The following is a 144,179-nucleotide window of genomic DNA, read 5'->3' as shown; positions in this document are numbered from 1 at the left end:
GAAGTTCCCATCTGATTGTGCTCAGCATATTGAGGTGTAACCTTAGTAGGGGATTTCCCCTGACCCATAATGCATTCTATTCATAGGATACAGGTGCAGGCTGCAATTTTGGGTCAAATGAGCATAGTTAATGAGTTCAGTATGTTATAGTTCCTCTGAAAACATATCTCCCATATTAGCTTATAACTGTGTTTCTTAACCACTTCCCGACCAGCGCACGACGATGTACGTCGACAGAATGGCACGGGCAGGCATATTGGCGTACATGTACGTCCAATATTCGTTGCCGCCGTGCCATCGGGAGCGCGCCGCCGGCGGCGCGCTCCCGCGCTGGTCGGGACCCCCGTGAGTCCGGTCGCGGGACCCGCGGACTCGATCGCCGCGGGCATCCCCGCGATCGTCTCACGGAGTGGCCGAATGGAGGAAATGCTGTATAAACAACATTTTTCCATTCTGCCTAGCAATTAGTGACGCTGATCTCTGCTCCATGTGATTGGAGCAGAGATCAGTGTACACTAAATGAAAGCCCAACCCCCCCACAGTTAGTAACACACCCCTAGGAACACTTAACCCCTACACTGCCACCCACTGGTTAACCCTTTCACTGCCAGTGTCATTTACACAGGAATCACTGCATTTATATAGCAGTGATTACTGTATAAATGACAATGGTCCCAAAAATGTGTCAAAAATGTCCGATGGGTCCCCCACAATGTCGCAGTCACAATAAAAATCGCAGATCGCCGCCATTACTAGTAAAAAAAAAATAATAAAAAATTATTAATAAAAATGCTATAAAACTATCCCTATTTTGTAAACGCTATAACTTTTGCGCAAACCAATCAATAATCGCTTATTGCGATTTTTTTAACCAAAAATATGTAGAAGAATACGTATCGGCCTAAACTGAGGGAAAAACATGTTTTTTTATATATTTTTGGGGGATATTTATTATTACAAAAAGTAAAAAATAATGCGTTTTTTTCAAAATTATCGCTCTATTTTTGTTTATAGCGCAAAAAATAAAAACCGCAGGGGTGATCAAATACCACCAAAAGAAAGCTCTATTTGTGGGAAAAAAAGGACGTTAATTTTGTTTGGGAGCCACGTCGCACGACCGCGCAATTGTCAGTTAAAGCGACGCAGTGCCGAATCGCAAAAAGTGGTCTGGTCTTTGACCAGCAAATTGGTCCGGTCTGAAAGTGGTTAAAGAATAGCCTGTCAGTCCATTGGATCTTCTTGACCCTTTGAAGGGTAAACATAGCGACCCCTTTTATGTGTGTGATGAATCCCATTTTTCCTGGTTGCATGGGATGGGTTAGGTAGGGAAGAGGTAGAAGCTGTTCTTCTACGTGAAGTTGTAGCTGCAGATGTTCCATCAATCAATTTAAGGTCAAGTAAGGCTTGTTGAAGTTTGTTCGGTAATCTACAGATGTGTTTGGTGTTTTTGTAGCTGAAGCGTATGGAGAATGGAAAACCCCATTGTTATGTGATGTTATGACATTGTAATTCCATTAAATGTGGTTTCATGGCACGTCTTTTGGAAATGGTTACTTGAGAGAGATCAGCGAAAATCTGAAAATTGTGACCCTGGAAGTTTAGGTTGTCTTTCTCTCTGGCTGCAATTAAGAGTTGTTCCTTTGTGCGATAAAAATTGAACTTTGCTATTATGTCACGTGGGGGTCCATCTGCTTTTTTAGGCATGAGAGCTCTGTGAACCCTGTCCATTTCCAGCCTTTCAATCGGTATTCCTAGTTGCAATTCTTGGCATAATGCTGTTATTTTGGCAGATAAGTCAGTGATCGATTCAGGTATGCCTCTGAATCACAAATTGGACCTTCTTGCACGGTTCTCATAATCTTCCAGTTTATTTTGTAGTGTAATGTTTTCTCCTTTAAGAAGATCTATTTCATTCAAGTGTTGAGTCTTCTATTTCTTCAACTTTAATTTCCAGCGCAGCTGTGCGATTTCGCAATTCTCTGATTTCTTTAGTCAGATTACTGGTTATTTGTTATGAGGTATTCTTTAATGCTTTGTTCAGCATCTTCTCAAATTATTTTATAAGGCTTGGGGATGCAGTTAATTCATGTGAAGATTTCTGTGACAGAAATAATTCAGTATCATATTCTTCTAAGGAGACTTGCTGTGATCGCTGTGTCTTTATTCTGTGTGCTGAGGTGATTGTGCCTGTGGCTGAGGAAACTGGCGCCATTTTCGCTGCAGTCTTTGTCTGAGCGCCTCCTCTGGTATTTTTAAATGTATTCCAGGCTCCCCCCAATACCATTTTTAGTCCAAATGATTCTCTCACCTCACAGGAATGTTCAGACAGTTTTTGTAAGAAATAATTTGGCGGGCTGTCTTTGTTTAGCGGTTCTCCTTCTTCACAGAGCAGAGCTCTAGTGGGACATGTCCATTGAACTCCGCCTCCTGAGCCTTTTTATTTTCCTTGCATGCCCCCTCGGATCTACAGCGACTGCACTTCCAAGTGCACTTTCAGTGCAATTTCAAATGCACTTTGCACTTTTAGTGCAAAGTGGATTTGCCTTAAGTAAATAACCCCCGTGTTTCTATACTCCACTCCTCTAGGTGCACCACCAGGTCCTGTTTTCTAGATTTTCCTCAGTCTATAAACGACTATGCGAATTACTAACAGTGAAAATTACAACATCACCTGTGCCAAATTCAAGAAATCTCAAAAACATGATCTGGGTTTGTATCTTGAGGAGAGTTGGGAAACACTGCCCTAACTAATGTGAATTGTAATGTTTGTGTTTTTTAGAATCTAAAACCAAAAATGTTCAGGTGCTTCCAAATTGGGCCTTAACATTCTTATTTCCCCCATGATCCCATGGCAAAAATGTGTGTAGTTCCATACATCTGTTTTAACAAAACCCCAAAACACAGTGTGTCAACATGTGCTATCTCCCGTCACAGGGTATCAATAGACACGTTTTGGGGTGCAACAATTGATACCTTGTGATGGGAGACAGCACATGTTGACATACTGTTTGTTTTCGGGGTTTCGAAAAATAGATGTTTGTAACTACACACAGTTTAGGCATGGGGTCATAAGGGACATTTCATTGTTAAGCCTCTACGTGTATGTGGCTTCAAATTTTGGATTTTAGATCACCCCATCTGAGAAAGGCAATATCCAGTATCTTGGGATACTAATGTTTAATTTGGCCTTCACTTTACCAAACTCAAACTTTGTAAGTTACTGAGTTTGAGATGTGTATCTAATGTTTTAGAACATGCCTGTTTAGCCACAAAAAAGGAGAAATAATGCAAAACATACATGTTATACACCTAGATGTTGGTTTGTTTTAAAACCTTAAAATGCACATGTGAACTAAACAATGTGTGGCTTATTATTTCATTGTTAAATAACAGTGTATTTTGTATGTTGTAGTTACAGTGACAATGTGCTCCAAAATGTGGACAACTCCTGCAATTTTTAGGCCTCCAAAAAAAATAAAGCAGTTTGTAAAGGCATAATGTTTTTGAACTTCATGCATTAGATCCAACAAAAACATTGTATGTGTGTGTGTAGCAGACTCACAGAACACCATATTAGCTAGCTGAAGTAGATGCACTATTGTAACAAGTGGCTAAATAAATCCCATATGGAAACATATTAGACATATAAGAAACGCAGACAACAGTAGTTGAAATTAAATGGGAGTTTATGATCTCCAAAAAATATTACAAATAATCAGCTACAAATTGCTGGCAAGCCGCTGCCCCTCAAAATATTCTAGGTATTTCTGACAAAAATCTCTGTCAAATTGTGAGGGCATCCAGCACGGCATTTTCAATAGCCGTCAGCACGCCCACAGACGGACATGCTGCAGCCTCTTCAGCTGGGCCTGCCACTGCAGGGTCCACATCACTTGGCAGTGAGGCTAGGTAGCTGGTAGCATTCTTCCTTAAAAAAATATGTAGAATAAAGCAGCACAAGACCACATGGTTTATCTTGTAGAGTGCCAGGTTGATTGGAGTCGAAAACAGCTTGAAAAGACTCTCTAGGATGCCAAAGGCATTTTCGACCACCCTTCTGGGCATGAGAGAGCTTGTAATTGAAGATCCTCTGCTCTGGGGTGAAGTTCCTCATAGGAAACAGCTTCATCAGATGTTCCCCAGAGAAAAGGCCTCATCTGCCACAAAAACAAAATTGAGGCCCTCAACATTCTCTTGGTGGCAAGTTTAAGGTGGCATTCTGGAGCCACTTGTAGAACTCTGTCTGCTCCTCTGTCAGAGTTGCGGCCATTCTTCCCAACATCCAAATACAAGAACTCCTAGTTGGCAGACACTACAGCTAGCATGACAATGCTGCAAAAGCCCTTATAGTTAAAATGATATGAGCCAGAGTTGGCTGGTGGTACAATCCAGACATGCTTGCCATCAATGGCACACCACAGTTGGGAAAATCCCACTAATGATGGAAATGGGCTGCAACATCTTGCCATTGCTCTGAGTTGGAAGGAAACTGTGGATTAAAAAATGAAAAAAGAAATTACTACTTCTGCACATAGCAGTCAGACTTGACACAAACATTCTTAGCCAACATAAGGATACACTTAAATGAGTATTTAAAGACAAAGTGGAAAGTCAACTTATCTGATCCCCCCCCCCCCGGTGGCCCATTAGTCAACTTTTGGGGGGGGGGGTAATGGGTATATGTTTTGGACAGGTAACCCTCTCCACCTCTATGAGAGCTGTTTGCATAAATAATCAGTGATACTTTGGCCAGCGCCTCCTTACACTATTGGCAGCCCAGTGGACAGGTAAGAATTGTCGTAATCTAAAAAGCTGGATACACACTGTCCAAATTGCAGCACATTTTGACATTATTATTTAACCAATCAATATAAGAGACAAAAACTTTAGATGTTTGAATTTGTAGGTAATCAGGCAGGCCCTTGCACTACATGGTTTGGTAAATTTATACAGAAATTTGAACACAAAATACAGCAGTGTGCATGGGTTTTGCAAAGTCAGCAGATAGAGTATTTGGATCTGTTGACTTTGCATTCTTTTCTGGGGGGGGGGGGGGTTCCAAATGAGTTTGGGCCCACAAAAAAATGCCTCTTGCACTCTACATTTGTAGACATTTTAGGGGTTGTTTATTGTAAGCCCCAAAATGTAGCTGACAACAACATTGTTAAGTTACCAGGCTGGGTGTGTATGGGCCTAGGATAGCATGTTGGGGAGGTTAGTGAAGGAAAATATGCTTGTAGGCCAAAAAAGAATCAGGAAAAGCTTACAGCATGCATGATGACAAAGAGGGCATTCATAGCATATTACAATATTGATAATTATGTAATCAACAAATTAATAATATACATTAGCAAACACAAATACATAGAATATGATCTTAAAAAGTCCTTCTGCAGGATTTGAATGATGGCTGAGCAGGTCTCTGGAATAATGACTCCCAGAGCCTGGGGGAAGATCCCAGTTGTAAACTTGAGGTCCTGGAGACTTCTCCACGTCGCCAAGTACTGCAAGGTGGCTATGAGCCTTTGCTCTGGAGTGATGGAAAGCCCCATACATGTTTCCTGCTAGGGGGTCACCAATGCCAAGAGTTGGTGAAAGCGGGGGTCCATCATCCGGAGATAATTCCGAAAATTATCCGGTTTATTCTCCTGGACCTCCCGCAGCAATGGCATATGATATAATTGGTCACGATTAAGCAACCAATTTTTGGTCCAAGAACTCCTCTTGTTCCTGGACTGGACTTGGGCCAAAGCAATAACTCCTAGCCCAATAATCACACGTTCTCTCCTCCGATTACGCAACATGGCTGGTTGACGAACATCCATTCAGAAACAAACACTCAAACATCTACTAACATTAAATTAGCAGAAGGAGCCCAAAGGGTGGCGCTTGAGAAATTAACTTCCTCTTTATAGTCTCGTAGTACAGCACTATGTTTGTGTTTTTGACCGACAATTTGTGTACCATTAGTATGCAAGACAAGATTCTGGCACACACCCTTAAGACAAAAATCAGACGCTTGGTTGGCCAACAATCGTACTGTGTGTACGAGGCTGAAGAGTTATGGAAAATTTGATGCCTACCAACTTAAAGGGTTTGTAAAGGTAAATGTTTTTTCACCTTAATGCATTCTATGCATTAGGGTGAAAAAACATCTGACAATACTGGCCCCCCGTTATACTTACCTGACCCCTTGAAAGTCCCGCGCTCTTCGCCAATTAGCCTGGCCGCTAATTGGTTACAGTGGATGGATTGAAAGCAGCGCAGCCATTGGCTTGTGCTGCTGTCAATCACATCCAATGATGCGGCGCCCCGGTGGGCGGGGCTGAATGATACAGCCAGCGGCTATAGCCGCTGGCTGTATTACGGAAGCACGCCCGCAAGGACTCCACAACTTCATGCAAACTCCCTCGCATGATGTGGAGGGAGCCGAGACAGCCGCCGAGGGACCCCAGAAGACCAGATTTGGGGCCACTCTGTGCACAACTAGCTGCACAGTGGAGGTAAGTATAACATGTTTGTTATTTAAAAAAAAAAAAAATCCTTTACTACCCCTTTAACCACTTAAGGACCACTGTATTGCCAATGTACGTCATTGCAATGGCATGTACAGGCACAAGCACGTACATGTACGTGTTTGCCTTCCAGCGGGTGGGGGGTCTGATCGGACCCCCTCCCGCTGGATACGGCGGTCCGTTTCGCTTCAGGAGCAATCCGGGATGAGGGGATGGCCGTTGGTTTCTGGCCATCCCCTCTCAATCGCTCCTGGCGAATGTGAAGCTTCCTCCCACTGTGTATTGTATACACAGGCAGGGAGGAAGTGATGTCATTCTCCTCGGGCGGTCTTTTTGACCAGACTACGAGGAGAAGACAGAAAGTAAGTGTGCACCAACACTACACTGACATGTAGGCACACACAGGCACACAAACCCCCCCCCCCCCCCCCCCGATCCCCCCAGTCACAGTGTCACTGATTGCAGTGATCATTTATTTACTGATCACTGCATTCAGTGTCAGTTGTAAAAGTAAAAACTGTCAGGGCAGTTAGTGTTAGGTCCAGGGTAGCCCCCTACCACCCCCAATAAAGGTTTAACCCCCTGATTGCCCCTAGAGTTAACCCTTTCACCCCCTTTTGCCAGTGTCACTAAGCAATCATTTTTCTGATCGCTGCATTAGTGTCGCTAGGTAGCTAGTTATTTTTTTAGGTTCACCGCCAGGTTTTTATAGCGCTAGGTACCCCGATATACTACCCAATAATGGTTTTAACCCCCTGATTGCCCCTAGTTAACCCTTTCACCCCCTTTTGCCAGTGTCACTAAGCGATCATTGTTCTGATCGCTGCATTAGTGTCGCTAGGTAGCTAGTTATTTTTTTAGGTTCACCGCCAGGTTTTTATAGCGCTAGGTACCCCGATATACTACCCAATAATGGTTTTAACTCCCTGATTGCCCCTAGTTAACCCTTTCACCCCCTTTTGCCAGTGTCACTAAGCGATCGTTTTTCTGATCGCTGCATTAGTGTCACTAGTGCCGCTAGGTAGCTAGTTATTTTTTTAGGTTCACCACCAGGTTTTTATAGCGCTAGGTACCCCCATATACTACCCAATAATGGTTTTAACCCCCTGATTGCCCCTAGTTAACCCTTTCACCAGCGATCACAGTATAAGTGTCACTGGTGACACTGGTTAGCCAGTTAGTTATTTAGGTTCCCCGTCAGGTTTTTATATAGTGCCAGGGACCACCATATACTACCTAATAAAAATTTGAACCCCGATTGCCCCTAGTTAACCCTTTCACCAGTGATCACCGTATAAGTGTTACGGGTGACTCTGGTTAGTTTGCTTTTTATAGCATCAGGGCACCCACCATTTATTACCCAATAAAGGTTTAACCCCCCGATCACCCGGCGGGTGATATCAATTAGGTTTTATGGTCAGGGTCTGCGTCGCCCCAGGCAGCGCTAGGTTAGTGCCAGTACCGCTAACACCCACACGCCAAGCATAAACCTCCCGTAGTGGTATAGAATCTGAACAGATCAATATCTGATCTGATCAGATCTATACTAGCATCCCCAGCAGTTTAGGGTTCCAAAAAAACTAATTGTTAGCGGGATCAGCCCAGATACCTGCTGGCACCTGCGTTTTGCCCCTCTGCCCAGCCCACCCAAGTGCAAGATCGATCACTGTCACTTACAAAACACTAAACACATAACTGCAGCGATCGCAGAGTCAGGCCTGATCCCTGCGATCGCTAAAAGTTTTTTTGGTAGCATTTTATATTTAAATCCGGAAGGCAGTGCTTGGTTTTCGGGCTCCCGTACGTGGCTAGACTCCCAAAAAGTCCCACATATGTGGTATCCTCGTACTCAGGAGAAGCAGCAGAATTTGTGAGCAATATATCATTTAGTGACAACTTTTTGTAAACTTTTTTTTTTTTTGTGTCATTATTCAATCACTTGGGACAAAAAAATAAAATATTCAATGGGCTGGGGGGTTTGTACTGCCCTACCATTTTAGCACCTCAAGAAATGAGATAGGCAGTCGTAAATTAAAAGCTGTGTAAATTCCAGAAAATGTACTCTAGTTTGTAGACGCTATAACTTTTGCGCAAACCAATAAATATACGCTTATTGACATTTTTTTTACTAAAGACATGTGGTTGAATAAATTTTGCCCTAAATCTATGACTAAAATTGAGTTTATTCGATTTTTCTTATAACAAAAAGTAGAAAATATAATTTTTTCTCAAAATTTTCGGTCTTTTTCCATTTATATCGCAAAAAATAAAAATCGCAGAGGCAATCAAATACCATCAAAAGAAAGCTCTATTTGTGGGAAGAAAAGGACGCAAATTTAGTTTGGGTACAACATTGCATGACCGCGCAATTACCAGTTAAAGCAGTGCAGTGCGAAATTATAAAAAGACCTCTGGTCCTTAGGCTGTTAATTGGTCCGGGGCTGAAGTGGTTAATGTATTCTCTCCTCTTTTTTTTTTATATGCAAACACTGGAAAATATCTAAATAAATAACCAAATGTTTTGTCTTGGTTTAATACTGGTCATAAGCTTTACGTTCACCCATTATCTTAAAATGTCAGGAGTATGGATCCTACCCTTTGGTTATAAAACAAACTTTTATTCGAATTTTGTCTTCTTGGATAGATTGGGCATTTTGCCACAAACTGCTCTATCAATTTACCAGGAGCAACCTTACATGTAGAATGAATGTTTGAGAAAATCAATGTTGCCAGAGGTTTCTAGTTTTCCATGTAATATTGCATGATACTTCAATTTTAAATGCATTACTGTTATTTTTTAGGTAATGTCTTCTCAATCAAAGCCTGCCTAAAAAAACGTTGTGTGCAACAATTTTTAAACCTGCAACACACGTGATGGGTTACAGCCAGAAGAATGGCCCCTAACTTGTCAGTTTAATGTGTTTTAAAACACTGAAACATGCAGTGGTTTGAAAGCGCACCCTAAGACCCCATACACACTATTAGATTTTCTGCAGATTTTTTTTTCTGCATACAAATTTGAACTCTTAAGGTTTGACCTCATATTATATGTTTTTTGTAAATCTGATGACAAAAATCTGCATAAAATCTAATAGTGTGCATGGGGTCTAAGACGCATGTCATTGGATTGCATTTACCTTGTGCTGTTAAGTTGCTGTCTCACTAGTTAGACTAGCAGGATCTGACTCAAGAACATTTTGAGCCAGTGAGGGAGCAATTCTATTAAGATGAGTGAGGCTCTACTTTGTACTTCTGCTGCTGGTTAGACATGGGCTAAGATGTGTATAGTCACTAAGAAGAGTTGGGGCATTTTACAGGTGTACCTGGGGTGCAAATTCTGTTGCCATTTTCCAGGATACTAATGCCCGCATACTCCTTTAAATGTATATAAACCCAAACAAATTATATATTGTAGCTTTCCAATCCTAAATTTGTTTTTGTTGTGATTTAATTTTCCCCCTTTTATTTTCACCTTCTAATCCTGAAAAAACACACTTCCTGTGCCTGAGTGGCCTGATCCTCCCCTATATCAGTGAAGTGGAGCCTTGTTTGTCACCCTGGCTGAGCTACAAACGTGTCTTCTACCCTTCATCTCCTTTACATGGGCAATAGGGGATTAGTCTTTTAAAAAGGGAAGATAACATTGATTGTGCTTTCAGTTAATCCCACTACTTCAGCTCTGGGCCAATTCTGACACTTCTCACATATACATAAAAATCTAAAAAAAATTTGCTCAAATATTTTATATATTTATGTATATATTGTGTGTGTATGTGTATATGTAGAGAGAGATTTGAAAATTATTGCATTCTGTTTTTATGTCGATTTTACACAGCGTCCCAACTTTTTGGGGAATTGGAGTTGTACATACAATGCACAAGATTATAGAAAACAGCATGCATAAATATGTAGATAAAAATCAGTTGTTCAATACAAAGTGATTAAACACAAAGCAAAAAGAAATATGTACAGTATCTCACAATGCTTTTACTTTGCAGGGGAACAAAAAGGAAGTAAGACCCATCAGGGTTTACTTCCTCGTTAAACAATGCTCAATTGGTACCAAGGGGCCCAAAGTAAGCCAAGAAAATATCTCCCACACCATTACACCACCACCAGACTGAACCGTTGATACAAGGCAGGATGGATCCATGCTTTCATGTTGTTTATGCCAAATTCTGACCCTACATCTCATGAGACTCGTCAGACCGGGCAACATTTTTCCAATCTTCTATTGTCCAATTTTGAGCCTGAGCCTGTGCAAACTGTAGCCTCAGTTTCCTGTTCCTAGCTGATAGGAATGAGCAGAGATCAGCAGTTTTTGAATTACCCAGACCAGCCCATCTGGCACCAACAACCATGCCACGTTCAAAGTCATTTAAATGCCCTTTTTGCTATTCTGATGCTTGGTTTGAGCAAGTTGTCTACACCACGTTTAGATGCCTTAATGCATTGAGTTGCTGCCATGCGATTGGCTGATTAGCAATTTGTGTTACCAACCAATTGAGCAGGTATACCTAATAAAGTAGCCGGTGAGTGTATATAGAAACGGATAAGGGCAATGGCAAAAAAATATAGTTTTTTTGCCATTGCTGTCAATCGATTCAGGCCCCCCCCCCTTTTTTTTAAACTTGGGGTATTCTTTAGTTTGTTTTTGAATTAAAAAAAATAATAATTTGACATGGATTTTGCCATGCTGCATCAATAATTCAATATTCTAAGTGAGGTTTTTTTTTTTTTATAACCTGCATCTCAGTTGATAATTTAATGGATATTTCAATGACTGGTATTTTTATTAATGCATTACAATTTTAATGTATCCATTTCTGTAAACAATGCATACTTGATCTGGGTTACCAGACATTTGCATAACCACCCTTGACACTGAACTCCTTGCCAACGGCAGCTTGTTGCTATGCAACGTAATGGGACAAGATATTAATGACATTATCTTTTGAGCTGGCTGCACTCTAAGGAATACATTGTTTATCTGATGCAAAGAAATCCAGTTAATTGGCAAAGTAGTAACACCCAGTTACAATGTGCATCAATCAGTGGCAGAATGTACACAGAATTATTAGGAGACCCTGGTTCAGGTCCCATAGGACACACCGTTCTTGCAAAATAGAAAAATAATAGTCCTGGGTAATTCTACACTTTTGAAATCAGTTACAATGCTATATGTACAGATTAAATTTTTTTTCCCCAGATGATGGTTTTATTTTTAAATATTTTCTTGTCAAATTTGTTTATTGCATTTTAACAATTAGTATACATATAGTACATATGGTGGCAGCAAAAGAAAATATCCCATATATGGTAATGATAGTGAGCTGTAGTTCCAACATTTAAAAGTAGTTTAACTAAAACAATTTTAGCATGGATCTAACTACTCAAAAGATAGCGTCATACATTTTTTAAGAGAGGATAAAACCGACTTAGACCAGGTGAATATAAGATGATCTCAGATAAAAAAATAAAGGTCTTAATTATTATCAAGAGTATAGTTTTGAAATAAAAAATAAATAGTTTTATTATAGAATCTAAAATCTATACTACATATTGGAACTATGTACAATTGGATGATAACCAAGGAAATAAAGGTTCTGCTATCGGAACTATATAAAAAGTAAATTGAAAGAGAAAGGATATAATAATCTTAGGTAGGAGAAAAAATAGGGAAGAAAGAGATGAGAGGTAGTAGGGTCTCCGGGGTTGTACATGGTAATAAACACATACCAAGAATGCAGAGAATAGAAGTATAAATATAGATTACCAAGGTCTTGGTAGGGAAGCATCAAAATTGCAAGGCAAAAAGTGAGTCACATAGGGATGCCATATTTTCTCAAAGTTGGATATTTTATCTTGAGTTCTAGCCTCTGTTTTGGCATGGTTTATTGTTTGACTCTATTTTTAGTTTCAGCAATTTATTAAGGACGGAGATTTCCAAGCTTTGGCAATTGTTTGTTTCATGGCTGTATGGGTCACGTTTACCTATATTTTAAAAGCACATTAAAGGGGTTGTAAACTGTGATGAACCTCTGTCCTCAACAGGTCTATGTCTGCTGTAAATGCTTCCTCTGTCCAGAACCAGCACTATCCAAGACCCCTTAGCTCACCCAGTCACCAGCCGTAACTAAGTGTAGAGTGAACAACATCAAACTCCTTTATGCGAGCACATGTTACCACAGATATACAACTCAGAGACACCAACCCCCCCCACCCTTGGATTCAGGGTGGGGTAAACTGTCCAATAAAAATAGACACACAGGTCAGGTATATTCAAATTTCTCATCAATAAACAGTCTTATCAGCAGGGAGAGCTGTTGGAGGAATTCGTCCCCACCAATCTCAGTTAATCTACATACACAACCCATAATATCCAAGGCAGACAGACACAATAGAACATTGGACTACAACCCCACCCAAACGACCATAGCAGAGTCCATAACAGCATGTACAGTGTGTCTAAATAGCGAAGATCATAGTGAGGTTCTCAGTCACCTTGTGCCCCTAATGGATGCAGGGTGATTTACACATGTAGCACCCTCTACTTACAGGTAGGTGCTAGATTAGTAGATTAGTATTTTTCTAGCTAGCAGGGCCCAGGTGCAGGCAAATTTAGCCAGGCCTGTATTTTGTTTCAGGCCTGGTTTTGATCTGGGAATGGGAGTGTCAGTATAGTGGGGGGTGTGGCCACCTGTACTCTGGCTCAGAGATCTAACAGACTAATTGTTCTGGAAGGGAGGCTGGACCTGAGTGTTAGGCAGCTCATGTGAGGAGCCCTGACCGATTATCTCTTGGTGTTGCCAGGGGGCAGGCCTCCCATATAAGCTGGAGTCACATGCTTCCAGGGAGGAGTTGGAGCAGAGGAAAGACAGCATGGAGTGCTGAGGTGCTGTACCAGGCATCCCCACGTGGGGATGTGCTGTGCATGGAGGAGGAATGGAGGAGCCACTAGGAAGGAGTCCTAGGGAAAGATCTTTATCTCCATGGGAACGTTTGAAGTTTCTGTGACCGGGGAACACAAGACTTGCATGCTGGAGAAGATCAAGTAGAAGTAGCAGTGAAGTGGCGGAAGTAGATTGGCATTCTGTGACTGGGGAACACAGGACTTTGATTCAAAGGAGACGGTCAGTGTAATGTGAAGAAGCAGGAGCGAGTAGTGTACCATGCTGCGTGGCCGGGGAGCACAGCATGAACAGATGTGAAAAGGAACTTCCAGAGACTGTGAGGCTGTTTAGTTCATTGAGCCATTGAAGATAGGCGGTATAGGCCTTTGGCTCTCTCATAGGTAACAGGAAAACCACATCAGTCTAGAGGGTAATTATTCAGAGTGATTCTTATTGTTGTAACTGGAAGCAGTGAGTAGTAAATCTTCAGTCTGATATGCCAAGTAACAGAAGAAGCAATAGTCTGCAGTGAGGATTCTAAAGGGAAATGCATTTACTAGATCAAGGCCATGGATGATACCCTACAAAGTGAAATCTCTATGGACATCTCATATACCTCCTTTGTTTCATCCAAGTTGTATTCCGACAATAAAGAGAAAACTAAATCATTGACTGTTTAAAGTCTTTAACATGGTGAATGGGAGGTTGGCAGCAGGGTGATTGGCAGATTGCTATAACCAACTCGGCAGCCCTTACGAGGGTACCGCTACACACATAAGAGGGGCCAGGGAAGCTGGACACTGAGTCTCTGAGTCACTGTTTCGGCAGACTGGGTTTCAAGGAGCCCCAAACGAAAGTTAATGGCTTACGTTGTAGTATTCTGAGAAAGTATGCTGGAACAGGGATAGTTAAAACTTGAAAAAAGATAAAGAATTTTGGGCAGTATAGCCATCTTTATTACGTTAATTTTACCTATCCAAGATAATGGTAGAGAGGACCATTGTGTCAGAAGATTAGATATTTGGCACAAAATTGGAGGATAATTGGCAGTGAAAATGTCAGAAATATTGGGTGTGAGAATTATCCCAAGCTAAAGAAGGCGTGAAGTGGACCATGAGAAAGGGAGGGATGTTTGCGCTTGTTGTAAAATATGAGGAGGTAAAGATATATATTTATAGATTTTTGAGAATTAATAATTAGACCAGATATGTGGGCAAAGTTCTCAAATTTACTTATAAGATTAGGAACAGAACTATGAGGGGATGACATAAAAATTAGGATATCATCAGCAAATAAGCAAAGTTTATGTTGGTGACCAGCTAAATCTAGACCTTTAATAGAGGGGTCAGTATGGATTGATTGTTCAATAAGTAGGGCAAATAAGAGTGGGGAAAGTGGACATCCCTGAGGCGTATCCCTACAGATGTCAAATAGGTTTGATTTATTTCCAGCATATTTAACATAAGCTTTGGGATTTTTGTATGAGAAGACCCAGCTAAGAAAAGGTGAGGACCAAATCCCCAACGCTGCAGGACAAAATGTAGATAATGCCACAAAACTGTATCAAATGCTTTTTTGAAATCTAAAGATAAGAGACAGATGGGTATTTGTCATGATTTAGCTGCCTGAATTAGTAAAGTAGTCCTGTGTACATTATCTGCCGCTTGGCACTGTGGGATAAAGCCGACCTGGTCTTTATTTATTAAAGAACCTATTACACTATTTAAGCGGGTCGCTAAGACTTTCGCTAGTAACTTAATTACTCAAGATTGAGTAATGATATGGGTCTATAGTTAGAACAGGATGTATCCTCTGACTGAGGTTTGGGGATCATTGAAATTATAGCTGTTAATGTTTCGTGGCAAAAATATTGATCATTAAGGTGAGAATTAAATGCGTCTGTTAACATTGGAGCAAGGATATGAAAGAATTTCTTATAGTTTACGGCAGAGAAGCCATTTGGGCCTGGACGTTTATTTGGTTTAAGAGAGTTAATTGCTCATTTTAATTTCGATAGCTGTAATGGGGCTTTCAAGAAAATTGCAATAGGCTAAAGCAATAGTAGGAAGTTTGATTTGTGAAAAAAGATATTCTGCTAATGTTTTGATCAAAAGATCCTCCTTTTTATATAAGGAGGTAAGATATTTTTTAAGGGTGTGGAGGATCTTTATTGGATTACTAGTAACTATATCATGAGATAATTTCAGTCAAATCTGTTTAAAGAGGCGTTTTTAGTTTAAGTACTTAAGGGTGTAATTTAGTCATGGGTAGGATTGGATTGAAAGATTGTGGGCATGTATTAAATTCTGTTTTAGTTGTCATTTTTCTCTTTTAAGAAATGAGGCTTGGTGTTTTCAAACCCCACAGAGAACAGGTTTATGAACTTCCCATAGGGTTAGTGGGGATATATCAGGGGTCTCATTGGCCAGGTAATCTTTTATGGCTATTTCTAGATCAGAGGAGTGTGATGGTTAAGATAGGATTGAGTCATTCAGGGGTCATGCATATTTGAGTTCAAATGTAATCAATAGAGGAAAATGATTTATGGGAATGAAAATAAAAAGTAAATTATCGCCTAGCAGGATTGATTTCATGCCAAAAATCGAATAAAGAGTGTTGAAGTTGTTGGTACTTACGAGACTGAGAACTAGTTGCAATAGGAGTTGGGGATTTATCTAAAAAAAGATAAAGGACTTGATTCGAATCTCCACTGATCAAAAGTGTGTCCCTTTTATGAGTATCAATTACCTGTAATAAATGGGAGAGGAATGGAGTTTTGTTAGGAGCATAGTAGGATACAACTGTGATTAGAGAATCGAATGGATATCCCGTAGTATAAGATAGCGACCTTCTGGGCCTTTGATCTCTGTCAGAAGGGAAAAGGGTGTAGTATGATGAAACCATATTACCACCCCTCATTGTTTTGTTTTGGCAGAGGCTGTGAAAACTTGGGAATAAGCTGAACCAAAATATTTGGGGGCCACCTTATCTGCAAAGTGGGTTTCTTGGAAACATACAACAGGTGCTTTTGAGGAAGCTAAGGAGCGAAAAACTTTAGTTCCCTTTGTTGTGGGATATTTAGACCTTGTACGTTTAACCTAAGGACATTTTAAGGGGGCCTTTGGTAAATCTTAAAGGAAATATTGTAGTATACTGCATTCATAGATTGTGAGTCTACAATTACCCCGGGGGGGCAAGAACCAAGAGGGGGGTAAAGACATGATAAAGAGGAAGGAAGAGGGAGTAATGCCGCATACACATGATTGGAATTTCCAACCATATGTTCGATGTGAGCTAGTTGTTGAAAGTTCTGACCGTGTGAAGGCTCCATCGGACATTTCATGTCGGAATTTCTGACAACAAATGTTTGAGAGCTGGATCTCAAAATTTCCAACAACAAAATCCGTTGTCATAACTTCCAAGCGTGTGTACACAATTCCGACGCACAAAATTCCATGCATGCTCTGAATCAAGTACAAGATAGGTCTTGTAAAACTAGCGGTCGTAATGGACATCGCGCATTCATCACGCTGCAAATGTTTTAATATTTGAATGCAGCGCATTCTCTTCTTTATAATGCTAGAATAATTAAGTTGTTTTGCTGCTGATATTCAGACAGAGTTCTGACAAACTGATTTCTTTATTATTTCTCATGATCTCCTGAATAATCTTTATTTAGTTTTCCACCATATCTCCAGAATAATGTTTCTATTTTTTTCTTTATAGTGATCTCCTTTTTTTTTATCAAGATCTCCTGATTTATTTTTTTAAAGTTTTTTTTCTAGTGATCTCCATAATGTTTTGTCATTTTTGTGTGTCATGTTACCACAACGCCATTATTATCTTATATTTTTTAATCTCAGGGAGATTGGTTGGTGTCAGTGTCCCTCCTTAATTTGACATTGTATTTTTGAAATGTACTATTTATACCGTTACATGACCATATCCACTGTCACTACCGAATAAATCCAAATAGTGGCAGTGGGCCCCTCTGAAAGAAATAAGTCCTTATGTCACTCCTCAGAGTCTACAAGGCTGAAGCCGTAGCTAACATATAGTCAGAAAAAAAGAAAAAAGAGAGAGACTTTTCCCCTGCTGTTGTGTCCCGCTTTTAACTTGCGTACCAACACCAGGAAAAAAGAAAAAGTAGCTACCTTAGGCTTCGGTGAACACATAGGACATTTGATTAATATCAAAAATATTTTTATTTCTTTCTATACATAAAACAATAAACCTTGATTGAATTACATCAATCGATCCTAGGTGTTTACACAACATTAACCAAAGATGATCATCTTTGGTTAATGGTAGCTAAGGTAGCTACTTTTTCTTTTTTCCTGGTGTTGGTATGCAAATTAAAAGCGGGACACAACAGCAGGGGAAAAGTCTCTCTCTTTTTTTCTTTTTTTCTGATTTTTGAAATGTACCCGCCTACTCATAAACTGTCCTTTTTGAACTAAAACACATAGCCAAGTATTTGAAAATAAAATAGGCATTTATTAGAGGTCATAACAAAATAAAGAGGAAGGCAAAGCTGGATAAACTGTTAAAATTGCTGAAACCTTTGTACCCCAGGGCAGACATAAATGATTTGACAGGCAAAGCTGGTAGCCTGAGGAGTCCCATTTAATAGGGAGCACAATCCGGTCAAGGACTCTGAGAGATCGGGAGCAGCAGCAGATGACAAAAATGTCTCCAGGCTGTGGTCTTACCACAGCCTGCGTCATTTGCCAGATCAGACCAAACCCAGGCCATCACTCTCAAGACTTCCTTCCAGGCTGTGGCTGTGGTGTTGGAGTTTTGGCAGGAGGAGGAGTATGTTCCAACTCATACGTGACTTTTTTGTGAGTTCGCCCATCACCCTCTTAGTTAGGGCCTGATAGATGACTTCCTCACAAATGAGGCATTGGCCCACCTCCATTTCCTGCATTTTGCTGGCTGCCATGCAGGCATAGGCCTCTTGAACATTGGGGTTGGTTCTGAGGGCCACAGTAGCCTGCTGAATCAAAGAAAGCGCTGACTCCTCCACTTCCCTTCCTTTCACTTACTCCCCTTCCTGGGCCTTTTTGTTGGAAGGCGGAGGGGAGGAACTTGCAATTCGGTCAGGCTACTGGGCATGGCCACTTTCTGGCTGCCACGTTCCATGGCCTCCTCCTGGCTGCCACTTTTCATGGTCACCTCCTGGCTGCCACTTTCCATGGCCTCATGCTGGCTGAGACTTTCCACGCCCTCCTCCTGGCTGAGACTTTCCTGTGTATGAAAATGGGACATAGTTTTAGTTTTTGGTCATCAATCACACACATTTTAGAGCTCATGACTGTTGAAAATTGAATGTTAAAAAATACAAAAGACTATCATTCTGACCCCAGCATTTGTCATTCTTGTCTCAACCATTTTTGGCTACTACTGTCTATTGATATGTAAACCACTTTGTTAAATCTAAAATTAGTGATCAATAATAACATCTAGTTAACATCATTTATTTTTGGTCAAGAAATATGTTGAACAATGCTATACCTGACTCCAAGCTGGGCTCCTCCACTTCTTCCTAGGTGGAAGGTCCAGGTTGGACTTCTGAAGCCTCATCTGAGGTGGAAGGAAGAGTGGAAGGAAGGATTGAGAGTGATGGCCTGATTTCAGTGTGGTCTGACAAAAAAGCAGTCTGTCGTAGTACCAGAGCCTGGGGACATATACATCATCTGCTGCTGCGCCTGATCTCATGGAATCCTGGACCTTTTTGTGCTCTCTTATATGTGCTCCTCGGGCCACCAATTTTGCACTTAAAATAGAGGATGGTTGCTGTGGGAATCACCAGCTTCACCAATTCCAACAGTTGATCCAGCACTGCCTTCCTCTTTATTACTATAAAAAGGGTGTTTCGCCTGCCACAGACAGGGCAATTCTCTGTATTTATCAATGAAGCTAGGGAGGAAGTCATGATTATTAAATCTATCTATTTTATCTGCAAGACACAACACAAGACAAACCCTAATGTCAGGCTAAACTCTCCTAATCTTGTCCCAATGTGTAGGTCTCAATCTATAAGCATTATAGTCCATTGATGCCCCAAGTTAAAATTGTACCTTCCTTAGCACGATCGGTGCTTGTGCTACTCCATCCTTCACTCACAGATCGTACGTATGAGGCATGCATGTTACACTTTATATACACTGCGCATGCATGAAACTGTGCCTGCCCTGACCTTCTTTCTAGTATATTCCCCACCCCTTCTCTTTTGGGGCAGTGGGAGAGCACATGGCGTGGCAGAGACAGAGCAGGTGCATGCAGAGGAGAGAAGCAATGACGAGGAAAGCCCGGAGCCACAAACGTCCCGATCCAGGACATTTAAGGCCTCATATATGTCCTTTGTGAAGATGGTGGACATCTTGAAGAGGGCCGACTATGACAGGAAATATGGACTGTACAGAAACCCAAATGTGAGAAAGGCCAAAATCATGAGTAAAGTTGTGAAAAGTCTGCAAAAGAATTTTGGGGTACAGCGATCCAAGGATCAACCGAGGAAATGATGGTCAGACCTCAAATTGAGGGAGCACGATCAGTACAGAAGAATCAAGAGCGTGCTGAAAAAAAGTATTTTGTCATGTGTCCCTATTATTATTATTTTCCTGCTGCTCCATGTGCTTTTCTTTACTGTTGTACAGTTTAAAATGGCAAGTTTCAGGTTCCTGGGGACAGTAATCATTCGTAGTAAACATTGTTTGTTCGTTCACTAATAGGATGTTTTTGGCAGATGCAGGTTAACTACATTTGTTCAGGCCTATTTGTATTAAAAGAAGTTTGTTTTTCTAGATGGGTTTGTAACTAGAATGAAATGCAAATTTGATTCACTGTACGGAGAGGACACTCAGCAGCTGTTTACACATTTGGACGCAGGAGCACTAGTGTGGGACACCAGAACACCATTCTTAGGGTGTCCCACACAGGTGCGCCAGTGGATACGAGGGTTGTCTTCACGTGTGATACTTTACCAAAAAAGGTAAGTATTCCAGCTTTAACAAAGGGAAAAAAGCAAGCAATGTTTCATATTCATATTTCTTGTCTCAAATTTCTGTGTGCTAAGTATACCTTTTTGTATTCACATAGGGGAGAAAAGACTTGGGACATCTGAGGACACCAGGGCCCCCAACCTCCTAAAGAAGGGGAAGTCACCACACCACAACCTAAGGAGGTAGAGGGAGGAGAGGTTAATGACATAGTTTAAATAGTGACCACAACAGGTGAGTGTCTGAGACCACAGCTTCAGGTAATAGATGTATGCCTGCATATTTATAATACATGGTGTGTTTTATTCTTTTTAGGTGATGTGGATGTTGCGGAAGAAGAAACTCATTTCACCAGTGCAAGTGCACATGTCCTCTTCGGGCAGATCATAGTGTGCAATTGTGATTTAGAAAAGATAAAGGAAAACATCAATGATGTTCCACAAAAAATTAAGAACATCATTGATGTTTTAGGCAGAATCTAAAACACACAAAAATTGTACCGTTTTGTCTGACTTTTTTATTTTAAATCAAGTTTTAAAGTATTTTAAAAGCCAAAATTTGAAGATGCACATAGTGTGTCAACATGTGCTATCTGCCATCACGGGTTATTAAGGTATGCATTTTGGGGGGCAACCCCTTCCTCGCAACTCAGGTGAGAGGAAGGGGTTGCAGCCCCGAAATATGTCCATTGATCCCCCATAATGGGAGCTAGCACATGCTGAAATTAGACATTGGAACACAAATTAACTCCTAATTTCTGTGCAACTTCAAAATTTGGCTTTTACAGGGCTGACATCACCCCATCTGATGAAGACAAGATCAACACAGTTTAACATACTAATGTCTGCTATTGCCTTCACTTTTTCAAAGTTGAACTTTGTAAGTTCTTGAGTTTTGTATGTTATTATGGTTTTAGACATGCCTGTTTAACCAAAAAAAGGATATTTATAATGTCAAACATAAAAATGTTATACACCAAAGATGTTGGTTTTTTCAAAAAGAGTCAAATATTTGTATACTCAACAATGTGTGGCTTCTTCTTTCAATGCTCAATACCAGTTTTTGGAGTAAGTTTGTGTTTACGGTGACAATGGGTGGTTTTTACTAAAGGCAAATTCACTTTGCACTACAACTGCACTTGCAGTGCAGTTGTAGTGCAAAGTGGATTTGCCTTTAGTAAATAACCCACACAGTGCTCTAAAATTGGCCCCAATCAGGCCATTTTAAGGACTCCAAACAATTAAATCGTGGTGCTGAAAAGGATGATTATTTTTATCATTAATGCATTACATACATTAACAACAAAAACGTGTGTGTGGCAGACCCACAACACAATAGTTAGCTGAAGAAGAGATTGTCACCTCATATATAAAATAAATTACATTTGCACTATTTAAGAAACGCAAGCAGTAAATCAAATTAAATATTAGTTCATTTTAAAATAAAAATGTATTTAAAAAATGTTTTATACATTTGCTGGCATATCAATGGCCCCCCTACCCGCAAAGTACTCCAGATATTTTTATCTGACTTTGCAGGCGCTTTGGGGGGGAGGGGGGGCAAGCCAGGATGGCCAGCTTGCTCTGGAAATCCGGCCTCAGGCCCAACTGAGGCCACATAGTTCGTAGCATTTTTATGTAGGAAATTGTGCAAAATGCAGCAGGCAAGCACTCTATGGTTGAGTTTATATTCAGCCATGTGTATGGGTGTAGGGAATAGGCGGAACCGGTAGTTAAAACCCCTCTGCTCCGGGGTGAGGGTCCTCACCGGGAATGGCCTCATCAGATGGTCTCCCAGCCCAAACGCTTCATCAACACAAACGGAATACCAGCCACGTTGTCTTCCGCAGGTGGCAAGCCCAAGCCACCATTCTGGAGCCATCTGTAAAACTCCATCTGGGCGATGACTCCACCATACGACATCATAGCCATTCTTCCCCATGTCCACATACAGGTACTCATATGTCCCTGACACCACCACCAACATCACTATACTATTAAACCCTTGTAATTATAATAGTATGACCCTAACATTTGTACACATTATGGCCCGCTTAAAGGTGTAAGATTGTGCACCTTAATGCATTCTTTGCATTAAGGTAAAAAAAAACTTCTGTTTGCAACTCCCCCAGGCCTCCTACTTACCTGCCTCTCACCACCCTCTCTTTCCTCACTGGACATGTAGGCAGCTATCAGCCACAGTCTATGAGGAGAGAAAAGGCCGGGGAAAGCCATGCTGTGTGTCTGTGGACACACACAGCACAGCTGGGGATCAAGCCTGCCATGGGCGCACTTAGTGGGCAGAAGAGTCAGGAGCACCAGCAAGGGACCCAAGAAGAGGAGGATTGGAACTGCTCTGTGCAAAACCATTGCACAGAGCAGGTAAGTATGACATGTTTGTCATGGTAAAGTACCTGGTAACCACAGACTCACCTTTACCCCATAGCATGCCTGTAAAAGAAGCATTACTATACCTACTTTTCTGCTGGCCTGAGTACTAAAGAACCACTGCATCTCCGCTCCCCAGCTGCTGAAAGTATTTAACCATCAGATGAGTCATATACTTGGGGAAGATTTCCTAAAACTGGAGTGTGCAAAATCTGGTGCAGCTCTGCACAGAAACCAGCTTCCAGATTTTATTGTCAAAGCTTAATTAAACAAGCTGAAGTTAGAAGCTGATTGGCTATTGTGCACAGCTGCATCAGATTTTGAGTGCTTCAGTTTTGGTAAATCTCCCTCCTTGATTCTTCTCCATACTGGCTTGTATCCTGTAGTGATGTATGAATCGGAAGAAGGAAGCAAAGTAGCTGAAGGGGCAGCAGGTATTCTACATACCCGGCATTGTTGAATACTTGCAGTAGTTGAGGAGTGGAGAAGCAGAAACTTTTCAATACATGGACCACCGCATAGGTAAGTATATTTGTGCTTCTTTTCCAAGTGACCTATTGGGTAAAAGTGACCTTGTGGTAACATGGTCACTCCTACATACATTACGTTCCAAGCAAAGTGCAAGTGCATCATTATTATCTCTTCAGCACTCCTGGCCTCTCCCTCCTGCCGGGTGCCCCCACAGCAAGCAGCTTGCAATGGGGGCACCCGAGCAGGTGTGCTCCCAATCAGTGGTTACATGTGTCCATTCACACACGGAGCCGCAGCGTGGCCCTGCCCCCTCTGTCTCCTGATTGGCTCACTGGCTGTGGTTAACAGCAGTGGGAACCAATGGTCCCGGGAAAGGCAAGGCTGTCATGGACATCGCTGGATCGAGGGGGGGGGGGACTGGGGGAACTGCTGCACACCTTCATATAGAATGCATAAAGGTTAAAAACCTTGTTCCTCTCGTTGAGTTGATAGTGGTGCTCATCTACCCTTAATAATTTAGGTTAGACGGTGTAGGTATACAGGCTTATATACCACACTAAATCAATCAAAGCTCACATTATCTAAACCATGAGACGGTATGACACCAATGTTGCAAAGATGTATATATCTGTTTATGTGATATTAAATAACATATATGTCTATTGTATTATTTTTCTACCTCAATAAAATAAGATTGAAGCTGGCCTTACATCAGTAGAATTTTTTTTTTGTTTGATTAAATTTTTTTTTAAATATCAATTTTTATTGAATGTTTTTCAATGCAGAAAATAGAAACCCTGCACATAGCTTATTGCCAATAAGGCTCAATTGAAAATTACAAAAATTGTGTTTTTAGGAAATGAGCTTCCACAGAGAAATCAGAGTACAAGGACATTTAAAATGCGTTCAATACTGTCGCATTAGATCAGGTTATAAAGGAGTCTAATGTAACTAATGGAGCTGAATGAAGCTAATACATTTGTCAAGATGCCATAGAAGAAGTGTAGTGACAAGAAAATTCAAAGGAGCAGGCTGCAAATATTTTCAGAAACAGGCACAATTCTAACCATGAATGCGGTTTTCGTTCGGGAAAAATTATACTTACAATTATTGCACATATATACAATGAAACCTATTTCCATTTAAATAGCAGGTATGAAATTCAAACGCAATTAGTTGGCTCCCTGATGACAACAAAGAATGTTTTGACAAATCATTTTTTTGTGAACATTTGAAAGAAAATCTAATTTGAAATGGCTATCTTAAAGCCGGCCATAGATGGTTTGAATCTCGGCTGGTTCAGCAGGAACTGGCTGAGATTCGAACCATGTATGGGCAAGCTGATTAACTTGAGTACAACCAGCCTGTTGGATTCTAAAAGTGATTAATGCTAACAAAAATTACAGTGGCTCCATAGGAGGGATTCCCCTGTCAACACTGAGTGTGTTTCTCTGGGAGGGAAGGGTGAGGGAGGGGGGAGGATGACATGGAATTGAGGTATGGATTGAAATATTATAAGACTGTTATAGCTGTTAAAGAAGTTGTAGATGTAAAACGAAATGTAATGTGAAATCTATGGAAAGAAAAGATGAAAAAATAAAGAATTTATAAAAAAAAAAACACTGAGTGTGTTGATGGGGGGAATAGAGCGATTTTTCTTTCCTGCAACCCGTGGTTACAGGAAAGGAAAATCGCACTGTCTATGGCTGGCCTTAGTCCAAAGGATGTGTTAATAAATAATCTAAGTATGAAATACTTGTGCGCTACTATGCAAATATTAAATTAAAAATTACTTCCTAAATTAGTGTGAAATTAGAACAGCTGCACCATTAGATAATGATCTCTCTGGCAGTCATTGGAGTACTGATCAGTTCACGTCTCCAGATGAAACTGGTAGTAGTAAGGTGCACTGCGGGGTGTTGTGAACAAATTTCAGTTTGCATCTGTTTATTATTCTCTATGCATCTGAAGAATGAGGACATGATAGCCTTAGTTTAATTTTTTTATAATAATATATGTGATGGAAAATGGTGTAAATACATCATCATGGCAGGATGACCCGATAATTCACCTGTCACCATGGCAACTACTAAACAATGTAAGGTTCTTAAATCCCGGTGTTTCAATAGATTAGGCGACCCATCAGAATATGTAACAGAAGTGATGTTTCGTCGCCGCCATCTTGCTACACCACACACTCCTCCACAGTAAGGATACACTGAGACAGGGGCAAGCGGACATCTTGTTACACCCACCGGAGTTATGCATTTTACACTTATTTTTAACAGTAAACTGAGTTTATGTAGTGAAATACAGTACTTAGAACTCCGTCTGACTGTTTAGATGTTGCATTTTAAAAGCATCGGCAAGCCTGTGGATCTCACAGGTTTTCTGATCGGACAGAAGTTCGCTGCTTTTAAAACAAAACATCTAAACATTCACACGGAGTTCTAAGTACTGTATTTCACTATATAAACTCAGTTTACGGTTAAAATAAACGTGAAGTCCAAGACTCTGGTGGGTGTAACAAGATGTCCGCTTGTCCCCTTGTCAGTGTATCCTTACTGTAGAGGAGTGCGGGGTGTAGCAACATAGCGGCAACTAAATGTCACTTCCGTTACACATTCTCATGGGTCGCCTAATTTGACGAAACACTGGCGCTCGTCACTAGGCTCCATTCCCTTGAAGACCAGTGACACAACACGTTGGGCGGAGCCGGTGACGTAATTTCTGGTGTCTCGTGAACCCAGAAGAAGCAGTGAGAAGGCGAGCTCTCGGTGTAAAAATTATTTCAGGCGGTGTACAAGATGACAGATATTTGAGTAGTGTTCAATTTTTATGTATAATATATATCCAAGCAATATTGTGCAATGAATTTCTCTCTCATGCTCTGAGCAACTCCAAAGTAGCAGTTCCTGGTGTACTGGATGAGAACGGCAGATGACCCAGGATACGGTGGTGTTTCTTTTCATGATTATTAAAGACCAATATACCAGAGGCGTTATTTGACCCTGTTCGGTCCTCTACTAAGGTGAGCAGGCAATTCACCTAGAGGTAATGGTGGTGGATTTATAACACTGATCAGTAATTACTAACTTAAGGTTGTATTTCTCCAAGAAAGGGATCCCAGATCATCTTTTGGGACGTTCTCACTTTTTTTTTTATCATTAATTAGTTACACTTTATTATTGTGTGTCACACATTATAATACACGTTTACAATTTCTTTATGCTTCTAAGGTATCAGTAGTGGTAGGTTTGTATATTATATGTGTTTAAGCTGATCACATGTTGTTTGTATTTACGCATAGCTTGAAATAACGCACCATTTTGTGAGCATTTACAATTACAGTGCCTTGCGAAAGTATTCGGCCCCCTTGAACTTTTCAACCTTTTGCCACATTTCAGGCTTCAAACATAAAGATATAAAATTTTTATTTTTTGTGAAGAATCACCAACAAGTGGGACACAATTGTGAAGTGGAACGAAATCTATTGGATAATTTAAACTTTTTTAACTAATAAAAAAATGAAAAGTAGGGCGTGAAAATTTTTTCGTTCCCCTTGCGTTAATACTTTGTAGAGCCACCTTTTGCTGCGATTACAGCTGCAAGTCGCTTAGGGTATGTCTCTATCAGTTTTGCACATCGAGACACTGAAATTCTTGCCCATTCTTCGTTGCAAAACAGCTCGAGCTCAGTGAGGTTGGATGGAGAGCGTTTGTGAACAGCAGTTTTCAGCTCTTTCCACAGATTCTCGATTGGATTCAGGTCTGGACTTTGACTTTGCCATTCTAACACCTGGATACGTTTATTTGTGAACCATTCCTTTGTAGATTTTGCTGCATGTTTGGGATCATTGTCTTGTTGTCTTGTAAAAGACCCAGTTTCAGGTCTTTTACAGACTCCAACAGGTTTTCATCCAGGTCCTGTATTTGGCTGCATCCATCTTCCCCTCAATTTTAACCATCTTCCCTTTCCCTGCTGAAGAAAAGCAGGCCCAAACCATGATGCTGCCACCACCATGTTTGACAGTGGGGGTGGTGTGTTGAGGGTGATGAGCTGTGTTGCTTTTACACCAAACATATCGTTTTGCATTGTGGGCAAAAAGTTTGATTTTGGTTTCATCTGACCAGAGCACCTTCTTCTACATGTTTGGTGTGTCTCCCAGGTGGCTTGTGGCAAACTTTAGACGAGACTTTTTATGGATATCTTTGAGAAATGGCTTTCTTCTTGCCACTCTTCCATAAAGGCCAGATTTGTGCAGTGTACGACTGATTGTTGTCCTATGGGACAGACTCTCCCACCTCAGATGTAGTTCTCTGCAGTTCATCCAGAGTGATCATGGGCCTCTTGGCTGCATCTCTGATCAGTCTTCTCCTTGTCTGAGCTGAAAGTTTAGAGGGACGGCCAGGTCTTGGTAGATTTGCAGTGCTCTGATACTCCTTCCATTTCAAAATGATCCCTTGCACAGTGCTCCTTGGGATGTTTAAAGCTTGGGAAATCTTTTTGTATCCAAATCCGGTTTTAAACTTCTCCACAACAGTATTACGGACCTGCCTGGTGTGTTCCTTGGTCTTCATGATGCTCTCTGCGCTTTCAACAGAACCCTGAGACTATCACAGAGCAGGTGCATTTATACAGAGACTTGATTACACACAGGTGGATTCTATTTATCACCATCAGTCATTTAGGACAACATTGTATCATTCAGAGATCCTCGCTGAACTTCTGGAGTGAGTTTGCTGCACTGAAAGTAAAGGGGCAGAATAATTTTGCACACACCACTTTTCAGTTTTTTATTTGCTAAAAAAGTTTAAATTATCCAATAGATTTCGTTCCACTTCACAATTGTGTTCCACTTGTTGGTGATTCTTCACAAAAAATTAAAATTTTATATCTTTATGTTTGAAGCCTGAAATGTGGCAAAAGGTTGAAAAGTTCAAGGGGGCCGAATACTTTTGCAAGGCACTGTAATAAGTAATCTGACTTAAATTTTCCAGAGCACTTATACTTGAGAGGGCTGAAGCAACTGGACCTAGTGACACCCCCCCCCCCCCCCCCTCCAGGTCATAGTTCATGAAATGCCCTTGGACAGCTCCAGTTTGGTATCTTTTGGGTCTTGTCAGTGAGAAGCTTGTAACAGTTTAAGAAACATCCACTGTTCTTGTTCTAGTCTTCTCATGTATGGGACTCCCCATTCCATCATCCATGATGGCCTAAGTCTTAAATGGGTTAGAAAAAAACAAGACTTGTCAGTTTGCAGAAAAGCTCTCTAAATGGATCTGAATATAGATGTGTTCTTTGCTGTCAGTCCATCTGTTGATGTCAATCAGGATCTTTCATCTATCTATTTTACTCTTGGCAAGGGAAGCACATTATACTGTCAGTCACATAAGCCCTCACCAGTGTAGAAGTATAGAGACTGATATCCTGGTGACAAGATAACTGGTATTACTTTTCACTTCAGTAAACAGACATGGTTGAATAATGTATTCCAGTGATCGCTGTCATAAACACTTATTTCACTTCTCTGAGTTCATCTGCGGGTAATTTATTCTGTCCTTGGGCCTGTGGTAACCTGTCTTCTTCTATGTTAGCTTAAAATTGTTTTACCAACAGTGTAATGCAAGCCTATGAAACTTTGGAATAGCTAATTGGTGTAATAAAGATACTTGGTTGCATGCAGGATCATTTATTTCCAAATAAAATTAAGATCTTTTCACAGTGCAATATTTGACATGTTTACTAATCCTGACAACAGAGAAGCATGCACACATTTCTTGAAGGCAGTGCTGCCCCCTGTTTGTAGCATACAGTACATATTTTCTTTTCTTACCTGTGTGACCTCCTTTGGTGGGTGCTGCTTCCAATTATGATATTGGACTTCAGCAGTACATTCATTGTAAAATAATGTAAAGTTCAGTAATAAGGTACAAAAATCGTGAAACCTTTAAGTTAAAAACCCCCAACTTTGTTATTAATGTTTATAACCTATAGTTGCTACACAATGCATTTTGTAACTTCATTGGGGTGCGCAGCCTATTGCATTAGGGTGTGCACCCCAGAGTACAAAAACACATGTGTGTGTATATCAGTAGAGCAGTGAACAGCGTCAGTAGAGCAGAGATTGTTGTCAGTAGGGCAGTGGATGGTATCAGTAGTTTTTTATCTTTATTTTTTTATTATTTTTTTCAATAATTTTTTATGATTTGTTTTTATGAGCCCCGTTAGGGGATTTGGTGAAATATCAAGGGTCTAAACCAGAGTTCCTCAAACTTTTTAAACAGGGGGCCAGTTCACTGTCCCTCAGACTGTTGGGGGGCTGGATCAATGCAGCCTGACCAGTACCCAGCAATGCAGCCTGATCAATGCCCATCAATGCAGCCTCAGCAGTGCCCATCGATGCAGCCTGACCAGTGCCCAGCAATGCAGCCTATACAAGTGCCCAGCAATGCAGCCTGACCAGTGCCCAGCAATGCAGCCTGACCAGTGCCCAGCAATGCAGCCTGACCAGTGCCCAGCAATGCAGTCTGACCAGTGCCCAGCAATGCAGTCTGACCAGTGCCCAGCAATGCAGCCTGATCAGTGCCCAGAAATGCAGCCTGACTCGTACCTAGCAATGCAGCCTGACCAGTGCCCGTCAATGCAGCCCGACCAGTGCCCGTCAGCACAGCCAGCCTCTCCAGTGTACTAGGATTAGAGAGAGGAGCGCCAGGGGACTTACTGCTGTAACCGACACACAGAAAATAGCCACAAGGAGAACTAAGAGCAGGGATCCCTGTGTAGCTTTCCCATGATGGAGCAAGCTCTCTGTGTCTCTGCCCCCACCCTGGACAATGCTGGAGATCCTGGTCCTGTTTCCCCCTATGGGGTGGGGTCTGTGGGGATCTCTCCAGGCAGACTGCTTGTTGTGGGGGCACCAGTGCCCAAACGGCCGGGCGGGCAGGGTTAAAAACTTTGGCGGGCCGTAGTTTGAGGACCCCTGGTCTAAACAGACCCCTGATTTCTCCCTTTTGAGACAGAGAGAGGGAATGAGGACAGAGTTTCCCAAGTCCCTTTCTCTGAAGCCTCAGTTGCACTAGACAGTGAACGAATGGAAAGTGCTCTCTGTGCTGAGCAGCTTCCTGTTCATGCACAAACTGAAGCATAGTAAACATTTATAGTTTTCTATGCATCATGGAAGAATGAACACAGGAGTGATTGGTACTCACATTCAGAAAAGGAAGGGGCCGGTAAATAAAATATTTACCAGCCGCTTCTCCCACTCTCCATCTTGAAAAATCCCATTCAGCAGCCGGTGGGAGAAGAGAGGAGGGAATCTGGCAGCACAGCGGGGGGAGAACGGGGGCACCAGGAAGCAGGGGGAATCAGCACAGTACAGGGTGAATAGGTTGTGCCTGGGCACACCCGGCACATGCCTATGTATAACTTAAAGGGAAATGATAAGGACTTATTTTGACAGGTGGCAATCTCTACAGTCCTTTTAAACATCTAAATGTGGTTGATTACTTTTAAGAGGGTGACAACAGCTGTCAGGCATTTAGGAGTTGGACATTTTTTTGCAGCTAATGGAGGTATTTGAATACGTGTACCATACTGCAACCACAAGCCAAGCATTTGACTCTGTTGCAGTGTGGCCCCAGGCACTTGAATAGGTCAAGTTGGCAAGTGGTATCATTTTCCTCGTTGCCGCAACTCCAAATCCACCTCATAGTACCACAGCCTGGGTACATAAATGTCCAGCCCTTCTTCCCCACATAGAGAAACTCATATGTCGCTGACACCACCGCTAACATCGCAATACTATTAAACAATTTATAGTTGTAATAGTATGACCCCAAGTTTGGGGGTGGGACTGTGTGGACATGTTTCCCATCAATTGCTCCTCCACAGTTGGGAAAGTCCCACCGCTGGGCAAATTGGGAAGCCACAGCCTGCCATTCCTGTAGCGTTGAAGGAAACTGTAGAAGAAGAAAAATATAAATACACACTGTATAAATTGAAGCACATTTTTACATTCTGAAATTACCTATCAAGATAAAAGGAGAACAAAACTTTAAACAGTACCATTTTGAAAGTATTCAGGCAGCCTCTTTCACTACATGCTTTGGTGAATTCATCCATAAATATGACCACAAAAGAGGTAGGTATAGTGTGTATGGGTTTGGCAAGGTCAGCAGATAGAGGATTGGTATTGGTTGACATAGCAGTTGGGGGGAGGGAGGGTTCCAAATGATTTTGGGACTCCAAAAAAAGCCTCTGGCACTCTGCCTTAATTTTAGGACACAAATAAGATTTGTACACATTTTAGGGGGTGTTTAGGGTAAAACACTACTATGGAGCTGACAAAATACATTGTTAAGTGACTTGGCTAGGTGTGTATGGGCCCAGGATAGCATGCTGGGGAGGTTAGTAAAGGCAAATATGCATGAAGGACAAAAAAGGAACTTTAAAAACTTCCAGCATGCATGAGGATAAAGAGGACATTCACAGCATATTACAATAATGGTAATTAGGGAATGATGAAAGAAATACAATACATTATCAAACATTAAATACATATAATGTGATGTTAAAGGAGAAATCTTACCTAAATGCCTGTCGAGAACTTGATGTCCTGCAGACTTCTCCCTGTCGCCCAGTACCACAACGTGGCAACTAGCCTCTGCTTGGGAATGATGGCTTGCCGCATGCAGGTGTCCTGCTTCATAATATAAGGGGACAGCAAATCCAAAAAACGGTGAAAAACGAGGTCCGTCATCCAGAGATAATTCCTGAAATCATCTGGATTATTCTCACGGATCTCCCGCAAAAAAAGGCATATGAGAGAATTGGTCACGCTGGAGCAACCAATTCTTTGTCCATGAACGCCTCCTCGCCCTGTTCATGGACTGGGATTGGGTCAGAGTAAGAACCCCGACACCAAGCCCCTGCACAGCATGAACACTACAATGAGTACATACCCTCAACATGGCTTCAAAACGGTCGGCTGGTTAGAACGGAATAACAGAACGCACTAAAAATCAGAAAAGCCTGAGAAGAGCGAGCTGAAAATCAGAAACGAGCGGACAAGAATGCACTGAAAATAAAATACGTAATATAAAAATACACACTGAAAACCAGATGGGAACTGACTACACACACTGAAAACCAGATATGAACCCACAAGCACAAACTGAAGAGCTGTAACGATCTCAAAAGCACAAGGCTGAATCGTCCCTCACCAAACTTCTACTAACATGAGATAAACATGAGATTAGCAGAAGGAGCCCTAAGGGTGGTGCGCTGGCTCTTGAACTTCCTCTTTATAGTGCCGTCGTACGTGTTGTACGTCATCGCGTTCTTGTCGGAATTTCTGACCACATTTGTGCAACCGTGTGTATGCAAGACAAGTTTGAGCCAACATCTGTCGGAATTAAATACCAGGATTTCGTTGTCGGAATGTCCAATCGTGTGTATATGGCATAAGGGTTGTCTACAAAGGCATTGACATCTACATCTACGTTAAGGCCTAGAGGGGCTAAACATCCCACTTTATAGATCCATTTCATCTCTAGAAAGTGGGAAGTTTCACCCTTCTAGGCCTTAACATAGATGTAGACGTCAATGCCTTTGTAGACCACTAGTATTCAGTTATATGTTTCTACCGTGTATAGTAGGTCTATATACCGTTGAGACTAATCTGGACCCCAGGGAGAGGTGCTAACCCATTATAAGAGGTAGTGTACGAATGAAATTTGTATATGAAGTTTTTTGGAAGCTTGCCTGATTTGGAATAATCAAAAGGTATTCCTTCATAGGAGAGGTTGCTCCATATGATCTTGCTCCCAATGAAAACTTAGAATTTTTGGTGGTGTTCTACACTGGATTAGCGGCGGAGTGTCTCCTGTGTGACCTTTTGCTGAAACTTCAAGTTTCCAATATATATAACAAGTTTTCTTTTAAATGATAAGTATTTCTTTGGGGACAATTTTTAGATTGGCTGGATCCCCGACGCTGTCTGTATTTTGGTATATTTATTTGTAACCAATACCACTTTGTTTTATAGATATATATATATATATATCTTTTTGCATACTTTATTTTATTTTTGCTTTTTTGATGGGTATTTGCCAAAAGCAGTAAGGTAAATTTATCCAATGAGTTAGATCCACAGGACAAGTTAAACTCCAAAGGTTTCCAGCTTACTTCCATAAGGAGCCTTGATACGATGTTACCTTGTATGATGAAAGTGAGGCTTGGCTGTGTCTTTGAGGCTTTGGAAGCCAAAACGAGACTTGGTTTGCTTTGGTTACATATTTAAGGTGATGACGCAGCATGTAGCCCGTGCCTCAGGACGACGTCAATCTGTGACTAAACTAGTAGGGTGGACGACGTGCTGACAACATCGTGACATACGAAGTCCCAGACGTGCGGGTGTTCAAATTTATCTGTATCGGCCGGTATACTATTTTTATGTATGGGAGATGTTCTCCCTTTTTTAAACTATTATCTTCTGAATAAACGTGTTGGATTTTACACTATGTGGAGCATCTTCTTTTCAAGTGAGATATCTGTGAGTTTCTGAAAACGAGGGGACAGGAGAAAGAGTGTCTACAGGATTCCGATGTCCTGAGCAGACTGCAGCCCAAAGGCCCTGACAGGGTAAAACAGCCACAGGCGTTTCTGACCCCTTTAGAGGTCAGATTTATCTGGTAAGCAGACATCTTTCTCTGGTGATGGTCACATGCGGTGTTGATGGCATATGGGACCTGGAATAGTCAGAATTCTTTTATGAATGGAGACTTAGGAATTTAGAAGGGGGACGCTTCTATTCTTCCACTATCCTGGTCCTGCACCCACCTCTCTTTTACCATATAAAGACTTTGTAGAACTGGATGCTCATCCTCTCTTTTGTGATATTATCTTTTTTCAAATAAGGACTTTTTAGCGCACCTATTTCATCTTGTCTTTTGTGAAATCTTCTTCTTTTAAATAAGGACTTTTTTAATGCACCTATCAATACTATGTTGACATGCTCATGAATAGGATGTTTTACTAAATGCTAAGCGTGGCTCTATTTTTAGATTTAAAGTTATGTTTATGTCATCAAATCCATTAAAGACCAGTCGGGCTAGGGCCAAATTTGGCAGACGAACCTCTGGCATTAGATTCAGAGGCGTCTCTAAGGCTATTAATAAATGCTTTAATTGAAGTACATACGCCAAGTGCGACTCCACCACTACTTGGCTGGTACCTGTCACCCCATCAACTAGGTGGCGCAGTTGTCCTGCCAGGTAGTAGTAGTTCAAGTTAGGAAGTGCCATTCCAGCCTCATCCTTTAGTCGCTGTAAAATAGAGAATTTCAACTTTCTCCTGTCGTTTGCCCAAATGAAAGAGGTAAACATTGCATCTAACGTTTTGAAAAATGACTTGGGTACCACCATGGGGATGTGTGATGTTACATACAGACATTTGGGGAGAAGGATCATCTTTATCAGATTGATCCTTCCAGTCACAGATAATGGATGTTTGGCCCAGACACTAAGCTTAAAGCGGTTGTATACCCGCACAAAATTACAAATTTTTTCAAAACCTGTAAGGCAAAAGGCAAAATGAGCTAGTATGCATCACATATATTAGCATTTAGGACTTCCTTAGTTGATAATGTAATAATCACCCCAAGAGTTTTAAAGAATGAAACTGCTTTCAAAGGGTTGTCAGCTGCAGTGCGGTTGTATTCTTGAGGATAGAGAGGCATCAAAGCCAATTTTTGTCAATTAATTTTAAGGCCTGAATAGGCTCCATATGTTTCAATAATCTGCATTGCAGCTGGCAAAGATGTGAAAGCATTCTGCAAATATAGAATAAGGTCGTCTGCATATAAACCTATGGTGTCTATCCTATCCCCCAAGGTAATATCAATGAGGAGGGCAGACTGTGAAAATCGCAACCCAAGTGTCTCAATCGCAATTGCGGACAACAACGGCAAAAGAGTACATCCCTGTCTCATACCCCGGTGAAACGGCACGGGCAAAGACAATAGGCCATTGACAACAACTGAGACACAGGTGAAGCATATAGGATAATGGCCACTGAGGTTGAACAGAAGTCAGTCTACAAACTGAGACACAGGTGAAGCATATAGGATAATGGCCACTGAGGTTGAACAGAAGTCAGTCTACAAATTCTATTCAACCGCTCTGATGGAAAAAAGCCACTCAATCAGCGCTGCAGGCTATAGATTGCAGCTCTGATCTGTGTAGTTTGACAATGGAGGAGTCTCCCGGCTGTCAGAATACAATAACACAATAGGGAGGAGACCCTGTTCCTTGAACGTGGAGTTTAAAATCTTGAACATTTTTTTTGTTTATTTTTTTTGTTCAACCCATTGGTTGAACAACAAAAAAACGAATTTGTGATCATCCTACCTTCAGCATATCTGCACGTCTGTGGGATACTTAGACCCCTTTCACTCTTAAGCGCAGCCACGTTAGTGGATAGAGCCCCACTATTTTTAGAGGCGCTTTTCGGCTGCTAGCGGGGGATTTTAACCCTCACTAGCATTACGACGAAAGGGTTAAATGCACCCGAAAAGCGCCGCTGCCGAAGGGATGCTGGAGGAGTGGTGTATACACCACTCCTAAACTGCTCCAAAGATGCTGCTTGCAGGACTTTTTCTAACGTCCTGCAAGCGCACCACTCCAGTGTGAAAGCACTCAGGCTTTCACACTGGGGCTGCAGGGGAGGCATTTTTCAGGCACTTTACAGGTGATATTTTTAGCCCTTTAGTGCCTGAAAAACACCTACAGTATGAAATGGGTCTTAAAGATGGTAGTGCGGAAAAGAAGCAGTGGGATGAGGTTACCAACGGATGATTTACTTTTAAACATATGGCTTCCTTCAGAACAGCCAAAAAGTAATTATGCAAATTATTTGAAACTGAGTCTGCACTTCCTGGTACCTCTTGGACAGCCAGGCGCTGTCACATGGGTGCAGGGAGAGAGTTCTCAACCTGATGTAAGCCCCAAAAAGACTTGGAACCAGAAGAGGGCTCTGTTTCCTCATTGCCAGCAGTGGAATGGAACAGCAAGGGAGGTAAAGTTAAAATTAAGATTTGCTGTGCTATAGAAAATATTTCAAATTGTTAATAGTGCCTGACCTGTACCCTGAACACTTATATTTTGTCCTACATTCCTCCTAAAAACTATAAGTGTACTTCCTTGGTATGTAATGGTGGCCAGGCAGTCGTCTCCTCCTTGGCTTTACGGTGGCTACCCCTGAATCTCCTCCTCCTCGGCGGCCAATAGGATCGCTACTCCTCTTGTCTATTTGGATCTCAGGACCGGATTCCGGATTGACCTGGTGGAGAATCAGGATGACAACAGAGAAAATATATTTGCTATTGTCACACACCTGGGTGGGCTCAGGATGCAGTGCTCTGCTCCCTGAGCCTACCCTTTTTTAAGCCAAATAGAGCCTCAGGCTTCTAAAAAAAAAAAAAAACCCCTTTGGAATTAATGTAGATTAGGGGCTGGAAGCATGGATTAGGGATCTGGATGGGTCACCACTGGTAAAATGAGATCTTAGGCTTTGTTTGACTGCTAGTCTCCATGTCTTCCAAGATTTGGGGTGAGATTTGGTGATGTCACTATTGTGCTGCTCACTGTTCTCCTTGCTAGAGTCTCTATGATGAGAAAGCAAAACCCTTTTGAAAATGTAATCCATCAGTGTGTTTATGTAGCAGTGTGTATTACATTTTATGACATATGTAACTAAAACCCTTAGCAAGGTAGCCTGTTTGTAAGCTTCAGTAAGACATGACCTTAATTGCTGCCTTGATTGCAGGTATTGGATAACCAATCCAGACATTTTCAGCCAGAAGGGATGGCAACCTCACATCTGTGGAACCTGTTAACTGTGCTCTGGAGGAGCAATCAATCAGATTACAAAACCTACCCAAACTGAAAATGAGTGCGTTTCGTTATTGCAGTGCAATTTGCAATCCCGGGCAGAATCGCAGTGATTCTGCCTGAGATCCCAAATGTAAATGGAACCTTATGCATGTGCAGGACTGTGGAGGGCTGTGGATGGGGATGGACAGGTAGACTCATAATGGCACTGAGACACAGTGGCAACACAAACACACACACACAAACACACACACACACACTCACTGCTGCCATCCTGTCCTCAGTGTGGACATCATATTGGAATCAGCGGCCAGGGCCGATGCTACCGCTAGGCAAACTAGGTAGCCACCTAGGGCACACTGCTGCCTAGGGTGAGCGGCCACTGGTGTTCCTACTGTCTTCTCTCTGCAGCAAGCAACTAAGTCTCAGCATCAGCAAGCAGCCGCCGTTCTGTTCGCACATAGTGTCAGAGGTACAGTGGCGATGGAGGACTGTGTCTGTGTCCCGACTCCCGAATAAATGGAAGCAAGCGAACATTTATTGATGAGCACTGGTAGGCTGCATTGATGGGCGCTGGTGAGGCTGCATTCTATGGGCGCCCATGAGGCTGCATTTTATGGGCACTGGTGAGCTGTATTTTATGGGCACTGGTGAGCTGCATTTTATGAGTGCTCATGAGGTTGCATTTGATGGGTATACATGGGCATTAAAAAGGTATACATGGGCAGGGCAAAGGGGCAGCAAAATTAGGTTTCTTTAATCGTATATCGCGGAACACAGAGCCATAGTAATTACTATGTGGGTTATAGTCCACCTTCAGGTGCTGGACACTGGCACACCCTAAATAGGAAGTTGCCTCCCTATATAACCCCTCCCACTCCTGGGAGTATCTCAGTTTTTTTCACCAGTGTCTAAGGTGTTGGTCACGAGTGAAGATGTGCCATGCTGAGCTTCATTGGAGCAATCCTTGCTGGGGCTAGCTATGCAGCTGGATCATATCTGAAGAAACAAGGTTTTGCCTGTAACTCTTCTCTTTTTAGTGAGCTGGACCCTGGGATCCAGTACTTTTGGTATTAAGGCCATACATTTTTACTGGTGGGGTGCTTTTTACAAGTCCAGAATTGTGGGTTCCCCAAGGGTCCCTGGTTCCTGAAGGTTTGTTAACGGAACCCACCGTGAAGGGTGAAGATTGGGTCTGTTGGTTTTACCACAGAAAACCCTGCAGCGGGAAAGGTAAGTGGAGTTTTTCGAAGGAATTTTAAAATTTTCTTATGAAATGTCTCCTTTAAAGTAAATGTTGTTATGCCTAAACCCTTGTACACACGGTCGGACATTCCGATGGACAATGTCCGATAGGACCGCGTCGGATAATCCGACAGTGTGTGGGCTCCATCGGACTGTTTCTGTCGGAGTATCCGACGGACCAAGTTTTCCAGCTGGGCCATAAAATTTTCCGACAACATGATCCGATCGGACTTTGTCCGATCATGTGTAGAGAATTCTGATCGGACAAAGTGCCACGCATGCTCAGATCAAATTCCTAGACCAAAGCTATTGGCTACTAGCCTGAACGTAGTCCTGTCCTAACGAAATAACATCATCCCATTAAGTATGATCGGATTTTCTGACAACTTTGTCTGACTGTGTGTATGCAACAGTTTCGGACAAAATCCATCTGACAAAATCCGACGGATTTGGTTGTCGGAATGTCCCACTGTGTGTACAAGGGCTAAGTGTTACCACTGGGGGCTCTATGGAGCATGTACCTTCTCATGCTTTGCTCAGAGATCATTCTGTGTCACAGAAGCAGCAGACTTTTTTCCTCCGGCTAGCAGGAAGACCTCCAGTAAGTTTGGGGGATTTTGCTTCCTCCAGACACCCCCATTTGAGCTGAACTCTTCCCCTCTTCAAGAGGCTGAGTATAAAGGAGAACTAAAAATGATCGCAATGCCGTTTTCTTTCACCGCCCCTACTCGGCGGTGGCTTCCAGGTCTGCTCCATGTCATCCCTCCCTCACTCAGCCGATCCCATCAGATCGGAGGCCCGTGCTTGCGCGGGAAAATCCTTTTATTGGAAAAGAAAGGAGGGGGCGCGATACGATGGTCGGGGCGGGGCTTAGTGCTGCATTGGCATCCTCCAACGCGGGAGTGTGTTTAAAAAAAAAAAAAAAGAAAATCTCCATTTATGCTGGCTGAAAAATTGTCGGAGAGACATAAGAGCAAAAAAGAGCATGAAAGAGTTTTTGGTGATACAGGCATTTCCTACAGGCAGCTTTATGTTTGCAATAGTTGCTATGAGAGATTCTATCCTTAAGGCCTTGTGCCCTTCGCTAAGCGCCTTGTAAGAAGCTCCTGGCTAGTCTTCCTTTTTGCAGTGATTTGGGGATGTTTTGGATAATATTTGGATAATACATCCAAAGAAATTCTAGTGGAAAGCATCCCTTTTGCCATTTAAGAAAAGGAGTAAATGTATTTTGTTTTAACCCCTTGGACCCTGCAGAAGCAGTTGCGGGGTGCTTACAGAGTGGCCCAATTTACTTAAATGGCAGTAGCACCCACCAAAACCAACATGAGATTTAATTCTTGCTGCGGCATGTATGCGCCTTTGGCTGCTGCCTCGGTAGCTAAAGGGGTAGGACCCATGATTGCCATGCAATGTACCAGAAATTAGAGGTTTAAATTGGGTTGTGAGGAGGCAAAACTGGGCGTGCCCCTTGATTTTTGTCATCTCCCATGTTGTTCAGATAGATCTCCACCTGTGGACACAGTGGGACCCAATGTCCGCCAGAACCCACTGATCATTCCCGACAGAGGCAGAGCAGCGGTTTGCCTATTTAAACAAGGCAGATTGCTGTTCTGTTAGTAGGGAAGACAGAGATCTTGTGTTTCTGCTAAGCTAGTTAGAGAATCCCCCACACAGTTAGGGCTCTTTCACACGGACAGTCGGCCCAGGAGACTCTGCTTTGCTCAGTGGAGGATCGATCCATTGATCCCCGCTGAGCAGGTGGATGACAGGTCTGCCAGAGCTCCACTCTCCTCTATGGGGAGATCGGATGAAAACGGACCGCCTGTCCAAGAGGTGAATGGAGGCTCCGATCTGGTCCACCTGAAAAACTGACAGGCGGACCTGATTGGAGAGCCTGTGTGAAAGGGGCCATACAAAGCCCTCCCTAGGAAGACATTTAACCCTTTGATTGCCCCTGATGTTATCCCCTTCCCAGCCAATGTCATTAGTACAGTGACAGTGCATATTTTTAGCACTGATCACTGTATTAGTGTCACTGGTTCCCAAAAAAAAGTATCAAAAGCATCACTTAGTGTCCGATTTGTCTGCTGCAATGTCGCAGATTGCCGTGACCTGCCGAAAAAGGTCCCCCAGCGTACACAGCGCCTGCACATTGACCACAAAATTGTGCCAGACGCTGCCGCATGCTCCCGATGCTCGTGCTACTCTGCAAGGGGCGGGTGTATTACTGTTACATTGTGTAAGGGGCTGATGGCTACAGAAGTGGCGGAATTTTAAATTGATGGGCAGAGCTGATAACTTAGGCCTGGTTTTAACAATATACAAATAAAGGGCGGGTTTTGAAATGTTGATGGGCGATTTCAATACTTGCCAGAGTATATTGTTATGAATGGCTACAGGGATCCTCCCCTTACACGAGATAACAGTAATACACCTGCCCCTTGCTGAGTTGCACGAGGATCGGGAGAGCGCGGCAGCGTCTGGCACACATGTCGTCATTATTGTGCATGCACCGTGTGCAGCTGACTCGCAGCTGTACACGTTCAGCTATTTTTGGCGACTCCGTTGTGGTTATTACTGTGCAAGGGCTGCACCTGGGCGTTACAGGGGGGTCATTATCGCCAGGGGGACCTTTCTTGGCAGAACACTGGTATTACTAGTAAAAAAAAAAAATATATATATATATATATATATATATATATATATATATATTTTTTTTTATAAATTCCATAAAGATATCCCATAGTTTGTAGATGCTATAACTTTTGCACAATTGGGATTTTTTTTTACCAAAAATATGTAACAGAATACATATTGGCCCAACCTTAAGAAGAAATTTTATATTTCTATTTTATTTTATATGCTTTATAGCATAAAGTTAAAAATATTTTTTTTTTCTAAATTGTTGCTCTGTTTTTATTTATAGTGCAAAAAAAAAAAAAACCTGGCGATCAAATGGCACCAAAAGAAAGCTCTATTTGTGGGGGAAAAGGGACATCAATTTTTTTTTTCTGCATTTTTGATTCTTGTGATCTACAATCAACAGCCGGCCTGGGTGACAGGCTGGATAATATAGATCCAGGTAGTCCCCCCAGCCTGGCCATCGAGCGTGAGCAGGCCCTAGCTATACGCTGGGTCGGCCACGACATGCCCCATCTGATCCAGGGGCGGCTGGTGAGCTATATGCTCCGGGGCACACATATGACTGGGCTACTGCTATCTGTGTCACAGTGTGCCGTGGCCGACAGCCACCCTGTACTGCTCAGGTGACGGGTCAGTCTGTGGAATGCGTCCAGCAGCCCCTGCAGGAGGGGTAAGTATGGTTCCATCTGTCTCGGCAGGAAGGAAGCAGCTGGGCATTCCCTGGGATGTTGACTAGGGGGGTCTCTCACGCTCCCTGTCCCTTCCCTCCTCCCCATGCTATGGGCCACTGTGTGACTGGGCACAAGGGGGTGTGGTGCACGTACCTGGCCAGGGGTCCTCTGGGGGGGCTCTTGGTCCAAGCAGGGGGATGCGCTGGGTGTTGGGGGTCCACTCATCCTCTTCCCTGTTTCTGGGCCATGGTGGGGTGTTTGTGCTGTGTTTCACATGTGGGGAGGCTGCCACCTGCTCCGTGGCTCTTTTCCTGGGGCTGTGGCCATTTTTTTGTAGCCACAGACAGTTTTTTGCCTTTCAACCATTTTCTGGAAGTTCGGCGCCCTCAGAGGTTTTTGCTGAGGTGGCCATTTTCTAGTAGCCTCAGGTAGTTTTGCCTCTAGTGCTAGGGGCTTGTTTACTTCTAGAACAGCGCTCTTTTCAAACAGACACCTCGTGGATGACACAGGGGAGAGCAGACAGCAGCAGCACAGTGCAGTACCTGGGTCAGGGTGGTGAGTCTTGTGGGGGGCCCCTCAGTCTGTGGCAGCTAGGAGGGTGGACATTTTGTGTGACTTGCCTTAGGTCCCTAAGTGGTGACAGGCGAGTGTGGCTCAGCATGGCGTCGGAAGCTGGCACTTCTTCCCCAGACATCCCTGTTGCAACTGGTTCCCCTACATCTGCGGTGCCTATGGACGCTCTGTCAGCAGTCCTGGAGGCCTTTTTTGCCAGGGTGGAAGCAGCATGCGGGCGCAAGGGGAGTAAAAAATGCCCCCTCCCCCCACCGTCTTCTGGGGAAAGCTTTGATTCAGACAGGCGGCCCCTGTTCTGACGTGTCAGAGGATGCGGACCAGGACCGTTCGGACAGTGAGGATGACTCCGAGTCCAGGTCAGCACAGGAAAAGGCGCTTGTAAGAGCACTTATTACAGCAGTACGGGATACCCTAAAGATGGAGGATACGGTGGGGCAGCTACAGAGGTCTCAGTCCCTTTCGGGTCCCACAAGCTGGCCCGCACGGCTAAAGTGTTTTCTTACCCAACTTATTTTTATACGTTTATTTACAAGGAATGGGGAAAACCACAGCGGGCCATTGAGGAGAGTTTCCTGAAGAAATCGACATCTCCTTGGATTGTTGATCCCCCCCCCCCCGGTATCCAGGTTAAATAAGGTAACCACGATTCCGGTGACAGGGACTCCTGCTTTCAAGGCCCCTGCTTACAGAAGGGTTGAGACAGTTGCCCGGTCCATGTTTACGGTGGTGGGGTCAGCACTGCGGCCAATGTTAGCCACGGCCCTGGTGTCACACACGCTTACTGAATGGGAAAAATTGTTGCACCGTGAGTTGGAGAAGCAACAGACTTCCCCGGTCTGCGTGGAGCTGGCGGACCAGTTGGTGCAGGGCCTTAAGTATGTCTGTGATGCGGCCTTAGATACGGCCCCCTTGCTCTCTAGAGCCTCTCTACCAGCAGTAGTGCTACATCGCCTAATTTGGCTGAAATGCTGGTCTGCGCATCAGGCATCTAAGAAAGCACTGGCAGACTTGCCCTTCCAGGGAGAGAGGCTATTTGGAGACTCGCTGGATGACTTTATTAAGAATGTTACTGGGGGTAAGAGTACGTTGCTCCCACAGTCCAGAAAAGGCAAGGAGCCATGCCGTAGGCAAGGGCCCTCCTTTTCCACTAAGAAGCTGATTTTTTGTCCGTCCGGGCTTACCTTACCTGCCCGGCAGGTAAGCGTTCCCAGTCTGACAAGCCTGCGAGCAAATCTGTTACCCCCGCCCGACTCTCGGGTGGGGGGTCGCCTTTGGGAGTTTGCAGTCCAATGGACCTCCCTACTATATGACCAGTGGGTCTGCGAACTGGTTTAATCAGGATACAAGATAGAGTTTCTTTCTTGTCCACCAAACAGATTTGTTTTCCCTCCAACCACAGGACTTGCTGTTGCGCGGGTTGATAGTACCTGTACCAATGCCAGAAAGGTTTCAGGGATTCTACTCCAATCTGTTTGTAGTCCCAAAGAAGGAAGGGGTCCGTCTGGTCCTGGACCTCAACAGTTTTGTGAAAGTACAAAGGTTCAGGATAGAATCTGTTCTCTCAGTGGTCGCTGCACTCCATCAGGGAGATTTTCTGGCATCCCTGGACATCAAGGACGCATACTTGCATGTCCCCATATGCATCAAGCATCAGAGGTTTCTGCGATTTTGCGGTTGGGGGCGAGCACTACCAATTTGTAGTTCTCCCTTTTTGGCCTGACGTTGGCACCGAGGGTCTTCACCAAGGTACTAGCCCCAATTTTGGCTTTGCTAAGGCATAGAGGGATCGCAATCCTGGGTTACCTGGATGACCTCCTTCTGAGAGTAGCTTCCGCCTCAGAATTATGGGTACTGAACCTACAGAAATCGGTGTTGGTGCCAACTCAACGCCTGGAGTACCTGTGCCTGCTTCTGGACTCTTCAGAGGTGAGAGCCTTTCTCCCTTCAAACAAGCTGCAGACTCTTCAAGCTGCGGTGAATTGTTGGTTTCCTGTAGGTGGTCGTCGCTGCGTTTTTGCATGCGAGTCCTGGGTTTTATAGTAGCCACTTTCGAGGCGGTACCATATGCTCAATTCCACACTCGAGTCTTGCAAAAGGAGAGCCTGTCCAAATGGGACAAATCTCCGTTGTCCCTGGATTGTCAAATTCGGGTGAGGCAGTTAGTCAGGGATTCCCTGCTCTGGTGGCTGAGGTCACCGGCCCTTCGGTCCGGGAAGTCGTTCCTAACTCTTTATTGGACGGTGATCACAATGGACGCCAGCCTGACCGGTTGGGGGGGGGGGTTTGGGGCATACAGTCAGCCCAGGGTCGCTGGACCCAGGAAGAATCCCGCCTCCCGATCAAGGTGCTGGAACTTCGGGCGATCAGGCGGTGCCTCTCCACATGGTCGAAGAGGCTGCAGGGGCGTCCAGTCAGGATCCAGTGGGACAACGCCATGGCAACAAGGAACAAGGAACAAGGAGCTCGGCTGCAGCACTGGAGGTTGCTCACATCCTGCGGTGGGCAGAGAGGTGCGTGCCGGCTCTGTCAGCTGTGTACATTCCGGGCGTAGAAGACTGGCAAGTGGACTACCTAAGTCGTCAGATGCTGGACCAAGGGGAATGGTCGCTACATCTGGATGTATTTCGGCTCGTTTGCCTAAGATGGGGCACACTAGATGTGGATCTCCTGGCTTCTCGACTCAATCAGAAGGTACAGAGATTTGTGGCCAGGTCAAATGATCCCTGGGCGGACGCGGCAGACGGGTCGGTGGCTCCATGGGGGCATTAGAAAAAATGGGGTTCCCTCGCACTATCAAAGAGAAATAATGTCTAACTGTGGTATATCAGTTAGATTGCTGCTAGACCTAAAGTGTATACCATGTACTCAAATCGTAATAAATAAAAATAGTTATCAGCGCAACCTATATACCATATAATTCTACAGGGGTATAGTTCCCTGTCTAAAAATATATAAATTCTACCACGCACATAAATATATAAAGTGCAAATGATCAATATAAATAATTGTGCATATACAGATAATGAACCCTTGTGCAAACATCCCTGTAATATACACAGTTTTAAAAATTCACAAGGACCAAAACAAATCCCACAGGAAGACCGATAGTAAACGGGATTGATTCCCTTACTTCCAGAATGGGGCAATACTTGGATAGTTTTATACAACCTGCTGTACAGCAGACCAAGGCATATCTGAAAGATACTAAGCATACTTTACAGCTTCTAAAAGAAGTACCCGTGCTAGAAGTAGATCGATACTAGCCACAGCCGACGTTGCGTCACTATATACTATAGTGCAACATCATCAGGCCTGTGATGCCATAAAATGGTTATTAAAAGAATACACTACCCTCATATGTAAACAAAGGAAATTTCTAGTGAAGTGTATTGATTTTTGTTTAAAATATAACTATTTTTGGCACAATCAAGCGTTTTATAAACAAACAACAGGCATAGCAATGGGAGCTAAAGCTTTTATGGCTCAGTGGGAGGAGCGATTGATCTATGACAATCCTCCGACGATGGAATTGACCTTCTCTAAGAGATTTATAGATGATCTTATCATTTTATGGAATGGGATTAAAGATACATTGGAAAGAATTAAACGTGGAATTTGACTTAAATAGTTTAAGTAATTTTTAAATCTCTGTATATCCATACTCTCTATACATCATTTTCGGTCTCTGTATATATATATATATATATATATATATATATATATATATATATATATATATATTGCTCCACCCTTTTTAATTTTTTTTTATTTTTTTATTCTAAATTCAGAATTTTATGTATCTTTGAGCTACATCAATGTGGATATAGCTGGTTCTGATTGTACATATGTGCACCGCAATCACGATTGCCACTCTGTTTACTATATATGCCTATAGTAGGCGTTTACTAACCCAAAAAATGGCCGCCCGCATGTTGGAGACAGGTATCCAACAATATGGCTAATGAAGCACTTCCGGTTTCAGTATTCAAATTGACCAGGTTTTTGACCAATCCAGATCCCTTGACAAAGTCACGAGCAGTGACGTAATGCATAGGGAAGTGACTAGATTACAGAGCAACCAGAAGTGACGCATAGAGGCGCCTGCAATGCCGCACATTGTAGATCTGCCTGCTGTTTTTAAGACTTTGTTGTAAGTAGCCAATTTTATTGATAAATAAATTTGATTTAGACATATTATGCTATGGGATATTCCTGTTTATTCCCCGCTTTCATTTGCTGTGGATAAACGAGCGAACTGACCAACTGGGAGCCATTATTGAAAAGATAGCACTCTTAAAGTGGTTGTAAACCCTTACAAACCACTTTGACCTACAGGTAAGCCTAGATTAAGGCTTACCTGTAGGTCCAATAAATATCTCCTAAACCTATACGGTTTAGGAGATATTTACAAAAAGACAGGCAACGCTGTCTACGGCATGCGAGTGAGTGACGTCATTGCGGCTCCGGCGAATCACAGCGAGACCCAGAAGTCACTCCGGGATACATGGCAGCATCGAAGATGAAGAAGGAGGACCGTTTCGGGGGCTTCGTTCTCAGGTAAATTATTCATAATGAGCTAGTATGCTATGCATACTAGCTCATTATGCCTTTGCCTTGCAGGTTGCATTTTTTTAAAAAACATAGTCTTTACTTCCTCTTTAAGGACACCATCCCCTGTTACCACACTCAGGAAGGCTCTCCATTAAAGAGATCTTAGTGGCGTTATTTACCCACTTGGAGGTAAGAGAATAGTAAGCACTGAGTGGGGCATACAAAGAGCACACAGTGGACGTCACCTGAAGAGTTTGCTTGTCATATCGCTGCACACTAGCACTTTTTGCACAGCTTTGCACGTTTTATGAACTTTTATATTGGCATCACTATTTAATATAAGTAGGACTTTATTGGTATATCCATACACCCAAAGGTGTATACAAAGGACTACTTAACCACTTAAGCCCCGGACCAATTGTCAGCCTAAGGACCAGAGGTCTTTTTACAATTCACGGTCATGCAATGTTGTACCCAAACGAAATTTGCATCCTTTTCTTCCCACAAATAGAGCTTTCTTTTGATGGTATTTGATTGCCTCTGCGATTTTTATTTTTTACAATATAAAAGGAAAAAGACTGAAAATTTTGAAAAAAAAAAGATATTTTCTACTTTTTGTTATAAGAAAAATCGAATAAACTAAATTTTAGTCATACATTTAGGGAAAAATTTATTCAGCCACATGTCTTTAGTAAATAAAATGTCAATAAGCATATATTTATTGGTTTGCGCAAAAGTTATAGCGTCTACAAACTAGAGTACATTTTCTGGAATTTACACAGCTTTTAATTTATGACTGCCTATCTCATTTCTTGAGGTGCTAAAATGGCAGGGCAGTACAAACCCCACCCAAATGACACCATTTTGGAAAGTAGACACCCCAAGGAAATTGCTGAGGGGCATGTTGAGCCCATTAAATATTTTTTTCTGTCCCAAGTGATTGAATAATGACACAAAAAAAAAAGTTTACAAAAAGTTGTCACTAAATGATATATTGCTCACACATGCCATAGTTATATGTGGAATTGCACCCCAAAATATATTCTGCTGCTTCTCCTGAGTAAGGGGATACCACAAATGGGGGACTTTTTGGGAGCCTAGCCGCGTACGGCACCCCGAAACCAATCACCGCTTTCAGGATTTCTAAGGGTGCAAATTTTGGATTTCACTCCTCACTACCTATCACAGTTTCGAAGGCCATAAAATGCCAAAATAGCACAAAACCCCCCCAAATGACCCCATTTTGGAAAGTAGACACTCCAAGCTATTTACTGAGAGGCATGTTGAGTCCATGAAATATTTTATATTTTGCCACAAGTTGCGGGAATATTACAAACTTTTTTTTTTTTGCACAAAGTTGTCACTAAATGATATATTGCTCACACGTGCTATGGGCATAAGTGAAATTATACCCCAAAATAAATTCTGCTGCTTCTCCTGAGTACGGGGATACCACATGTGGGGGACTTTTTGGGAGCCTAGCTGCGTACAGGACCCCGAAAACCAAGCACCGCCTTCAGGATTTAAATATAAAACGCTACCAAAAAAAACTGTTAGCGATCGCAGGGATCAGGCCTGACTCTGCGAACGCTGCAGTTATGTGTTTAGTGTTTTGTAAGTGACAGTGATCGATCGATACTGCACTTAGGTGGGCTGGGCAGAGGGGCAAAATGCAGGTGCTAGCAGGTATCTGGGCTGATCCCGCTAACAATGCGTTTTTTTGGAACCCTAAACTGCTGGGGACGCTAGTATAGATCTGATCAGATCAGATATTGATCTGTTCAGATACTATACCACTACGGGAGGTGTATGCTTTGCGCGTGGGTGTTAGCGGTACTAAAACTAACCTAGCGCTGCCTGTGGCGACGCAGACCCTGACCCTAAAACCTAATTGATATCACCCGCCGGGTGATCAGGGGGTTAAACCTTTATTGGGTAATAAATGGTGGGTGCCCTGGTGCTATAAAAAGCAAACTAACTAAACAGAGTCACCCGTAACACTTATACGGTGATCACTGGTGAAAGGGTTAACTAGGGTCAATCAGGGGATTAAAATCTTTCTTAGGTAGTATATGGGGGTCCCTGAGGCTATATAAAAACCTGACGGGGAACCTAAATAACTAACTGGCTAACCAGCGTCACCAGTGACACTTATACGGTGATCGCTGGTGAAAGGGTTAACTCTAGGGGCAATCAGGGGGTTAAAATCTTTATTAGGTAGTATATGGGAGTACCTAACGCTATAAAAACCTGGCGGTGAACATAAAAAATAACTAGCTACCTAGCAGCACCAGTGACACTAATGCAGCGATCAGAAAAACGATCAGTTAGTGACACTGGCAAAAGGGGGTGAAAGGGTTACCTGGGGGCAATCAGGGGGTTAAAACCTTTATTAGGTAGTATATGGGGGTCCCGGACACTATATAAAAACCTGATGGGGAACCTAAATAACTAAATAACTAACTGGCTATCCAGCATCACCAGTGACACTTATATGGTGATCGCTGGTGAAAGGGTTAACTCTAGGGGCAATCAGGGGGTTAAAATCTTTATTGGGTAGTATATGGGGGTACCTAATGCTATAAAAACCTGGCGGTGAACATAAAAAAATAACTAGCTACCTAGCGGCACCAGTGACACTAATGCAGCGATCAGAAAAATGATCGCTTAGTGACAGTGGCAAAAGGGGGTGAAAGGGTTAACTAGGGGCAATCAGGGGGTTAAAACCTTTATTAGGTAGTATATGGGGGTCCCGGACGCTATATAAAAACCTGACGGGGAACCTAAATAGCGAAATAACTAACTGGCTATCCAGCATCACCAGTGACACTTATGCAGTGATCGCTGGTGAAAGGGTTAACTCTAGGGGCAATCAGGGGGTTAAAACCTTTATTAGGTTGTATATGGGGGTACCTAACGCTATAAAAACCTGGGGGTGAACCTAAAAAAAAATTACTAGCTACCTAGCGGCACCAGTGACACTAATGCAGCGATCAGAAAAACGATCGCTTAGTGACACTGGCAAAAGGGGGTGAAAGGGTTAACTCTAGGGGCAATCAGGGGGTTAAACCATTATTGGGGGGGGGTAGGGGGCTACCCTGGACCTAACACTTTTTACTGTCGCAACTGACACTAAATGCAGTGATCAGTAAATAAATGATCACTGCAATCAGTGACACTGTGACTGGGAGGGGGGGGGGGGATCGGGGGGAAATTTCTGTGCCTATGTGTACCTACATGTCAGTGTACTGATTGGTGCACACTTACTATGTGTTCTCCTCGCAGTCCGGTCAAAAAGACCGCCCCGAGGAGAGTGACATCACTTCCTCCCTGCCTGTGTTTACACTACACAGGCAGGGGAAGCTTCTCATTCGCCAGGAGCAATCGAGAGGGGATGGCCAGAAACCAACGGCCATCCCCTCATCCCGGATCGCTCCTGAAGCGAAACGGACCACCGTAGCCAGCGGGAGGGGGTCCGATCGGACCCCCCACCCGCTGGAAGGCAAGCACATACGGGTACGTGCTTGTGCCCGTACATGCCATTCTGCCGACGTATATCTCCATGCGGCGGTCCTTAAGTGGTTAATATTTAGCACTTTATGATACTTTGCACCATTTATTATCTTGCACTTTATTAATTGTTTACCCAGCATTAATTTGCACAAAAGTACTTACGTCATTTTTTTTGCATATTTATTTGTTTGCACAGTAGTTATGCAATATTTTCCACAGAAGGATTGATTGCATAGAGATATTAATTTTTGTATATTTGCACAGCTGTGGCTAGTATTGATCTACTTCTAGTACGGGTACTTCTTTTAGAAGCTGTAAAGTATGCTTCGTATCTTTCAGATATGCCTTGGTCTGCTGTACAGCAGGTTGTATAAAACTATCCAAGTATTGCCCCATTCTGGAAGTAAGGGAATCAATCCCGTTTACTATCGGTCTTCCTGGGGGATTTGTTTTGGTCCTTGTGAATTTTTGGAACTGTGTATATTACAGGGATATTTGCACAAGGCTTCACTATCAGTATATGCACAATTATTTATATTGATCATTTGCACTTTATATATTTATGTGCGTGGTAGAATTTATATATTTTTAGACAGGGAACTATACCCCTGTAGAATTATATGATATATAGGTTGCGCTGATCACAATTTTTATCCATGGGGGCATTATCTGCTGATTTATGCTTTTCCCCCACTCAAACGTCTACCACATCTGCTTCGCAGAGTGGAGGTCGAGGGGATTCCGGTAATTCTGATTGCCCCAGATTGGCCTTGGCATCCGTGGCACGCCGACATAGTACAAATGGTGCTGATGCGAGAGGACCTTCTGTCGCAAGGTCCAATACTTCATCCTGCTTTACAGTCACTGGCTTTAACGGCATGGATGTTGAAAGCCAGGTGCTAAGGGGCTGGGGTATGGCGGATTTGGTAATATCCACTATGCTGAAGGCACGGAAGTCATCTTCTCTGAAGATTTATCATCGTATGTGAAAGGCCTACATCTCCATGTGTGAGGAGATGGGGTGGCCGACGTGAACATATTCGATTTCCAGGATCCTGCTGTTTCTGCAGCGAGGAGTGGTTTAGAAACTTTCCTTAAGCACCATCAAGGGGCAGATATCAGCTTTGGCTGTCTTTTTTCAGCGAACCTTGGCGAATCATCCATTGGTGAGTAAATTTATTCGGGGAGTTTGACATGTGGCCCCTCTGGTTCAACCACCGCTTCCTCCATGGGATTTGAATCTGGTGCTCTTGGTGCTTCAGAAACCACTGTTTGAAAACATTAGGGAGATCTCCTTATTGAGTCTCTCTCAGAAAGTAGTCTTTCTAGTGGCGATTACTTCTGCTAGGAGGGTTTCTGAGTTGGTGGCCTTGTCTTGCAAGTCTCCCTACTTGATCGTCCACAAGGATTAAGTGGTGCTGCGTCCGCAGCCTTCGTTTCTGCCAAAGGTTGTTTAGGCCTTTCATCTAAATGAGGACATTGTGCTTCCATCCTTATTTCCTCGGCTGTCACACCCCAAAGAGGTGACTTTACATTCCTTGGACATGGTCCGGGCTCTGCGGGTGTATCCGTCTTCTATGGCTCCTTTTCCGAGGTCGAACTCGCTGTTTGAATCGGTAGCTGGTCCGAAGAAGGGGCGGCGGTCTCATCGGCCACCATTTCTCGGTGGAGCAGACAGATTGTGGTTCAGTCTTATGCCATAAGGGGGCGGGTGACTCCCTTTTTGTCACAGCACATTCTGCGCAATTGGTGCATCCTTGGGCTTTCCAACATCAATCGTCTGTTCCCCAGGTGTGTAAGGTGGCAACCTGGTCGTCCATTCACACATTAACAAAATTTTACAAGGTTGATGTGAGCGCATCTTCGGATGCTTGCTTTGGCTGCAAGGTTTTGCAGGCAGCTGTTTAAGATTGCAACTCCTCCGTTGAGGAGCTCTGGTTGTTATTGGTGGAGTTATTTCCTTGCTGTTCCCACCCCTCGTTTCTTTGACACTGCTTGGGGACGTCCCTAAGGTCAAGATGAAGATGCTGTGTCCGTCAAAGAAATTAGGATTTTTGTACTCACCGTAAAATCATTTTCTCTGAAGTTCATTGACGGACACAGCGCCCACCCCTCCTGTTTATTTTTGCACTGCTTTTGACAAACTGAGCTGCTGGATGCAGTGCGAGGGGTTATAGCCAGTAGGACTGCCCCCTGGGCGGTACTGTGCAAGTATTGCTGGTTTTAACAGTTTCTGCCTAGTCCCTTCCTAAAGGGGGCGATATAACCCTAAGGTCAAGATGAAGATGATGTTGTCCGTCAATGAACTTCAGAGAAAAGGATTTTATGGTGAGTACAAAAATCCTATTTTTCCAGCACTAAACCTTTCATGATTTCTAAATTGCTGCATTTGTAAATTCCAAAAGCCAATATAAAGCAATATTAGTGGTAAAAAAAAAAAAAAAAATAAAAACACTTGCGAGTTTAACCAATCTTTTTTTTTTTGTACAATTCTCCTTTAAATGGGCGTGACAAGGGGTGTGTCCTATGACTGCATACTTTGCTGATAGGTAACCCTCATTTCCATCTCAAAAATTTGGCAGGTATGGTGGTAATTTTGCCTTCAGCTACCACCTCACCACAACTTCTATCTGTTAGCCATTGCAGAGTGCTGTATCTGAGGTAAATCCTCTGACTGGTTGCCTCCACCTCAGGAGCCCCAACCTTTGCTGTGGCTAATATAACAAGAGAGAAGTGAGTCACAGGAACAATCCGTCCATTCTCCCAATACCTCCAATGTGACACTCGTAGAATGTATTCCATAATTGGCACCAGTTTTATGAGTCTGTCACAGAGAGTAGGAAACACCTCACAGTGGGGAGGATATGTTCTTATTATACAACAGTCAATGGGAGCTGTTCCGTCACACCGCTCCAATCTCCCTATAGAGGAGAGCCCGCCTTCTGCACATGGCTCAGTGAGACAGAACACGTCATTCCTGCTCCCACCAATCAGTGGGAAGATGTACACAACCGGATATGGTACCGCGACAGGAGGCGGAAGACACCAGGAAGTTGACAGTTACCATAGCAACAGGGGATACAGCTGGAACCGGGATCATGCCGATCATAGTGAAGGATTTCACCTGGCAGCAGACGGAGAAGGAGATTTTTATATCCGTGCCGCTAAAGGGAGCCAAGGCGTGCCAGAGTAATGTGCTGTGTACCGAGGACTACATCAAGGTGAGGGGACAGCAACAATGATCACCTCGTCCTACTGAAAATGCTAGAAGCCTGGCAGTCATGGGCACCTACTGCAAATGCTAGAAGCCTGAATTTCATGGGCACCTCCTGCAAATGCTAGAAGGCTGGCAGTCATGGGCACCTCCTGCAAATGCTAGAAGCCTGGCTGTCACGGGCACCTCCTGCAAATGCTAGAAGGCTGGCAGTCATGGGCACCTCCTGCAAATGCTAGAAGGCTGGCAGTCATGGGCACCTCCTGCAAATGCTAGAAGGCTGGCAGTCATGGGCACCTCCTGAAAATGCTAGAAGGCTGACAGTCATGGGCACCTCCTGCAAATGCTAGAAGGCTGGCAGTCATGGGCATCTCCTGAAAATACTAGAAGCCTGGCTGTCATGGGCACCTCTTGCAAACGCTAGAAGCCTGGCTGTCATGGGCACCTCTTGCAAATGCTAGAAGCCTGGCTGTCATGGGCACCTCCTGCAAATGCTAGAAGTCTGGATGTCATGGGCACCTCTTGCAAATTCTAGATGCCTGGATGTCATTGGCACCTCCTGCAAATGCTAGAAGCCTGGCTGTCACGGGCACCTCCTTGAAAATGCTAGAAGCCTGGTGGTCATGGGCACCTCTTGAAAATGCTAGAAGCCTGGCTGCCACAGGCACCTCTTGAAAATGCTAGAAGCCTGGCTGCCACAGGCACCTCTTGAAAATGCTTGAAGCCTGGCAGTCATGGGCACCTCTTGAAAATGCTAGATGTCTGGCAGTCATGGGCACCTCTTGAAAATGCTAGATGTCTGGCAGTCATAGGCACCTCCTCAAATTGCTAGACGCCTGGCTGTCATGCTGGTTGATGCTTTGCGACCTGGAACAAGCACATCTACCAGGAAAATTGTTGCCAGTACTCCTAATCTGTTTACTGGTTGTGGGCTAATAATCCAGGGTGGAGGGTACTGAAAACACTGAGTCAGCATGAAAGCCTGGCAGCTAGCATTTTCCCAAAGTTACGTTCAGCCATGGCACCTTCTATATTTCCACACTACAGGTTTTCTTAAAAGGTGCATTCACACCTGCCAATGTGGGAACCCCGGGTTCTGTCTGCTCACAGCTCATTGCGGGAACTGCCGCTGAGGTTCTCACATCTGATTGGTGTATTCTCCGGTGTGAATGCCCCCTAAAGCTGAATGCTTTTTAAATTCTTAATGATTTAATACAGTAGAATTTGGCAGGGCTCTGCGCCGCTCCACCCAAATAGTTGTGCCATTTAATCACAGAAATCTGTCAATGAAAAAACTACAAGTCATGTCTTCTACGGTGGTAGATAGGCTGCAGTTCTCAATGGAACATAAGCGTGATGTCGCCACACTTGTAGTCCATTGATGGTCTTCAGTACAGATCTGAGCTGCAGCAATAGTCTACAGGAGCCAGAACATTGCACTCACCATCCACTGATCATTGTTCCCCATTTCAGGGATGAATCAGGGCAGATTCTATGCCTGAATTTGGCCCTGAAACGGAGCCAAAGATGCACAGCATTTCTGTGCAGTGCGCTCCGCAGCCGCAAAGGAGATATGTGAACCAGCTAGGGAGCCAGTCACATTCTCCTGCTATGCGAATTGGATGCAGAGAAACCTGCATCTAATTTGCATAGGTGTGAACCCAGCCTGAAGAGGACAGCAAAGCTCCAGTGATCTCCACTTGTTTCCAGGTCCTGTACAGAGCAGCTACATTGTGAACACATTTGGTCAGCCTCTCGACTTGGGTGCCATTCACAGAATGCTTTGAATTCTCGGAATAATTGTAAAGCATTCTCTGATTGGACGAGCTAGAGAGGCTGGGTGGTGATGTTATGCTCTCCACCTCATACAATCAGAGAAGGCTTTACATTAATTCAGAAAATGCAAAGCATTCTCTGAATGGTGCCCATGCAGTGCGGCAGGCCTCTGGTGCTCACTAAACAGCAAGGCAGCCACTTGGCGTGGGCCCTGGAAGCTAGTTCATTGGAGTAGCAATGTCTGCTTCAGTGATTTCCAAGGGGATCAGTCAGGTATGGTGGTATTGTAGATTAGGGGTGCACCGAATGGGTTTTTTGGTGCCGAAACCGAAAATGAAAAATACACTAGGCTGAAAACCAAAACCGATATAGAAAATGACCGATACAGAAACTTATTTAAAGAAACAAATTTCTATACAAGAGATGGTCAGAGACTGGGGACATGGTACAGGAGATGGTCAGAGACTGCAGACATGGTACAGGTGATCAATGCAGCCTGCCTGTGTTCACAGTGCAGCCAGCCTGTGTCCCCATTGCAGACTGCCTGTGCAGGGGAAGAGAGAGGAGAGCCGCCGCCTTGTTGGTTTGAGCGGCGGGAACATCACAGCTTTAATTTCAACAGCTGTGTGTTCACCGCTGTGCGCCGTCACATACAGCCCCACCGGACGGGGGGGGGGGGGGGGGCGGCTGTATGTGACGGCGCACAGCAGGGTGTACATAGCTGTTGAAATGAAAGCTGTGACGCTCAAATCAACAAGTGGAAAAGAACAGAGGAACTCTGGATAGCCGCACTCCGGATCAAGTAAAGTGAATCGTGCCTTTATTGTTTCCACTAAAAAATCTTTACATCATACAAGTCACAACAGCAAAGGGAAAAAGAATATAGAGCAAAAATGCTGACGCGTTTCACGCTAAAATTAGCGCTTACTCATAGCTAATCATTGCTCTAAACAAAAAACATATATATATATATATATATTAAATGAGTGTCAAATCAACAAGGTGGCGGGGGCTCTCCTCTGTCCTGAGCTATAGGACACCCCCATGATGGGCGGCACCAGGGGCAGGGGGTGTGGCCCCGCCCAGGCCCGCCCCATTTTCGGCTTCATTATCGGCCGTTTTTATCTTTCGGGAAATTGCCAAAAAGGCCATTTTCAGCCAGTATGTTTTGGCAGCCGACATTTTGGTGCATCCCTACTGCATATACATAGGTCCAAGATGGACCAATAATGTAACTATGTACAAAATATCCATACATGGAATTCACTTTGGCGTTTTTTACTGTTTGCCTGGATTTTGAAATCTTGATTTTACTAATGGTAAAGGGGAAGATCGCAATACATAAATGAAAAAGTATTCATACCCCTTGAGATTTTCCACATTTTGTCATGGTACAACCAAAAACGTTAACGTATATTATTGGGATTTTATGTGATAGACCAGCACAAAGTGGCACATAATTGTGAAGTGGAAGGAAAATTATAAATGGTTTTCAACATTTTTTACAAATAAATATGTAAAGTTTGGCATGCATTTGTATTCAGCCCCCCTGAGTCAATACTTTGTAGAACCACTGTTCACTGCAATTACAGCTGCAAGTCTTTTTTGGGATGTCTCTACCAGCTTTGCACATCTAGAGTGACATTTTTGCCCATTTTTCTTTGCAATATAGCTCAAGCTCTGTCAGCTTGGATGGAGAGCGTCTGTGAACAGCAATTTTCATGTCTTGCCATAGATTCTCAATTAATACACATATAGTGCAGCGCTATCACAAAAATGACATGTACCATGACCTCAAAAATAAATGTAACATTGTAACAATAAATGTGATATAATGAAATATTAAAGTTCATCAAAAAAGTCCAAAAAGAAAATAAATTGTGAAAAATAGATTCCAGCGTCCCAGAAAGGCAGTATCCACAAGTGAAGAGTAAAACAGATAGTTGTATGTATAGGAGAGCCATCTTCCCCCAGATCCTCTCCACCAACAATGTAGAAGATAGCAGCTTACCAGAATGTGGTGGCCTCCAAACTAATGGAAAAGCCAAAAGCGCTGTTGGGAAAAACCTACCCAGGTGTATCCATAGAGGTACTGGCGGTCTTGGAGTGTTTGGAATTTCAATCTCGTACCTGATGCCAGTAAAATCGATTTGGTGCCACAGACTCGCTCAGAAGGAGCCAATGTCTGCCAAACTCTGATGAACTGAACAATTTTTGGTCTTGGCTGTAGGCCAGGATCCAGTCTTCTTGCTTGGGGTGAAATAAAAGACTCTATATGTAAAAATTGAGTTGGTACTTTTGGTAGGTGACTCCTTCATCAAAACTAATTAGCAGACTGCTTTCAATCTCTGGGTCGGTCAGCAGCGTGATCTGGAGGTCAAGACAAGGAAGTGGCTTTATGTTGTCAGTGTAGAGCAGGAGGAATGGTCACTGGTGGGACTTCCAGACCATGATTGAAGGGAAATAACACATCCTCTGCCACACAGCAAATGGGACAGAGCTGATGCTGTCAATCAGCTGGAAGTCTCTCCCCTGTCACCTTTTTTTCTCTTGGTGTCAGGAAAACTTGTCAGAAGTGATTCATGCTGATAGCAGAGAAACAAAGCAACAGACAGAACTGACACTTAGTGCTCCTTATTGAGACAAGTACACACTATAGAGGGATATTCTTTGTTCTTATTTCATGTCTGAGGTTTACAACCATACTAAAAAGATGAATACTACCAACCTGGCTTTGGATTGGCAGTGTATGTTGAGTTAACCAATTACGGACCGCCGCACCCCGATATACATCCTAAGTTTATGAAGAGGGATATCGTAGTTATGGCAGCAGCTAGCTGCCATAACCCCGGTATCCTCTTCTTCGGCTGACAGTCCACTTTCTGAGAAGAGTGGTCTCTGTGGTGGATTCGCCGCAAGATCACTTTTATCGGTGGCAGGAGAGGGCCCCCGTTTACTGGAGCCATCAGTGGAGGCGATCGTATCTTCACCCTTGCTGGGTGTGGAGATGAGTGAGAAGATGGCCCCCACCCTTCTCCATAACATTGCAGGGCGTAAACTACGTCAAAACTTCACTTCCGCTCATAGATCTTAACTACTTAAGGACCGCTCCTGTACATATACGTCGATACTTTGAAGAGGGATATCTCGGTAACGGCAGCAGCTGCTGCCACAACCAAGATATCCATCTTTACAGGAGTCGGTCCTGTTTATGATAATGGTGTTCTCTGCGGTGGGTTCGCCGCGAGATCACCGTTATCAGCGGTGGGAAAGGTGCTACCCTCCCGCCGCTCTCCCACACCATCCACCGCTTACCGGAGCCATCGGTAGCGGAGGAGGCGATCGGGTCCTTTCCTGTGCTGCGTATGTTTTTTTTAAAAACAATGTAAAAATAAAAGGTAAAAAATTTTTTATTTTTTTAAACACACCCCGTCCCACCTAGCTCGCGTGCAGAAGCGAACGCATACGTGAGTAGGGCCCGCATATTGAAAACTGTTCAAACCACACATGTGAGGTATCGCTGCGATTGGTAGAGCGAGAGCAATAATTCTAGCCCTGGATATTTTTAAGGGGAAAAGTTTGTCGCCATTCCACGAGCGGGTGCAATTTTGAAGCGTGACATATTGGGTATCATTTTACTCGGCAAAACATTATCTTTCACAGTATAAAAAAAAATGTGGCTAACTTTACTGTTGTCTTATTTTTTTAAATAAAAAAAAAACAATATTTTTTCCAAAAAAGTGCCCTTGTAAGACCGCTGCCAAATACAGTGTGATAGAAAGTATTGCAACGGCCACCATTTTAACTTGTAAACAACACATATAAAAAAGAGGCTTAAGTGGTTAAAGAGTGAATGGTAGAGAGTAGCGAGGGCTGAGCTGCCTTTTTCTTTTATCTTACAATAATGAATAATGACGGTTTGTGTTCTCTTTCTAATATATAGGTGAATTTCCCCCCATTCTTGTTTGAAATATTTCCACTGTCCCCTATTGATGTTGACAAAAGTAGTGCAAAGATTGGCAATGGAGTCATCCTCTTTACCCTACATAAGCAGGAGCCGTCTATTTGGGAAACCCTGTCTGCTGCTAATAGTAAGTACGCTCCATACTGTGAGGGTAATTTATTTGTTTTTGTTTTTTTGCAGCAACACTGTGCAAAACCGCAGACGAGTTGCATCTTGAATAATACATTTCTTCCTCTGCTTCTTAAGGGTAGCAAAGCACCAGTATGCAGCCTTTCCATGACCACTGTGCTTGTAATTCAGCCTCTAAACCATCTTGGGGATCGTTCACATGTATGGCTATTATTGCTGTCCCTTTAAAAAGTGATCCATGGTAGCGTTTGCCAGGCAGTGAGGATGTGATATGCCTTCGCATCCCCGCCTGATTTAGCCCACAAAATGCAGATCCAACTTGCTGCAGGTTGCAGGGCAGTTTGGCCACATTCAGCTGAATGCAACGTGCAATATCATTTTTGCTGTGGCTGCAAAGCAAATCATCGCGGATGCAGCATGTGTACAGCCATAGGCGGCATGGTCCCCGGCTTCCCCCGGGACCCCCCTCCCGACCACTCAGGGAAGGCGTTCCCGGCATTTCTGTGTTTAGATTGGGGAGGTAAAACTGCAACTCAATCATTTGCTTTTACTACCCCTGGCCGCCTGTGTAAATGAGCCTTTGCTTTCATACCATTATAAGCCATTATGCATATGTGTATATATGTGTTTTTAATACTATGTGCTATATGAGGTTGAAACTTCAGCTCTGCAGTAAATTATTTGAGATAGTTTATATGGGGGTTTAAGGAATGGAACTTACTGCTCCATTTTAAGAAGGATGCCAAGTGGACATAAATCTACTGTATCTATTACTTGAAAATTTACTTTGACTACTCTGAGTATGTGTACAAGCCTTTGAGGGCTCAAGCTGGCTATACACTGCTTGACTTTGAGCTGATTCCTGTTGAATCGGCTGAAATTCTAGCTGGGGTTGGCAACTGTCCACTGATCCCTTCGCCCCCCTGCTCAACAAAAGTTGTTTTTTAAATGTTTTACCAAAGTTGCAGTTCCAAAATTGGTTGGCTGAACAGCCCTTGCATCCAATCAGATATAAGCACAGTTCAGTTATTTAGCAGCTGCTGGAGCAGTGACTGCTGAATACAATATCCAGCAGCTGACATTCCTTTTTCCACATTGCTTGGTGCGTATGGGGTAATCAATGGATTTCCCTCATTTTGCCCACTGGACTGAACAAGAGAAAGTTGAAGCGTTTATGAAGCGTTTATGACCAGTTTCAATGTGCAGGTGTGGCCTGTGCTGAAGAGGATTTTTGTAACAATTCATAGCAATATTTGTGGAGTTTGGTGTGGATTCTTTTTAATTTTTAAAGCGATTCTTCACCCTGTAAACAAAAATGTAAAAGTCAGCAACTACAAATACTGTAGCTGCTGACATTTAAAAACACACACTAACACTCCTTTCACACTGAGCCGCCCCCGGGCGTCAGCGGTAAAGCAGTGCTATTTTTAGTGCTGCTTTACCGTAGTTTTAGTGGCGCTATTTGGCCGCTAGAGGGCGGTTTTAACCCTCCACTAGTGGTCGAAAAGGGGTTAAACCCACACACAAAACGCTGCTGGAGCGGTGTTTTGCCGGTGGTATCGCAGAGCTGCCCCATTGATTTCAATGGGGAGCAGCAGTGCGTTCACTGCTCCTTTACCGATCCAAACAAGCTGCTGGCAGGACTTTTTCTGACTCCCTGCCAGCACACCGCTCCAGTGTAAAAGCCCTCGGGCTTTCACACTGGAGGGAATGGAGCTGATTTTTTCAGGCGCTATTTTTAGCGCTTTAGCGCCTTAAAGACACTCCGGTGTGAAAGGGGTCTTCCCCGTCCCAAGATCCAGCAAAGTCCTCACCTGACTTGCCTCCTTGCCGGTCTGCAGACGCTGGCATCCTAAAGCCTGGTACACACTACTAGTTTTTTTCATTCAACCCAGCGCTGTTCGCAGCTACTGTACTAATGATCCAACGTAAGTACAGCAATCTCCCCCTGCTGAGCTGTTCTGACAGGCGGGCGGCCCCCCACCACAACACTTCAATCAGCGCTCTCAGCCATTAGCTTAGAGTGCTGATGGGAGCCAGTTGGCTGCTGGTTTTCCAGTATGCTCATCCCACAGAAGGCGGGCAAACGATGGGCTTCTGTCGGACCAGCTCACATACACACAGGCTGAATGTCGGCTCGTTTTTTATTGAACTGGTCCATGTCTCTCAACATTCGGCCCATGTATACTAGGCATAACTGTGGGCAGCTGACTGTGACTCCCTGCGGCTTCACAATCGGCTGCACATGCGTGAGCCACGCTGCGCCCCACAATTGGTCCCACAGTCTTCTGTGACATGTCCCAAGAGGCTGTGGGGGGGAAGGAGGGGGCCGAAACTCTGCTCAGATTGCCGCAGCGATGATCTGACTACAAATTGGAGTGGTTACCTGTCAGAATAAGGTTGTGCCCCCCCCTTTCCAATAAAATATCCCAATTATTGGAGAGACGGAGGGGGGAATGAGGTGGAAAAGCGGAACTTCCCCTTTTGGGTGAAGTTCTGCCTTAAGCTGACCATACACAGTTTTTTGGCTGTGTTCAGCAACAGATTCCTCCATCCACACAAACAAAGTGGATGGAGGAAGCCCCCTCCTCTTCCCCCACACTCATGGCCGTAGATAACCAATCCCCTGTATGGCTCTGTCTGCAGCAGCTGAAAGTTGTCTTCTTCTTCTTCTTCTCGCACCTCCTGTTGGCTTTCAGCTGCTGCAGGGAAAGCCATACAATGGACTGGTTCCGTAATTGTCCCTGTCCTCCGCCACATGATCACCCTCCCCATGCACCGTATGTTTCTCCCTGGCCAGGTTCCCCTGTATGCCCCCTCTACCCCCACAGTGCTGCTGGCTTCCCTCCTCTCCTTCCCACCAGCAGCTGCAAGCACACAAAAGGATCCTTCAAGATTGAGAGTGGGGGAAGGGTGCAGTAAATATGTCATATTTACCAGCCCCTTTCTTTCCTGAATGGTACCGATCACCCATTGTGTTCAATCACTCACTGTGTTCATTCATAACTGAAACATTGCTTGTATGGGTCCCCATGTCAGGTTGGCTGTATGGGGCCCCATGTCAGATTGTCTGCGTAGCACTTCCCCCGTAGCGGTTGCTGAGTATAGTATTTCCTGGGCCTCCCTTTGATTATCCTGCAGGCGAACACTTGGGTATTTTCACACTATCACCCGCACACTCTTCCGCTCGTTATCCAATGATCAGCCTAGGGTATTTGTTTTTTTTTTTGGTATTTATTTGTAAAACTTGGATAGGAGAAGGGATTAGTGGGATGCTCCAACTTGAACTATGCACAGATGAGAACAACCCTCACTTGACCCTATTAAATTAACCTGCATAGCAAATTCACTGCTGGACCACACTATAGCTGTGTGGGAAGATATCTGTCTAGAAAGGGGGGGTTTGGGTTCCTGGAGAACTGGGCCGACTTCTTGGTCAGTTACCAGTTCTAGAGAAGGGACGGACTGCATCTAAATGAGGAGGGTGCAGATCTGCTGGGAGCAGGGCCGTTTTTAAGGCAGGGCAAAAGGGGTAGCTGCCCTGGGCCCTGTCATTGTTGTGGGGCCCAAAGCAGCTGCCTCATACTTGCCAACTATCCTGGTTTAAATTCCCTCGTCCCTTGAGGTTTTAGTCCTGTGCTGTGTCCCGATATCTCAGTGTGAAGTGCTGCTACTAATGCTGCCCAGCTCTGCCCTATTGCTGTGTACAGATGACTCACCTGCAGACCTTGTGTTTACATGTAAATTACCGGCAATCATATGTAAATAGCAGCGGCCAGCAGCATTGTTATGTATATCATGCCTCCCTGAGGTCATATCCACAGTAATCTCTAGCAACCAATTAACAAGCAGAAATCATGTGCTGTAACCTCTAACCACTAATCAGTGAGCCGTAATGTGTGCTGTAACCTCTAGCAACCAGTCAGTGAGTGGTAATGATGCACTGTAACCTCTGGCAACCATCGCAATAGCTGCCTGATCTGATGCAGTAAACTAATTTTGTGTCAAGCTGCTATTTATTGTATGTCTCAAAGCAGGTAGGGGCCAAAGCAAAGTTTTGCCCGGGGTCCAATCAATATTAAAGACGGCCCTGGCTGGGAGTGAAGATGGCCGAAAAGTTAGAGGGGCTTTTAAACTAGGCAACGGGGGGAGGGTCCAGTGGTAGAGATAGTCAGCGTGGAACATTTTCCAGAGGGTAGTATTGGGGACATTAGTGGTAGGTTGACTAAAGCACATAAACCCGAGGTAAGTATAGTAACAAGTCCTATTTGCAACATCGGAACACCCAATAAGAAGACAGTATGCGACCGGTCTAAATTACGTGGCATGTTCACCAATGCCAGGAGCCTGGTGGACAAGATGGGAGAACTAGATATACTGTTGTACGAGGAGGATTTCGATTTTGTGGGAATTTCAGAGACTTGATTCAACAGCTCTCATGATTGGCTGGCAACAATTCAAGGGTATTCCCTTTACTGCAGGGATAGAGAGGGTAAAAAAGGAGGAGGGGTATGCCTGTATATCAAAAATAATGTACAAGTGAATGTGAGAGATGACATCACTAGGGGAGCTAGAAAGGAGTTGGAATCCTTATGGGTAGAGCTCCAAAGGGATGAAACTAAGGGAAAAGTAATGCTGTGTATACACGGTCAGACTTTCCGGCAGAAGAAGTCAGACGGAATCTGTATGCTGTTCCGACGGACCAAAAATGACGCAAGGGCAGCTACTGGCTACTGGCTATTGAACTTCATTTTTCTAGTCCCGTCGTATGTGTTGTACTTCACCGCGTTCTAAACGATCAGACTTTGGTGTGATCGTATGTAGGCAAGCCTGTTTCAGCGGAACTCCGTTAGAAAAACCATCAGAGTTTATTCTGAAGGAAAAACCGGTCGTGTGTATGCGGCATAATGTTAGGAGTATGCTATAGGCCCCCTAACCTGAGGGAAGAGGGGGAGAGGGACGTCTTATCACAATTTATATTAGCAGCAAGGATGGAAAGTGTCATCATAATGGGGGATTTTTAATTATCCAGACATAGATTGGTCTAAGGCTCGTCAGTTACTAAATGTCTTGCAGGATAATTTCATGAGTCAGATGGTAGACGCACAATTTCAGATGGTCAGATGGTAGACGCACCAACTAGAAACAAAGCGTTACTAGACCTACTGATTACCAGCAATACAGACCTGATCGCAGATGTGGTAATACGGGGCAATTTAGGAAACAGCCATCACAAGGCAATTGGCTTCAGTATAAATCACACAAATAGGAAACATAAGGGAAATACAAAGACACTGAATTTTAAAAGAGCCTATCCTAAACTACGAACCTTGCTAGAAGATATAAATTGGGATAAAATCGTAGGAACTAGTGATGCACCGAAATTTCGCCGCCGCCGAAACATATCGGCCGAAAATGCCCTTTTCGGCAATTTGCCGAAAGAGAAAAACGGCCGATAAAGGAGCCGAAAATGGGGCGTGGTCTGGGTGGGGGCGGGGCTCCGCCCCCCCGCCCCTGGTGACGCCCATCATGGGGGGTGTATAGCGCAGGAGAGCCGCCTCCGCGCCGTCACACGCAGCCCCTCCCCCTTGTCCGGGCACTTAGATAGACAGATCATCCGCAGGATTGGACGGATGATCTGTCTATCAAAGTGCCCGGACAAGGGGAAGGGGCTGCGTGTGACGGCGTGCGGTTGGGAACACACAGCTATTGAAATGAAAGCTGTGATGTTCCCGGCGCTGTGATCAAACAGGCGGAGGAGGCGCCTCTCTTCCCTACACAGGCTGCAACAAAAGGGGACACACAGGCTGCAAAAGGGGGCACACAGGCTGCAAAAGGGGGCACACAGGCTGCAAAAGGGGGCACACAGGCTGCAAAAGGGGACACACAGGCTGCAAAAGGGGACACACAGGCTGCAAAAGGGGGCACACAGGCTGCAAAAGGGGGCACACAGGCTGCAAAAGGGGGCACACAGGCTGCAAAAGGGGGCACACAGGCTGCAAAAGTGGACACACAGGCTGCAAAAGTGGACACACAGGCTGCAAAAGTGGACACACAGGCTGCAAAAGTGGACACACTGGCTGCAATGGGCTACAATGGGGCACACTGGCCTGCAATGGGGCACACTGGCCTGCAATGGGGCACACTGGCCTGCAATGGGGGATGCCTCCTGTACCACGTCCTCTGTCTCTGACCATCTCCTGTACCATGTCCCCAGTCTCTGACCATCTTCTGTACCAGGTCCCCAGTCTCTGACCATCTCCTGTACCACGTCCTCTGTCTCTGACCATCTCCTGTACCACGTCCTCTGTCTCTGACCATCTCCTGTACCACGTCCCCAGTCTCTGACCATCTCCTGTACCACGTCCCCAGTCTCTGACCATCTCCTGTACCGTGTCCCCAGTCTCTGACCATCTCCTGTACCGTGTCCCCAGTCTCTGACCATCTCCTGTACCGTGTCCCCAGTCTCTGACCACCTCCTGTACCGTGTCCCCAGTCTCTGACCACCTCCTGTACCGTGTCCCCAGTCTCTGACCACCTCCTGTACCGTGTCCCCAGTCTCTGACCACCTCCTGTACCGTGTCCCCAGTCTCTGACCACCTCCTGTACCGTGTCCCCAGTCTCTGACCACCTCCTGTACCGTGTCCCCAGTCTCTGACCACCTCCTGTACCGTGTCCCCAGTCTCTGACCACCTCCTGTACCGTGTCCCCAGTCTCTGACCACCTCCTGTACCGTGTCCCCAGTCTCTGACCACCTCCTGTACCGTGTCCCCAGTCTCTGACCACCTCCTGTACCGTGTCCCCAGTCTCTGACCACCTCCTGTACCGTGTCCCCAGTCTCTGACCACCTCCTGTACCGTGTCCCCAGTCTCTGACCACCTCCTGTACCGTGTCCCCAGTCTCTGACCACCTCCTGTACCGTGTCCCCAGTCTCTGACCACCTCCTGTACCGTGTCCCCAGTCTCTGACCACCTCCTGTACCGTGTCCCCAGTCTCTGACCACCTCCTGTACCGTGTCCCCAGTCTCTGACCACCTCCTGTACCGTGTCCCCAGTCTCTGACCACCTCCTGTACCATGTCCCCAGTCTCTGACCACCTCCTGTACCATGTCCCCAGTCTCTGACCACCTCCTGTACCATGTCCCCAGTCTCTGACCACCTCCTGTACCATGTCCCCAGTCTCTGACCACCTCCTGTACCATGTCCCCAGTCTCTGACCACCTCCTGTACCATGTCCCCAGTCTCTGACCACCTCCTGTACCATGTCCCCAGTCTCTGACCACCTCCTGTACTATGTCCCCAGTCTCTGACCACCTCCTGTACCATGTCCCCAGTCTCTGACCACCTCCTGTACCATGTCCCCAGTCTCTGACCACCTCCTGTACCATGTCCCCAGTCTCTGACCACCTCCTGTACCATGTCCCCAGTCTCTGACCACCTCCTGTACCATGTCCCCAGTCTCTGACCACCTCCTGTACCATGTCCCCAGTCTTTGACCACCTCCTGTACCATGTCCCCAGTCTCTGACCACCTCCTGTACCATGTCCCCAGTCTCTGACCATCTCCTGTACCATGTCCCTAGTCTCTGACCACCTCCTGTATAAAAATATTTTTTAAAAACAGTCATTTTCGGTATCGGTGCTGTTTCGGTATCGGTTTCGGTTTTCGGCCTAGTGTATTTTTCATTTTCGGTATCGGTTTCGGCACCAAAAAACCCATTCGGTGCATCCCTAGTAGGAACAAAGAACATGGAGGAGAGATGGGTATGCTTCCTGCTGTCTGAGTGAAAAAAACTGAATTGATTGTCCCATCAACACTTCTGAAGTGATTGGGGCTGAATGCCTCCCTGCTGCACTATTGTATTCTGACAGCGGGGAGACTCCCCCCACTGTCAGAATACACAGATCAATGCTGAGGCCTATTGCCTGCAGTGCTAATTGAGATGCTTTTCCCCGTTAGAGCAGCTTAACAGAAGACGATCGGTAGATCAGCTTCTGTTTAGCTGCAGTGCCCATACATGGATACAAATTTGGACGGTCCCTGCTGAACTGGCCAGCTTTATGGCCTGTAAACATGGCCTGAAAATCGGACGAAAAATACCACTCCTACCGCTCAAAGCAATTGCACGATAAGCTGATTATTAGTACAGAGCTTTCGAGAGCCAATCACGACAGTTCATCCGATATTAACAGCTCGGAAAAGCATGAAAATTTTTCTCATATGATACCAGATCGTACGATTTTCGTATAATCGGCACAGTTGTCATCCAAAAATACGATACAAATACACTGCAACACATTACATCACTTCCAATTTATTTTTATTCTGTTGTACGAGAATTTTCGTAACTTTAGTAACCTCTCCATTTTCGATATGTGTCGTCCGATTTCCAGATCGTATGTACGGGCTATTAGGAGGTTGCAGACTAGTTCTGCAAGGCTGGGGAAGGGAAGGTCACTACGTTTTATTAAATTACAGCTGTTCTTGAACTAAACAATATGCAGATCTTTTATGCTCACTTATGTAAGCCCCCTAGTTTTATTTTGCTTTTTCTTATTTTTTAGTGGAAAAGGAAGCAATGCAGAAAGTCAGAGAGAAAGCTGTTGCTAGAGTGCAGGAGAAAGCTAAAGAAGATGCAGAGGCCAAAGCGATGAGGAAGAGAGAAAACGAGAAGTACTCTCTGGAGGTCATGATGAAGGTCAGTAACATACATGATGATGTCTGATTTAATAAAAAGGAGCCTATGTCATGCCATTACTAAACATTTCAAAGCGAGACAGAAGCGTGTACCTGTAGAGGGGCTTAACATTGCTCTCAGATGTGGGGGAGGAACTAACGTGACCGATGACTTGCCTTACTGACACACAGCAATTTAGAGGCTTTTTTTTCCTTACTTGAAGTACAGGTGCAAAATCACATGTTTTTGGCCACATAGGCGTTTAAATGGTAGTACCTAAATAATGTGCATTATCAAGTCTAGGGCCCCAAAGAAGCTTTTTTCCAGCTTCACGCTACAAGCGATGCAACACGTGTGAATAAGAATAATAAGATGGTTCTTCTTGAGCATTGTCCCATTTCATGAAAGGTGTGTCTGAACAGCCGGCTTCTGTTGGACCAACTGTGGTACACACAGGCTGAATGACGGACAGTTTCTAATGAACCGACCAACGTTGCCTGAGATTCGGCCAGTATGTACTAGGCTTTGTGATTTTTAAAGGATATTTTTTTTTTTTTAAAGGTAACAAACATGTCACACTTACCTGCTCTGTGTAATAGTTTTGCACAGAGCATCCCTGATCCTCCTCTTCTAGGGCCCCTAGCTCGTGCTCCTGTCTCCTCTCCACTGCCGGAGGCCCCCATAGCAAGTCTCATGCGTGCTTGCTCCTGAGCCCCGCTCTGTGTGTCCCCTGCACGACAGAGGTAAATCTAGTGATCGACTTCTGTCGAACATAATTGTTGCAACATTTTTACTCATTTAGCAGCTGCAGCTAATGGGCTGTAGCTGCTGATCAGTGTAAATTGACAGTAGAGAGTCCCTGCTGTCAGAATACAATGTCTCAGCAGTGAGGCTTCCCCTATCCTCCTTGATTGTGTGAATGGAGCTATCCATCTGTGACCAGCCTTATGCCGGGTACACACAGGGTGTTTTTATTCATTCAACCCAGCAGACTGAAAGAAAAAAAAAACGACAGATAGCTATACAAGCGATGTTAGTACAGCGATCTCCCCCTCTTAACTATTGTATTGTGACAGGGTGACTGCTGATCAGTTGCTGGTTTTCCAGCATGCCCTTTCAATACAAGCCAGTCCTTGGACTGGCTTCTGTCGGATAGGCTGCTGTACACACAGGCCAAATATTCGGGCCGTGTATACTAGCCTTTAGGCTGTACTCAGATGGCATTGGTAGATCTCACCTGTTGTGTTTTATGGCGATCAGCTACCTTTTTTTTAAATGCTTATCTGGTACACAGTGATAACTGGCACAGGAAGTGAGAGGAGCTCTCCCCAGCATGGATACAAACAGCAATAAAAATGTGACAATAGACTCAACAAGCAAGGTTCAGGAGTGAACCCCCATGAGTGGCCCACAGCAAGGGGTTTGGGCTCCTGGAGGACTAGGCCAACTTCTCAGTCGGTCAACAGTACTATAGAAGGGATGGACTGCACCTAAGGAGGGTGCAGATCTGCTTGGAGTAAAGATGGCCCGAAAGTTAGAGGGGTTTTTAAACTAGGTGACGGGGGAGGGTCCCGAGGTAGAGATAGTCAGCACGGAACAGTGCAGAGGGTAGTATTTGGGGCATTAGTGGTAGGTTGACAAAAGCACATAAACCCAAGGTAAGTATAGTAACAAGTCCTAGTTGCAATCTCGGAACACCCAATAAGAGGATAGTATGCGACCAGTCTAAACTATGTGGCATGTTTACCAATGCCAGGAGCCTGACGGACAAGATGGGTGAACTAGAGATACCTTTGTTCGGGTTTTGTGGGAATTTGAGACTTGGTTCAGCAGCTCTCATGATTGGCTGGCAACTATTCAGGGGCATAACCTTTATTGCATTGATAGAGAGGGTAAAAAAGGGGGAGGGGTATGCCTGTCTATCAAGAATAATATACAAGTGAATGTAAGCCCTTGTACACACGATCGGAGATTCCGACGGAATGTGTCCGATCGGAGCGTTTTGTCGGATATTCCGACTGTGTGTGGTCTGCATCGGATTGTTTTTCCGTCGGAATATCCGTCGGACCAAATTTTCCAACTTGCCGGAAATATTTTCCGACAAAATGCTCCGATCGGATATACTCCGATCATGTGTAGAGAATTCCGATCGGACAAAGTGCCACGCATGCTCAGATCAAATTCCTAGACCAAAGCTATTGGCTACTAGCCTGAACGTAGTCCCGTCGTAACAAAATAATGTCATCACGTTCTGAACGATCGGATTTTCCGACAACTTCGTCCGACCGTGTGTATGCAACAGTTTCGGACAAAATCCATCTGACAAAATCTGATGGATTTGGTTGTCGGAATCTCCGACCGTGTGTACAAGGGCTAAAAGATTACATCACTAGGGGAGATAGGGAGGAGGTGTAATCCTTATTGGAGCTCCAAAGGGATTTGAAGCTAAGGGGAAAATAATACTGGGAGTATGCTATAGGCCCCCTAACCTGAGGGGGTGTGTGGTTAATAAATTTAAAAGAGCGAACAAAAGTCTTGGGTGGCTTAACGCCAATGTAAAACTGCATATAAAAGCAAAAGAGAAGGCCTTCAAAAAATACAAGGTTGAGGGATCATCATCAGCATTTAAACGTTAAAAAGAATGCAACAAGAAATGTAAGGGTGCAATTGGGGCAAAACCATTGCACAGAGGAGGTAAGTATAACATGTTTGTTACCGTATTTCAAAGGAAAACATTTTTTACATTTACAATCTCTATAAAATGTATGCTTTGGATCAGGATGGACCATAGGAAGCCTATGGGTGACGTTACCCTCCATCTACAGAAACAAAATGGGCCATAGTATGCACATGGGTGATGTCACCCGTCTTTCCCCTGCCTTGCAGCCGGCCTAAATTTCCGTGCGTCCCGAAAGTATTCACAGCGCTTCACTTTTCCCACGTTTTGCTATGTTACTGCCTTATTCCAAAATGGATTTGATTAATTATTTTCCCCAAAATTCTACAAACAATACCCCATAATGACAACATGAAAGAAGTTTGTTTGAAATCATTGCATATTTATTAAAAATAAAAAACAAAATCACATGTACTTAAGTATTCACAGCCTTTGCTCAATAGTTTGTTGAAGTGCCTTTGGCACCAATGACAGCCTCAAGGCTTTTTGTGTATAATGCTACAAGCTTCACGTGCCTATTTTTGGGCAGTTTCTCCCATTCTATTTTGCAGGACCTCTCAAGCTCCATCAGGTTGGATGGGAGCGTTGGTGCACAGCCATTTTCAGATCTCTCCAGAGATGTTTAATCGGGTTCAAGTCTGGGCTCTGGTTGGTCCACTCACAGTTGTTCTGTAGCCACTTATTTTTAGCTTGACTGTGTGCTTAGGGTAGTTGTCCTGTTGGAAGATGAACCTTCACCCCAGTCTAAGATCCAGAGCGCTCTGGAGCAGGTTTTCATCAAGGATGTCTCTGTAAGTTGTTACATTCATCTTTCCCTCGTTCCTGACTAGTCTCCCAGTTCCTGCTGCTGAAAAACATCCCCACAGCATGATGCTGCTGCCACAATGCTTCACTGTAGGGATAGTATTGGCCATTTGATGAGCGGTGCCTGTTTCCTCCAGACATGACACTTGCCATTCAGGCTAAAGAGTTCAATCTTTGTTTCATCAGACCAGAGAATTTTGTTTCTCATGGTCTGAGAGTCCTTCAGGTGCCTTTTGGCAAACTTCAATTGGACTGTCATGTGCCTTTTATTGAGGAGTGGCTTCTGTCTGGCCACTCTACCATACAGGCCTGATTGGTGGAGTTCTGCAGAGATGGTCGTTCTTCTGGAAGGTTCTTCTCTCTCCACAGAGAAATGCTGGAGCTCTGTCAGAGTGACTATCGGGTTCTTGGTCACCTCCCTGACTAAGGCCTTTCTCCCCTGATTGTTCATTTTGGCCGGACGGCCCGCTCTAGAAAGAGTCCTAGTGGTTCCAAACTTCTTCCATTTACGGATGATGGGGGTCACTGCGCTAATTGGGACCTTCAATGCTGCAGAAAGTTTTCTGTACCCTTCCCCAGCTCTGTGCCTTGATAGAATACTGTCTCGGAGGTCTCCAGACAATTCCTTGGACTTCATGGCTTTCTTTGTGCTCTGACATGTACTGTTAACTGTGGGACCTTATATTGACCGGTGTGTGCCTTTTCCAAATCATGTCCAGTCAACTGAATTTACCACAGGTATACTCCAATCAAGTTGTAGAAACATCTCAAGGATGATCAGTGGAAACAGGATGCACCTGAGCTCATTTTTGAGTGTCGTGGCAAAGGCTGTGAATACTTTTAGACCCCTTTCACACCACCCTGCCGATAGTGTGGGCGGTAAAACGCCGCTATTTTTAGCGGCGTTTTACCGGTGGATTTGCGGCGCATTCCGGCCGCTAGCGGGGCGCTTTTACCCCTGCTAGCGGCCGAGAAAGGGTTAAAACCACCGGCAATACGCCGCAATAGCAGCGTTTTGCCGGCGGTATTACAGCGCTGCCCCATTGATTTCAATGGGGAGCAGCGGTAAACACACCGCTCCTTCACCGCTCCAAAGAAGCTGCTGGCAGGACTTTTCCTGACATCCTGCCAGCACACCGCTGTAGTGTGAAAGCCCTCGGGCTTTCACACTGCATACAATGGTACAGCTTCTTTAGGGCGGATTGCAGGCACTATTTCTAACGCTATAGCGCCTGCAAAACGCCCTGGTGTGAAAGGGGTGTTAGAATGTACACTGAATGTACTTTTTTTTTTTTTTTTTTATTAATTTTGCAAATATTTCAAGCAAACTTTCACATTGTCATTATGGGGTATTGTTTGTAGAATTTTGAGGAAAATAATGAATTTAATACATTTTGGAATAAGGCTGTAACATAACAAAATGTGGAAAAAGTGAAACGCGGTGAATACTTTCTGGATGTACTGTACATATAACCTGTGCAGGGTTTAAGTGGGAACTAAACAAATGACTCTTTTATCCCAAAGTTTACTCTCAGGTCATGGTTATTTTATATAAGTAATCAACAAAGCTGTATAATGTTTTACTAACTCAATGTGGATGACTATATAAGCCTTTTTTGAAATTTTCCCTACAAATAAAAGCATTGATCGCCACCATATTTTGTTGAAATTATTATTTACTGATGGATATGTATTCCATATACAGTATGGGGAGTCATATTCACATAAATTTTAAAATAAAAATAAATTTCTTTATCATACATCACGGGTCACAGAGCCATAGTAGTTACTATGTGGGTTATATAGGCCACCTTTAGGTGATGGACACTGGCACACTCTAAGACAGGAAGTTCACTCCCTGTATAACCCCTCCCATTACTGGGAGTACCTCAGTTTCTTTCGCCAGTGTCTAAGGTGTTGGCCACAAGTAAAGATGTGCTGTGCTGAGCTCCGCTGGAGAAATCTTTGCTAGGGCAAGCCATGCAACCGGATCCATTCATAGTGTCTTTTCCAGGCCAAATTGAGTGGTATCCGGGCCTCGTGTCTGAAGAAACAAGGTTCTGCCTATAACGCTACTCTTTTTAGAGAGCTGGACCCCAGGCTCCAGTGTTTGTTTTTTTTCAGCCATATTTTCCTGGCGGGGTGCTTTACAGGCCCAGGAGTGTGGATCCCCCGATAACAAGGGGCTCTGGTTCCTGAAGGTTTATTTAACGGAGGGGTAAAGATTGGGTTTGTTTGGTTTACCACAGAAACTTGCAGCCGGATAAGGTAAAGGAGATTCCAAAGGACATTTTTTTATTCTTGTGGGTTTTCTCCTTTTAAGTAAATGTTGCTATGCATAAACTCGCCACCAGGGGTTGTCAAGAGCACGTACCTGTTCCATGCTTGTCAGTCTTGCTCTGTGTCCCAAGCTCCAGGCAGGATGTGGGAAGGGGGTTTTTCTCTTTTCAGGAATGTCCCCCCACAGCTTCTTTCCAGACTAGAGGCCATGGTGGCTCTCCATCCACACGCCCTCCTCTCTCATCCACTCCAGAAAGACCTAGGGAGGCTGGTCAGAGTGAGCCGTCGGGGTTAGGGGCTGCAATTGCTTCCGGCATTTCAGCCCCTATATATATTTACAGGTTTTTTCCTCAGCCATGAGTGGATTGGAGGAAAGATTAGTGGCCTTAATTGCATCTTCACAAAGTGGTAGAAAACGCATTAGGTCCCCTTCCCCAGGACCCTCAAACAGAAGAACTCTGGGCAAGGGGAGACAAATCCCCCGCAGGGGACCAGGAAGAGACTAATGACAGCTCTTCTGAGGAATCAAGTGGGGAAGGACCATCTTCAGCTTCACAGGGTGAGAAATTGCTGGTGAATTCTCTTACTGAAATGGTCCGCTCCACATTTACATTACCCGTAACTGAATCAGTTGAAAAGCCCACTTCTTGTTGGGTTCACTGAAGCCTCCTCAAGCTGTTCATGCTTTTCCTGTTCATTCTTTGCTGGAAAAGCTTATTTATTATGAGTGGAATCACCCAGATAAACATTTTTTCCCTCCCACTTTATCTTATGGAGGAAACATTTACAAAGATGTGGGGTATACCAGCAATTTACGCTGCTATATCCTCTGTAAATAAAAGTTTGACTTGTCCTGCTGACAACGCTCAAATGCTTAGGGATCCGACCGATTAAAAAGTTGGAATTCCTGTTAAAAAGCATTTTTTCCATGGCAGGTTCAGTAGCTCAACCTGCAGTGGTGGCAATTGGCATATGTCAAGCCTTGAGAGACCACTTGAAACAGGTGCTCAAGGTTTTCCCTGAACAGCAGGCCCAGGAGCTAGCCGAGCTGCCAGCGGCTTTGTGTTTTGCAGTTGACGCAATCAGAGATTCTATCCTTAAGACCTCTCGCCTTACACTTGGGTTTGTGCATATGCATAAAATCTTATGGTTGAAAAATTGGTCAGCCGAAACGCTATGCAAAAAGCTCCTGGCTGGTTTTCCCTTTCGCTGTCTAAGGCTGTTTGCAGATGATTTGGACAATTATATCCAAAAGATTTCAAGTGGGAAAAGCATGGAGCGACTTCAAGCATGGAGCGACTTTTGTCACAAAAAGCAATCATGGTGGTTCCCATGGAAGAGCAGGGATTGGGGTTTTATTCAAACCTTTTCATGGTGCCAACATCAAATGGAGATGTCAGACTCATTCTGGATCTCAAAGATCTAAACCGGTTCCTAAAAATTCTATCTTTTTGCATGGAATCAATCCGATCAGTAGTCTCCATCCTACAAGGAAGAGAACTTCTGGCATCAATCAACATCAATGATGCATACCTGCCTGTACCTATTTCCCCCGCTCATCAGCAATATCTGCGTTTCATAGTGGAAAAACTTAATTTTCAGTTTGTAGCTCTACATTTTTGGTCTAGCTACTGCACCTCGGGTGTTTACAAAGGTCCTGGCCCCTCCTCTGGCCAGATTAAGGGCCCAGGGTATAACGATTATAGCTTACCTAGATGACCTGCTCTTAATAGCCTGGTTGGTAGCCCACTTAGACCAAAGCTTGGTCACCACAGTCAACTACCTGGAATACCTAGGTTGGGTCCTCAGCTTAATCACCGGTTAGAGCACCCCTGACCCTTTGGGACTTGAATTTAGTTCTGTCAGCATTACAGAAACAGCCTTTTGAGCCGAGACGACATATTCCCTTGGTCCTTTTGACAAGGAAGCTAGTTTTTCTGATAGCCATTTCCTCTGCAAGAAGGTTGGCAGCTCTTTCTTGTAAGAGCCATATTTAATCATTCACAGTAGTGAATCATTCACAGTAGTATTGCGTCCTCATCCTAGCTTTTTTACTGAAGGTGGTTTCAGGTTTTTATCTAAACCAGGATATATCTCCAGACTTAGGTAATATCCTGATGAAGCTATGAAGCGAAACTAGTTGAATAATTACCTCATTCGTCTCTACCAACTGTATTTTGGAATGTTTCATTTATTTATTTTTATATGTCTTTTTCAAACAAATTGTTTTTAAATATGATTTATTGCTTTGATATTGAATTCTTATGAGTTAATATATTCTATGTGCCCCGTAACAGTCCTTATGCTCATTTTCCCTTGTTGATGTCTCCATTGGGAGATAGGAGATATCCATACCCCTCCTTAAACCAGGATATTGTTCTGCCTTCATTTTTTTCCAGAACTCTGTTCTACGGAAGAAATGTCACTACATTCTCTGGATGTAGTGAGAGCGATCAAAATCTATTTGGAGGGGGCCTGCTCAGGTTCAGAAAAATTATGTTTTGTTTGTGTTGCCTGAAGGTCCTAGAAAAGGACAGGCAGCGTCTAAATCTACTATTGCTGAGTGGATTCGGCAAGTAATTATTCAAGCTCATGGTTTGAAGAGGAAAGTTACACCTTTTCAAATCAAAGTGCACTCCACCAGGGCTATTAGTGCTTCATGGGCAGTGCATCACCAGGCCTCCATGGCTCAAATCTGCAAGGCCGCAACTCGATCTTCAGTCCATACATTCACCAGATTCTATCAGGTGGATGTGAGAAGACATGAGTATATTGACTTTGGGTGCAGAGTGCTGCAGGCAGCAGTATAGGTCCTCAGGTCTGATTGCACCCTACTTTTGTTTGTGTCTCCATCCCCTCAGATAGCATTGCTCTGGGACATCCCACATAGTAATTACTATGGCTCTGTGAGAAAATAGGATTTTTATAACAGCTTACTTGTAAAATCCTTTTCTTGGAGTACATCACGGGACACAGAGGTCCCTCCCCTCTTTTGATACATGTATATTGTTTTGCTACAAAAACTGAAGTACTCCCAGTAATGGGAGGGGTTATATAGGGAGTGGACTTCCTGTCTTAGGGTGTGCCAGTGTCCATCACCTAAAGGTGGCCTATATAACCCACATAGTAACCCACATAGTAACTACTATGTCTCTGTGTCCCGTGATGTACTCCAAGAAAAGGATTTTACAAGTAACCTGTTAAAAAAATCCTATTTTCTTTATCGTACATCACAGGACACAGAGACATAGTAGTTACTATGTGGGATTTCCCAGAGCAATGCTATCTGAGGGGATGGAGACACAAACAAAACAGGTAAGTTGTTGTTAAAATTACTTTAAAGGGGTTGTAAAGGTAAATGTTTTTTCACCTTAATGCATTCTATGCATTAAGGTGAAAAAACATCTGACACTGCCGGCGCCCCCAGTCCCCCCGTTTTACTTACCTGACCCCTCGAAAATCCCGCGCTCGCCCCCGCCGTCCTCTTTGCCGCTCAGCCTGGCCGCTGATTGGCTGGAGTGGATGGATTGAAAGCAGCGCAGCCATTGGCTCGCGCTGCTGTCAATCACATCCAATGACGCAGCGCGCCGGGGGGTGGGGCCTTGTGATACAGCGAGCGGCTATAGCCGCCGGCTGTATCACGGGAGCGCGCCCGCAGTGCTTCTCACCAATGCGAGGGAGCTCGCATTAACGTGAGAAGCACCTGCGGGAGGAAGCTGAGACAGCCGCCGAGGGACCCCAGAAGAGCAGGTTCGGGGCCACTCTGTGCAAAACGAGCTGCACAGTGGAGGTAAGTATGACATGTTTGTTATTTTAAAAAAATAAAAAATTTTACTTTACAACCCCTTTAATAATAGGATTTTTTACTTTTTTTTTTTTTTTTTTTTTTTTTAGATTGATGAAAAAGAAAGAAAACAAATAGAAACTATTAAAGAAGAGGAGAGGCGGAGAGCGAGTGAAGAGCTGGAAAGATTTAAGGAACGACAGAGAATAGAAGAGCAGAGAAGAATCCAGGAGGAGCAGCAGAGGAGAGAGGAAGAGAAGAGAAAAAATGCTATAAACAAGTCCAAAAATGCTCATAATCAAAAACCCCATCCACAAGGTGAGCTAGTTATTATTATAGGTGACTGTCATAAAATGTTGTGTTACAGTGAGTGACACTGAACTATTTCTTTATTCTCCAAAAATAATCCCTACATATCCAAAACTTAAAATGCTTGTATAGACAGAAGTTTTTTTTATCTTAATGCATTCTATGAATTCTATTCCACCCTCAGCCACCTAATACTTATCCCATCTCGATCCAGCGATGTTGCATGAGAGACTCAGCTGTTTGGGGCTCTCCCTCCTTATTGGAAGCGCCATTGGCTCCCGCTGCTGTTAACTAGTGATGGCCGAACGGTTCGCCCGGCGGTCGTTTCGCGGCGAATTTCCGACATTCGCGGTCCGCACGTTCGAACGCCTTTTTCCGTCGTTCGCCGCGGCGGACTTACGTGTTTAATGTATACAAGAACTTTAACCTTTGGTGACACGTTTATCATGTGATACAGGACAGCCAATTGAGACATGACAGCACATGGACACTTGTACATTCCCCCTAACCTATAAATACACCCGATCCGGTGGCCATTTTACATTCTTTCTTCTGTTAAGATAGGGACAGGTTCCTGTGTGGAGTAGGGAGAGATAAACCACTAGCTATTTGGTACACAAAAGTTCTTTTCAGGACTGGTATAGGTGTTAGGTGTTGATAGGTTTGCTGTGCTGCTGATTCTTGCAGCAGCCTGAGTGTCTTTTGTTAGTTTAGAGAAAGGGAAAGGACGGTGTATGCTACAGGGACAGCCAGATTAGTCTTTCATCATCATCATCATCATCATCATCATTAGCTGTTACTATCAAGGTCCACAAAAGAGCTGTTCCAGTAACCACTAATCGTTCTCTTTTTTTGCCAATTTGTATAGGGACAGGAAGGAAGCAGTGTTGTCAGGCAGTGAGGGTAATTTTAAAGACTTGCTGTTATTATTAGTTCCACAAAGGTTCTTTTCAGGACTGGTATCAGTGGTACAGTAATAGGCTTGTACATGTATAATATTCTTTCTTCCAAATATAGAAAGGATATTATACTTGACTGCTGCCCTTCTGCTGCAGTCTGCTAAACATTCACAACTCACTTGTTCCACAAAAGTTCTTATAAGGACTGGTAACTTGGTATAGGGTGCTACGGTACATAGGCTTGAGTGCGGTACAGTCTGCTGTTCTGTAAGGACCGCTATCGGTCCACAATAGATAGGGTTGACGTGCACCACTGCTGACCGCTGCCCTATACTGCAGCAGTCCTTCAGCGGTATAGGGACTGACGTACAGTCTGCTAATCACTAACACACAACCTGCTTGTTCCACAAAAGTTCTTATAAGGACTGGTAACTTGGTATAGGGTGCTACGGTACATAGGCTTGAGTGCGGTACAGTCTGCTGTTCTGTAAGGACCGCTATCGGTCCACAATAGATAGGGTTGACGTGCACCACTGCTGACCGCTGCCCTATACTGCAGCAGTCCTTCAGCGGTATAGGGACTGACGTACAGTCTGCTAAACACTAATACACAACCTGCTTGGTCCACAAAAGTTCTTATAAGGACTGGTAACTTGGTATAGGGTGCTACGGTACATAGGCTTGAGTGCGGTACAGTCTGCTGTTCTGTAAGGACCGCTATCGGTCCACAATAGATAGGGTTGACGTGCACCACTGCTGACCGCTGCCCTATACTGCAGCAGTCCTTCAGCGGTATAGGGACTGACGTACAGTCTGCTAATCACTAACACACAACCTGCTTGTTCCACAAAAGTTCTTATAAGGACTGGTAACTTGGTATAGGGTGCTACGGTACATAGGCTTGAGTGCGGTACAGTCTGCTGTTCTGTAAGGACCGCTATCGGTCCACAATAGATAGGGTTGACGTGCACCACTGCTGACCGCTGCCCTATACTGCAGCAGTCCTTCAGCGGTATAGGGACTGACGTACAGTCTGCTAAACACTAATACACAACCTGCTTGGTCCACAAAAGTTCTTATAAGGACTGGTAACTTGGTATAGGGTGCTACGGTACATAGGCTTGAGTGCGGTACAGTCTGCTGTTCTGTAAGGACCGCTATCGGTCCACAATAGATAGGGTTGACGTGCACCACTGCTGACCGCTCACCTATACTGCAGCAGTCCTTCAGCGGTATAGGGACTGACGTACAGTCTGCTAAACACTAATACACAACCTGCTTGTTCCACAAAAGTTCTTATAAGGACTGGTAACTTGGTATAGGGTGCTACGGTACATAGGCTTGAGTGCGGTACAGTCTGCTGTTCTGTAAGGACCGCTATCGGTCCACAATAGATAGGGTTGACGTGCACCACTGCTGACCGCTGCCCTATACTGCAGCAGTCCTTCAGCGGTATAGGGACTGACGTACAGTCTGCTAAACACTAATACACAACCTGCTTGGTCCACAAAAGTTCTTATAAGGACTGGTAACTTGGTATAGGGTGCTACGGTACATAGGCTTGAGTGCGGTACAGTCTGCTGTTCTGTAAGGACCGCTATCGGTCCACAATAGATAGGGTTGACGTGCACCACTGCTGACCGCTCACCTATACTGCAGCAGTCCTTCAGCGGTATAGGGACTGACGTACAGTCTGCTAATCACTAACACACAACCTGCTTGTTCCACAAAAGTTCTTATAAGGACTGGTAACTTGGTATAGGGTGCTACGGTACATAGGCTTGAGTGCGGTACAGTCTGCTGTTCTGTAAGGACCGCTATCGGTCCACAATAGATAGGGTTGACGTGCACCACTGCTGACCGCTGCCCTATACTGCAGCAGTCCTTCAGTGGTATAGGGACTGACGTACAGTCTGCTAAACACTAATACACAACCTGCTTGGTCCACAAAAGTTCTTATAAGGACTGGTAACTTGGTATAGGGTGCTACGGTACATAGGCTTGAGTGCGGTACAGTCTGCTGTTCTGTAAGGACCGCTATCGGTCCACAATAGATAGGGTTGACGTGCACCACTGCTGACCGCTCACCTATACTGCAGCAGTCCTTCAGCGGTATAGGGACTGACGTACAGTCTGCTAATCACTAACACACAACCTGCTTGTTCCACAAAAGTTCTTATAAGGACTGGTAACTTGGTATAGGGTGCTACGGTACATAGGCTTGAGTGCGGTACAGTCTGCTGTTCTGTAAGGACCGCTATCGGTCCACAATAGATAGGGTTGACGTGCACCACTGCTGACCGCTGCCCTATACTGCAGCAGTCCTTCAGCGGTATAGGGACTGACGTACAGTCTGCTAAACACTAATACACAACCTGCTTGGTCCACAAAAGTTCTTATAAGGACTGGTAACTTGGTATAGGGTGCTACGGTACATAGGCTTGAGTGCGGTACAGTCTGCTGTTCTGTAAGGACCGCTATCGGTCCACAATAGATAGGGTTGACGTGCACCACTGCTGACCGCTCACCTATACTGCAGCAGTCCTTCAGCGGTATAGGGACTGACGTACAGTCTGCTAAACACTAATACACAACCTGCTTGGTCCACAAAAGTTCTTATAAGGACTGGTAACTTGGTATAGGGTGCTACGGTACATAGGCTTGAGTGCGGTACAGTCTGCTGTTCTGTAAGGACCGCTATAGGTCCACAATAGATAGGGTTGACGTGCACCACTGCTGACCGCTGCCCTATACTGCAGCAGTCCTTCAGCGGTATAGGGACTGACGTACAGTCTGCTAAACACTAATACACAACCTGCTTGGTCCACAAAAGTTCTTATAAGGACTGGTAACTTGGTATAGGGTGCTACGGTACATAGGCTTGAGTGCGGTACAGTCTGCTGTTCTGTAAGGACCGCTATCGGTCCACAATAGATAGGGTTGACGTGCACCACTGCTGACCGCTCACCTATACTGCAGCAGTCCTTCAGCGGTATAGGGACTGACGTACAGTCTGCTAATCACTAACACACAACCTGCTTGTTCCACAAAAGTTCTTATAAGGACTGGTAACTTGGTATAGGGTGCTACGGTACATAGGCTTGAGTGCGGTACAGTCTGCTGTTCTGTAAGGACCGCTATCGGTCCACAATAGATAGGGTTGACGTGCACCACTGCTGACCGCTGCCCTATACTGCAGCAGTCCTTCAGCGGTATAGGGACTGACGTACAGTCTGCTAAACACTAATACACAACCTGCTTGGTCCACAAAAGTTCTTATAAGGACTGGTAACTTGGTATAGGGTGCTACGGTACATAGGCTTGAGTGCGGTACAGTCTGCTGTTCTGTAAGGACCGCTATCGGTCCACAATAGATAGGGTTGACGTGCACCACTGCTGACCGCTCACCTATACTGCAGCAGTCCTTCAGCGGTATAGGGACTGACGTACAGTCTGCTAAACACTAATACACAACCTGCTTGGTCCACAAAAGTTCTTATAAGGACTGGTAACTTGGTATAGGGTGCTACGGTACATAGGCTTGAGTGCGGTACAGTCTGCTGTTCTGTAAGGACCGCTATAGGTCCACAATAGATAGGGTTGACGTGCACCACTGCTGACCGCTCACCTATACTGCAGCAGTCCTTCAGCGGTATAGGGACTAAGAGTTTTGTCACAGGGTCATTTAAAAAATGACATGCAGAGGAAGAGGCAGGCCCTTCCGCAGGGGTGGTAGGGGTAGGGCAGGAGCAACAGGCTTGAGCCAAAGTGGGAAGTTGCAGAAGGTGCGTTCAATTACTTTAAAGGATGCACCAGACTTGGTTGAGTGGCTCGCTCAGCCTTACTCTTCTGCACCCTCCTCATCCTCTCGATCTGCACCCTCTTCTTCACTCTCTGCTATGTGCACCCCCAAAGACACTACCACCAACAACACGACCACCACCACCACCACCACATACCTTCCGCTTGAGTCACTGGAATTATTTTCCGATCCATATCAAGAGGACATTTCTGATGCGCAGCCACTCTTGGTATTGGATCAGGAAGAGGAGGTAGCAACAAGCGCTACTCAGCAGTCTGACGCCAGTACCCAGATCAGCCCAAGGAGGAGGTTGGTCCCCGGTGTTGCTGCCTACTCCGAGATCTCTACTTATAGCGGTGGGGAAGGTGACGTTGATGATGACGTGTCTAGTGATGTCACGTGGGTGCCCACAAGAGAGGAAGAGGAGGGGAGTTCAGAGGGAGATATGGACCAGCAGATAGGGAGGAGAAGCAGCAATGACTTACATTGCACAGCAGGGACAAAGCAGACTGCAAATGTATCAGGAGCGAGTCATCGACCATGTACGGTCACATCTGGCGCTCCCAGGACACCGGCACATGGCTCCGCAGTGTGGGCTTTTTTTAACGTGTCCGCTGCTGACAATAGCGTTGCCATCTGCAATCTTTGCAGTCAACGCGTTAGTCGCGGTAAGCCCAATACTCACCTAGGGACGACCGCCTTAAGAAGGCACATGAGCAGCCATCACCGAGCCCAGTGGGAGCAACGGAACACACAAAGCCACACTGCAGGCTCTCACCGTCCAGCCTCGTCTTCTACTTCTCCTTCTCCTCTCTCCTCACAATTGTCCTCCACTCCACCTTCCATCACGCCAAGCTCACATTTTTCTGCAAAAAGGCAGGCTTCCGTGGGCCTAATGTTTGAGCGTAAAAAAATGATGATGCCGGATAACCCTCTTGCCCAACGGTTGGCGGCTGGCTTGTCAGAACTCATAGCCCGCCAACTACTGCCATATAAACTGGTGGACTCGGAGGCCTTTCGCAAATTTGTGGCCATTGGAACACCACAATGGAAGGTCCCAGGAAGGAAGTATTTCTCAGAGAAGGGCATCCCAGAGCTATATGGCCATGTTCAGCGGCAAGTGAATGTATCTCTGGCACACAGTGTCGGTGCCAAGATACATCTGACCACAGACACGTGGTCTAGCAAACACGGGCAGGGAAGGTATATCAGTTTTACTGCCCACTGGGTGAACCTTCTGACGGCCGTCAAGCATGTAACCCGTGGCACCCGTGTAGATTTGGTTTTACCGCCACGGATTGCATGCAGGCCTGACTCTTCTTCTCCTCCTCCTACTCCATCCTCCTCCCTCTCCTCCTCAGCTGCCTCCTCCTTTTCCGCTGCTAGCGTCTCTTCCACTGCACCGCCCAAGCTCCCCAGAACCTATTCCACATGCCAGGTGAGACGTTGCCATGCCGTGCTGCGTCTGTTGTGCCTGGAAGCAAAGAGCCACACTGGCCCGGCACTCCTTTCAGCTTTGCGTTCACAGGCAGATGAGTGGCTAACACCGCTCAATTTGACAGTTGGTAAAGTGGTGTGTGACAACGGTGCCAATCTGCTTAGCGCATTGAAACAGGGCAAAATCACGCACGTGCCGTGCATGGCACACGTCTTAAACTTGGTCGTGCAGCGATTCCTTGTCAAATACCCTGGGGTCCAGGACATCTTGCGGCAGGCAAGGAAAATCTCGGCCCATTTCAGAAGATCTTACACGGCCATGGCTCGCCTTGCTGACATTCAGCGGCGACACCATCTGCCGGTCAGACGTCTTATTTGCGATTGCCCGACGCGATGGAACTCAACCTTCTATATGCTTGATAGGCTGCTCCAGCAGAAACGTGCAGTTAACGTCTACCTGTATGAACTCTGCGAAAGAAACGGTTCTGGGGAGCTGGGTTTTTTTTCACCGCGCCAGTGGCTGCTCATGCGCGACACATGCAGACTTCTGCGGCCATTTGAGGAGATCACCAAACTGGTCAGTCGCAGCCATGGCGCCATCAGTGACATGGTACCTTATGCCTTCTTTCTGGAGCGTGCATTGCGTCGTGTCATTGATCAGGCTGTGGAGGAGCAGGAGCGGGAAGATGAGGAAGTCGCAATGCTGGATGAATTCCCAGGGGGGGCTACTCTATCTGAGACAAGTCAACAACAGGAGTCTGATGAGGAGTCAGAGGAGGATGGTGCCGGGGCGGATGAGCAGGAGCAAGAAGAGCATGCTTTAAACCTTTCTGGGATCCCTGTTGTGCGAGGATGGGGAGAGGAGAATGAAGAGGACGACATTATCCTGGATGATGAGCAGGAGCCAGGCCACCACACCGCTTCCACTTTAGTGCAAATGGGGGCCTTCATGCTCCAGTGTTTTAATAGGGACCCCCGTATAAAAAGCATGAGGGTCAAGGACCAGTACTGGGTGGCAACGTACTTAGACCCCCGGTACAAACACAAAATGGCGGAAATGTTACCGCCGTCGCAGAGGGCTGTCAGAATGCAGCACTTCCAGGCCTTGCTTCGAGAAATGCTGCATTCTGCTTTTGCGTGCGCTGGCAGAGGAGCAATTCCCACTCCCAGAGAAGGATTTGCGGGTACCAATCCAACAGCGCCTGCAAGAAGAGGCCGGTTTGAAGATGTGTTGGTGACTTCGGATATGAGGTCATTCTTTCAGCCGACCCATCGACAGGTGTCATCCGGATCCAGCATCAGGGAACGCCTAGACCGTCAGGTGTCCGACTACATTGGGTTAACGGCCGATGTGGACGCTCTGAGGAGTGATGAACCCCTAGACTACTGGGTGGGCAGGCTTGACCTCTGGCCAGAGCTTGCCCAATTTGCAATCGAACTGTTGGCTTGCCCCTCATCCAGTGTCCTGTCCGAAAGGACGTTCAGCGCAGCAGGGGGGATTGTGACCGATAAGCGTACTCGCCTAGCTCACCACAGTGTTAACTACCTCACATTTCTAAAAATGAATGAGGCATGGATCTCGGAGGAATTCAACACATGTGACCAGTAGACCATGTATATGTCTATAAACTATTTTTTTAATCAAGCACACAGACCTTCTTAATTCATTTGGCTCACTTCCTTGACCCAAAAAAGCACACCGTACTATATGCCCCTACCCTCCTCTTTGAAGAGGTTGAGCGGTGTCATATTTCTACTGGGGCTGCTTATGATATCCCTGTGCTGTGCTGACTTCCTCCTGGGGGTTCTTATTATGAAGGGATCACACTATCCCTGTGCTGTGCTGACTTCCTCCTGGGGGTTCTTATTATGAGGGGATCACACCATCCCTGTGCTGTGCTGACTTCCTCCTGGGGCTGCTTACGGTGCTGCTGTCAGTGCTGTATGTCACGGTGCTGCTGTCAGCGCTGTATGTCACGGTGCTGCTGTCAGCGCTGTATGTCACGGTGCTGCTGTCAGCGCTGTATGTCACGGTGCTGCTGTCAGCGCTGTATGTCACGGTGCTGCTGTCAGCGCTGTATGTCACGGTGCTGCTGTCAGCGCTGTATGTCACGGTGCTGCTGTCAGCGCTGTATGTCACGGTGCTGCTGTCAGCGCTGTATGTCACGGTGCTGCTGTCAGCGCTGTATGTCACGGTGCTGCTGTCAGCGCTGTATGTCACGGTGCTGCTGTCAGCGCTGTATGTCACGGTGCTGCTGTCAGCGCTGTATGTCACGGTGCTGCTGTCAGCGCTGTATGTCACGGTGCTGCTGTCAGCGCTGTATGTCACGGTGCTGCTGTCAGCGCTGTATGTCACGGTGCTGCTGTCAGTGCTCTGTATTACGGTGCTGCTGTCAGATGCCTCTATCACGGTGCATGTGTCATTCCGGTATGTCACGCTGCTGGTGATCATCTCCTGCACCCTCTTCTTTGCCTACCCTGGTCCCTGACCTTCCCTCTCCTCCATTGCCTTCATTAGCTCCATAGTCCTGAATTGTTAGAACAATTTCCCAAATAAAATAAAAATGCTTGTAGTTATCGATCCCAAATTCACCTCATACATGTATTATGTCATTGTCCAGATGGTGGGACTACGTTTTACCCCCTAATAATTACCACGTGGCCGCAAATTCGACATGAAGGTTTGCAAAGTTCGCCTCCCATTGAAGTCAATGGGGCCCGCGGCGAACGGTCGGTTTCGCGAACGTTTGGGTCCGTTCGCATTTCGCGTTCGCGAAACGTCCCGTCGGAAGTTCGTCCATCACTACTGTTAACCACCTCAATACCAGGCACTTAAACACCTTCCTGCCCAGACCAATTTTGAGCTTTCAGCGCTGTCGCACTTTGAATGACAATTGCGCGGTCATGCTACACTGTACCCAAATTAAATTTTTATCATTTTTTTCCCACAAATAAAGCTTTATTTTGGTGGTATTTGATCACCTCTATGGTTTTTTATTTTTTGCTAAACAAATAAAAAAAGACCAAAAATTTTGAAAAAAAATGTCTTTTTTTTTTTGTTTTTGTTTCAGTTTCAAAACTTTTGTAAATAAGTATGTTTTCTACTTCACTGATTGGCACTGATGGGGCTGCACTGACGGGCACTGTTAAGGCGGCAATGATGGGTACTGATTAGGTGGCACCAATGAAGTGGCACTGAGGTGGCATTGATGGGCACTGATATGCGGCACTGATAGGTGGCACTGATGGGTGACATGGATGGATACTGATAGGTGGCATGGATAGGCAGCATGAATGGGCATGGATAGGCGGCACAGATGGGCATGGATAGGTGGCACAGATGGGCATGGATGGGCACTGATAGTTGGCACGGATGGGCACTGATAGTTGGCACGGATGGGCACTGATAGGGGACATTGTATTGTTTTGTATTGATGGATGCCAATCAGTGCCAAACAATAATGCATGCCAATCAATGATGCCCATTGGGGGCACTAATTGGCATCCATTGTGGGCACTGACTGGCATCCCTGGTGGTCTAGGGTGGCATACCTAGTGCTGGGCATCCCTGGTGGTCTGGTGGCATCCCTGGTTGTCCAGTGTCAGCATCCTCGGGGGGCTATGCTGATAATCGATCAGCACAGACCCCCCCTGTCAGAGGAGCAGCCAATCGGCTCTCCTCTACTCGCGTCTGACAGACGCGAGTGAGGAAAAGCCGATCACCGGCTCTTCCTATTTACACTGTGATCAGCCCTGATTGGACACGGCTGATCACGTGGTAAAGAGTCTCCGTCGGAGACTCTTTACCGAGATCATAGTTGCAGGGTGTCAGACTGACACCCCGCAACAACGATTGCCGCGATGCGCACCCCCGGACGTCCCATGACGTCCGGTCAGGATTTTGAAACCAATTTGCAGCCGTCATTTGACTATTGGCGGGCGGCAAGTGGTTAATCAAAGTCAGTGAGCCAATGAAGAGAGAGGGGGCGGGGCTGGGCCACGGCTTCATTTCTGAATGGACATAATGAGTAGCAGCTCAGCTCGGGTGGGCCCCCATAGCAAGCTTCTTGCTGTGGGGGCACTCAATGGGAGGGAGGATCCAGGAGCATCGAAGAGGGACCCATGAAGAAGAGGATTTGGCCTGCTCTGTGCAAAACCACTTCACAGGGCAGGTAAGTATAAAATGTTTGTTATTTTTATGGGGAAAAAATTAGACTAGTATCACTTTAATCACTTCAATAGCGGACGCTTTCACCCCCTTCCTGCTCAGACCAATTTTTAGCTTTCAGTGCTGTCACACTGTGAATTACAATTGTGAGGTCATGAAACGTACCCATATTGTTATAATTTTTTTTCACACAAATAGAACTTTCCTTTGGTGGTATTTATTCACCACTGTGTTTTTTTTTTCTTCTATTTTTTGCTAAATAAACAACAACAAACAAAACATTTAGAAAAAAACAAACACACATGTTTTTATTTGTTTCTGTTTTAAGATTTTGCAAATAATTTTTCTTCAAATGTTTAGCCCAAAATGTATTCTGCTACATCTCTTTGGTGAAAATAACCCAAATCTGTGCTTATTATTTAGTCTGTAGGAAAATTATAAAGTTCACAAACTATGGGATATATCTGAAAATCCATCAATCCTGATGTATTAATAATAATATGTAGTAATCTTAATACTGAATTAATAGACAGCCTAATTTCTTGAGGCCCAAAAATTCCAGAACAGTACAAATATCCCCCAAATGACCCATTTTTGGAAAGTAGACAGTCCAAGGTATTTAGTAAGAAGCATGGTGACTTTTTTGTGAAGTTGTAATTTTTCGGCAAAATTATTTGAAATTTAAGATATTAAAACAAAAAACAAATTCTCAATTTTTTTTTTTTTTTTTTTTTACATACTGTCACCAGTGCAATACAATGTTATCATATAACTGGTGTGGCAGTGATCAGGGACACTGACTGGTGACAGTATGTTAAAAAATATATATATATTTTTTTTTTCTATTTTACGATTTTGTTTTCCTAATACACTGTGACCAGACCAGAGCAATACAGTGTTACCATAATAGCTCTGTACTACTCTGGGGAAGTGATCAGGATTTTTTTTTTAACACATTATGATTGCATATACCAATAAATTTCATTGGTATAAACAAACATTTTTTTTTTTAAGGAAACTGGTTCATTAGGTGCCACTGCGTGGCCATGCGAGAGGCATGTTCTGAAAGGACGTCATATGATGTCTTCCCAGAACAATAGTGCTTCCACCCAGACATTATTTTACTATAGGCCCGGTGGGGAGGTGTTAATAGCTATATAATCTATTCTTTGTGAAATAATTTCTTACTGTGCATTTCTGCCTCTTAGTAACGTCCTTTGTGAGGTCTAAAACCTCTCCTTTTTTTTCCCCCTGTTTGGAACAAGCCGTGCAGATTAGTTGTTGTGATCATGCACATTCCTATAGTCCCTAGTCCATCTTGGGAGTGAGCTAAAGAGGGTGGCTACCTTCTACACACAGTGTACAAATAGATCCCTCTGGTGGGACTTTTAAAGGCAGAAGCTCCAAAGTAATCAACTATTTAGTATAAAAAAAATACATTTTATTAGAAACTGTGTTTTTAAATGATGCGGCTGCTTAGGATATTTCTATATATCCACATGATACTAGCGTTTTACCCATAACCACTCACCCCTGAAGAAAAAGATTAACACTATACTGTGTACCATTGTTTGCACCCGCATCAACTGTAGTTGTACAACTACTGTATATACTTTCCAACTTCCTGTTTTAACCATTTCTAATAAAATATATTTTTTTATAATAAATATTTGATTACTTTGGAGCTTCTGCCCTTAAAAGTCCCACCAGAGGGATCTCTTTGTAGCTTTTTTGATTCAGAGTTGCGGGCACCATCTTCTACCCTTTCCCAGTAGCATTCTGCATACTTTTAACTTTCTACATACAGTGGGACCATGGAGAACGATGATAACCTAACTCTCTAACAGGAAGTCAGATACAACAGCACAAAAAGAAAAAAAAAGAAAAATTGTAGATTCAGAGAAGACATTAAGGTCCAATTTTTAATAATAATATATACTTGAATACATTTTTTTACTTTTTTTTTTTTTACACCAGAGTTTAGTGTAATTTTAAACCTAGAGCAGCAAGACATGATACCCAGACCTGTACTGCAGTGATGAGTATTAGGAATGAATGCTTCTTTTCATCATCACCTTTTTTACATGACTTGATTGCCTAGACAGATATCAGTACTGACTATCTCTGCAGGTACATAAAGTTGTGTGTAATAGCTCTTGCCATGGCATTGCATCAGAAAACTTTTTCCAATGACCAAGGAAGATTTATGTAACTTAATTACTCAGCAGCGATTCATTCATGTATTCATAGAAACTTTTAAACACATGAATTATGAGATAAAATGTATCTAAATAAAGTAAAAAAATAAATAAAATTCACAACTAATTTAGCATGTGCCATAGTCATTTGCTTAGTATGTGTATGAATGTGAGTTAGGGACCTTAGATTGTAAGCTCCTTGAGGGCAGGGACTCATCTGAATGTACAATGTCTCTCTCTCTCTCTCTCTCTCTCTCTCTCTCTCTCTCTCTAATATATATATATATAATATGTGTGTATTTAGCGGCCATAACCCTTGGCAGGGCGACCTTAACTTTTGGGCTTACCGCTTACTTCCGCTTGGCTGGTTCTTCCTCATCTAGGGGTTCCCAGAGATAGTACCCAACAACTTTGGATGCTGACACCATAAAAGTCCTTTTGAAATGGTTTTTATTTGCAGGGGTAACATCCAACAACACAGTCTCGTATGGGAACAGAGGGTAAGGGTGAAGAAACTCAGGCACCTTGAACCGCTAATATCAGAAAGTCTCTAATACCACCCAGAGAGTAGCCAATCACAGCTGGGCGCTTCAAGGCTGAACAAATCTCTAGCCAGAGATTATGGCAGTCAGCACTTTGATCCAGAACTTGTGAAATCTCTGACTTTGAGTAACTGGTAACAGAAGTGAACAGGAACCTTTTTCCTCAGTACCTGGAATGTTCTCTGTCTCCTTGGCAGTACTGGAAGAAGAGTGAATTTGTCAGTGTCCTTCACAACTCAGCAACCAGGCACTTCTCAGGATGCTAGCTTGATGGCCCTCCTCTGAAGAGTCCTCCCCGATCGCTTACACGAGCTGCAGTGCCCCTCCAAGCCGAGAGCACACCCGGACGCCTTGAATCCTCCCTTAGTTACTGCGCCTCGGACCAGCCAGTTCCGAGACTCTGGAACCGACGGATCCTTACCCCAGACCAGGCGGGTCTATTGGGGTTAACCAACCGAAGCATGTTGCAGAGCGACGAACGCTCCCGTGACCGGGACCCCTCGCTGGGCTACCCCGGTGCAGAATTGGGAACAGACCGATAGGGCCTCGCGAACTAACGTAGAACAAGTGACTTAAACATCTTAAGTACCCTTCCCCAGACTCCTCAGCGGGACCCGGCCACCCATGGATTGGCTCCGGGAAAGCTGATACCCAAAACGTCCAACCAGGCCTGGTTCTGAGCCTGTCATGTGCACCTAACTGTACACATGACCAGGCAGAACTCTAATACAGCCCAGCCAAACTGATGTCAAAGTTAAACCTACACAATTAACCCTCAGAACCCCTTTACTGTTCTGAGGCAAAAAATAAATTTGTACATGACAGACACTTTGTCCAAAGTGTCATTGCTACATATATATATATATATATATATATATATATATATATATATATATATATATATATATATATATATATATGTGTATGTGTGTGTGTATGTGTGTGTGTGTGTGTGTGTGTGTGTGTGTGTGTCCATAATACAAATTAGTCTATCATGTTTGTAGCAAAATAGCGGTTTGTAAAATCACTTAGAGTTTTTTAAATAATGACATGGAAGTTACTATATATTAATTTTACAGGCAAGTTTGTTGCGGATTTTAGATTGTGTTTGCCCTCTAGTGGGGAAATCATGAACACTTCAATAAAATGTTACATGATTATAGTAAAATTATTAAAAGAAGTGCGGGAGAAAAAAATATCAAACGTGTATAAAAACCTAGATGGTTGCGGCATCATTCCGAGCTGTAGCTGTCCTCGCCACCGAGAACCATGTGATTAAATACCGCCAATCACTTAGTTCCCTGGTCTGGCTCTCTGCTCTTCCTCTCCAATGCTCACTGGAGCACCGGTCTGTGCAGAACTAAGTGCACTCATGGGACCCACAGGAGAAGTATGACCAAAAGAGCTTTGACCGTTCTGCTTTTAACCACTTCACGCCCAGCCTATAGACAAATGACCGTGGGGAAGTGGCTTTGTTGTCCTGAGTGGACGTCATATGACGTCCTCACAGGAAGTGCCAATCACTGGGCCGCATAGAGCAGCACAACCTGTCATGATTGATCAGAGTACCGGCTCGCTGCCAGTACTATGTGACCGCTGTGATAAATCGCAGCAGTCACGTGACAGTTGTACACAATGGATGCTTTCTTTAATGCCATCCAATGTGTACAATGGTGTTGTTCGCTGTGATTGGTCAATTTGATCATAAAGTACAGACACGGCCAATCACGGCTAATCTGTACCATGTGATTATCTTTGACCAATCACAGCTAACCACAACAAAAACAACTGAATGAATCGGTTTCATTCAGTAAAATGCTTGCTTATAGCAATGTAAAGCACTGCTATAAGCAAACATTATGTGTAAAAAAAAAATGCTGATCACTTCCCCGGAGAAGTACAATGTTCCTATAGTAAGTAACATTTTGCTCTGGTCAGTGTGTTGAAAAAAAATTGTAAAAAATACAAATGTTTAATTTCGTACTGTCACCAGTCAGTGTCCATGATCACTGCCACACCAGTTATATATTGACACTGTACTGCACTGGTTACCATATGTAAGAAAAAGAAAAAAAATTGTGTAATTTTTTTTTTAGATTTCTTAATTTTCCAACAAATTATGACAAAAAATTCCAACTTCAAAAAACCCATCATCCCTCTTACTAAATTCCTTTAGACTGTCTACTTTCCAAAAAGGGGTCATCTGGGGGGTATTTGTAATGTCCTGGCATTTTAGGGCCCCCAAAAATGAGACTGGCCGTCAGTACATCAGGACTGATCAATTTTTAGATATATACCATTGTTTGTGGACTCTATGGGCCCGTGCACACTGCATCTCAAAGAAGTGGCTCCTACAGGCTTTTGAGCTTTCATTTTTTCCTGCCTGTTAGCCAATGTGTCCATGCACACTATGGCTTTTTCAGGAGTTTACAGGCATATGCTCTTACAGGCAGATCTTGAAGGGGAACCCCATGCCACATAAAAATTAACGGCATGGGTCCCCCCTCCATGACCATACCAGACTGAAGGATTTTAAGGGAAACCCCCACGCCGAAAAAACGGCATGGGTCCCCCCCACAATCCATACCAGACCCTTAGCCGAGCACACAGCCTCCGGATGACGTCATCCGGTAAACCCGCCTCATGCCAATATAAGTAGACAGAGGGAGAAGACCACGGAGAAGATCCAGCGAAAAAAATCAGAAGAGACGCCGGGGCTGCTTTAATAAATTACTTTAAAAACCTGTGTACTGTGTTTGTTTTATTTTTGACACTTTTTTGTTTAGGGGAATGGGTAGAGGTACAATGTACCCGATACTAATTTACATAGGGTGGGGGGCTTCTTAAAGGGGGCTTCCAGTTTCCATGACGCCCCCCTGCTCCAAAACACCCACCCCCCTATGTTGAGGGCATGTGGCCTAGTATGATTCAGGAGGGGGGCACACGCTCGTCCACGCCCCCTTTCCTGACCTGCCAGGCTGCATGCTCGGATGAGGGTCAGGTATGGTCTTGGAGGGCGAACCCATGCCGTTTTTTTTATTTGCTGTGGAGTTTCCCCCTAAAGATTCATACCAGGCACAAACTGCCTGGTATTATAAGAATCAGAGTCGAGTCCCCGTTCATTGAAGTCGGGCGGATGTGGAACTTCAAGTCACAGGGTAAAGTCGGATCCACAGTGGTACAACTGTCGTGTCGTACCAGTGTGAACCCAGCCTTACTGACAATCCCAACTCCAAAAATTTCAAAATTACCTTATTTTTTTTCTCAAAATTGTACATTTTTTTCAGTTTAAACATTTCATGTTTTCTATTTTCTATTGTGAATAAAATATGGGTTTATGAAATTTGCAAATCTTTGCATTCTGTTTTTATGTTGATTTTACAGTGTCGCGACTTGGGAATTGTGGTGAAAACTCTCTAAACAAAATGTTTTTTTTACTTGTTGTTCATTATATATCCATATTCAAAGTACAGTATTTCACTCCAGATAATCTAATACATCGATATAAATGTACAGATTGTTTCTTCATCCATATTTCCATTACAGGTGCATATATCGGCGCATTTCTCGGGTCAGCTCCCACTCCTTAATGGAAAGATAGGGGAATAATTATCTCCAGAACAGCAATCAATAAACACAGTAGTACAAAATTAAAAGAACAGGGCAGTGTTCCCAGTTGTGGCTGTATGTTAACACCTGCCTCCCGCCCACTGTCAAATGACGAAATGGCTCTCTTTCTGGGTGCTTCTGCGCGCCCGCAGTGCAGCAATCGTGGCCCCGATCTCTGTAAAGAGCCGATGACACTTGTTGTCATTCACAGCCGGTCACATGTAAAGTGCTGTTAATCAGCTCTCCTTGCCTCTCAGTGCTATCACCTCGCAGGGGAGACCAGGGCAGGTAATCTGGGCACTGATCATCAGTACCCTGACTACAGGAAAGCTCCAGCAGTGGCCATCAGTGACAGCAATCAGAGCGGCATATTAGTACCACCTAATCGATGCCCATAATTGCTGCCTCTTAGTGCCGCCTCATCAGTGCAGCCTCATCGGTGCACATCAGTGAAGGAGAAAAATTACTGTAGCGCGGGCTCCTGACGAGCAGGTGCTATGGTTTTTGAAAAGTTAATTTGCCTGAAGCCACAGTTTGGTTTGGGACTATTTCTCTCATTTTCTGGTTTCAGTACCAGTCCAGCTGGGTTGCATTGGGTTCTCCTTGAACGCAGGTGTCGCTGTCACTGCCGGCAAGAGTAGAAACGCAGTCTAGCTGGGTGCATTGAATGCCACTATTCTCTCGGAGCCAGCCCAGTGGGAGTGTTTTCCTGCTGTGCATTCTGGGGGTGGTATTTAAGGTACCGACGCCACGTTGGCGGGGGTTCTTGTGCGATTATTTTCTGTCGGTTCGGTTCTGGTGGTCCTCCTGACCTAGCCCCATGGCACTCCTGGTCTGGGGTGCAGAACCATGTATCTCAAGTCTCTGGGCCGGCTGGCCCGAGGCGACACAACTGCAGGGACAGGCCCGAGTGGATTTCTGGGGCCTACTGATCCAAGGGTGGTCCGGTGCCATCTCATCTGAATGGAGAGGCCCAGCAACTGAAGAACCCCAGGGGAGGACTCTTCAGGAGAAGGCTGTGCACAAGGCTGGTTTCTCTGAAGGATCCTGAAGGCTTAGTTGAATGATGCAACCTGGATCAACGCTCCTACGGTATCCCTAGATCGGCTGAGAGAACCTGGTACCGTATGTCAGTTCTTTAAATTTATCCATATCCCTCAGTAACACTCAAGTGTATCTCACAAATCTGTGGCAGAGACTTTGTCGAGCACCCCGCCGGCTGCTAGGCCTAGTGAGAGATGTCTATCCGGGGGTTGTTAAATCCATTTGTGAAACGGTTTCTATTCTCTGGAGTTTTCTCTAAAGACTTCCATTTTTGCAATACAAGGACCTGAACTCACTCGTAGCCCTCTACCCTTTATTGAAAGAGTCTGTTTCTGTTCTAAATAAATAACCAAAAAGAGGATTCAGTGTCATTTTCCACATTCTTTGGGCCATCTACCATGGAAACCCCAAGACGGAGAAGCAAACAAGGAGGTAACGGTAAGCCCAAATAAAACCAGCATCTCCTTCGGGGGTCAGTGCTACATTACTTATTTACTAAATTTACTGACAGAAACTAAGAAAAACTTATTTTTTCAATCTTTTTTTTGTAAAAATGTATAAACCCAGTGGTGATTAAATACCACCAAAAGAAAGCTCTATTTGTGTGAATAAGTTGATTTAAAAATTTATTTGGGCACAGTGTTGCATGACCGCACAATAATCAGTCAAATTGAGACAGTGCTGAAAGCTGAAAAATGGAAGGGGTGAGGGTGGCCAGTATTGAAGTGGTTAAAGTGATTGTAAAGTCTTGTTTAAAAAAACAAACATGTTATACTTGCCTTCTCTGTGCAGTGGATTTGCTCAGAGCAGCCCAGATCCTCCCCTTCTTGGGTCCCTCTTCGCTGCTTCTGGCCCCTCCCTCCTGTCGAGTGTTCCCACACCAAGCAGCTTGCTATGGGTGCACCTGAGCCAAGCTGCAAACTGACCTTGATTAACAGCTGTGGGAGCCAATGGCGCCACTGCTGAGTCTTAGCCAATCAGAAGGAAGAGTCTCGGATGGCCGAGAGACTCGTGGACATTGCTGGACAGAGATGGGGCTCAGGTAAGTATTGGGGGGCTGGGGGAGGCTGCTACACACAGAAGGCTTTTTACCTTAATGCATTAAGATAAAAAACCTTCTGCCTTTACAACTCCTTTAAAGTGGTGTTCCGTCTTTCTTGGGGACAAGAAAATTAAAAGTCAGCAGCTGCAAATACTTGTATTTAATTCTTTAAAAAACTTTAATATATGGACACTTACCTGTGCAGGGAGCCCTCGATGTTGGCACCCCAGCCTATTTTTGGATCATCTTTCGGGTGCTGCCACTGCCATTCATCCTAAGGGAAACTGGCAGTGAAACCTTTCGGCTTCACAGCTGGTTCCCTACTGCACATGTGCGAAGCTCACTGAGCTTTCTAATTGGCCCAGTGGCTTTGGAAGGAGGAGGGGGGCTGAACTTCTGAGGAAAGGCGCTGCTTTTCGGATGTGGGGGAAGGGTACCTTCCTGAAGGCACTGAAAGGGGGGGGGGGGGAGTAGATAAGCGGAGGTTCCACCTTTGGGTAGAACTCTGCTTTAATTTATATTAAGAATAAGTTCACTTTTGGGAACATGTTACATGTTCCACCTGATTTTAGGGTGGAACATGATGTAACATGCTCCCAGTACTGCAGCCCCCCCCCCCCCCCCCCGCTTTTGGCAGCTGTACGGGAAGACATTCGCCTTGCTAGCTGCCACGATGGCCACGTCATTCAGGCACACACAGCTCTGTTTGTCTGCATGAACTACAACCCCCGACATCCTTAGCAGCTGTCGGCTTGTTGTTCTCAATGAACTACAATGGCGCTGTGGAGCACTGTGGTAGTTCATTGCGTCTTACTGTCAGGGCGTATCGGTTTACCCGTAGAGGTAAGTTGATACACTGACAGTGTACAGGAAACCTGCGTGGCATCGGCTATCTGCTGATCGCTGGTGCAATGCTTTCCAGACTCCTACTACAAAGAATAATAAATGCACTTTTTTTTTTTTACCTGCAAAAAAATTTGCATTTGTTTTTTTTGTTTTTTGTTTTTTTAAAGTGAACTTATCCTTTAACCATGGAGGTGATTATTGCATATCATATCACATATTCTACTTTTGGAAGCTTGGTGGTTATGTTGGATCTGATGAGGCAGCATTTGCGTATGAGAGTGTATGACGAGACCAGCTTTGGTTGGTCTAGCCCCTTAAATGGCGGGAATATGGAGCCCCTTCTCCGTGGATAACATATTTGAGAGCTGGATGCCGCAATATTTTGAAATGGCCACCATGTTCTTTTACATTTGTAATACTGTTTTTATTGATTGCTGTTTTGGAGACCGTTATTCCCCCATCTTTTCTTAAAGAAGCAGGTTCTGATTTAAGAAATGCATTGAAGTTTGATATCCCGCTATGCACCTGGTATGGAAACATTGACTAACAAACAACTTGCACATTTATATTGATGTGTTTGGATATCTGGGGTGAACTACTGTATTTTGTAACTGAAACTTTGGTTTAAGGTCAACTAAACCGTTAAAAGGTATACCCTTTCCTCAGTCAGTTGCGTAATTTTGGTGGATGTAATAAAAGACACAAAATAACCTTTTCATGGTCCTCAAGTGCTAAGATTCTATCTCTCATCAAAATATGAATGTTGTTATTGATGGTATAGAATTTCAAATTATTGATTGTATCTATTGTTAGAGCGAAGAGAACAAATGTCAACCGTTTTTTATTTTTTTGTGTGTGTGTGTGTGTGTGTGTGTGTGTGTGTGTGTATTTAAAGGTGCTCGGACTAATTAAATGTAAAAGCTAAAACAGAGTGTTTCCTACTATTCTATCAGATATAGCACCGAGTACGAGTTCACAAGTTGTTTGGACAATGTTGATAATCTTACAGTGGTGACCTGCAAATGTTGGATGTATATTCTGTACAGTTGTAATGTCACTTCATTCACTGTCTCAATAAAAAAACATTTTGATTAAAAAAAAGATTAAAATAAGGTTGATTCCTCCCCACCTAACCCCCACGATAAATGAAATATCAGCTGACAATAAGCCTCATATACCAATATGCTATAAATTAAAACCAGTTGAATCCTTCCAACCTCTAAAAGGGTTGCCTATGAATTAGACCATTGTCATGCATTGTTAATTTGATATCACTTAACACATTAAATTAACAACAGAAGAGACCAGAATGAATTAGACCTTCATGTGGTCATTGTGCTAAGATAAAAGTGTAAGGAAAAAAAAAAGTAACCAAATATTCTGTCTTATTTTTTCAGCAGCTGAAAAACCTGGCAGTGAAAAAGTTTTGCCTCCCACCAGGAAAACTGGCAGTATAAAAATTCAGTTCACCCCCCGTGTTTTCCCCACGGCTCTCAGGGAATCTCGTCTGGCAGAGGAGGAAGAGGTAAGCAGCTAGATTGCCAGAAGGATGCCAGTGTATTACTGAATAAAGGATCTGCAAACCCAAGAACAAAATTTTAATATTTGGCAGCTTTTTGGCTCTTATGCCGCGTACACACAATCGGAAATTCGGCCAGCAAAAGACTGATGAGAGCTTTTGGTCAGAAAATTCGATAGTGTGTATGCTCCATTGGACTTTTGCTGGCCGAATTTCCGACCGTGTGTTCTAAATTTTTGGTTGGAAAAAGTTCCTATCTGAAAATGCGTTCGTGTGTATGCAATTCTGACACACAAAAACTCTCACATGCTGAGATTCAACTACGAGATGGAAGCTATGGGCTACTGCCTTTTGAACATCCTTTTTCTAGTCCCGTCGTACGTGTTGTATGTCACCGCGTTCTTGGCGGTTGGAATTTGGTGTGACCGTGTGTATTCAAAACGGCATGAGCAAAATCCCTTCAGCATTCTGTCGGGAAAAATATCAGAGCTTTTTCCGACCAAAATTCTGATCGTGTGTGGCATTAGATGTGTTAGCTCCATCAGTTTCCTTCTTTCCTGCCAAGAACGCTCCTACAAGTAGAGAACAATACCTGTGGATCCTTCTAGATATCCAGTGTCAGTGCAGCTTCTTGTGCATCGTACTGTTATTTTAAACAGTGATATCAGTTTTTCTTACATACATAGTTACGTCGTTATTTTGGTTGAAAAAGGACAAAAGTCAATCTAGTTTAACAAATAGAAGGGGGGAAAAAATTATACAATCCTATCCCCAAAGTTGATTGAGATGAAGGCAAAACCCCCAATAAAGCGGCCAAAGGGGGGGGGATTCCTGATCCCCCAAAAGGCAATCGGATATTGGCTGGATCAACTTTACATATAAATGTTAGTATCCAGTTCTATTACTGTATGTACATTTAGGCAAGAATCCAGGCCTTTTTTAAAAGCATCTACTGAGCTGGCCAGAACCACCCACCTCTTGAGGGAGTCTATTCCACATTTTCACAGCTCTTACTGTGAAGAAACCTTTTCCGTATTTTTAGATCAAATCTCTTTCCCTCCAGACCTAAAGAGTTCCCCCCTTGTCCTCTATGATGGCCTTAACGTGAATAGCTCTACACCAAGTTCACTATATGGACCATCTATATATTTACACATGGTGATCATATTCCCCCTTAATTTCCTCTTCTAAAGAGAGAATGAATTCAGTTCCTCAAATCTTTACTCAAAGCTGAGCTCCTCCATGCCTCTGATCAGTTTGGTTGCTCTTCTCTGCACTTTCTCCAGTGCCCCAATATCCTTTTCAAAAACCGGTGCCCAAAACTGAACTGCATATTCCAGATGAGGTCTAATGATTTGTACAGGGGAAAAATTATAAATCTCTCTCTCTCTGGAGTCTATACCGCTCTTAATACAAGAAAGGATTGTGCTCGCTTTGGAAGCCGCAACTTGACGTTGCATGCTATTATTAAGTTTATGATTTACCAGAACACCCAGATCCTTCTCCACCATTGACTGCCCAACTGTTCTCCTCCTATCGTTTCATATTTAGTTTGTTTGAAAAAAAAAACCACAAGTCCATCTGGTTCAACCAATGCTATCTTCTGTGAGCTATAAAACTATTAACATTGAAAATAAGACCCCTTTCACATGGGCTGTCTGATCAGTTCCGTCTGTGAGTTTTCTCAGGCAGGCCTGATGGAAGCATCCATTCACCTCTATGGAGTGGCGAATGTCAGCAGTGACATGTCTGCTGATATCTGCTCCTGTCCGCCAAATCCAGATGGATGGTGGTCCTATTTTCTATCCGTGTGGCGGATCAGATGAAAACAAACAGACGGTCCGTTTTTATCCGGTTTCCCCATAGAGGAGAGCGGGGCTCTAACGGGTCCATCTCTGCACAGTAAGCGGAGATGGACCTGTCTTCCACCTGCTCAGGGGGGATCAGCGGAACGATCCCCTGCTGAGCAAGCGGAGTCCATCAAACGGATCTGCCCCACGTGAAAGGGGCCTAAGAAATAGGGGAGATGTTCTTAATTTTACTCAAAAAAAAAAGAAGCTGCTTAGGGTGACAACATTGCTCCTAATAGATGCAGTACAGTGAGTGAGCGTTGCCACCCCAGGACAGGAAGTGTGTTACTGACTGGATAATCAGGTAAAAAAAAAAATTGGTAAAAGCTTGAAAAAAGAAAATTAGGTGCCACCTCTAAGGACTGGTAAACTGCAAAGTAATCGATTTTTTTGTGTGTTTTGGGCTTAGATATGCGTTAAGTCATAGAACTGCAGGTCTTTTGCTATCCATTAAATCCTCTGGAAAACACAGCTTCATCTTCATCCCAAGCATCTTCTTTATCCTGCTAGGAATGTGGGGGGGATTCCCTTTATTCCACCAAGGACTCAAAGTGCCACTGGAGATTTCTAAGGCTAGCTGGGAGATACAGTCTTGGTCTGCCTAGGGGCTTCTTCCAGATGGGTATACCATGAACAGGACCCACATTGATTGGTGCTTAAAAAGAGAACTGGTTTACCCCACTTCTTTTAAGAAACACGATGCACCAGACTTTGTGGCCATAAACACCTCGAGATTGGGGTGCTGTTATGCCTTGTACACACACAGTCGGACATTCCGACAACAAAATCCATCTGATTTTTTTTTTTTTTTTTACGGATTTTGCCCCAAACTTGTCTTGCATACACATGGTCGCACAAAGTGATCCGATCGTTCAGAATGAGGTGACGTAAACCACGTACGATGGGACTATAAAGAGGGCAGTAGCCAATAGCTTTCGTCTTGTAATTTATTCTGAGCATGCGCGGCACTTTGTCCGTTGGAATTGTCTACACGCGATCAGAATTTAAACAATCGGATTTTGTTGTCGGAAAATTTTAGATCCAGCTCAAACTTTTTGTGTCGGAAATTCAGACGGAAAGAGTCCAATGAAGCCCACACATGATCGGATTTTCCGACAACATGATCCGATCGCACATTTTCCGTCGGAAAGTCCGACCGTGTGTACAGGGCATTAATATTACATTGGCCCACCCGCAGAAGATCGCAAAGGCAATGTGTTTTGAGGACAATGTGGGAAATATGCATGGAACGTCCCTTTCCCCCACTGGGTTCTGGTGTGAACCGATTCTTATTGCTTATACCTGCAACTGTCTAAAAAGTTTGGACACAATAAGACAGTGAAGTTTTTCTGGAACATCCCTGGTTTGCTTGACGCCTCCCTAATCAAGACATGAGCTACCGTCTGTCCAGAATGTCCACCTTTATATGCAAGTTCAAAGCTTCTTTGATGGATAGTTACATAGTTGGTGAGGATGAAAAAAGGCACAAGTCCATCAAGTCCAACCTATGTGTGTGCTTTTATGTTTATATTACATCGTATATCCCTGTATGTTGTGGTCGTTAAGGTGGTATTTGTACATTGAAATCATCCCCTCTCAAGCGTCTCTTCTCCAGAGAGAATAAGTTCAGTGCTTGTAGTCTTTCCCCATAGCTTAGATCCTCCAGTCCCTTTATCAGCTTTGTTGTCCTTTATCTGGACCCTCTCCAGTTCAGCACATCCCTTCTGAGGACTGGTGCCCAGAAATGGACAGCATACTCCAGGTGCGGCTGGATCAGAGTCTTGTAGAGTGGGAGAATTGTCGTTTTATCTCTGGAGTGAATCCCCTTTTTAATGCATGGCGATATTCTGTTGGCTTTGCTTGCAGCAGCCTGACATCAGGGACGGATTAAGAGCATCATGTGCTTGGTGCTGAGGATTTTGGTGGGCCTTTCTGTGTTTCTAAGAGCCTGTGTTGGCATGAGCCCAAACTCTGAAGGGCACATGCAAACAAGGGAAGCCTGGCATTTGATTTGCCAGGTTGACATAAGGGCCGTGCATTGGCGTGCACTCTGAGCTGAAAGAGTGCAGCCGAGCAGGCCTAACACTATGGAAGCCCCAGATTTCTGCAAGAGACCTGCATTGGCGTGCACCAGGCTTCCGTTAGGACTGCTCATGAGGTGCCCATTATCAATCCAACCACCCTGCCCAGGCGGTGCATGCATAATGCAGGGCCCATCAGGGCCCATTGCTTTTCTTGAGCAGTGTGTTTGTTTTGGGTGGCTGGGCCTATATTAAGGTAGGGGCCTGGAGCTGCAGCTCCAATAGCCCCTACGTTAATCCAGCCCTGCCTGACATTGCATGCTATTGCTGAACCTGTCAGACCCCCAGGTCCCTTTTTCATCCTAGCTTTCCCGAGTGGTTCTCCCCTTAGTAAGTAGATTGGATTCATATTTTGGCACCCAAATGCATTATTTTACATTAAACCTCATTTGCCATGTAGTTGCCCACCCCATTAGTTTGTTTATATTAGGGGTCTCAAAGTACCGGCCCACGGGCCATTTGCAGCCTGTGGACTGGTTACAAATGGCCCGCAGGCAGGGCCGATCCTGGGCAGGTGGCAGTGGCTGGGAGCTTTCTCTCTCTGATCCTCCCATAGCCCGACCCACCTGTTCTGTCGAGAAATGCCCCCATCGAATAGTGCCCGGGCTGAAGGCGCATGCGCCGTATGTAACATCACAACAGCTGATTTTAAAATCAGCTATTGTGACGGCAAGATGGCACAGGCACACAATAGCTGACAGAATTTTTTTTTGTGTCAGATTGTGCTCTGCGCTCACCCGTGCTCCCGTGGCGAGTTCATATCCATGATGGGTGGATTTATACACGTTGTGGGCGGATTTATCGACACTTGGGGGCAGAATGATATGGCCAGTGCTGCAAAACTTTGTAATGGGTGGATTTCTACATTTTATGTGGGTGGATTTATGGGCACTTTGGGGAATCAGATGGCCAGTGCTGCAAAAAAATAAAACTTTGTGATAGTCCGCCCCAAAGTACCCATAAATCCGCCCACAAGAAATGTAAAAATGTAAAAATCCGCCCATCAGAAAGTTTAATTTTTTGCAGCACTGCCCATTTAATTCCACCCCAAAATGCCCATAAATCCACCCACAAGAAATGTAGAAATGCGCCCATCATAAAGTTTTGTTTTGCGGCACTGGCAATGTAATTCTGCCCCCAAGTGCCCATAAATCCACCCACAACATGTAGAAATCCGGCCATCATGGACATGAACTCGCCACGGGAGCGCAAGGAACGCGGGCCACAATCTGGCGACCAAAATTTTGTTGGCTATTGTGCGCCTGCGCCGTCTCGCCATCATAACAGCTGATGGTAAAATCAGCTGTTGTGATGTTATGTATGGTACATACTCAGATCATCCCGGGGCACTATTCAATAGCGGGCACTTCGATAGTACACTGGCCCCGGATCCAGAGTCCTGCTGCCACCTCAGGGTGGAAGATTGTGGTGTTCTCAGGGTGCCCTGCCACTAGGCCTGTGATGAAGCCAGGACCTGACAAGAGGAGAGGACTTGGGAGGCAGAAGATCAGGCCACCAGCTGACTGCCAGGAGGAGAGGTAAGTGAGCCATCACACAGAGGCTGAGCAAAGTCCTTAGTTGCATGACTGGGCTTGAAATTTGTGAAGAGTGGGTATTTGTGGAGTGTGTGTGTATGTGTGTATGGGGGGGGGGTGGTATTTGTGGAGTGTAAGGGGGGCATATTTGTGAAGAGGAGTGTGGGGGTATTTTGTGGAGTGTTGGGGGTTAATATTGCATCTGCTGACACCAGTGCTGGGGGTTAATATTGCGTCTTCTGACACCAGTGCTGGGGGTTAATATTGCGTTTGCTGACACCAATGCTGGGGGTTAATATTGCGTCTGCTGACACCAATGCTGGGGGAAAGGACAGTTTGCATGCGGCCCCCATTGGATGTGAAAATTTGTCCTGTGGCCCTCAGCCTAGTATTGACCGCAAAACTGAGATTGAGCTTTTTATCTCATCCTCCAGATCGTTTATGCATAAACTAAATAGGATTGGTCCCAGGACAGATCCCTGAGGGACCCCGCTTTCACCACCCTCTGGACTCACCCCCGTAGCCAGTTTTCAATCCATATGAATGAATGAATGAAATACTTGTATAGCGCACAATGCGAACTGAATCGCCTCTAGGCGCTGACTGATGTACTCACCCTTTGGTCCATGCCGACTGACCTTCATTTGTATAGTAGATATTTATGGGGAACTGTATCGAATACCTCTGCAAAATCCAGATAAACCACATCTACAGGCCTTCCTTTATCTAGATGGCAGCTCTCCTCCTCATAGAAGGTTAAAGAGGAAGTAAACCCTGATGGGTTTACTTCCTCTTTCATTCCCTGCAAAGGCAAAGCATAATGAACTACTATGCATCGCATAGTAGCCCATTATGTGTCACTTACCTGACACAGGAGCCAGCGATGTCACCGCTGTCCCCTGTAGTCCAGCGCATCCATCTTTTCGGTGGGGTCTCGCAGCTCCGCCGCTGTCATTCGGCGGAGCCGCAATGACGTCACTCCCGCGCATGCGCATGGGAGCCGACACGCGTTGTTGGAAATGCCGCGCTCAGTGCGCCTGCGCACCGCTGTCTATGGCGCAAATATCTCCTAAACCATATATCTCCTAAACCGTATAGGTTTAGGAGATATTTCTTGGACCTACAGGTAAGCCTTAATCTAGGCTTACCTGTAGGTCAAAGTGGTTTGTAAGGTTGGTTTGACAAGAACAATTCTTCATGAATCCATGCTGATTACTGCTAATAATATCGCCTTTATTACTAAAATCTTGTATATAGTCCCTTATTATCCCCTCCAAGAGCTTGCAAACTATTGATGTTAGGCTAACTGGTCTATTGTTCCCAGGGATATATCTTGGCCTTTTTTTTAAATATTGGTGCTACATTGGCTTTTCTCCAATCAGCTGATACCATTCCAGTCAATAGACTGTAAAAATTAGAAACAATGGTCTGGCATTCGCTTGACTGAGTTCCTTTAGGACCCTTGGGTGTAAGCCATCTGGTCCCGGTGACTTATTAATGTTATGTTAAGTCTATTTTTAATTCTATCCTCTGTTAGCCATGAGGGAGCTTCCTGTGTCATGTCATGAGGATAAATATTGCAGTCTTGGTTACTGAATCCCCCCATTTTCCTTGTGAAGACTAAGGAGAAGAATAAATTGAAAACTTTCGCCATCTCTTCATCTTTTGTAAACAGATTGCCTACATCATTTTTTATGGGGCCAATATTTTCTGACCTCCCTTTCTTACTATTTATATACTTAAAGAATTTCTTTTACAATGGAGTTAAGCTACCCAGGACTTTTATTACTGGCCAGTACCTTTTTTCAATATGCTCTTAAAGCACTCCCACTTTTCCTCCATGTTCTTTGTTCCCAGGATTTTATCCCATTTAATATCTTCTAGCAAGGAGAGCAGTTTAGAGAAGTTGGCCCTTTTGAAATTCAGTGTCTTTGTATTACCCTTGTGTTCCCTATTTGTGTGGTTTGTGCTTAAACAAATTGAGCTGTGCTTGCTTTTTTATACATTGCCCTGTATTTCCACATCCACAATCAGGTCTGTATTGTTAGGAATCAGTAGGTCGAGTAACGCATTGTTTCTTGTTGGTGCATTTATCATCTGACCCATGAAATTGTCCTGCAAGACATTTAGAAAATGGCGACCCTTAGCCGAATGCATGGTTCCTTCCACCCAGTCTATGTCTGGAGAATTAAAATCCCCTATTATAATGAAAACAAGGAAGGAAAAGGTTGGGACTTTATCTTTTATATGAGGCCATGTCTATTCGTATACCTACATCCCTGGTACATGTTGAAAGGAAAGGGGGGGGGGGGTTGGTTTTTGGGACTTTTATATGAGGCACACAGCTAAAATGAACAACCCAATAGATATATAATATATAATAATAATGATTGTTTATTACATATGAGCATAATACACATAAAACAGTAGAAATTTTATATATATATATATATATATATATATATATTGTGGCAGCACGCAGGTAAAATCACCTGGTTGTATTCAGGATGGGAAATATGTGTGTCCTAGATTCAGGCTGTATGCAGACTTTTACAATTAGAGGGGAAGAGTTAATGAGCCCAGCTGTATTAAGTGAGCTCATTAAGGCCTCTACAAAAAAAACCAGCATGCATAGGGAGATGCTCCATCCTGGAACCAGTTTTGTGTGTATAGACTGGGGAGTCTGAGATCTGTTCTGTGCGGTGAGTTAACGCCTGTGTGGCAAACCCCTACAATAGGGACAGGGACTGGGGCAGCACAAGGCTGCACCCAGTTGTTAGACAGGGAGTCTACATGTGTAGTTAGAGGTCAAGCTGACCAGGATTTATTTTCTTGTTTTATTTTGTTTGGCTGTTATATGTATCACTGCATGTAGCCTAAATAAACCGGATCTTTTGTTTTTTGCACCTACACCGCTGTCTGCTGTGCCTGACTTTGTGTTGTGAACCCATCCAGGGGGTCACACACACCCGCTACCGAGGTAACCCCTCACAGTTGGTGGAGAATTTTGGCAGTTTTTTTTAAATTTTTTTTTAAAGGCCAGCATGGAGGAGATACTGAGACAGCTGGCTCTAGCAAATGCAAATCAGCAGCAAGCAAATGCAAATCAGCAGCAAACAAATGCGGCTTTACAAAAGAGCCTTGCAGCCCAGCAGAAAGCTCATCAGCAGAGTATGGAAGCTCAGCAACAAGCCCAGCAGCAGACAAATGCAAATCAGCAGCAGATAAATGCAACTTTGCAGCAGAGTTTGGAAGCTCAGCAACAAGCCCAGCAGCGATCTGAAGCCCGCTTCATAGACCTGTTGCAGAAGCAAGAGCAGAGCTTTCAACAGCAAATAGAGACATTGATACAGCAACGTCCGCAGACCAATGAAGCAAGTGGTTACAATAATACCGCATCCTTTGGTGTGAGCCGTTTACTGACAAAAATGACTGGAGAGGATGATCCGGAGGTGTTTTTGACCACATTTGAAAGGACTGCTGAAAGGGAAAAGTGGCCTAAGGAGCAGTGGGCTGGACTGGTGGCCCCTCTGTTAACTGGGGAATCGCAGAAAGCTTATTATGACCTGGAGCCTGACCAAGCAAAAGACTATGTGGTACTAAAAACAAATATTGGCACGGCTGGGTGTCACCCTGGCCGTCCGGGCTCAGCGTGTGCATAATTGGACTTTTCAGGTTGGAAAACCCCCCAGATCTCAAATGTATGATCTCATCCACCTGAGCAGGAAGTGGCTGCAGCCAGAGATTTTGACCGCACCAAACATTGTGGAACGTGTGGTTATGGATCGTTTCCTGAGAGCTCTTCCTACTGCCATCCAAAAATGGGTAAGCCATGGAGACCCAGAAAATGCAGATAAACTTGTGGATCTGGTTGAGAGGTACTTGGCTACAGAGAACCTGACCACCTCTTCCAGGGACTCACGGACTTTCCCCTCTAAGACCAGATCATCCCCAGTGGCGGGTAAGATGACTCCAAGGGGTGAGGGTGGAGAGAGTGAGAGGGTGGGAGTTCTACCTAAGGTCTGGCGGGAGCAGCCCAGGAAGCCCATGCTGCAAGAGGCAGCGAAAAAGATTATTTGCTACCGCTGCCGGCAAGAGGGACATATTGCAGCCAATTGCCCAGTTGTGGATGAGCCTATGCAATGTGACTTTATAAGGGAGAGACGTCAGTCGCTGTTTGCGACAGTTGCATGCACTGCCATTCGGGGACCTGAGAAACATTTATGTAAAATGTGTATTAATGGTAGAAATGTTGATGTGTTGCTGGATTCAGGTAGCCTGGTAACGTTGATAAAAGCTGAATTAGTTACTACAGAGGTCTCTGGGAAGAACAGGGTGGCTGTTATTTGTGTGCATGGGGACACCCGAGAGTATCCTGTAACTTCAGTGTTTTTTGAGACCCCCAAAGGTAACCTTTCTCATCAGGTGGGGTTAGTGTCTCACTTACCACATGATGCTATTGTGGGAAGGGATTTTCCAAAATTCTGGGAACTCTGGGATTGTCCTGAGCCCCCCACTGGTGCCCCTATAAACCAGGAAGATGACCAGAATTCCTCTAGGGGTGGTGAGGACTCTCCTGAATTTCCCTTGTCGGTATTGGCGGGGGAAACTCGAGAAACTGGGGAGGAGCCAACATCCTCAGATGAAAACATGCCGTCTGTGGAGTTTTCGGATCTTGAGGTTCACAGGGAAAATTTTGCCACAGAACAGTTAAAAGACCCCACCCTAATAAAGGCACGGGAAAATGTGGTGAAAATAGATGGCGAGTTAGTGAACCCAGATAAGACTTGCACTTATCCTTACTTCACTATGGAAAGGGACCTGCTGTATCGAGTGGCTCAAAGGGCAGAAGAAACCATTGAGCAACTTGTAGTGTCCAAACCTTACAGGAAGTTGGTGTTAGAATTGGCCCATGGGCACATTCTGGGAGGTCATCTGGGGACAGAGAAAACCAGAGAGAGGGTATTGCAGAGATTCTATTGGCCTGGGGTCATGAAGGAAATAGAAAATTATTGTTCCTCCTGCCCTGTGTGTCAGAAGTCGGCACCTATGCCACATTTCCGTAACCCGCTGGTACCTCTTCCTATCATTGAGGTCCCCTTTGAAAGGATCGCAATGGATTTGGTAGGTCCGATAATGAAGTCCGCCAGGGGGCATCAGTACATTTTGGTTATATTGGACTATGCCACCCGTTATCCGGAAGCAATTCCTCTCCGAAATACCTCGGCCAAAACCATAGCCAAAGAGCTATCTCTTGTTTTTAGCCGCCTGGGTATTTGTAAAGAACTGCTTACGGACCAAGGTACACCCTTTATGTCCCGGGTTATGAAAGAATTATGCAAGTTGTACAAAGTGAAGCAATTGCGTACATCTGTGTATCACCCCCAAACAGATGGGTTGGTTGAAAGATTCAACAAAACCCTAAAACAAATGTTAAAGAAGGTGGTGGATAGAGATGGAAAGAATTGGGATTGTCTAATACCCTATCTGATGTTTGCCATTAGGGAGGTACCCCAATCCTCTACGGGTTTCTCACCCTTCGAGTTGCTCTATGGGAGACACCCAAGAGGGCTGCTGGATATCGCCAAGGAAACTTGGGAAAATGAGAGTTCTCCTCACAGGAGTGTGATTGAGCATGTCGCCCTGATGCAAGATAGAATTGCACAGGTAATGCCAATTGTAAAGGAACATTTAACCCAAGCACAGTTAGCACAGCAGAGAGTGTACAACCGTGGGGCCAAGACACGTACTTTTTCCCCGGGGGATAGGGTCTTGGTGCTAGTCCCTACGGTTGAAAGCAAATTTCTGGCCAAATGGCAAGGTCCATATGAAGTAATTGAAAAAATTAGTGAGGTGAACTACAGGGTTAGACAGCCAGGAAGGCGAAAGCCGGAGCAGATCTATCACGTCAATCTGCTGAAAGCCTGGAGAGATAGGGAATCCCTAGTCGCAGAGACTTTGTCACAAGTACAGCCTAATTGCTTAGTTCCTGAGGTTGGAATAGCAGACACCTTATCGAAACCCCAACAACAGGAGGTTAAAGAGTTTGTACTTCGTAACAAAAAGATTTTCTCTGATCTTCCGGGACAAACATCTGGCGTAGAGCATGACATTATCACCCCGCCAGGAGAAAGGGTAAAACTAAAACCTTATAGAATACCAGAGGCCCGACGGGAGGCAATACGTGGGGAGGTTCAAAGGATGTTGGAATTGGGTGTGATAGAGGAGTCCCAGAGTGACTGGTCCAGTCCTATCGTACTAGTGCCCAAACCTGATGGGAGCTGGCGGTTTTGTAATGATTTTCGACAATTGAATAAAGTTACAAAATTTGACACCTACCCCATGCCGCGTATAGATGAGTTGATTGACCGGCTGGGAACAGCCCGATATATGACAACTCTTGATCTCACCAAAGGGTATTGGCAAATTCCCCTGGCCGAATCGGCCAAGGAGAAAACTGCGTTTGTAACCCCAGATGGGGCATTCCAATATAAGAGAATGCCGTTTGGGTTACAGAATGCACCGGCAACATTCCAACGGAAAATGGATAAGATTCTGAGGCCCCATCAGAAATATGCTGCAGCTTACCTGGATGATGTGATTATCCATAGCACAGACTGGGTCTCACATTTGCCAAAAGTACAAGCAGTCCTAGACTCTATCCGGGAAGCTGGGTTTACGGCCAATCCAAAGAAGTGTACCATTGGACAGGAGGAGGCCAAATATCTTGGGTACACTATTGGGAGGGGGGTGATAAAACCCCAAGTCAATAAAGTCGAGGCCATACAGAGTTGGCCACGTCCCAACAGCAAGAAACAGGTACGAGCCTTTCTGGGAATCGCTGGCTATTATCGACGCTTCATTCCCCATTTTGCTTCTCAGGCTGTGCCCCTCACCAACCTGACAAAAGGGAAAGAGTCGGTCATGGTTAAATGGTCCCCAGAGGCTGAGAAAGCATTTCAGTCCTTAAAAACAGCCTTATGTAGCCAGCCAGTGTTGTACTCACCAGACTTCTCTAAGGACTTTGTTGTACAAACTGATGCCTCAGACGTTGGGTTAGGAGCAGTGTTATCCCAGGTCTGGAACGGGGAAGAGCACCCAGTCATTTACCTCAGCAGGAAGTTGAAGTCCCATGAGGTAAATTACTCCACGATTGAGAAGGAATGTTTAGCAGTGAAGTGGGCTCTAGATTCCCTTCGGTACTATCTGCTAGGTAGGCACTTTGACCTGGTGACTGATCACGCTCCTTTAAAGTGGATGGCTCAAAACAAGGAGAACAATAGAAGGGTAAATAGGTGGTTCCTGGCCCTACAGGAATTTAACTTTACAGTTAAGCATCGCCTTGGTGTTAAAATGGGGAATGTGGATGCTTTGTCTCGGATACATGCGTGTCTGGCTGCTTGTGTTACAACCCCAAGGTTGAAACAAGAGGGGGGGGGGGGTATGTGGCAGCACGCAGGTAAAATCACCTGGTTGTATTCAGGATGGGAAATATGTGTGTCCTAGATTCAGGCTGTATGCAGACTTTTACAATTAGAGGGGAAGAGTTAATGAGCCCAGCTGTATTAAGTGGGCTCATTAAGGCCTCTACAAAAAACCCCAGCATGCATAGGGAGATACTCCATCCTGGAACCAGTTTTGTGTGTATAGACTGGGGAGTCTGAGATCTGTTCTGTGCGGTGAGTTAACGCCTGTGTGGCAAACCCCTACAATAGGGACAGGGACTAGGGCAGCACAAGGCTGCACCCAGTTGTTAGACAGGGAGTCTACGTGTGTAGTTAGAGGTCAAGCTGACCAGGATTTATTTTCTTGTTTTATTTTGTTTGGCTGTTATATGTATCACTGCATGTAGCCTAAATAAACCGGATCTTTTGTTTTTTGCACCTACACCGCTGTCTGCTGTGCCTGACTTTGTGTTGTGAACCCATCCAGGGGGTCACACACACCCGCTACCGAGCTAACCCCTCACAATATATATATATATATATATATATATATATATATATATATATACAGTATAGGTCTCAATAAATATCATCTGTATAGTTCATAAATATGTACGTAATTGCACCAACACCAATGAGTAAACATGGAATTAACTCCCCAGTTATCAGCTGTGATATGACAGCTGATAACTGAGAAGTTCATTCCATGTTTACTCATTGGTGTTGGTGCCACCGTTTTGCCACAGTTATTACTACCTAGTTCCTGGGAGTGATGTCTCCTTCAGTGCCTCCAGCCGTTGTTATCATCAATATGTTTTACCCACGTGCTACGGGTAGGTAAGAGCATTTGAGATCCATTGTTGTTCCCCCTCTTCCCCCCCCCTTTTTCTTCTCCTCCCTTTTTTTTTTTTTTTTTTTTTTTTTTATCGATCATCATACTATTTTGCCATTTTTATTCTATTAGAGATACGTTAAATCTGCATCTGCTCCTGATGAGTGACAATATGTCCACGAAACGCATAGAGCTTTCTTACAATGCTACGTCACAGTAATCATGTGCAATATTAGAATTTTATCATTTTATTATAAAGAATCATTCCCATTAATAATATCATGTTACCATGTTTGTTTACTCTGGGTATACACACGTTAGGTTCATTACAATGTGTATCAAGTTGGAACAATTCTGTACATATTTATGAACTATACAGATGATATTTATTGAGACATCTATCTATATATATATATATATATATATATATATATATATATATATATATATTTATAGTTGTACTGTTTTATGTGTATGTATGCTCATATGTAATAAACAATCATTATTATTATATATCCATTGGATTGTTCATTTTAGCTGTGTGCCTCATATAAAGTCCCAAACCCCCCTTTTTCTTTCCCCATTATAATGACACTTCTCATTCCAAACTGTGCTAGGAGATCCGCCTCCCTCTGGTTAAGGGTCTTATAGCATACTCCCAGTAATACTTTCCCCTTGGTTTCCTCCCTTTGTAACTCTACCCATAAGGATTGCACCTCCTCCCGTGCTCCATTAATGATCTCGTCCCTCACCAGTGTTGCCAACCTCCAGTATCTTTACTGGCAGCCAGTAAAAAACAGTCATTTTTCTCCTGTCAGTAAATGACAGTAAAAGGAAAGCTCTGCCCTGCGCATACACAGGTCTGGTTCGGCACCAGCCGCGACCATCCGAGTGCATGCTAGTGTGTTTGGGCGGCGCAAATGGGGGGGGGGGGGGTCTGGTGGAGGCAGTGCCTGAGCATGTCATGTGATGCAAGGAGGCCTAGGGGAGTGGCTGAAGCCTTGTGTGCGGGTCTTCGGGAGCAAGGGAAGCCGAGAGTGGGACTGTCAGTGCCGTTTGGACTGGAGTGGACTGAAGGGACCACCTGCCATGGAGAGAGACTGTTACTGTGACTCATAAGGGGACGTGTCATGTCAGTGAGGTGTCATGGTCATCTGTGCTGCTGTCAGTGTCACCGTGAGAGTCAATTTCATGCATGTGTGCCTGCCCATTCTAATTTCTTGTCCTGTCCCTACTCACTTACTATTTAGAAAAAAATATATATTAAATGTTATTAACCACCTCGCGCCTGCCCTATAGCCGAATGACGGCCGTAGAGCAGGCGCTTTCGTCCGGGTGGCCATCCCTGGACGTCCTAATGTTTACTTCCGCAATGCGCGCCGCCGTGGGCATGCATCGCGGAAGTTCTGTGTTCGCCATGTCCCCCGGGGATAGGCAAACACAGATCGCTGTAAACGGCCAATCACAGCGGCCGTTTACAGCGCGATTGGCGTGTCCAATGGGAGATGATCTCATATGTAAACATATGAGATCATATCTCAGCGCCGCTCTCCCTCCTCACACAGACAGAGTGGGAGAGGGGAGAGATGAACGGCTGCAGCGGCAGCCGTTCTGCTTTGAGTTGATAAAAAAAAAAGTAAAAAAAAAAAGTGCCATCCTCCCCCAGCAGTGCCATCCGCCCCAGTGCCATCCACCCAAGTGCTACCTGTCCCCAGTGCCATCCACCCCAGTGCCATCCACCCCAGTGCTACCTGCCCCCAGTGCCATCCACCCCAGTGCTACCTGCCCCCAGTTCCACCTGCCCCCAGTGCCACCTGTTGTCAGTGCCATTTGTCCCCAGTGCCATCTGTCATCAGTGCCATGTGTCATCAGTACCACATAGTGCCATCTGTCATCAGTGCCACGTATTAGTGCTGTCAGTGTCACGTGTCATCAATGCCACTTATCAGTGCCATCTGTCATCAGTGTCACGCGTCATCGATGCCATGTATTAGTGCCATCTGTCATCGGTGGCACGTATTAGTGCCACGTATTAGTGCCATCTGTCATCAGTGCCACGTATTAGTGCCACGTATTAGTGCCACGTGTCATCAGTGCCACATATTAGTGCCACGTGTCATCAGTGCCACATATTAGTGCCATCTGTCATCAGTGCCACATATTAGTGCCATCTGTCATCAGTGCCACGTATAAGTGTCATCATTGCCACGTATCAGTGCCATCTGTCATCAGTGTCACGTGTCACTGGTGCCTGGTGCTTCAAAAGTGTAATAAATAGTCAACAAGTTAGATGTGTAATTTATGTTCCTAGAACACATGATGGCGCTACCTGCATGTTGGGCCTCTCTATGTGGCCAGGCTGTGAAAAAGTCCCACACATGTGGTATTGTAATACTCAGGAGAAGTAGCAGAATTTTTTGGGGGGTGTCATTTGTGGTATACACATGCCATGTGAGAGAAATAACCTATTACAATGACAATTTTGTGGAGAGAAAAAAAAATGAAAAATATTAATTTAGCAAAGAATTGTGGGAAAAAAATGACAACATCAAAAAGCTCACTATGCCTCTTACTAAATACCTTGGAATGTCTACTTTCCAAAAAGGGGTCAATTGGGGGGTATTTGTACTTTCCTAAATTGTTCGGGTCACAAGAAGCGAGATAGGCCACCAGTACATCAGATGTGATCAATTTTGTGCGATTCGCACCACAGCTTGTAGACTCTTTAACTTTCACAAAGACCAAATAATATCCACTAATTTGGGTTATTTTTACCAAAGATATGTAGCAGTATAAATTGTGGCCAAAATTTATGAAGAAAAATTAATAATTTGCATAATTCTGTCACAGAAACAAAGAAATATGCGTTTTTTTTCAAAATTTTCGGTCTTTTTTCATTTATAGCGCAAAAAATAAAAACCCCAGAGGTGATCAAATACCACCAAAAGAAAGCTCTATTTGTGGGAAAAAAAGGACAAAAAATTCATTTGGGTACAGTGTTGCATGACTGAGTAATAGTCATTCAAAGTGTGAGAGCACCGAAAGCTGAAAATTGGTCTGGGCAGGAGGGTGTTTAAGTGCCCAGTAAGCAAGTGGTTAAATATTTAAATGTTTTTTGCCTTAAAATCCACCTTAAATCACATTTCTAATTGCTTATTGTACTCGTTTGTGGTCTAAATACTGAAATGTGAAACTATAATTTTGTCAATTTTGTAAATGCCGGTAAAATTTTGCTGTGCCAGTAAATTTTGGCTATCGTGTCAGTAAATTTCCAGTCTCGTAGGTTGGCAACACTGTCTCTCACATTCACTTGTACATCATTCTTGATATACAGGCATACCCCTCCCCCCCAGCTCCCTATCTCTGTGATATAGGAAATACCCTTGAATGGTTGCCAGCCAATCATGGGAGCTGTTAAACCAAGTCTCTGAAATTCTAACAAAATCTAAATCCTGCTCATACATAACTTCTTTTGCAGCAAATGTATTTATGGGGTTGTTGGCAGAATAAAACAGGCTGGTAGTTATGGAACTTTTTTCTGTTGAGCATTGAACACTGTAGACACATTTTGGTCCGTACTGCTCACACAGCACCTTCATAGAATGTCACCAGACATAATACAATAAGCCTTGAATCTCTGGCTTATCTCTGACTTCATTTCTGTAAACTCAAGATGTCTATTAAAAGTTGTCCTTTTGCAGTGGAGAACTTTTAATACAAAAAAGAATGTTGTCTGTGAAAGATCACGCCATGGTCATTTTCTGATTTGTATTATAGTGGTTGCAGAAGCAGGCAGCAGCGCGCAGAGCCATTAACACGGACAGCCTTGAGATTCAAGACTTAAAGGAAGAAGAAAAAAACCCTGAATGGCTGAAGGACAAAGCAAAGTACGTCTATTATACCGTTTTCTATGAAATGCAAGAAAGCCGCTATTCCTGAAAAGTGACGTATAGAAAGTTAGAGAGTAACTAATTCTTGTGCTTTGAGAAAAAGAGATAGATGGCATTATGTTTCTCTTACTGTAATGGCATGGAACTGTAATGGCATCCCAGTCTTGGTCTGTAGGATTCAATATTGAGTTGGCCCACCCTTAGCAAAGTCCATAAAGACATGGATGAGCGCGTTTGGGGTGGAGGAACTTGACTGGCCTGCACAGAGTCCTGATCTCAACCCAATAGAACACCTTTGGGATGAATTAGAGTGGAGACTGTGAGCCAGGCTTTCTCATCCAACATCAGTGCCTGACCTCACAAATGTGCTTGTGGAAGAATGTTCAAACATTCGCCTGAATTTCCTATGTGAAGCCTTAGGGCTCAATGCAAATTGAAGTGGTTTCACCAACTTAAATCTGTATTATTTTTAATCCCCTTGGGAAAACATTTTTTTTTCCCCCTCTTTCAATTTTCTTTGTTTCCTTTCTGGTTCTGTCCTCTCCTGGGGCATATCCACGAAGAAATAATATTGCTATCCTGAAGAAGCGTTATTCAAAAAACGCGAAACATGTAGAGCACCAGAACATACTTAAGTTTCGGTTATATATTTGATATCCTCTACGTTTTATATATGTACAAACTGTTAGTTTTTAGATATGAATTCTGTCTAGACTGTATTAACCTTGACAGGATATCAAATGAGACTTAATGTGTATTTATAAGGAGAAAATGCTCATCGGGGTCTTGACCTGACTGCAGTTCTTCATCGTAACCGATTTGAGTGGGGAAATGCTCATATTCGATGGTGTCTGGCACTTTGGAGAGGGCAGTACTGTACAGGGCAGATGGCAGACAGCTTGTATGGCATTGTGTGGGTGAGCGGTTTGCTGAGGTCAACGTTGTGGATCAAGTGGCCCATGGTGGGGGTGGGGTTATGGTATGGGCAGGCGTATGCTATGGACAATGAACACAGGTGCATTTTATTGATGGCTTTTTGAATGCTCAGAGAACCTGTGACAGGATCCTGAGGCCCATTGTTGTGCCATTCATCCACGACCATCACCTCATGTTGCAGCATGATAATGCACAGCCCTATGTTGCAAGCTGAAAATATCCCAGTTCTTGCATGACCAGCATACTCACCGAGCATGTCACCCATTGAGCATGTTTGGAATGCTCTGGATCAACGTATACGTCAGCGTGTCCCAGTTCCTGCCAATATCCAGCAACTTCGCACAGCCATTGAAGATGAATGGACCAACATTCCACAGGCCACAATCAACAACCTGATCAACTGTATGTGAAGGAGATGTGCTGCACTGCGTGAGGCAAATGGTGGTCACACCAGATACTGACTGGTTTTCAGACCCCCCCCCCCCCTCCCCCTCCCCATACAGTAAAACTGCACATTTTAGAGTGGCCTTTTATTGTGGCCAGCCTAAGACACACCTGTGCAATAATCATGCTGTCTAATCAGCATCTTGATATGCCACACCTGTGAGGTGGATGGATTATCTTGGCGAAGGAGAAGTGCTCACTAACACAGATTTAGACAGCTTTGTGAACAATATTTGAGAGAAATATGCCTTTTGTGTACATAGAAAAAGTCGTAGGTCTTTGAGTTCAGCACATGATAAATAGGGGCAAACACAAGTGTTGCGTTTATCATTTGGCTCAGTGTATATATATATATATATATATATATATATATATATATATATATATGTGTGTGTGTGTGTATAATAAATATATATATATATATATATATATATATATATATATGTATGTGTGTGTGTATATAATATTACATATAAAACTTTTAGTTTTAGTTTACCTTAAAAAAAATCAACAAATATAAATCATTTGACCCAAAGCAGTCCATAAGATAGGAAACAAGTGAATAATAGAATTGCTCAAAGTGTTGTTCAATAAAATTTAATTCAATAAATAAAAAAAAATTAAATAAGCAATTTAGTCTGTTTTTATCATTGAACATTTTTTCTTCTAACAGACACAAACATAAGCAACTTGAAATGCCAGTCTGAACGTTATTCAAAGTGAGTTGAATATTCAGCTTGTAGTAGATTGGTCTTCATCTTCAGTTGGAGAAAGTACAAAGGAAGCCCTAAACATTAATAGAGAATATCAATATTAGTCTCATTATCTGATTCTGTCTAATGTCTACAGTCCACTAATGTTAGGAAGTGTTTGGGGGTCTTTCTCCCTAAACACTTCCTAATAGCAGCCAGCAAACTTGGCTGGTAATATTGACCAATGAAATACTTTACTGGCAACTTTACCAACAGTCATTTCACAGTATTATTGCTACACTTCTGCATCCTGCTGCACATAGACCTTGCTGTTGATTTACTAAAGGCAAATCGGCTGTTCATTTTGCAAGAGAATTTTCTCCTGAGCTTAGTGAAACATAACGGAAGTGACGTTTTTTCAGCTGCGCATGCGTCCACCGCTACCAGGTTTGCTAATCAGACAGAAGACCTGCAGTCAGAAGAAGGCAGCGGACATCTTAGTACACCCAGCTATGTGTTGAATTTCACAGTAATTTTAGCAATAAAGTGATTGTATATAAATTAAATATTGTATATTGACATCTGTGATGCTATTTGGATGTTACATTATGAAAGGCTAAAGGTTTAGCGCTAAGCAGTGCACGGTGTACCAACATGGCCTCCGCCACCTTCCTACTCCTACTGCTGGTGTCCAGCTTCTTTCACAATGTAACATCAAAACATAATCACAGATGTCAATATACTATATTTATTTATGTACGCTCACTTTATTGCTAAAATTACTGTGAAATTCAAGACATAGCTGGGTGTACCAAGATGTCCGCTGTCGCCTTCTTCTGACTGCAGGTGTTCTGTCAGATTAGCAAACCTGGTAGCGGTGGACCCATGCGCAGCTGACGAAACGTCACTTCCGTTACCTAATCTGACCGGTCGCTGATTCTGATAGAACACTGGCATCTACTGCTGTGTGCCAGTCTTTGTACATTGACTGGCGCGGGATGATGTTGCTCCTGCGCATGCACAGGAGTCATTCATCCTGACACACAGAAACTATGCCGGCGGTGTAAGGTGAACTGCACACGCACAACTCCGTTTACATGCCGTAGAAGACAGTGAGCAGGCAGGGAGGTATATCCTATTGCAGAAAAGACTTTGCATGTCTCTTTTGCAATAAAGAGCCTGCCAGCTTGCCATTTGTAACACCAGAACTTTAGTTCCACTTGAAAGCTATGACAATGGCTTTGCTCGGCGGGTACATTAAAAGTAACAGACAGAAATAGTTGTTTTTTTGAGAGAAGACACCTTGCCTTGAGGCCCTTTACTGTGTCAGTCTGGTAACTAATAGCCAAGGCATTTGGTCATGTGATTCTCCTCTTTAGTAGCAATCTTGTGACCAAATTCTGCTGTTGACCATGACCAGCACAGTAGGTAGCCTGATATTATTTCCAAGAAGGTACATATTGTAGCGGTATATTTACTTTGTATTTATCCACCCAGCAAGATTGTTAAATTATTTCTAAAACCAAAACCTTTTTTTTTGGGGGGGGTTTTGAATAGAGTACAGAGGTATTTGAACCCAAGTACATTTTTATTGCTGTATTCTGTCTAACAATAAGTTAGAGGTGTAAATAACAGATTAAAGACCATTCCATTCATAGATTAAAGACCATGACCATTCATACCTTTTTGGATATGTGTCCATATTGAGCATAGATTCACCATTATCTATCCCAGAAGGGTTGTCCATAAAAATAGATTGCTGCTGTAAGGAGTATATGATGAATTGCTTCAGCTGTGAACTTATAAAGCTCACACATTGTAGTGCGACCTTCAATCTCTGCTGTGTTATCTGCAATGTAGGCAAAAAACTCTTCCATTACAGCTGTGTTATTTTCTATGTTGGTGAAATCTTCTTCCAACGCTGCTGGTGTCCCGAATTCAGTATCTAATAGTGGTGCCAGCAGAAAAAGCATTAGGATTTCAGCCACTACAACAAGTATATATTTCTTTTCCATTGCCGAAAATTCCTGCAACTCTTCAGTAATACTCGAGCGTCTTGTCACAGACGTGTCCCACAATTGAGGACGTGCAGCAAATTTTCAGTGAGCCAGTTGACTAAAAAGTGGTCATGAAGTGAAGATGGAGGCTTTGGTCAACAGAAACCGTTACAGCTCCAACTGCCACTCTGGTGCAGGGCAGCATGAGACACTGGTGACAAGGGCTCCGGCTATACTGCTAGCTAGATAAGACCAAGACCCCTTTCACACTGGGGCGCTTTTCAGGCATTTTAGTGCTAAAAATAACGCCTGAAAAGCGCCTCTCAAGTCACCCCAGTGTGAAAGCCCAAGTGCATTCACACTGGGTCGGAGGGCTTGCAGGACAGGACAAAAAAGTCATGCAAGCAGCATCTTTTTGGCAGAGTTGGAGCGGTGTATACACTGCTCACAAAACGTCCTGCCCATTGAAATGAATGGGCAGCGCTGCTGAAGCGCCTGCAAAGGGCCTGCAAAGCGCTTCAGCAGTGCCACAATATGAGCGCTCTTAACCCTTTCTTCAGAAAATTGGGATCCCATCCAAATAAACTCAGATTGTTGCCAACATCCCAAATATTGATGCCCTAGAAAAAGGTACCCCCCAATGTACACATGTGGACTTTAACCACAGAGTTAAAGAGTACGCAGATTAGTTTTAACATTTTATTAACCACTTCAACACCAGGCATTTTCACCCCCTTCCTGCCCAGGCCAATTTTCAGCCTTCAGCACTGTAACATTTTGAATGACAATTTGCGCGGTCATGCAACACTGTACCAAAATTACATCAGCACAACTACTAAATAATAGCACCCTTAAATCATTTGAACAAATATGTTTTGTACTTACAATTCCACGACAAGAGTTTTTCCAATTTTTACAATTGAGACACACCCTCCAGTCCCAGTCGCATACTCACACTATGCGACGCCAACAATCCAGTGTCAAGTGCTGACTTGAAAAAGGGGCTAATTTCTCAATTTTATACCATATTACATGCTAGATTTCAAGACAAGGTTTACATACCAGCCCGAGAGCAATGGTCTAAAGACCTAGGTCACCTTTCAGGAGACCCCTGGGAAATGGTTTTGGTGACACTGCCTGTGGTGTCCCTTTCTCCTACCCACAGGTTTACACGACTATTTTTTTTTTTTTTAGAACCTGTCACACCCTGGAAAAACTCTATGCCTGGTGATTTAGAGACCCTCCACTTTGCCCCAAATGTGGTGGGAGCCCTGCTAATCCCATCCACATAATGTGGAGATGTCCCAAGTTACATAAATATTGGCAAGGGGTGCTGCCCACTATTACTAAAGTGTTTCAGGTAACTTTAGCAACATATCCAATTACATTCTTATTGAGAACCTTGAATGAATCTACCATGCCTGACAATACTTACAAACTAATCTTTAGAGTTCTCTTTCAACCACAAAGGTTAGTTCTGCAAAAATTGTTGTCAGCACATCCCCCTACTTGGGCAGAATGGAAAGCTCAAACTAATACCACCCTGTCAGAGAGAAACTTGTATTTCAGCATAGGAAATGCACTACATGCTTTGAAAACATATGGGATTTGTGGTTAGCTACCCACAGCCATGAATGTCTAAATTGCTGGCAACAAAAGCAAGTACACCCCAAAGTGAAAATGTCCAAATTGGGCCCAATTAGCCATTTTCTCTCCCCAGTGTCATGTGACTCGTTAGTGTTACAAGGTCTCAGGTGTGAATGGCGAGCAGGTGTGTTAAATTTGGTGTTATCCCTCTCACTCTTTCTCATACTGGTCACTGCAAGTTCAACATTGCACTTCATGGCAAATAACTCTCTGAGGATCTGAAAAAAAGAATCGTTGCTCTACATAAAGATGGACTAGGCTATAAGAAGATTGCCAAGACCCTGAAGCTGAGCTGCAGTACGGTGGCCAAGACCTTACAGCGTTTTAGCAGGACAGGTTCCACTCAGAACAGGCCTCACCATGGTCGACTAAAGAAGTTGAGTGCACATGCTCAGCATCATATCCAGAGGTTGTTTTTGGGAAATAGACACGAGTGCTGCCAGCATTGCTGCAGAAGTTGAAGGGGTGGGGGGTCAGCCTATTAGTGCTCAGACTATACACTGCACACTGTATCAAATTGGTCTGCATGGCTGTCATCACAGAAGGAAACCTCTTCTAAATATGATGCACAAGAAAGCCTGCAAACAGTTTACTGAAGACAAACAGACTAATGACTTGGATTACTGGAACCATGTCGTGTGGTCTGATGAGACCAAAATAAACTTATTCGGTTCAGATGGTGTCAAGCCAGGAGTGCAAATACAAGTGTGTCTTGCCTATGGTCAGGCATGGCGGTGGGAGTGTTATGGTCTGGGGCTGCATGAGTGTTGCTGGCACTTGGGAGCTACAATTCATTGAGGGAACCCTGAATGCCAACATGTACTGTGACATACTGAAGTAGAGAGTGATCCTGTTCCTGAGCAGTATTCCAACATAACGACCCTAAACACACCTCCAAGACGACCACTGCCTTACTAAAGAAGCTCAGGGTAAAGGTGATGGACTGGCCAAGCATGTTTCCAGACCTAAATCTTTTTGAGCATCTGTGGGGTATCCTCAAATGGAAGGTGGAGGAGCGCAAGGTCTCTAACATCCACTAGCTCCATGATGTCGTCAAGAACGAGTGGAAGAGGACTCCAGTGAAGCTCTGGTAAACTCCATGCCCAAGAGGGTTAAGGCAGTGTTGGAAAATAATGGTGGCCGCACAAAATATTGACACTTTGGGCCCAATTTGGCCATTTTCACTTAGGGTATACAGGGCTTTTTTTCTCAGGGAAAAGGTGCAGGAACCGCCCCCCCCCCCCCCCCAGATCACACCTGTCTCTCTCTCTCTCTCTGTCTATCACCAAATTCCCTATTCACCTATTGGTGAACCTTTGTGTAGTTTAAAAACGTTAGTATATCATGTCATAGGTAAATTTGCATTCAATGATTTCAGATATTCAAACTTGGCTCACAATGAATCTTATAGTAACCATTTCTGTGAAGTACAAATTCAGTAAACAATTTTGAAAGGTTATCCACGTCTACTGCAATTATGGATTTTACAAAACGACTAATTACCGGTAATACAGATGTTGATTTTTCTATTCATTTTTCTTTCATTTTGTTTCTTTTGTCTACAGTAAGCTGTTTGCTGCCGGTGACTATCTTGCAGCTGTGGACGCTCTGAACCTGGGGATACGAATTAATGGCAAGATCCCAGGACTGTACCTTAATCGATCAGCCTGCCATCTTAAATTAAGGAACCTTCATAAAACAATTGAGGATGCCTCCAAGGTAAACCTAGGCGACACACTGTGTAGTTCTCAATGTGTGTTTATTGGGCACAGCAGGGACAATGCGGAACTATTGCATGAGCACAAAGTCAGTAGCGTGAACTTTTCACGACCTTCAAAAAATAGATTTTTATTCTGCTGTATTATGGATTGCATTCCAATCTTTGAAGAGTGCGTCCGCTTGCGTGGTTCGTTGCTAATGATTTTATTACAAATGTTTCTTTACATATTGCCTCTTTAAAATAAATACTGTACTTCCAATTTCATATTTGAAAGAATATCTAATCTCAGATATTTTAGCTATTAATAAATAAATTATATATATATATATATATATATATATATATATATATATATATATATATATATATATACCGTATATACTCGAGTATAGGCCGACCCGAATATAAGCCGAGGCCCCCAATTTACCCCCAAAAAAACTGGCAAACTTATTGACTCGTGTATAAGCCGAGGGTGAGACATGCCTGTCCATCCCTGTGTGTGTGTCCGTCCATCCCTGTGTGTCCGTCCATCCCTGTGTGTCCGTCCATCCCTGTGTGTCCGTCCATCCCTGTGTGTCCGTCCATCCATCCCTGTGTGTGTGTGTGTCCATCCATCCATCCATCCCTGTGTGTGTGTGTCTCCATCCATCCATCCATCCATCCCTGTGTGTGTGTGTCTCCATCCATCCATCCATCCATCCCTGTGTGTGTGTGTCTCCATCCATCCATCCATCCATCCCTGTGTGTGTGTGTCTCCATCCATGTGTGTGTGTGTGTGTGTGTGTGTGTGTGTGTGTGTGTGTGTGTGTGTGTGTGTGTGTGTGTCCAGCCTACCTTTGTCCCGAGCCTCCGTCCCGTGCCTTGCCTCCTTGCCTCCGTCCCGTGCCGTGCCTTGCCTCCTTGCATCCGTCCCGTGTCGTGCCTTGCCTTGCCTTGCCCCCGTCCCGTCCCGTCCCGTGCCGTGCCGTGCCTTGCCTTGCCTCCGTCCCGTGCCCTCTTCGTCGGCGGCCATTGTAAAATTCAAAAGCTGCGCCGCCGCCTTCGCCTGTGATAGGCGGAACACTGAATTTCCCAGCAGCCTGTGTTCCGCCTATCACAGACGTCGTATCATCCTCGTCCGTAGTACGAGGATGATACGATGTCCGTGATAGGCGGAACACAGGCTGCTGGGAAATTCAGTGTTCCGCCTATCACAGGCGAAGGCGGAGCCGGAGGCGCGGCTTTTGAATAGAATGGCCGCTGTCTGTCTGCTCGACACGCTGATCGAGCGGGCAGACAGCGATGACTCGAGTATAAGCCGAGGGGGGCACTTTCAGCCTCAAAAAAGAGGCTGAAAATCTCGGCTTATACTCGAGTATATACGGTATATATATATATATATATATATATATATCATTTTGAGGGAATGGCCAGTAGTGTTAAACCTTAACAACTAACTTCCTGTATTTGGTCTACTAAGGTCTGGTAAATGATACAGTTTTGGTCATAAGTTTACATACCCTGGCAGAATTTATGATCTTGGCCATTTTTCAGAGAATATAAATGATATCATAAAAACTTTTCTTTCACTCATGGTTGGTGTTTGGCTGAAGCTATTTATTAACAATAAAATGTGTAAGCGCTTCACAAATCACAGAAATACCACCGGCCGGTCAGGCGGTGTGATGAAGTTAGCATATTCCCCGCCCCACTGCGTTTCGTCTAAAGAAATGTTCTCAAGAGGTTGGCTCAAGCTTAGCTGAGCCATTTTCCCTGTTGGTGAGCTGTGTGGTTTCCAACCATTCTTTCTGCTTACCGGACCTATGCTGGACTGTTTGACCAGATTGTGGCTGACATTAACCGGGATGTACTGAGCATTCACAAGACCTCCTATATTTTTGGGTTTTGAGCTTTGGTAAGAGGCAGATTTTTTTTTTTTATTGTTTGAAGAACTCATTGGGAAAATATTGATCAAGTTAACCTGGCACTGGTGGATTTTTATGATTTATTTTTTATTTTTGCACATATGGTTATGGACACAAAGTTGACTTTAATTTAAAGGCACAGTGATCTAACTTTGTCATTATTTTGTTAGTTTGTTTTTTTCATTGCTAAAGGTTTTTTGATTACATGACTGAGGATTATTTTATACAGTGCAACATTTTGTTAATGTATTTTGACACACATTGGTATTTGGATGTGTTGCAGTCATATACATGTTTATAATTTCACATGTTTGAATTCGCACTAAGCCCAGTTTTTTCAGAATTTTTTGTTTATTTGAAAACAAATGAAACAAGTCCGAATAAGAGGAAAACTTTTAGTAGGCGACCCCACACTCCATGCTGCCTAAATGGCAGGACATTGCAAGGGCATTCCCAACACTGAGGGATCGAGCATAAAAAATGACAGCTTCAAAAAACCCACCATGCCTCCTACTAAAATCCTTTAGATTGTCTACGCTCCAAAAAGGGGTAATTTGGGGGGTATTTGTACTGTCCTGGCATTTTAGGGACTCAAGATATGAGATGAGGCTGTCAGTACATCAGGATTGATCAATTTTCAAATATATGCCATAGTTTATGAACTGTATAACTTTCACGCAGACTAAATAATATACACTGATATGAGTTATTTTTACCAAAGAAATGTAACAGAATACATTTTGGGTTAGATTTATGAAGAACGATTGCTTATTTGCTAAATTGTAACAGAAACAAAGAAAAATATGTTTTTTCTATTCAATTCAAAATTTTCCATCTTTTTTCATTTATTTAGCAAGAAATTATAAAAAAAAAAAAAAAAAAACTCAGTGGTGATTTAATACCACCAAAAGAAAGCTCTAGTTGTGTGTACAAAATTATAAATATTTAGTTTGGGCACAGTGTTGCATGACCGCGCAATTTGTCATTCTATGTTTGGGCACTGAAAGCTGAAAATTTGCCTGAGCAGGAAGGGGGTAAAAATGCCCGGTATTGAAGTGGTTAAAACCTGGTATTTGCATCATGCTGGAATGGTAATGTTATTCCAAGAAATGTTTTTTGATTAGTCTATGTGTTTTATTAGATTGTCACCAAATTTGAACTTTCGCTTTTAATGTGACAAACCATAAATGTGAGATAACAAATGAGGGTATCGGGGAGCAAATGTCATACAATTATGAGTGAGCAGTTATTTCAGGTTTTTCATCTTTTTAGCATTGTGCACTGTTACTTTTTTTTATCAACCAAGTCATTTTCTAAGAAAAATTTCAATTTCTACCATATTTTTCATTTGATTTTCTTAATGAACTTCTTATTGATGTGAATTATTTTAGGCCCTGGAGCTACTGACGCCACCTGTTCCAGACAATGCTGCTGCCAGACTCAAGGCTTATGTGAGACGTGGAACTGCCTTTTGTGAGCTAGAACTCTACGTGCAAGGTACAGATTCGTCATATTGTCTCAGATGCAAAGATCAATGCAGTGTTATCTAATGGTATTGACTGCAGCTGACGTAAATTGATGGTTTATTCATAGGGATTCATTGATATGAGTGTCTAAAACACTGCACTTAGATGCATTCACTGTATGGTTTTGTATTAATCTAAACCTGGCGCAATAGTAATTAATGGGGTCATACACACAGCAATGTTTACAAACATACATTGATAGAGTCTGCATTGTATGCATCTAAATGCGACTACTTTTGATGTATATTTTATGCTGGATCTTCTGCTAGCTCTGCCAGCAAGAACCTTCATTCCATGCAGAAAGTACGCATTTTCCCATGTAAATAAGCCCTATAAAGCAAAGCAACGGGTTTATTTAATTTTGCCTCCCACTCCAGACATTGGATTCATGTACAAGGCAGCAGGGGTGCCATACGGCATGCTTTCAAGCATGATTCTCTGCCTGGTCACAGTTGCAGGATACAGCCCACTGCCAGTCAAAATCAATGACAGGCTGAAATACGCAGCAGCTGTACCCAGATATATGCACATCCAAGCCGTACTTCCATACAGGAACATATGCACTGTTCCGAACGCAGGAGGTCTTGGTCCCACCTTCATTGGCAAAGCGCGGGTTCACCTTAGATGAGAATAGCTGAGACAAAAACAGTTGATAAATTGACATATTAGATTGTACTCGCTTAGTATGTCTTTTTTTTAAAATATTGGTTACTTGTGGCCCCTGCACTAGTTTGCAGCTTTTGCATCTAGTTTGCTGTGCTTTTTGCTAGACAGTAATTTCCAATGTAATTTGTTTAGTGTTAAAAAACTGTTTGATGTGCTCATCTTAGTCTCTCCACATAGATTATTTTAGTAGGAATGGGATACAGTTGTGCTCATAAGTTTACATACCCTGGCAGGATTTATGATTTCTTGGCCATTTTTCAGAGAATATGAATGACAAAACAAAAGCATTTCTTTCACTCGTGGTCAGCGTTTGGGTGAAGCCATTTATTATCAATCAACTGTGTTTACTCTTTTTAAATCATAATGGAAACAGACACCACCCAAATGACCCTGATCAAAAGTTTACATACCCCAGTTCTTAATACCGTGTATTACCCCCTTTAACATCAATGACAGCTTTTGTGGTATTTGTGGAAGAGGCTCTTTATCTTCTCAGATGGTAAAGCTGCCCATTCCTCTTGGCAAAAAGCCTCCAGTTCCTGTAAATTCCTGGACTGTCTTGCATGAACTGTATGTTTGAGATCTCCCCAGAGTAGCTCAATGATATTGCGGTCAGGAGACTGAGATGGCCACTCCAGAACCTTCACGTTATTCTGCTGTTGCCAATGACAGGTCAACTTGGCCTTGTGTTTTGGATCATTGTCATGTTGGAATGTCCAAGTATGTCCCATGCGCAGCTTCCTGGCTGATGAGCTGATGAATGCAAATGTTCCTCCAGCATAAAAATAATTGTGAAAATGCTTTGTCAAGATGGCGAGGGGGAAAAGATGTGATCTTGATTCTTAATGATTAATTGTGCAGCCCTAGTATAAATACATCTGCTCTGCGAAGCCCTCAGAGGTTTGTTAGAGAACCTTAATGAACAAACAGCATCATGAAGGCCAAGGAACATGCCAAAAAGTTCAGGGATAAAGTTGGGAGAGGAGTTTAAAGCAGGGTTAGGTTATAAAAAAAAATAATCCCAAGCTTTGAACATCTCACGAAGCACTGTTCAATCCATCATCTGAAAAAGTAAGAGTATGGCACAACTGCAAATCTACCAATACATGGCCATCCACCTAAACTGACAGGTTGGGCAAGGAGAGCAGTAATCAGAAAAGCAGCCAAGAGGCCCATGGTAACTCTGGAGGAGCTGCAGAGATCCACAGCTCAGGTGAGACAACTATTCGTCGTACACTCCACAATTTTGCCCTTTATGGGAGATTGGCAAGAAGAAAGCCATTGTTGAACAAAAGCCATAAGAAGTCCTGTTTGCAGTTTGCGAGAAGCCACGTGGGAGACACCGCAAACATGAGTTAGAAAGTGCTCTGGTCAAATGAGACCAAAATTTTACTTTTTTGGCCTAAAAGTAAAATGCTATGTGTGGCGGAAAACTAACACTTCAGCAGAGACAGGAATTGCTGGTCAGAGTTGATGGGGCATGGATATAGCCAAATACAGGGCAATCTTAGAAGAAAACCTGTTAAGCCCCATACACACTATCAGTTTTTCTGCTGAGTTTTTCCTTCAGGTTTACCAAAATCATATGGTGCAAGGGCCTGCCTGATTGCATACACATTGGAACTCCTAAGGTTTGACCTCATATTATATGGTTTTGGTAAATCTGAAGGAAAAACTCAGCAGAAAAACTGATAGTGTGTATGGGGCTTTAGAGTCTGCAAAAGACTTGAGACTGGGGAGGAGGTTCACCTTCTAGCAGGACAACGACCATAAACATACAGCCAGAGCTACAATGGAATGGTTTAGATCAAAGCATATTCATGTGCTAGAATGACCCAGTCAAAGTCCAGACCTAAATCCAATTGAGAATCTGTAAACCCTCGTGTTTTTTCACCTTAATGCATCCTATGCATTAAGGTGAAAAAACTTCTGCCAATGACCAGGTCCCCGTTTTTACTTACCTGAGCCCAATCGTTCCCCCGCCGGAGATATGCTCTACCTCTCTGGCCGGGGTCCTTGGCTTTTGATTGGATAGATTGATAGCAGCACAGCCATTGGCTCCCGCTGCTGTGAATCAAATCCGATGACGCTGTGTCCAGCATTCTGTGTCTATGGATGCAAATGCTGGGCAAGGGAACCCCCAGGGAGAACGCTTCTCCTAGGGGGTTTACTGATGCGGGTAGGAGCCGCAAGCGCCATTTGGGGACCCCAGAAGAGGAGGATTTTAGATAGACTTGACTAACAAATGAAAGCTGAACTTCAGCTAAGACTTTATAAATAGTTACAGAAACAGTTGTATTCCTATTAAGATACAGTGCCTTGCGAAAGTATTCGGCCCCCTTGAAATTTTCAACCTTTTGCCACATTTCAGGCTTCAAACATAAAGATATAAAAAAAAATTTTTTTTGAAGAATCACCAACAAGTGGGCACAATTGTGAAGTGGAATGAAATCTATTGGATTTTTGAAACTTTTTTAACTAATAAAAAAATGAAAAGTGGGGCTTGCAAAATTATTCAACCCCCTTGCGTTAATACTTTGTAGAGCCACCTTTTGCTGCGATTACAGCTGCAAGTCGCTTGGGGTATGTCTCTATCAGTTTTGCACATCGAGAGACTGAAATTCTTGCCCATTCTTCCTTGCAAAACAGCTCGAGCTCAGTGAGGTTGGATGGAGAGCGTTTGTGAACAGCAGTTTTCAGCTCTTTCCACAGATTCTCGATTGGATTCAGGTCTGGACTTTGACTTGGCCATTCTAACACCTGGATACGTTTATTTGTGAACCATTCCTTTGTAGATTTTGCTGTATGTTTGGGATCATTGTCTTGTTGGAAGATAAATCTCCGTCCCAGTTTCAGGTCTTTTGCAGACTCCAACAGGTTTTCATCCAGAATGGTCCTGTATTTGGCTGCATCCATCTTCCCCTCAATTTTAACCATCTTCCCTGTCCCTGCTGAAGAAAAGCAGGCCCAAACCATGATGCTGCCACCACCATGTTTGACAGTGGGGATGGTGTGTTGAGGGTGATGAGCTGTGTTGCTTTTACGCCAAACATATCGTTTTGCATTGTAGGCAAAAAGTTCGATTTTGGTTTCATCTGACCAAAGCACCTTCTTCCACATGTTTGGTGTGTCTCCCAGGTGGCTTGTGGCAAATTTTAGACGAGACTTTTTATGGATATCTTTGAGAAATTGCTTTCTTCTTGCCACTCTTCCATAAAGGCCAGATTTATGCAGTGTACGACTGATTGTTGTCCTATGGACAGACTCTCCCACCTCAGCTGTAGTTCTCTGCAGTTCATCCAGAGTGATCATGGGCCTCTTGGCTGCATCTCTGATCAGTCTTCTCCTTGTCTGAGCTGAAAGTTTAGAGGGACGGCCAGGTTTTGGTAGATTTGCAGTGGTCTGATACTCCTTCCATTTCAAAATGATCGCTTGCACAGTGCTCCTTGGGATGTTTAAAGCTTGGGAAATCTTTTTGTATCCAAATCAGGCTTTAAACTTCTCCACAACAGTATTACGGACCTGCCTGGTGTGTTCCTTGGTCTTCATGATGCTCTCTGCGCTTTCAACAGAACCCTGAGACTATCACAGAGCAGGTGCATTTATACAGAGACTTGATTACACACAGGTGGATTCTATTTATCACCATCAGTCATTTAGGACAACATTGGATCATTCAGAGATCCTCGCTGAACTTCTGGAGTGAGTTTGCTGCACTGAAAGTAAAGGGGCCGAATAATTTTGCACGCACCACTTTTCAGTTTTTTTATTTGCTAAAAAAGTTTAAAGTATCCAATAGATTTCGTTCCACTTCACAATTGTGTCCCACTTGTTGGTGATTCTTCACAAAAAATTTTAATTTTATATCTTTATGTTTGAAGCCTGAAATGTGGCAAAAGGTTGAAAAGTTTAAGGGGGCCGAATACTTTCGCAAGGCACTGTAAATATTTTACATAAATGAATAAAAGCTGATCATTGTAATCACCCCATCACTGATAAATGGTTTGCCTTAACCCTCTAATATAACCAATTTATTTGTTGTAGGGCTTTAAATAAGTCACAGCACATATGACCAATGAATAACTGGTATCCAACATTGTTGTTTAACCACTTGCACGTACCTGTACATCATTCTGCTTCAAGTGGTTGTACCTGCAGGCATCACCCCGATACCGCTTTTTAGAGCCGATGGACGGCTTTTTTTTAAGAACTGATGCGGCTAAGCAGCCCCTCCATTGTTATTAGAAGCAGTGGGAGGGGATGTCCACCAACCCCCGTCACTCCACCTGGGCGCAATTGACCAGCCGCCATGTCTGCTGGCTTGCCAGAGACCCGATCAAAGCCGGAATCAGCTTTGATCGGGTCTCGGATCTAGTAACCTGGAAGTGACGCGACAACATCACTTCCGGTTTACTGGAGCCTTAACCACTTGCTTACTGGACACTTAAACCCCCCTCCTGTCCAGACCAATTTTCAGCTTTCAGCGCTGATGCACTTTAAATGACAATTGCACGGTCATGCTACACTGTACCCAAATTAAATTTTTATAATTTTTTCCCACAAATTTCTTTTGGTGGTATTTGATCACCTCTACGATTTTTATTTTTTGTTTAAAAAAAAAAATGAAAGAGCAAATAAAATTTTTTTTTTTGATATTTTGTTATAAAATTTTGGAAACGGGTCATTTTTCTCCTTCATTGAAGTGACAGTGATGGGCGCTAATGGGTGGCAATAATGGGCACTGATCGGTTACACTGATAGGCAGCACTGCTAGGTGGCACTGATTGGCACCACTGGTGGGCATTGATAGGTGGCACTTGTGGGCATTGATAGGGGGCACTAATGGGCACTGGCAGGTGGCACTGGCAAGGGGTACTGGTGTGCACAGAGGAGGTAGATGTGCCTCCTTCCTCTTGAGGACCGATATCCCTTGAACATAAGTCAGTGATCGGCTTTTTTTTCTCCTCGCGCTGTCATCGTGAGGAGAAAAAGAAACAATTACCGAGCTTTTGTTTACATCGTGATCAGCTGTCATTGGCTGACAGCTGATCACGTGGTAAGGGGCCGGGATCGACCCCTTACTCGGATCGGTGATCACCCGAGTCTGTGACCATGGCACGCGCCCTGCTGGGAGCGTGCAAAGGGGAGGCCGTCATATGACACCCTCCCGGAAATTCAGGTCCACGTTGTGGCCATCGTTCGGCTATAGCGCAGACGTCAAGAGGTTAAAGGTGCCAGATTAAAAAAAACTATTTCAGTTTTCGAAACAGTCAAACTTGCTGTTTTGAATGATTTAAAGTGCAAAGGAGGGATTTACCTGACATGTGACTGTTGCTGTCACAAGGGGTGTTTACTTTCCTTGTTTTAAGTACCATAGTTTGCCGCCATTCCACGAGTGTGCGCAATTTTAAAGCATGACGCGTTAGGTATCTATTTACTCGACTTAACATCATCTTTCACATTCCATAGAAATTGGGCTATTTTTTTTTTTATAAATCATAAAAGTGTACTTTTTCCCCAAAAATTGCATTTGAAAAAAACACTGCGTAAATACAGTGTGGCATAAAATATTGCAACAGCTGCCATTGTATTCTCTAGGGTCTCTTCTAATATATACTGTCTGGGGGTTTAGGTAGTTTTCTAGCAAAAAATAGATTTTTAACTTGTAAGCAACAAGTGTCAGAAAAACCCACTTAAAGTGGAAGTCCAGGCTAAAACTAAAATCTCTGCATCTATAGCCACCAACATTCTAACACTAACCTATCTAGCCCTGAAAAGACAAAAATAAGAATACATACCTTCTTTGCAGGCGATTTGACCCAATCTCCAACGGCGGAAGCTCTGATTCCACGCTGAGCTGTCTGCCGCAGCTTCGCTGTGTAGGCGGGAGCAGAGGACACGGCCGTCAACGGAAGCCCCATAGTAACTCTATGGGTGACATCACTTCCCATTCATTTCACAGCCCTTGTTGGCGGTGTCCTCTGCAGAGCTTCTGCCACTGGAGATTGGGTTGAATCACCTGTATAATGTGAAAGATGATGTTACGCTGAGTAAATTGATACCCAACATGTCATGCTTTAAAATGCGCACACCCGTAGATTGGTGACAAACTACGTTAACTAAAAATCTCCATAGGCGACGCTTTAAAAATTTCTACGGGTTACCAGTTTAGAGTTACAGAGGAGGTCTTGTGCTAGAATTATTGCTCGTGCTGATGATTGCGGCAATACCTGTGGTTTGAACACCGTTTATATACGTGGGCGCGACTTGTGTATGCGCTTGCTTCTGCGTGAGAGCTCCGAGGGACGGGGCGCTTTAAAAAAAAAAAATTATTTATTTAACTTTTTATTTTTACACTGTCCCTTTAAAAAAAAAAAATGTTTGATCAGTTTTATTCTTATTACAAAGGATATACACATCCCTTGTAATAGAAATAAGCATTAACAGATATGGAAAGGGGAAATTCAACGCTGAGAGTTTAAATAAAAATAATATATTAAGTATATTACCGACTCAGCTTAATTTTAACTGGAGTTCTTGAAGCCTTAATAGAATGCATACAGAGAAAATTAAACCAGAGAGGTTTAGCACGGGAATTCAAATGAAACGCACACTGCGGAATAGGTACAAAGTTTTATTGATACAAAAATCAGAAAAAATAGCCAGAACAATTAATCAGAAGCTTCACCAATAGAATGATTAAAACTACTAAAAATAATAAAAAAAACAGCCCGGGTTCATCAGCACACTCAGTCACTCCACATACACATGGGGATGGCTGATATTTTAAAGGCGGAGATAAGGCTTCCAATAGCACCAAATCGCAAGAAATATTTTGTTCAAGGATCCCTTGAATTCTATGACACACAGCGGTGTCAAACATTGGAAGCGGGGATATTGACCTGAGGAAATGGCCACTATGATATTTAGCTACATTGGAAGAGCAGATATATGCTATCCAGACATAATTGCATATGCGATTGCGGGTGGCTATAGAGTCTAGATGTTAGAAACAAATAGATTCAGCATGGGTAGATATATGAGGTGAACTGGAAGTGTCTCTTGTAGGTAAAGTTGCAACAGTTGATTACCGTAAGAACTTATAAATGCGATACAGAAATGAAACACTGTAGTAGTGGGACTTCAGCATCCCTTATCAAGATCTCACCCACTATGCTGCTTGTCTCCATGATCCGTTCATAACGGTGAGGTGTAACAACCATTCGAATCGCATGTGCGATATAGAGTCTAGATGTTAGAAACAAATAGATTCAACATGGGGAGATATATGGGGTGAGCTGGAAGTGTCTCTTGTAGGTAAAGTTGCAACAGTTGATTACAGTAAGAACTTATAAATGTGGTGAGGTGTTACAACCTTTCGAGTGCACTATAGAGTCTAGATGTTACCTTAGCGTTAATGCAATTCAATCGGTCACCTGAGCTTCTTCAGAACGAAGCTCAGGTGACTGAGTGGAATGCATTAACGCTACGGTGCTATACAGCTTGGCCATCCGGCCACCTACATGCGGTTCCATCTCCTGCATCACTTTGCTTAAACATGGAGTAAATCTGGCATCATGGGGAAACACTATCCAGTGACAATTTTGAAGAGGTGTCAGCAATCCAACATTGGCTGATGACTCATTTGACTGCTTTAAAATATCCAGAGTAGGGTTACCTGAAAACCTGGGGATTCGGATGGTTGTTACACCTCACTGCTATGAAGGGATCACGGAGACAAGCAGCATAGTGGGTGAGATCTTGATAAGGGACACTGAAGTCCCGCTACTACAGTGTTTCACATCTGTATTGTATTTATAAGTTCTTACAGTAACCAACTGTTGCAACTTTATCTACAAGAGACACTTCCAGCTTACCCCATATATCTCCCCATGCTGAATCTATTTATTACATAGTAGGTGAGGTTGAAAAGAGACCACAAGTCCATCAAGACCAACCTATGTGTGTGATTATATGTCAGTATTACATTGAATATTTCTGTATGTTGTGGTCGTTCAGGTGCTTATCTAATAGTTTCTTGAAACTATCGATACTGCCCACTGAAACCACCGCCTGTGGAAGGGAATTCCACATCCTTGTCACTCTTACAGTAAAGAACCCTCTACGTAGTTTAAGGTTAAATCTCTTTTCTTCTAATTTTAATGAGTGGCCACGAGTCTTGCTAAACTCCCTTTCGCGAAAAAGTTTTATCCCTATTGTGGGGTCACCAGTACAGTATTTGTATATTGAAATCATTTTATGTTTACCACATGTGATCAGCTGTCATTGGCTGACAGCTGATCACATGGTAAGGGGCCGATTATGATTATAGCTGAGCATTGCACTCAATAACTAGACGACACTAGCTTAGGTGCAAATTGGAATTGACTTTATTTTAAATTCACACAGAATATATACAACACAAAATCAGAAAAGAGCTTGATCACATTACCCTAAACAATGCAAACCATAAACAGTAATATTATTAGCACATCCAAGCAACAGCCAACATAAACTGCAATCTAATGAAACAGTAAACTAATTAACAACTAGTCACCTAGACAAGCCTAGGTGACTCAGGTCAGTGGCTATCCCGACAGTTTGGCACCAGTATTCGAAAAGACCCAGGGCTGACCAAATCTCATTAACTAGCTTTCTTTTCACATATATCTCACTGAGTTTCAAGTTGCCACCCTCAAATGCCAGGGCCCATAGTCAGTAGGCAAGCGGCTACCCTGCAGTCCCCTCCAAAAACCCCGTCCCAATTGGGTCTGTTACACTTTGCAACTGCCTCCCCACAGGCTGGCTTAAAGCTCCTTCACATGGCTGCCTGGCCACATACATCAGATTCCAGTGGCAAGAATCAGCGGATTCTTGTGGTTGGATTGATGGGTGCATGCAAATAACGGCAAGGTACTGACAGGCTGACAGCAGCCGTCACTGTTTGCATGTAGCCGCACACCAAGAAGTTACCTGCTGTTAGGGATGGGTGTCCAAGCCTGGAAGCATCTAACCTAAGAGTTGGAATCTGGTTGCAATGAGCCAGTACAGACAGTTCTTATCTCAGACACTTTAGTATGTAAGGTCTAATGTCCCAGATGTAGAGATGGATGGGTGGATTGTTCCCTCTGCATGCTGAAAGTCTAATGGCATTTTAAACTATAGTTTAACTATAGTAACTACAGTTAGACACACAGCTAGACAAAGTTTTTTTTTTTTTTTTTTAAATAAGGTTACCTGACTTTTAATTGAAACAGCATTAAGAGCAATTTAAAGTCATTGAAGAGATTCTTTACATTTGTCGGAATACACATTGCTGTTGCATAATCATGTGCTTTGGTTCACTGGCACAAAAGTAATATCGATTAGCAAAGTCATTTTCTCTTCATATTCAATTAGTGTTCTCTTTTTTTTTATTTTTTTTTTATTAAAATATGTTTTCATTTCTGAGTTGTCTAAATGATGTGGGAAATCTTTGTGAATCTGGAAGAAAAAGTATGAAAAGAGCTTTAGAGACAAATAAAGGATATATTGTTCACCTACTCAGTCTTATTCTTTACAAAAAGGTCACTCTTATTTATCTTTGATGTTTGGAAAGGCTTGTCATAGAAAGTGCCGACACAAGAAATAGCTTAAGCTCAAGAGCATTTGACATTGAGGAGAATAAAACAAGATGGTTCAAGCCTATTCGGAATAAAGCAATTTTCTCTGCACTTTTCGAGATGGGTTAGTACAATGAAGCCATTATCACTAGACGAAGCAATAAGTACAGTGGAGAAAATTTCAAGAAGACACTGGAACAATGACAGTTCAGCCGTCTGAAAAACTTTCATAGCAGCTTTTCATTTGCCCTTTGTACATGATGATATATAAAAGAATCCGACATGTGTTAATCACTGAAGGACAGTACAAAGTAATTATAAATTGATTATCTGAAGTCTTATTGCTAGCTCAGATACATCATGATGGACAGCTCTTGGTGAGAAAACATTTTACTAGATTTTTTCTACCATAGTAACTATGTGCCGTGATAGACTGTTAGAGACCCAACATACTTGGGTATATTCCTGTAAGTTTTTAAAGTTGTCCATTCATTTTCTGAACGTGTTTAATTTTCTACTGGTTAGGTCACATACACGTTTGTTTTCAACTAAAAAAATTAAAAGGAGCAGGATGGAAAATGTTTCTCAAACAAAGGAAATTCTAACTTTGAATATGACTTTCAGGCAGAAAAAGTCATGGGAAAAATCATACACATTGTTATGAATCCTGTTAAATACATCTTAAGCCGACCATACATGAATCGAAATTTGGCCGGTTTAGCAGGGACCAGCTGAATTTTGATCTATGTATGGGCAGGCTAGTTGTAAAGAATTTGATCTACCCATCGACTTCTGTACAACCAGCCTGTTGGGTTTTTCCCAGTCGATCTGTGCTGCTGGCTATAGCTGGAAGCGTCAGTCTGTGCCTCTGCTTCGGACTCCTTTATCAAGAGCAATGGCACAACCATCAACCCATCCCTGCATGCCAGAGTGCTAGGTGTTGTCCTGGACTCTGAACTCTTCTTTCGGCTCTACATCCAATCACTGTCCAAAGCTTGCCGCCTCAACCTCTGCAACATCTCCAAAATACGCCCCTTCCTAACCAATGAACCCACAAAGCTTCTAATCCACTTCCTTGTTATCTCTTGCCTCGACAACTGCAACTCCCTCATTGGCTTACCTTTAAATAGATTATCCCCCCTTCAGTCCATCATGCATGCTGCTGCCAGACTCATCCACTTTACCAACTGTTCAGCGTCTCCCTCCCCTCTCTGACAATCCTTCCATTGGCTGCCACTCTCCCAACTAATTTGATTCAAAGTACTAACAATAACTTACAAAGCCATCCACAACTCCACTCCTAGTTATAGCACTAATCTAGTCTCCAAATACCCAGCTGTTCCTGATCCTGCTCGTCTGACCTGCCTACTTAAAGCTGTCCAGCTCGCTTCATCTCTGTTTTCTCCTTGGTCACATCACAAGAAACCATCTCCTGCATTCCTGTTTAAAGACTGGCTTGCTGACATACCTTCTAGCTCCTTATCCTGCTTGCTGTTCCTCTACTTGGATCCCTGACTTCTGTCCTGGCTGATTACCCGATTTTGGTTACTGAACTCTGGCCTGGCTGACTACTTGATCCGGTTACTGGACTAGGGTTGCCACCTTTTGTTCAAGTCAAACCCGAACACTTTAGCGGAGCACGCCAATTTTTGTTTTATAGTAAAAACTATACATATATTTTGCTATTAAATTACATTTCTAATCATATGAAGTTAATCACAAGAGTCCCCTTTTACATCAGAGCCCACAGAGTTCCCCTTTTTACATCTGAACTCGCTGAGTTCCCTTTCTCTGTAAGGGGGGACTCTGCAGACTCTGATGTAAGGGAGAACTCTGGGGACTCTAACATAAGGGATGCTCTGGGAACCCTGATGTAAGGGGGGAACACTGAGAACTCTGATGTACGGAGAGGACTCTAATGTAAGGGGGGAACACTGTGGCCTCTGGTTTAAAGGGGAAATCTAATGTAAGGGGTACTCTGAGAACCCCGATTTACCTTGGTGTACTCACTCAGAGGCAGGAGAGAGAAGCAGGGAGACTTCAGTCACAGACAGGGATGGATGGTGAGCTCACTCACCCCTTGGCAGTCAGCATCTCTCATCCAGATGTATCTGAGGCTGCTGAATTCAAATTTTTCCGGCCCCAACTTTCCTTTTCTGAGGCACAGCGCCGGGGATTGGAGTGTGGGCAGACACAGAGGGGTAGGGGTGGGGGGAAGAGGTGCTGATCGAGCCCTCTCTCCTCTCCTGTCTGTGTGTGTGTTTCAGGGGGGGGGTTAGTGTTGGCTTTGAGCAGTGTGAAAGGGGGTGTAACAGACACTTTCAGCTTGGACAACTGCAGCCAGCAACCCTGCTGGGAAGCCATAGCCCAGTCTAACTAATGTGTCCGGGTTTCAGGCAGTCTGAAACCCGGACGCATGATTCGAAACCCGAACTGTCCAGGTGAATCCTGGACAGGTGGCAACCCTATACTGGACTCTGGCTATGCTTTGACTACGCTTACTCTATTTACCTTTTTATTTTTTATTAATAAACAAGTGTGATTTAATTGTACTTCTGTCTCGGTCTGGTTCATGGTTTCTGACAGACCATCTCCTACTTTGTCCACTTTTACCCGATCCCTGAAAACTTTTCTCTTCAGAGAAGCCTTTCCTGCCTCCACCTAACAACCGTACTTTCATTTTCTTCATCAGATCATCCCCCACATTTCTTACCTTTGTATCACTTTACCCTCCCTTATAGATTGTAAGCTCTAATGAGCAAGGCCCTCTGGTTCCTCATGTATTGTATGGTACCTGTACTGTTTGCCCTAACATTGTAAAGCGCTGCGCAAACTGTTGGCACTATATATATCCTGTATTATAAAAATAGTAATCTGTGTATTCACATGGCAGGGATGTCTCCCCACTGTGAGAATACAAAGGGGGAATTGGGTAATTTATCTTTGTTCAACCCACTGGAAGAAATTAGTAATGTATGGGCTGCCTTAGATTACATTTAAATAACAAATATGGGTGAAATTTTAGGGGTTTTCAAATTAATATAGTTGCCTGGCAAACAAAAACTAGCATTTTGATGCAAAATTTGTACAAAATTCTACTAGTGTATAGTCAGCCTAACTGCTTTTAGGTTTATTGTAAGGTATAATAAAGCTGTTAAAGCCAAAATGAATTTTCTGAAAAAGTTATGTGGCCATTTTCACATAAATAGTATTTAGTGATATTTTAGTGTTAAAAAAAATACATAGTGTTATTTTTTTTAAGGACTATAGAAGAAAAAGACAATTTTATTAAAGCCTGGGAAAATTAAAATGATCCTTTGCAGTGGGGCTGAGCCCGCACCTCAAGGGTTAATAGCTTTTGTAGTCTAAAGCCGGGTACAAACTACAGTTTTTTTTTTTCGTGCCACCCGTCGACCGCTGTACTAACCATGTGAGGTTAATCCAGCGATCTCCTTCTCTGAGCTGTTGTGTTCTGCCAGAACGCTCCGATCACTGCTCTCTGCTCTCTGCTATTGGCTCCGAGCGCTGATCAGGAGTAGGTTGGCTGCTGGTTTTCCAGCATGCACATCTGACATACACAAAGGCCAAATGTCAGCCGGGTTTTTTTTTAACTGGCCCTTGTCTCCCAACATTCGGCCCGTGTGTATGGAGCTTAAGGGATATTGCGCTCCACCATGCTCTGGCAGTGGACTGTCCCTTGACATCATTGTATATTTTAAAGATATTTGCAGCTGAGAAATTCAGTCCCCCCATAAGCCTCTAATCGCAACAGAAGCCCCCCATCCTTTCACATCAGAATTGCTGTGGTCCCGATAAAATCTTACAGCGGGCTAAACATGGCCCTCTGCTAAATATTAAAGGGTAATTCCACTTTCGTGGGGGAAAAAATATCAACGAAAAAAAGCAACATAGTGCATATAATTGCAATACTAATCATATTGTTAAATGTTAATCTTTCCTTTTCAGTCTGCAGCCAATGTAATTTTTTGAGAATGCGTTGCAATATGGCTACCTGGAATGGTTCTGTACACAGAATGTATACTGACCACTCCCCAGAAACATAATTTCCTGCTTGTGTGATTGGCTCAGCAATTTTCCCAGAAGTCTGCCTAAGATACAAGTCCGATTTCAGGTATCCCTTGCAACAAAAATGTAATTTTTGGAGAGATACTTTCAATTCCCCTTTCACATTTGGGCAGGAGCGCCATCGGCGGTAAAACGGGCTATTTTTTAGTGCCAATTTACTGTCATTTAGCAGTGCTATTCAGTATTAACCCCCGCTAGTGGGCAACAAAAGGGTTAAAACCGCCCTCAAAGTGCCACGGCAGTGGCTGTTTCGGGGTGCTTTGCAGGCGCTATTTTTAGCGCTGTAGCATCTGCAAATCGCCTCAGTGTGAAAGGGGCCTGTAGGCTCAGCAGATTTCCTCATTAGTGCTTTCCAGCTGCACACCTGACAGTTAATTATGAAACCACTCCCATTAGACCCACTCAGAACAGAGGCACAGACAAACACATGGATTTCTTCAGAATAACAAATGGTAGGAATCTGCAACAAAGTTTGTTATAATCCTTGCAATGAACATAGATCACCCAGAGGAGAATGTTTTTTTTTTCTCAACAAAAGTAGTTACACTTTGCCCAGTTCCCTACCGCCGTATTGTAAAATGACGCCGGCAGGAACCATTCCTCCCTCCGGGTGGGCATCATATGACGGCCTCTGCTTCCCGGCATTGTGGAGAGCGCACGCGCTCATCGCATCACTGGGGACCCGATGTGCATGCCCGGCGGCCACGATGTCTGCCGGGCACCTGCAATTGCCCCGTAACAGAGCCGGGATGTCGATCTGTGTGTGTAAACACACAGATCCACGTCCTATCAGGGGAGAGAAGAACAGATCGTATGTTCCTTGTACAGAGGAACACCGATCAGTCTCCTCCCCTCGTCAGTCCCCTCCCCCCACAGTTAGAATCACTCCCTAGGACACACATTTAACCCCTGCAGTGACCTCTAGTGTTGACCCCTTCCCTGACAGTGTCATTTATACAGTAATCAGTGCATTTTTTATAGCACCAATCTCTTTATAAATGTGAATGGTCCCAAAATAGTGTCAAAAGTGTCCGGATCTGTCTGCCGCAATGTCACAGTCACGATAAAAATCGCAGATCGCCACCATTAGTAGTAAACATAAATAAATAAAAATGACAAATCTATCCCCTATTTTGTAGACGCTATAACTTTGTGTGAAAACCAATCAATATACGCTTTTACCAAAAATATGTAGAAGAATACATAACGGCCTAAACTGAGAAAAAAATGGGATATTTATTATAACAAAAAGTAATAAATATTGTGTGTTGTTTTTTTTTAATTGTCACTCTTTGTTTTTTTGTTCATAGCGCCAAAACAAAAAAACGCAGAGGTGATCAAATACTACCAAAAGAAAGCTCTGTTTGTCAAAATGATCACAATTTAATTTGGGTACAACGTCGCATGACTGCGCAATTGTTATTCAAAGTGTGACAGCGCTGAAAGCTGAAAATTGGCCTGGGCAGGAAGGGGGTGAAAATGCTCTGTATTGGAGTGGTTAAATGTCACAAACTGTGTTCATACATGGGAAAATCCAGTCTGTCTCCACTCTTCAGGGTACATATTGATCTTGTGCTGCTGTTACATTGTGGATAAAGGCACACAATAAAGGAAGTTAAATTAACAACCATTTTGTATTAAACAGGTCTAGGAGACTATGAAGCTGCCCTTAAGATTGACCCTGCCAACCCCAGTCTGAAATCTGATGCTCAAAAGATTCGACGCATTATCCAAGGCTCCATTTCAGATCAGGAATGATGAAATATTTGTATCACTTTTTCTTCCTTTTTTTTCTTTTTACTAATTGCTTTATGTTTGTGTTTATATGTCTCCTAATTTGTAATAAAACCTTGTTTTGTATACTTGTTCTCAGCATGGCTCATAAAAATCTTTCAGTTTCATCTTAGGGCACTTTTTCCAGTATATAGGTTTAAAGTGTATTTTCACTCTGCTCTGCTTATCTGCCTCCCCCCTCCGATGCCACATTTGGCACCTAACGGGGGGAGCAGGTACCTGTTTTTGACAGGTACCTGCTCCCACTTCTAGGTGATCATGCCATGACATGATCACCCTGAAGTTCGGCCCCCTCCTCCTTCCCCCGCCACTGGGCCATTCAGAAGGCGCAGCATGCTTCGCGTATACACAGCAGGAATGAGCCAATGGAAAAGCTGGGGTGCTGACATCGTGGACTCCCTGGACAGGTAAGTGTCCTAGAGAGGTAAGGAAGTCCCCCTCTTCCTCCCGCTGTT

At 43.9% G+C, this 144,179-nt stretch overlaps 1 protein-coding gene across 2 annotated transcripts; it reads left to right on the top strand.

Annotated features, from left to right (window-relative positions):
* The first annotated feature begins 53,389 nt into the window (after positions 1-53,389).
* Positions 53,390-143,792, top strand: DNAAF4 (dynein axonemal assembly factor 4). 2 transcript variants are annotated; one of them, XM_077473988.1, is made up of 9 exons: positions 53,390-53,579; positions 59,292-59,439; positions 68,005-68,138; positions 77,773-77,980; positions 98,959-99,083; positions 116,598-116,707; positions 123,992-124,145; positions 127,442-127,547; positions 143,576-143,792. In XM_077473988.1, the coding sequence occupies exons 1-9, from the start codon at positions 53,457-53,459 to the stop codon at positions 143,686-143,688; spliced, it is 1,221 nt and encodes a 406-aa protein (XP_077330114.1). In that variant the 5' UTR covers positions 53,390-53,456; the 3' UTR covers positions 143,689-143,792. The 2 variants fall into 2 exon arrangements, with proteins under 2 accessions (XP_077330114.1, XP_077330113.1); XM_077473987.1 differs by having other exon boundaries at positions 53,391-53,579; positions 98,956-99,083.
* The last annotated feature ends 387 nt before the right edge of the window (positions 143,793-144,179 follow it).

This window comes from Lithobates pipiens, unplaced genomic scaffold, assembly GCF_037356315.1.
Source record: "Lithobates pipiens isolate NorthernLeopardFrog02 unplaced genomic scaffold, aLitPip1_a1.2 Scaffold_8, whole genome shotgun sequence".
Lineage (NCBI taxonomy): Eukaryota > Metazoa > Chordata > Amphibia > Anura > Ranidae > Lithobates > Lithobates pipiens.
Note: the sequence above shows the minus strand (reverse complement) of the source record. Positions and strands in the feature narration are given on the sequence as shown.

Excerpts from the sequence above, each read along its gene's own strand:
- DNAAF4 (XM_077473987.1), top strand. The coding sequence starts at position 53,457 with ATGCCGATCATAGTGAAGGATTTCACCTGGCAGCAGACGGAGAAGGAG. Across the intron at positions 53,580-59,291 it reads GTACCGAGGACTACATCAAG|GTGAATTTCCCCCCATTCTT; the intron begins GTGAGGGGACAG and ends TCTAATATATAG. Across the intron at positions 99,084-116,597 it reads GTCTGGCAGAGGAGGAAGAG|TGGTTGCAGAAGCAGGCAGC; the intron begins GTAAGCAGCTAG and ends TTTGTATTATAG.